Below are 143,150 nucleotides of genomic sequence, written 5' to 3' on the forward strand. Positions count from 1 at the left end.
ACATTCAGCACAACACTTGCTTAATCAAATTACAATCATCACCTAAAATTTTAACATAGATACAATTTTGTTAACTGATAGATAATCCATATTCAAAATTTCTCAATTTGCTTCACAATACTTTTTCTTAAAGTTCAGGATTACATTTAATTTCCAAATCCCTTTAGTTTTATTTATCCTAGGACAATATCCTTACTTAGATTTTGCTTCCCTAAGGCATTGACAGTTCGGGAGTGTGAGGCCTCAATATGGATTGATCTAATTATTTCTTCATGATTAGATTTAAGTTAAATATTTTTGGCAAAGATATTAAGTGATCCCTAGTTCCCTAAGAAAAAGCTTGGTCACATCTTTACTCAGCTGCTTGTTTCATCTATGGTATCCCTCCTCATTTACCCTGCTAGCCATTTGCTTCCAACAACCATTTGCCAAAAAGGCCTTTGAACATGTATTCACCCACCTTCTTTTTATTTTGCTGGGAAACAAGTTGTATTGTGTTTTGGTTAAAGTTTATATAGCACTCTACATTCCCCATTAACAATTCTTATACAAATGGTCTTGGGTCATTGGTTACAATTTTTGCAATGTGTCAGAATTCTCATTATTCTTATTCTGTTTGTTCTGTTTCCATTGATCTAACTTCCTTTCCTGTTCTTGCTTTCTCATCTGTGTTCTTGGGTAACTGTTAACTGTTTGGTCTCATTAGTTAAATGCTTAAGGGAGCACATTACTCATGGTTTATTTACTTGGACAGAGGTGACATGCAGAAATAGTTTTAATTCATGTATGAGTGAATGTGTAGGAGTTCCTCTAATTTCTATCGTGCAGTAGGTCAGGTCATTTTAGAAATATATGTTTTGTTCTATATTTTTCTCCCATTCTTTCTGGGACCTTCTGTTCTATGCCTAGTCAGAACAGTTGGTTGTTAAGTCTCAGACACCATCTAGATTTTCTGGTTCCAGGTTAGAAGAGGTTATGGTCATCTGAGAGATTGGTATATGGTCTAGTTTCTTTTTTAAGTTCTTCATTCTCTATTGCTCCACATGAATAGAGACTGGGTTAATCTGGGAGGATTAGAGAAACAAATGAATAGACACTCATATATGTATAAGAAAGAGTATTATATAAAACAGCAATTGAATATTGAGAAAACATCCCAGCCCAGTCCAGATCAAGTCCATAAACCTGGTAGTAGCCCATGTGTCCAATACCAATCTATAAATTCCTCTTCAGACTCACACAACACATGCAATGACACCAAATGCAGGAAGATCACAGGCCAGTGGGTAGAAAGTGGATCCAGTGGCAGTGGTGGCATCTCAGCGCTGGCAGGGGTCTCCACATGGCTCCTCCAGCTGCAGGGCTCTAGTGTGGCTTCATGTGCCTTGTCACCAGGAATGTCTTTCAGGGAGTGTGTCTGTCCCACTTCCAGTGAGCTATTTATCTCCTTAGCACCTCTAAATGAGATCATCAAGCTGTGACCTGATTGACAGCCTAAACTCCACCCCTTCACTCTTAATAGTCTCAAATTGACAACAGATTATGTAACTACCACAGATCACGCTTTGTCAGTCTGACAGTCACACTACTCTTTAGCCATAGATAATTTTCAAACAAACAATAATAAAATCATATCTTTACCTAACAGGATGAAACTAAAATGCATTCAATTCAACATGTGCCACCCTAATTGTAACATAATATCCTATAACTGAACAAAACACAAATATCCTATACTTATGTGAACACCTACACCATAATCCTACACACATATTCCTGTGAATATATTCCCCCACCTATGAAAGTTTGTAAACCAGCCACTTCATGCCTTTATCAACCCCAGTTTGGGTCTCCAATTTTTATACTTTCTACTTACATCAACCCAGTGCTCTTTGATGTGACGAATCTTCATACCAGGTGGAACCTTGTGAAGTCTGCATCCATAAGCACAGTCAAATCAAGACAGGCCATCCATAAAGTCAGCAGCAACATGCACCAGTTCACAGGCTCAAAAATCTTCTCTTCACCTGGTCAGATTCTGGTCAACTCAATGTGGGCTGCCTCACTTAGCCTCATCAGGGTGCCCATTGGCTGCCTTGCCTTTAGACCATGGGCCCATCACAAATTCTCAACAAGCGTAGCCCCCTTGTACTAGGTCATGAACTTCAGACCAGTCAGCCTGCTCTCATTTTCTTCTCTAGTCCCTGTAAAACAGGTCCAGGGGTGTCAGTGGTCAGACTCAACCTGACTCTTTCTTGCTGCATTTCTCTGATTTCCACTCAACAAGTGGATCCAGGTGGTCACCTACAAAGCATTTCAGGCTGCCCACAAGCTCCCTTTAAGGTTCAGTCCTAGAGAGGAGAGTTTCTTCATGGTTCCAGATTTGTTTACAGCTTTAGGCACAAACAACTAGTTTAAAATTTAAAAATCCAAATAGTTCCTTTTTTCCCCCCCCTTCAATCTGTCAACAGCCCCCTAGGGAAGTCTCTTCACCTTCAAATGTCCTGAGCACTCAAGACACTGGGTGGGGCTTATCCTTTCAGAGCCTTCTTGGCAGGTGTATCCTAAACCCATTTAAAGATCAAATTTTAATGGTTCAAGACAAGTGGGCTTACAAGCTATTTTCATTATTCCCAATAATTATGTCTATCAATCATTAAATCAACAACAATAAGCATAATAAATCAGTATAAACAAAGTAGAATAAGATCCTACACTCAATTGTTAAAACATCAAGTTCAATCCTTATCTAGCTTATGTCAATCCTTGTCTAAACTATTTCATTGATATGAAGTGTGGTGTGGCCTTAGGCTTCTGACTGCACCAAGCCAAGCCAGGGCCGGGCTTTCTGTCCGCCATTTTGACTTTCTGCAGCCATTTTCACTAAGCAGCTCTGAAAAACTCAAGGGGCAATTAGCTCAAAATACACATGAATCACATTCATTTTGCCATCTCAAACAGGAATAGCCAAAGACAACAGCCAAACAAAATAATAAAAACTTTAACTTCCCAGAAAACAACCCAGTAAACTTCCTGGACATGTCTGACCTCTGACTCGCCGAAGAAGAAACACTGCTATGAGGCACAGGTCGAAGGCGCCCCCCTCTCTGTCTGTGTGATCTGTTTCTCCGGCACTCCACTCCTGGCGCCGCAATGTGTTAGTCTGGGTGGACGAGAGAAACAAGTCGGAGACACTCATGGGTATAAGAAAGAGTTGTATGTAAAAGAGCAAGTCTATATTGAGAAAACATCCCAGCCCAGTGCAGATCAAGTCCATAAGTCTGATATTAGCCCATATGTCCGATATCAATCCATAAATTCCTCTTCAGCCTCACGAAACACATGCAATGACGCCGACTGCAGGAAGAGCACCGGCCAGTGGGTGGAAAGTCTTGTGGATCCAGTGACAGTAGAGTCATCTCAGCTCTGGCAGGGGTTTCCATGTGGCTCCTCCAGGAATGTCTTACAGGGAGTGTGTGTGTGCGTCCCACCTCCAGCGAACTATTTCTCTCCTTAGCACCTCTAAACTGCGACCTGATTGACAGGCTAAACTCCACCCCTTCACTCTTATAGTCTCAAATTGACAACAAATTATGTAACTACCACAGAAGTCAATAGTTGTGTCTTAGATGGTCACTCACAAGCTTTTAAGACCATAGTCGCCCTTGAATTGACTTTGACTTAGAGTCTCAGAAACCTTAAACAGGTTTACTATGAGTGGGAATTGACTTGAAGGCAGTAAGTTAGGTTTGGGTTCTATATGTTAATGAAGGCTCGATCCTGGGTGACAGTGGGTTAAACTTTGCTGATTCTTTGGGGGAAAGATGAAGCTGTCTAATCCCATAAAGAGTTCAGTCTTGGAAACACTGTGGAGCAGCTCTCCCCCATCCTAAAAGGTTGCTCTCCGTGGAATTGACTTAGTGGCAGTGGTTTGCATTAGATGTTCCTGAGACAGGTTAGAGTAGACTGTGTCCCGAGTCACTATACTCAAGTCATATTTTGCTTGATTCACACCTTTTGTTTTCTAAGAGATAGAAGGAAAGAGAAAGGAGCAAGCAGAGGGGGCTTCAGTACCAGGAAAGAAGAGCCAGAGTGGAGCTTCTCCTTTGGACCTGGGGTCCTGGCACTGAGAACCTTTTAGGCTCGAGGGAAGATTGTTGCCAAATCAGAGCTGACAGAGAGAAAAGCTTGCCCAACCATTAGGATGCTACATTTGGACTCCTAAACTGTGAGAAAATAAATGTATGTTTGTTAAAGTCATTCATTTGTGGTACTTTTTTACAGGAATACTAGATAACTAAAGCAATTGTTTTAAATATGCTCCTGTGGAATGTGTACATGGGTCAAGAGGCAGTTGTGCAAACAGAGCAAGAGAATACTGCATGGTTTAAAATCAGGAAAGGTGTGCGTCAGGATTGTCTCCTTTAATAATACGTATTCAATATGTATGCTGAGCAAATCATCAGAGAAGCTGGCTTATATGAAGAAGAATGTGGCATCAGGATTAGCGAGAGGCTTATTAACAACCTGAGACATGTAGATGACAAGTTTGCTCTCTGAAAGTGAGGAATTAAAGCAGTTGCTAAGAAGATCAAGGATATTGTTATGCTTGGATCCACAATCAATGGAAGCAGCAGTGAAGAGGTCAAAGGATACATTGCACAAGACCTCCTTAGAGTACTGAAAAGTAAGGATATTGCTTTGAGGACTAAGCTGTGCCTGACCCAAGCCATGGTATTTTCAGTTGCCTCATATGCATTTGAAAATTTGGAGGTTGAAGAAGGAAGACCAAAGAATAATCGATGCTTTTAAATTGTGGTGCTGGAGGGGGAGGGAGGGAAAAAAGAGGAACTGATATCAAGGGCTCAAAAGAAAGTAAATGTTTATAAAAGAACAATGGAAACATATGCACAAATATGCTCGATACAATTGATGTATGGATTGTTATAAGAGTTGTAAGAGACTCCAATAAAATGATCTTTTAATTTAAAAAAAAAGTAGCAAAAATATTTAAAGTACCAGGGACTTCCAAAAGGGAAAAACAAATCTGTCTTGGAAGAAGTATGGCCAGAGTGCTCCTTAGAGACAAAAATGGGGAGATTTCGTCTTCCATGTATTGGAGACCAGTCACTGAAGAAGGACGTCATGCTTGAAGGAGCAGTGAAGGAGTGGAAGGTGCTCAAGGAACTGGATTGGCACAGTGGCTGCTACAAGAGCTACAGCAAAGGAACACTTGTGAGGACCAGGCAGTGTGTCTTCTGTGCACAGGGTTGCTATAGGGTGGAATCTACTTGATTGCACCTAACAACAACAACAAGGTGAACAGTACCACCAGGAAGGCCTGCATCCATTGGATCACAAAGATGTTTGAGATTACAAAGACAGCACTTCCCCAGCTCAGAAGGCAGGAAGGGATAAGACAGCAGGAGGACTGGAAGGGTAACCACTGGGAGAAAGTAGGGGAAGTGCTGTTACATTGAGAGCATTGTAACCAATATCACAAAACAAAATGTACATGAATTTAGATAATTTACAGAAACAGTAACAGGAGTAATGGGTCCCTGAGGGCACAGGAAGGGAGGGGGGGCAGGGAAGGAATGGGGAGCTGAAAGCATCGATGACTATATAACCCCACTTGATGGAATTGGACAACAGAATTGTATGTGAATGGATAGATTGGATTTTGTAAAATATGACAAAACAAAACTATTATAGGAAAAAAAGGAATAAGGGTTCCTTGGGGCGGGGGGCGGGGGGGTAAGGGGGAGCTGATATCAAGGAGTCCAAGGAAAAAGAAAATGTTTTGAAACTGACTGTGGTAGCAATTGTACAACACTGCTTGATGTGATTGAACTATGGAATGTTATGATATCTGTAAAAGCTCCCAATAAGATGATTTTTTAAAAAAGCTATTAAAAAAATGTATGTGAATTGTTGAATAGAAAACCAACTTTCTCTGTAAACTTTCACCCAAATCACACAAAAAATATTAAAAGTTTGTCATTTTAGTCATTTTTAAGTGTTCAGTTCTGTAATAGCAGTTACTTTCCTATAAATTGATTGAAAATATCAGACTTGGGTCAGGCGCACTGTGGTAGTTACATAATATGGTGTCATTTGGGGACTTAAGAGGATTAAGAGTCAAGGGGTGGAGTCTAGTCTGTCAATCAGGTTATAGCCAATGACACTTCTGTGTGGTCATGGACTTCCTCTGAGAATTCTGGGAACTCCTGTATTTTCCTCCTTGGAGATGGAAGAGACTTCTCTCCCTGCTCACTTCCTGTGAGACATCCCTGAGGAGAAGCCACATGGACCTACCCTGATGTAGCCCTGGTAACAGAGGAACCACATGGAGATTCCTGCCAGCGCTGAGATGTTTGCAACGCCACTGGATCCACTGGCCTGTGATCGTCCTGCACTCAGCATCATTGCTTGTGTTTTGTGAGTCTGAAGAGGTCTTTATAGATTGGTATTGGACATATGGGCTAATATCAGACTTATGGACTTGGACGGGATGCTTTCTTAATGTAATATAAAACTCTCTTTTACCATGTGGTCTCCCTGGATTTGTTTCTCTAGTCTACCTGGACTCACACACACACACCTTTGCCCTCCAAGTGACATCTTTGCTCTCTAGCACTTTGAAGAACTCTGTGCGGCACATTTGCCCCATGCAATATGTTGCTTCATTTCGTGACAGCTGCTTCCATGAGTGTTGATTGTGGATCCAAGTTAAATGAAAGGATACAGCACTTCATTGTACTCAGCAGAACCTGTACATGGACCAAGAGGCAGTTGTTCGAACAGGACAAGATAATATTATGTGGTTTAATAAAATGTGATTAATATCAAGATAAGATAATATTATGTGGTTTAATAAAAAATGTGTGTCAGGGTTGCATCCTCTCGCCATACTTATTCAATCTGTATGCTGAACAAATAATTGGAGAAGCTGGGTTATACGAAGAGGTTGAGGCATCAGGATTGGAGGAAGGCTTATTAACAACCTGAAATATGCAAATGATACAACCTTGCTTGCTGAAAGCTAGGAGGGCTTGACGCCCTTGCTGATGAAGATCAGTGACTGCAGCCTGAAATATAGATTAGAACTCAATGTGAAGACGACCAAAATCTTCACAACTGGACCATCAAGATAATGGAGAAAAGATGGAAGTGGTCAAGAATTTTGTCTTGCTTGGATTGACAGTCCGGGAGGCCACAGTCAAGAGATCAAAGGAAGCATTGCATTAGTTAAACTGGTGCCCAAGACTTCTTTAAAATGTGGAAATATTACTTTGAGGACTAGGGTGCACCTGACCCAAGCCATGGAATTTTCTTTTTTCAAAGTTTTATTGGCATATAATTCACTTATCATACAACTCAATAGTTCAATCACATCAAGAACAGGTGTATAATCGTTATCACTATCAATTTTAGAACACTTTATTCTTTCTTGTCCCCATTGTTATTAGCTCCCCATTTCCCTGCAACTTCCCCTGACATAGCCCCAAGAAAACATTAATTATCTCTATAGATTTACCTGGTCTGGGTTTCATATACTGAAAAACATTCCCCAAAAACCCCAGCAATATCAAAGTAAAACAGACAAAAACCTCAATTCAAAAGAAAACAGAATATATTAAAAACTAGAACAAGTTTTAAGTGGATCAAAGGGAGATCAAATGATAAGGTGTTAGATGTTAACTTAACTCCATCTGCAACCATCCACCTCCCAAGTCCAACTCAAGTCCATAAGTCCCTCTTCAGACTCACGCAGCCACATGCAATGATGCAGAACGCAGGGAGGTCGCAGGCCGGTGGGTTCAGAGTTGTGTTGATTCAGTGACTGCGGCTACATCACAAAGCTCATACAGATTTCAACGTGGCTCGTCAACAAGAGGGTGAAGGCAGAGAAAGAGGGGAGGTTCCAGGACCCTCCTTTTGAGAAGGCCCCACCCACAAAGAAACACCACTAGGCTGTGACTTGATTAACAGGCTAGACTCCATCCCTACACTTTCATATCTTCAAGGTGACATAAATTTATGTAAGTACTACAAATCTGTGCTGAATACATAATCTGAGAAGCTGGACTATATGAAGAAGGAAGCATCCGGGCTGGAGGAAGGTTTATTAACAACCTGTGATATGCAGATCACACAGTCTTACTTGTTGAACGTGAGCAGGACTGGAAGCCCTTGCTGATGGAGATCAAAGACTGCAGCCTTCAGTGTGGATTGCAACTCAATGAAAAGAAAGAAATCCCCCAAACCTCACACCTCACAACTGGATCAATGGACAACATCTGGGTAAACAGATAAAACAGAAGAGAGTGGAGTTAGAAGGATTTCATTTAACGTGGATCCACAATCAACACTGATGGAAGCAGCTGTCACGAAATCAAGCAACATATTGCATGGGGCAAATGTGCCGCACAGAGTTCTTCAAAGTGCTAGAGAGCAAAGATGTCACTTGGAGGGCAAAGGTGTGTCTGACCCACGTCTGGTATTTTCTCCAAAGAAGTAGTAGTTGTCGTTGTGAGATGCTGTCAAAGAGGTTCCCACTCTTAGCAACCCAAGTGTAACGGAATGAAGCCTGTGCTCACCTGGCCTCACAATGTAGGTCTGTTTGAGGTCATCGCTGTAAGCACTGGGTCATCCTCCGTTGTTGAAGGCTTCCTCTATTTTTGCTGATCCTCCACCAAGCTTGAGGCCCTGCTCAAGGAACTGGTTCCTCCTAATTACTTGTTCAAAGGGAGTGAGACAGTGTCTTGCCAGTCTAGCTGCTCAGGAACATTCTGACTACAAAAACTAGATCTGAGTCGGTTGAAGAGAGAACGGTGGTGGTGAAGAAGAAGCTACAGCAAATATGGACAGACCATTGAGTAGTTTTGTAAAGAATTAAAATGACAACTAAAGGGAAAGATTTACAAGATATATTTTGTCAATAGAAACACATTTTAGAATAGGTAACATTGTAAAAAGTTTAAGGTGAAAAAAGTATACAGTGAAAAGTCTTACTCCTCATGTAGAGAGGTCTAAGTACAAGCGTGCACACATGTAAATATTTTTATACATAACGATAGTGTGGTAGTTACATGATCTGGTGTCAATTGGAGAGGATTACGAGTGAAGGTGTGGAGTCTGGCCTACCAGTCAAGATCTAACCAATGAGGCCTCTGTGTGGGCGTGGCTTCTCTCCTGAGAATTCTGGGAACAGCTGCATTTCCTCCTTGTAGGCAGGAGACACTTCTCTCTCTCTGCTCACACCCTGGGAGACATAGCAGCTGACAAGACACGTGGCACTATGCCCTGGGAGCTGGAGAAGCCACATGGACCTACCCTGATGCAAGCAGACCTCTGGAGCCGGAGGAGCCACGCAGAAACCCCTGCCAGTGCTGAGATGCTTACGACACCACTGGATGCACTTTCTACCCACTGGCCTGTGATTTTCCTGCATTTGGTATCATTGCATGTGTTTCATGCGTCTGAAGAGGACTTTATAAATTGGTATCGGACATAGGGGCTCATATTGGACTTATGGACTTGATCTGGACTTGGCTGGAACGTTTTCTCCATATTCAATTGCTCTTGTATATAAAGCTCTTTCTTATATACATATGAGTGTCTAAGATTCTGTTTCTCTAGTCTACCCAGACTAACACAGATAGGGAAATAGATCTATGTACATATGTATATGTTAAGTATCAAAGTAGCAGGTGGACATTGAGCCTCTACTCAAGTGCACCCTCAATGCAAGAACACTTAGTTCTAAGAACCTGGCATTCCGTGATGCTCACCTTCCCTACACGATCGCTGATGACAAAATGGGTGCATAAGCAAATGTGATGAAGAAAGCTGATGGTGCCTGGCTATCAAAAGATAATTAGCTTCTGGGATCTTAAAGGCTTGAAGATAAACAAGTGGTCATGTAGCTAAGAAGCAACAAAGTCCACATGAAAGAAGCACACCAGCCTATGTGATCATGAGGTGTCAATGGGATCAGGGATCAGACATCAAAGACTCAGAACAAGAATCCTATCAATGTGAATGAGGGGGAGTGCAGAGTGGAGACCCAAAGCCCATCTGTAGACAATTGCACATCCCCTTACAGAGGGGCCACAAGGAGGAGACGAGCCAGTCAGGGTGCAGTGTAGCACCAATGAAACATACAACTTTCCTCTAGTTCCTTAATGCTTCCTGCCCTGCCCACTATCATGACCCCAATTCTACCTTATAAATCTGGCTAGACCGGAGCATGCACACTGCTACAGATAAGAGCTGGAAACAGGGAATCCAGGGCAGATAAATTCCTCGGGACCAATAATGATAGTAGCAATACCAGGAGGGTAAGGGGGAGATAGAAGGAACCGATCATAATGATCTACCTATAATCCTCTCCCAGAGGGGTGGACAACAGAAAAATGGGTGAAGGGAGACATCGGTCAGTGTAAGATGTGAAAAAATAATAAATAATTTACAATTTATCAAGGGTTCATGAGGAAGGGAGGGGAAAAATGAGGAGCGGACACCAAGGGCTCAAGTAGAAAGCAAATGTTTTGAGAGTGATGATGGCAACAAATGTACAAATGTGCTTGACACAATGGATGGATGGATTGTGATAAGAGCGGTATGACCCCTCAATAAAATGATCTCTTAAAAGAGAGACAAGAAAAGTCTTACTCCCATAAATCTCTTTTATAATTTCAGTGTTTTTTTCTTTTATTTTCCCTGTAATTTCAATGTTTCCAGTCTCTTATGAATACTTCTGCAGATACAAGCAAATGTTATATATGTTCCTCCCAATTCCCTCCTTTTAACAAATACACAGATGACAGCTCGCTGAACACACCAATTCTGCCCCTGGCTTTTCTTACTTATCAATATCTCTCGAAGATTGTCCCCTATAGGTATGCAAAAAGAACTGCTTTCTTTGTTTATGACACTTTTATATCCTTGTGCCATAATTTAGTTACCTAATCCCCTAGTGATCCTTACTGAGGAATATTTGGTTGTTTCAATCTTTTGCTATTACAAACAAAAATGCAATGAATAATTTTGCACACAGGTCTTCCTCACACATGTAGGATAAAATTACTTAGAAGAATTGCTGAATCAAAAGTCATTGTGAGTTTAAGGGATAGTGTACCCATTGTACTAATACTTATCTCACCTACAATATAGGAAGAGTCTCTTTCCCCATATCATTTGCTATCTAAACGATCTCTGGCAATCTGATAGGTGAAAAATGGGCTCTTGGTCTGCTTTTAATTTTCAGTTTTTTATTTTGACTAAGTTCGAATATAGTCTCAAGCCCTGAAGAGTTAGTTTGTATTTTTCCTTTGAACGCTCTCCTCTTGTCTTTTGCTCCATGTGCTAACGGGTTACGTGTGTTTCTCTTATTGATTTGCTGGAGCTCTTAATATATCAAGGACGTTGTCCCTCTGTGATATGAGTGGCAAATACGGCTTTTTGCTGCTTCTTCTTTTTAAATCATCTTATCGGGGCCCTTACAGCTCTTACAACATTCCATACATCGATTGTCTCCGGCATATTTGTACATATGTTGCCATCATTATTTTCAACACATTTACCTTCTATTTGAGGTCTTGGTAACAGTGGTAACTTCTTGCAAAAGTTTTTTATTTTTATGTAATGGAATTTATCCAAGTTTTGTGTCACACTTAAGACTTGTCTACTCCAAAATTACTTTTTAATTTCCCAGAAGAACTTTGTTGTTGTTGTTTCTGTTTTAATTTATGAGGACTAAGTCCTGCAGCTTGTCTGGTGCTTTCAATAGAAAGGCAGAGATGAATGATGCATGATTGTGAGTTCTTCTTTTGGGCTACATTTGTTGTAAGTGAAACATGTTTGCATGTGGGAACACTGTCAATTAGGAACTTAGGCTTCGTCTTTGCTTCTTTACCAGGATTTTTCATGCTGATGAGTGTCCTTGGGCAATTTCAGGCAGATTTGATTTGGTAATTGCTTTAGAACCAGTCATCTTATATGGCATGAGAAAATGGATAAACAGTCAGAAAACCAAGCAGCAGAAGATATGGCCTCATTATTTTGATGATGGAATTCTATATGGATACATTCTGGTGAATAAGTTTATACTAGTAGCTACTGTGATAAGAACTAGACATGTAAGGAGAAAATGAACTGATCCAACTTTCAGTCACCCCTAATTCAATTGATACCATCGCTAGTTTGATTTAGAGTGTATGCCAATTACATAACTTGTGTGAGCAGTTTTGGCTGAAGTCAGAAGGATAGACTGTGTTTGGTCTGGTCTAGTGTAACATGATGCTTTAGATGAGTTTATCCCCCCTGAGAATCAGTTTAACAATTTTCTTGCAAATTTGCAGTTATATAAAATGAAATTAACCCTCCTACTCTATCCTCCTCCTCACCCCAACCAAAACAAACAAACAAAAAATAACCAAAAGCTATCTGCTGACTGGTTGACACCATAATGATGTATCTGTGTCTGTGGTCAGTTACGGATTTTAGTGCAACGACTAAGCCGTCTGGAAGCACTCTGCTCTGGGCTTTCCTACTGAGTCTGTCACGAGTCACCCAAATCCTCTGGGATCTCTTGGGCTTTCCATGTGTTTGAACGACACCCTCTCTCAAGGGAACCCTTAGACTCGCAGAATCTGTACCTGGTATTCTTAGATTTCCCAGTTTACCATAGACAGGATGTGCATCCCTTATAAACGTGCATTTCTTGTGTTCTCTGCCTGCCTGGAGCGGCAGCTGGCCTTTCTTACCTGTTCCTCTTCCCGCTCTTGTTTGCTGTCTCCCTGAATAGGGCCTTTATTTAATGTGGTTTGAACAAGAGGTCTTGTTCCAAACTCACTGCCATCAAGTGCATTCTGACTCATACTGACAGAACTGAGCCTGTGCGTTTCTGAGACGGTAACTCTTTAAGGAAGGACAAAGCCTTGTCTCCTTCCAGAGGTGTTATTACAAGGCTGAGGCTTTATTCTTCAGTCCATATAACTGAGTATTTAACAGTAAAGCAAAACATCACCCCAAACTTTGATACAGAGCGGGGCGGCATAACTCTAACCTTGAAGAGTATCATGGAAATTCACCTTTAGTTGCTCCATAAACTGATCATCTCGCAATTTATCATTCAGTAAGTGCTTATGGAAGACCTCTGCTCCAGGCACTTACAAATGCTGGCGATACAGAGATGAATCAGCTAAGCTCCTGGCACTCAAATAGCTCACAGTCCAGTAGGGAGACTGCCAGTTACACTGTGCTGTGGTAAATGCTCTGAGCCGCCCTGCTGTCATACCGGGTCATGGATTGAGCTGCTAGCCCGGAGATCGCCACTTTGAACCCACCAGCCTCTCCTAGGAAGTAACACAAGGATTTCTGCTCCTGTAGAGATTTGCCAGGGGTTACCCCCCCAAGAAATCCGATTTTCCCTCCCCAAAGCTATGTATTTATTTGTTTTTACAAAACAGTCTTATTGTTTTCAAAGTCCTCTCCATTACACTTAATACATTTGTCAAATCTGCGATTCCATTCTTGGAAACAATTTTCAAACTCACGTTTGGATGGCTGACAGTGCCTGCCTGTTTTTTTCTTCGCCTCTTCCACATCGTCAAATCGCTATCCCTTCATGTCCCTCTGCATACGTGGAAACAAAAAGAATTCACATGGAAAGGGGGAATTGATCACAAGGATCAACCTATAACCCCCTCCCAGGGGGATGAACAATGGAAAAGTGGGTGAGGGGTGACAGGATGATGTAAGATATGAACATAATAATCTATAACTTATCAAGGGTTCATGAGGGAGAGTGGGTAGGGAAAGGAGGGGAGGGGGAAGAAATGGGGAGCTGATATCAGGGGCTCAAGTGGGAAGAGAATCCTTTGAAAATGATGATGGCGGCATATGTGCAAATGTGCTTGACATAATGGATGAATGTATGGATTGTGATAAGAGATGTAAGAGCCTCCAATAAAAGTATTTAATAAAATATTTTTTAAAGTATTAGCATGGAGTGAGGTCAGGTGAGTGAGATGGGTGGGGCCAGAGAGGCATGCTGCTTTTTGCCAAAAACTGGTGGGCTGATGGCTGCGTGAGCAGGTGCATTGTCGTGGTGGCAAAACCACTCCCTCGTCTGACATAAACCAGGCCTTTTTTGTCACACACTATTAACACAATCTTTTCCGAACCTCTACATAGAAAGCTTGATTAACAGTCCGACCTGGTGGAACGAACTCCAAATGCTCTACAGGTCAACATTATTTTCCATTCGGAAAGTTGACGGACATCCAGAATGAGGTTTGTCATCAATCAACATTTCACCTTTTTTGAAATGAGGAAACTACTCGTACACTTGAGTTTTTCCCATAAGGCTGTCCTTATAAGTTGTGTTCAACATCACAACAGTTTCTGCGGCATTTTTCTCCAAGCAGGAAACAAAAATTCACAGTCACACGCTGTTCTCTTAAATCGGCCATCACAAAAAAACAAGGTTCAATCGAAATTGCTTTTACACAATAATTCAGTGTGACCAGAGAGAACCTTCCCAGGCGATCCCCTGGGTGCAGTAACTGAGAGTGAGTTGCTCAGTGCTCACGTACTACGGAAGTGGGGTACCTCCTCGTACAGTCTTGGAAACCCACAGGGCAGTTCTACTTTATTCTATAGGGTCACTGTGAGTTGTCATTGACTCAAAGGCAGTGCAAAACCAAGCTCACTGCCAGAGTCGAGGGTGATTCACAGTGACCCTATAGGACAGAGTGGAACTGCCCCTGTGCGTGTCTGAGACCGTCGCTCTTCATGGAGCAGAAAGCCCCGCCATTCTCCCCGGGAGCAGCTGGTGGTTTCAGACTGCATCTTCAGGATTGCAGACCAACTGGTAACCACTGTGCTACCAGATTAGGACAGGAAAAATGGTCATGGAAACACAAAGGAGGAAGTGTGGCAATTGATGTTACTTTGTGGGGATTGCAATCTAGGACACGCAACAAAATGTGTATGAGCTGCTGAATGAAAAACTGATGGACCCTATACACCTTGGTCCAATTTACAATAAAAATAATTTTTGGAAAAAGGCAAATGTGGGGGGAGGAAGGAGAAAAAAAAGATGACCTGATGCAGAGGGCTTGGGTGGAGGGCAAATGCTTTGAGAGTGATTAGGGCAGGGAATGTACGGATGTGCTTTATACAATTGATGTATGTATATGTGTGGATTGTGATAAGAGTTGTATGAGCCCCTAATAAAATGTAAAAAAAGAAAATGATCAGGGCAAAGAATGTACAGATGTGCGTTAGACAATTGATGTATGTATATGTATGGATTGTGATAAGAGTTTTATGAGCCCCTAATAAAATGTTTAAAAAAAGAAAAAGAAAAATGGCAAATGGAGAAGAACCAGGTGTTCTGAAAGATGTCAGGGGATGTAGGTGGACAGAAATCCACTTAGTATATTGTGTTCATTATCTGTCTCCTCTAACAGATTAATTCAGAGTGTAGCAGGCACAGGCAATAACCAGCATGCATTCCCTCATGCACCTTTCCGTGGGCCAGAGAATCAGGAGTGTCTAAATAGGATGGCTCTAGCTCAATGTCTTTCACTTTATCGTCCACATGTTGGCAGGGATTCCAGTCCTCTGAAGATTTAACAGAAGAAGAAAAATTCACAAAATTGTTGACAGGAAGCCTTAGTTCCTTGTCCCATGGACCTTGCGATAAGGCTGCTTGAATGACTTCAGGACATAGCAGCTAGTTTTCCCCTCCACCCAAGAGAAGGGTCCAAGAGACAGCAATGTCTTTTATGACCTGGCCCAGAAGCCAGGCACCTTTATCTTTATAATATCCAATGGTTATATTGGTCATTCTTCTGAATGTGGATGCCTCTGTCCACAACGGTCACTGAGGATCATGCCTCTTTACACAAGGATCTCTGGGGTCGTTTAAGAAGCCCTTCACAGCAACCACCACATATACGAAATTCTCTAAGCAAGCCTGCGGAAATCTTGTCAGATGAACCCCTAACAGCCATTTAATAGCAGCGTCTGTTTGTGTTACTAGGAGAAGGTCATAATCAACTACATTATCATGGATTTGTACGATCCGGTTTCCTGCTTAATTATGACCCCACCCCTTCCTACCTTTCTTCTGGAAATATTTATAGAGCTCCCATTTGGGGCTCAGTTTTACTCGGTTCAGAAAGATAAAATAGAACACCTGACTGTTCTGGCAGGACAAGCCTGCAGTACAGATGTGATCATGGAGGCATGAGCAATTAGGTCGGAGAAGGAACCGCTAAAAAGAGCAAGGGTTAACAAGCGGCAGTCCACTGGAGCCAAACCCAGTCCGCTGTCTGTTTTTGTAAACAAAATGTTGCTCAAGAGCAGGCAGGTCCCCTTTGTCTATTGTTTGAGGTGACTTTTGTACTAAAAGTTGGGTTGTTTTAATAGAAACTGTCTATTGTGAAAAAGCAAGTTCTGGCAGCGCAGTGCATTACCCACTGGCCTGCTAACTGCAGTGCCTCTCTCACGGCCAAGTCATGGCAACTCCATGTGGATTTCTGGGGCTGTAACTGTTTACAGGAGTAGAAAGCCCAGTCTTTCTCCCACAGAGTTGCTGGTGGTTTTGAACTGCCAGCCATGTGAATCACAGCCCAACACATAACCACCACACCACCAAGGGTCCATAACTGCAAAGTCAGCGCTTAGAAAATTTGAAACCACAAGCCACTCCATAGGAAATGCTCCTGTAAAGAATTACAGTCTTGGAAACAATAGTTCCAGTTGTACCCTGTAGGTTTGTTGTGAGTTGGAATGGAGTTGATAGCAGGGAGGTTGCTGGGTTTTCCAGAATACAGTGTGAAGAGTCCTGGTGGTGGAGGAGATTATGCGTATTGGGCCGGGAGTCACAAGATGGGCCGTTCACACTCACCAGCCACTCTTTGGGAGAGAGATAGAGATGCAGCTTTCATGCCTGTAAAGCTTTACAGCCATGGAAACCCCAGAGAATGGTCCTGCTCTGTCCTATAGGGTCACGATGAGTCGGAATCAACTCGATGGCAGTGAACTTGAGGGCTTTTGTGTTGTCATATGTGGCGCTATCCCATGGGTTGATGGCTTGTCACACCAACAATGTTTACTCTCTGGTTGGCTACAGGAAAACTTGTCAATCCTATGTTTAAAGGGTTAGAGACTAACTGCATTCCAATGAGGTGGTATTTGAGATGAGATTTTTGGGGATCCCCAGGGGCATTCTGGCAGAAGGAGCAGCATGTGAAAAGGTATGGAGAGGTGTGGCAAAGAGTTCTTCACCGAAGGGAAAAGTACACCAGGCAAACCCTCCTCTTGATCACGGCAGCTCAGAGCTGCAGGAACCGAAGAAACAAGCGCTAACAAGAAATGCCCATCAATACGGAGCCATAGCTTGCCGCCCACGTCACCACCTCCCTTGCTTCTCTCTCTCTCTCTCTCTCTCTCTCTCTCTCTCTCTCTCTCTCTCTCTCTCTCTCTCTCTCTCCTTTTTGGGTTTCCAAGATGCAAAGCAAAGTTTTGAGTAGTGAACTGTTGCCCTTTGTGAACTATCTGAATGGAGTTTTGACCACAATTTTGATGGAGTGGAGAGAAATTTCCTGATGAAATGTTTTCTATCTTCTAAGTAAAAAGGTAGGCATTACACAGAAAACCAAGTATCAGATACAATGGAAAATCTGAAAATCTCACAAAAGGAAAAAAAGTCAGGACAAAAAACAAACCAAACCCTAAGGATGGAGTTGGCTAAAGAATCATGGAAGAGTGTAGCGAACTGGATGGAAGAAATTTGAATAAAAACTCTAACTCAATAGCTTTAGAGACATATTCATATATGTAACCAATCATTGCATGAAATGACCCTAAGGCAGAACCAAAACATTGAAGAAAGAAAGTGAGTTAATTGAGGCAACCCAGAATGGGCATTTGTCACAATTAAAAGTGAAAAGGGAGGAAGCCCAAAGAATTAAAACCTTCAAAAAGTGAATATAAATATTAAATAAAACCGCAGAGGAGCACAAGCCTCATGGTTATGTTGTTGCTGTTGAAGAAGCTGTGTTGTGAGTGGCTTCGCTGATCCCTCACCTTCGACATCTTCACAGAAGACTTGTCCCTCTGAAGCCAGGTGTCCAGTCTGCACGTCTTCTCATCGCCGAGGTTAAAGAAATCACCCCGGACTCCTCAGTATTCAACTGTTCCTTCGCTTGTTCTCATTAAAGTGTCAACACTTAGCTTCCGTCACTGCCACTGCTACTGTGCTTTGTGTGGGGCTTTTCCTACATCTGGTGACCCAATATTTGGATGTTGGCTTTTACCAGGTGGCCTTCGGTCTGCTCTTAAGGAACCCATCTGGTCTTCTGCTCCAGAGGGGCTGGTCCGAACGGTCTCTGAGATGCAGTCCTCAAAGGGGGAGATCCTATCAGCAGGGAAGAGCCACTTCCATTTTATCTCCGGATAGTAAGTGCTCACTGCAAACACAGCTGGTGGGCTAAATTTATTGCCACAAGGCCCATAGTTAAGTTGGCCACAATCACCGAAAGACATGCTGAAAACCCTCTAATACAGCAGTTCTCAACCTTCCTAATGCCGCGGGCCTTTGATACAGGTCCTCAGGTTGTGGTGACCCCCAACCATACCATTGTTTTTGTTGCTACTTCATCACTGTCATTTTGCTACAGTTATGAATTGGGTGACCCCTGTGAAAGGGTCATTCGACCCCCAAGTGTCATGACCCACAGGTTGAGATGTGCTGTTCTAATACCTTCAGCAATAGTCTAAAGGGAGGGCAGCTTAGCTTAATAGAAAAAAAATGCAGATTTTGCATTCAAAGTTGGATTGAAATCCCAGCTCTTCCTCTGGATAGTCCTATGATCCTGGTTACGTTATCTTTCTTAGCCTCAGTTTTCCACACATGTAAAATAGAGTTATCGATTTTGTTGTTCCGTTTTTACTGTTGTTTTCGTTTGTTGTGTTCGAGTAGTCCATCCTTCCACTGGACTGACTGCCTCTATGTGTCTGTGACTTCCGTCACACTTCTTTCCTCCAGACAGGAGGAGACCACGAGTTGCACCTTAGATGGCTGCTCGTGAGCTTTCAAGATCCGAGTTGCTACTCGCCAGAGTAGGAAGTAGCACATTGTCTTGGGGGGCTGTGTTCTTCTAATGAACTCGGCTGTCCCCTGGGAATCTGATGCCGAGCGCTCTTCGTGGGAATTCCAAGGCAGTGACCTTTCGGGAGCAGATTGTCAAGCCTGTCTTCCAGTGTGCCTCTGGGTGAATTCAAATCACCAATCTTTTGGGTAGGAGTTGAGTACAATTTGTCCTACTAGGGATTTCTTGTTCTAAATATAAGAGAGAATACGAGGGGGCTTCAAAAAGTTTGCCCTCCAAAAGATGCACACAGAAATCTAAGTGACTTAGAACAACCCATCTTGAAACACTCTGTAAAGCCCATCTTACAGAAGACTAGATTCTTGGGTGATGACACAACTGGTTTTCACTTGACTCTTGGGAATGGGAATTCCAGAACTCTTCTTCATTGGGCTCATGCAGAACTTCAACATGGATCAAGAGGAAATTTTGCAAACAGAACAAGGGAATACCGCGTGGTTTAAAATCAGGAAAAGTGTGCGTTGGAGTTATAGCCTCTCACCAGAGTTTTTCACTCTGTATGCTGAGCAAATAATTAAAGAAACTGGCTTATAGAAAGAAGAATTCAGCAGCAGGATTGGAGGAAGGCTTGTTAACCTGAAATATGCAGAAAACCCAACCTTGCCTGCTGAGCGCTTGCTGGTGAGGATCAAAGATGGCAGCCTCCGGTATGGATGACGACTCAGTGTGAAGAAGACCACAGTCCTCACAATGGGACCAGTAGGTAACATCATGATCAATGGAATGAAGATTTAAATTGTAAAGGATTTTGCCTTTGATTCACAATTAATTTTCATGAAAGCGGCAGTCAAGATCAAAAGATACATTACATTGGGTAAATCTGGTGCACAAGACAAATCCAGGGACAAGGGAACAATAGTGACCTAAAATCAATGTTGAGTAGGGTGTAGGAAACCGGGTAGGGTTTGACTAAGGGCAATGTAACTGAGAGGAATTACTGAAACCCGAATGAAGGCCAAACATGATAGTGGGGAAAGATGAAAGAAAAAGGAAATAGAGGAAACAACTAAAAAGGCAAATGGCATTTAGGTCTAAATACAGGCATGTACATATGTAAATATATGTACATATGTAAATATATATGTAAATAAAATAGGAAATAGATAGGGAATAGATCTATGTACATATATTTAAATGTTAAATACCAAAGTAGTAGGTGGACATTGGGCCTCTACTCAAGTACACCCTCAACGCAAGAACACTTTGTTCTAAAAACCTGGCATTCCATGATGCTCACCTTCCCTGACAAAGTGGGTGCATAAGCAAATGTGGTGAAGAAAGCTAATGGTGTCCAGCTATCAAAAGATATAGTGTCTGGTGTCTTAAAGGCTTGAAGATAAACATCCTGCCATGTAGCTGAGGAGTAACAAAGTCCACATGGAAGAAGCACACCAGCCTTTGTGATCATGAGATATCGATGGGATCAGGCATCAAAGACCCAGAACAAAAAATCATAATCAATGTGAATGAGGGGGAGTGCAGAGTGGAGACCCCAAAATCAATCTGTAGGCAATTGGACATCCCCTTACAGAAGGGTCACAAGGAAGAGATGAGCCAGTCAGGGTGCAGTATAGCACTGATGAAACATACAACTTTCTTCTTGTTCTTTAATGCTCCCCCCCCACTATCATGATCCCAATTCTACCTTACAAATCTGACTAGACCAGGACATGTACATTGCTACAGATAAGAGCTGGAAACACAGGGACTCTAGGACAGAATAACCCCTTCATGACCAATAATGAGAGGAGCGATACCAGGATCACAAGGATTTACATATAACCCCCTCCCAGGGGGATGGACAATAGAAAAGTGGGTGAAGGGAGACATCAGACAGTGTAAGACATGGAAAAAACCTTTTTTTAATTATCAAGGGTTCATGAGGAAGGGAGGGTCAGGGAAGAAGGGGAAAAAATGAGAAGCTGATACCAAGGGATCAAGTAGAAAGAATATGTTTTGAAAATGATGATGGCAATAAATGTCTGTATGGATTGTGATAAGAGCTGTATGAGCCTTCCATAAAATGATTATAAATAAATAAACAAAACACACAGCAAAAAATTAAGAAAAAACAAACACAAAAATCTGCTGCACATGACCTCTTTAGAGTGGTGAGAAGCAAGGATTTTACTTTGAAGACTAAGGTGTGCCTGGCCCAAGCCATGGTGTTTTCAATCACCTCATACGCATGTGAAATTTGGATCTTGAATTAGGAAGACCAAAGACGAATACATGCCTCTGAATTATGGTGCTGGGGAAGAATATTGAAAGAGCCACAGACTGCTGCTGAAAGGACAGACCGATCTTGGAAGAAGTAGGGCCAGAGGGCTCCTTAGAGGAAGACTGGTGAGACTTTACCCCACATACTTTGGATATGTCAGGAGAGACCGGTCCCTGGGAAAGGACATCATGCTTGGTAAAGTGGAGGGACCGTAAAAGAGAGGAAGGCTCGCAACAAAATGGATCGACACGGTGGCTGCAACAATGGGCTCAAGCAAAGGGACAATTGTGAGGATGGCCCAGGACAGGGCAGTTGGCTTGTTCTGCTGTGCATGAAGGCACTAGGGGCCAGAACTGACTCGGTGGCATCTACCAGTGGCAACAACAACATAGAACAAGTTGGCGGTCCAGCTCAGAACATCCGGAGGCAAGCTTTGTTGGTGTGTTTCCATAAGATGACAGCCGCTGACAGCCTTACAGTTCCACTCTGATGTGAGTGGGGTCAGCACGCCATCGCCTGGTCTGCGACGAGGGCATGGGCCTGACCCCTCGCGGAGAGAGGAGTCCTTGGCAGCAGGAAGGACCAGGCAGGAGTGAACTGGGGCTCTGGGCAAGTGCCCAGGCTCCTGCCACCTTCGACCTTGAGTGGCAGGAAGGGCGGGAGTCTGGCCTACATTCCAGCCCTACTACATACCCTGCTCAGATGTTTCTATTCATGAATCTCCCTACCTCTCTACTAGGGGTTCACAGAGCACCCCAAACAAAAACAAACTCACCGCCATAGAGCCAATGGCAACTCAGAGCACGGGCAGGGTGGAACTACCCCTGTAACATCCCTGTTACATTCTCCAATCAAGCAGATGTAGGAGGCTCTGGAGTGCTTTATGGGAGCCCTGGAGGCACAGTGGTTACACATTGGGCTGTGGTCTGCATGGTCGGCAGTTCAAAACCACCAACAACTCCTCGGGAGAAAGACTGGGCTTTCTATTCCCATAAAACAGTCAGTCTCAGGAACCCCAGGGTTTCAGCATTGACTCGATGGCATTGAGAGCCGTCAGGATGCTGGAGGCCTGGAGTCTGAGTGTCTCAACCACACGATACTCAACCGGAGAACATGCAAGGAAAGGGCAAGCAAGCAGAGGACGGACAGGCAAGTAAGTTATCCTACCAAAGTCAGAGTCGATGTGACGTAGGGGCTTTGTTTGCTTTGGGTTGATGCGAAATGGGCAACCCTGGGTGGTGCAGATATTGAACTGCTTGACTCCAAAGCAGAGCTTGATGGTCTCATCCAGCCCAAGTTGTTTCAGAAGAAACTTCTGTTTGTTTCCAACAAGTCCCAGCCTGAAACCCAAGGAAGGTAGCTCTACTCTGCACACATGGGACCGCCAGGGGTTTGAACCACTGCGTGCGATCATTGTTTATGTTGGTTGCAGGTTAAAAAAAATAAGATTATAGGAAGACTTCAAGATATAACAGCTTTCTTATTCTGTGTTTCTGATTTAAGACAAGAGCTCAAGTGAGAGTTTTAAGTTAAACTCGGTCTGTTGTTTTTTGGGTTTTTTTTAAAGACCAATTTCCATGTTATTTCCTTTCAGGTTTGTTTTTCTTCAGATTCTAATCTTTACGTAGGCTTTGGAGGAGGCCGTGGGGCGGCACCTGCAGGTCTAAATCGAGGTGGGGGATTCGGTCCTTGCGGCTTCACGTGGCCAGTTCCTGACCGCCTTGCTGTGAACGTACAACTCACACAGGAATGCAGCTTCACGTCCCGCTTGGGAAGCACGTAGGCGTCCAAGACACTCGCTTGGGAAATGTCTCCGACGGTCGTGGCCTCCGCTATGTTTCTTATGACGAACTTCTTAATGGCCTTGGCTTTGGGCGCCCAGCGAATGGGCTGCACATGGCCGCGGCCTTTCTTAGCATGGCCATGGTGACGCCTTTTCTTTGTCATTTCAGAAGCAAGGACGTGAGAGCCACAGGCTTTTTTTTTTTAATGGAATAGCTACCATTTAAACTTAAGTATCCATTACATGCCAGGTCTGCATATGTGGTGTACATGAAGGTCCATTGGCTTTTAATTCCACGGCTAACCAAATGTCAGTGGCTGAAATCCACCAGCTACTCTGCAGGAGAAAGAGCAGGCTTTCTACTCCCGTAGAGTCATGGTCTTGGAGACCCACAGAGGCAGTTCCATCCTGCCTCCCAGGGTTGACTATAGAAACAAATCCAATCACACTCATATATATGTAAGAAAGAGCTTTATATCAGGGAAATATCCCAGCCCAGTCCAGCTCAAGTCCTTAAGTCCGACACTAGTCCATAAGTCCCTCTTCAGACTCACGCAGCCACAGGCAAAGATGCAGAATGCAGGAATGTCACAGACCGGTGGGTGCAAACTCTTATGGATCCAATGGCAGTGGACACATCTCCAGGGCTCTGGCCGCCATCAAGGTCAGCCAGCATGAAGGTGAAGGCAGAGAGAGGGTGAGTGGGCGAGGGTCCCAGAGTCCTCCTTATGAGAAGGCCACACCCATAAGGAAGCACCATCAGATCGTGACCTGATTGGCAAGCTAGACTCCACCCCTATGGTTGTTTATCTTCAAGTTTATGTAACTACCACACAAGAGGAATTGAAATAATAGAAACAAAGGAGAACTTTTAATGGAAAAGAAAACTCTCACCTGACCTAACTGGTAGTAGAAAAGTGCTGTGGTATATAATGCCTCAGTTGTTGTTTTTAAAAATTTTTTTAACTTTTATTTATTTACTTATTTAATGCCTCAGTTTTGTATGGAGATAATTTACCCAACCTGGGCTAGGTCATCTAGGGAAAATGGGAGCTTGTAGCAACTGAAAAGGACCGTTGATCTGCCTTTGAAAAGCTAATACTATTACTTCCACCAACGATTCTAATTCAAAACCTATTTGCTCTTACTTTACATACAATGTTAATAAACGGGGCTATCTGGTTTCCTAGGACACGGGAAGAGGACTTCTAAAACCCACGGGCCCAAGAAATAGCAACAGGTACTAACAGATAGACTGAAAGGGTTGGAGATTCAGAAACAATGGACATAAAAGAACTAAAAAGTATGTGAATTTGGGGTCATTTTGGGCAGAGTAAAAACTCTTAGCAACCTATTGTACTATTTCCCCCAATATATTACACTGTAGTCTAGTCCTGAATCTGATAATATGCAACATATCAAGATGAGGTTAAATTATATTTGCTATATCTTTCAAGGTATATCAAGATGGGGATGTATTTCACGTAAAATATTTCATTAGTGGAGATTTTAAAAACATTTTGTACTTCAGGGGATTTCAATTTCAGTTCTTTTATCAAATGAATTCACGTTTTTCACATTCTCTAAAGGTGTTAGCTAAATGAAGCTTCGCTAAATTGTAAAAGCAAGGTTAAAGTAAACACACACCTGTTTCTCTTGACAGGTCTTCTGCATGTGCCTTTAGATTTGGTTGGTTGCTTTGACCCCCAAGCAAGCGAGCATAAATAATGCATTCCTCCACAAGCTGGCTAACAGTGACAGTTTAACAAGCTCCCATTGGTGTGCCAGCTCTGTAGAAGACAAAAGGAGTAGGAAATAGGAAAGGCCTGTAACTTTGTTCTAAGTTCCCAGGGCTTCGGGATGGTCATAGAAACAAACCCATAATATCAATTATTTATACTACGAAGACTACATAAATTTATTAAAAATTACATACAGGGAACAATTTTGAATAATGCCTAAACCAGATTAGTCCTTGTTTCAGAACTCATTAATATGGGGAGATCCATGAATGTTTTTGTTCTCAACCTTTGTGATACCTCTCGGGTCTCAAGGGGTTATTCAAGTGTCACAGTAAGTTGAAAGCAGAAGGCTGTGTAAAGTAACCAGACAGGCCCAGGTAAGCCCGTCTGCTTTTCGGCCTCGCTGTCCAAGGCAGCCAGGTCCCTCCTGGCTAGTTCGCTCAGGGGTCGAAGGACTCCTGACAGCACCGGACACACCAGCCAGGCCTGACAGCATAGTCACCCCGCCTTTCCCCTTCGGAAGAGCTTCGTGGGCTATTGCTGTCGTTAGGTGCCATCGAGTCCGGTCCAACTTCGAGTGGCCTCTATGTACAACAGAATGAAACACTGCCCGGTCCTGTGTCGCCTTCACAATCGGCATCATGTATGAGCCCATGGTTGCAGCTGGAGCCTAATAGTCAATTATCTTTTGAATGACTGGGATAGAGTGGCAACGAAACCTTGAGGGAGAATACATGCATGGAGTCTTCATTTGGAAAGTCTTCCCAGGGAGTAAGGTATTATCTGGGAATCTGAATTGAACTATGTGTTCCCAAATCCAGGGGAAATGTTTTAGTCGCTGCATTGTTTTTCTTTGGGACTGAGAATTTACATATGGCTCATAGCAAAAACGTTGGCTCTGAGTAGCTTTATTTCTTAAAGAAGAAAATCTTAACTTTTGAGATTGAATTTTTTTTTACTTATGTGCATTTTCCTCTTCAAAAGGGTAGAATGTTTAGACCGACTCTTTTATAGAAGTAAATTAGATAAGAACACAAATGTAGTTCTTTCTGGAAGTGGTCACCGAAAGCAATCGAGCAGACATGACAGGGAGAGCTGTGCAGGTTTCCCCCTGTGAGAGAATAACCTGGGGAAGGAAAAGGCAGTGAGGAGAAGAGGAAGGGGGTTGAAGATGGCCAAGAGAATCAGGAAGAAAGACGACGAAAGCACGCTCCTCTTTAACCCTAAGTACCACTTGGACTTGCCTCTGAGTGTCTGAAGGTCCCAGGCATGAGTCCCCACACAGCACACACTCGACCTCCCCAGGTCACATTCTGTTATGAGTCGCGATCTTGACTGCTGCGAAAACAGTGAAGAGCCAGGCGTTCCGGGAGGAAGATGGTGCTTGACCCAGCGTCCACTACTTCAAGAAATGGGCATAAGGTGGCAGCACTGGTAGTTCCTGCAGGTGTCCTGGCCCAGGGCCAGCGGCACTTGAGCTGCTAAGTCCCAGGGAGAAGATGGAAAAAGAGAACTCTTTGAAAGACTCCTTATTAGGGCCATGAGGGATGGGAGGAGAAAGGCTACTCCTAGAGGGATTCCACTGGGAGGAGTGGGTCACATCGCTGCCTGGCACCCACACATCTGTTGAAAGAATTATACCTTATGAGAAATAATTAAGAACAGCTCATGAACAACGTGGATGGAACTTATAAACTTTATGTCCAATGAGGGAAGCCAATCACAAGAGACTGTGTTTTGTATAATTCCATTTATATGAAATGTTCAGAACAGACAAAGCTACAGAAACAGGTTAGTAGTGGCCTAGAGCTGGGCGCTGGTGAGAGTGGAACAGACCTGCTAGAGGGTATGAGGTATATTTTGGTGGTGATAAAAATATCATAAAGCTGATGACGGCGGTACATATATAAATATATTTATATATGATGATGGGGAAATAGATCTATGTGCATATATGTATAGGTTTAGTATTAAGGTAGCAGATGGACGGACATTGTGCCTCCACTCAAGTACTCCCTCAATGCAAGAATACTTTGTTCTATTAAACTGTCATTCCATGATGCTCACCTTCCCGACACAATTGCTGAAGATAAAGCAGGTGCATAAGCAAATGTGATGAAGAAAGCTGATGGTACCCGGGTATCAAAAGATATGCGTCTGAGGTCTTAAATGCTTGAAGATAAACAAGCGGCCATCTAGCTCAGAGACAACAAAGCCCACATGGAAGAACACACCAGCCTGTGTGATCACGAGGTGTCGAAGGGATCAGGTATCAGGCATCATCACAACAAAAAATCTATCATTGTGAATGACGGGGAGTGCAGAGTGGGGACCCAAAACCCATCTGTAGGCAATTGGACATCCCCTTACAGAAGGGTTGTGGGGAAGAGATGAGCCAGTCAGAATGCAGTATAGCAATGATAAAACATATAATTTTCCTCTAGTTCCTAAATGCTCCCCACCCCCTTATCATGATCCCAATTCTACCTTACAAATCTGGCTAGACCTGAGGATGTACACTGGTACAGATAGGAACTGGAAACACAGGGAATCCAGGGTGGATGATCCCTTGTGGACCAGTGGTGAGAGTGGTGATACCTGGAGGGTGGAGGGAGGGTGAGGTGAAAAGGGGAAACTGATTACAAGGATCTATATATAACCTCCTCCCTGGGGGATGGACAAAAGAATAGTGGGGAAAGGGAGACATTGGGCAGTGTAAGATATGACAAAATAATAATTTATAAATTATCAAGGGTTCATGAGGGAAGAGGGAGCGGGGAGGGATGGGGAAAATGAGGACCTGATGCCAGGGGCTTAAGTGGAGAGCAAATGTTTTGAGAATGATGAGGGCAATGAATGTACAAATATGATTTTTGTACACAATTGATGCATGTATGGATTCTGATGAGTTGTCTGAGCCCCTAATAAAATTATTTTTAAAAATTGATTACGGTGATGCTTAAAAGCATTGAATTGTACGTTTAATAGGTGAGTTGTAATTATGTCTCAGGGAGCTCTGGGACTGGAGTGGATTGTGTCCTGGGCTGCCACCGTGAAGTCCTCAGTCTGACCTCACCAGCCTCTCCACAAGAGGACGATGAGACTTTCTGCTTCTGTACAGCCTGGGAATCCCAAAGTGGCAGTTCTATTCTGCCCTAGGGGGTCCCTCTGAGACAGCATAGACTCAATGACAGTGGTTTGAGTCATTGTATCTCAATGAAGTTGTTACAAAAACAATCTTTATTTTAGTTACAAACCAGAGAGGAAAAGTTTTCAGATGAATGCACTCCAACTATTTCCTCTTTCTGGGCTCTCGTGAATTCGAATGGCTTCAAAGCTATGAGAAGCATCCTCCTTCTAGGATGCCTTCACCCATCTCCAAGACAGCACTTCTCAGACTTCAGTCTAAGTACAAATCACCTGGTGATCTTGTCAAAATACAGGTCCTGGTTGTGACATCTCAAGTGAGACCGGAGATGAGCTATTTGTAAGATACTCCCAGGTGATATAGACGTTGCTAGTTTAGGGCCCCCATTTTGAATGGGGAGATTCTAAGAGACTCAAAGAAATGATATTCTTTTATTGGGATCAATAATATGTCAACCCTGTAATGAAATTTAAATGCCAAGTTTAAAACTTTGCTTTTCCTTCCCATGCTTTCTAGTGGCATAATATATGTGTGATGTTTCTAATTACAGTTAATACGGGAATGTTGAAAAAGTACATTATTTACATGATGGGATTTATGGTCCACTTTAATTGTTTTTCTCAGCCAACGTTTTATTCTACAAGCATTAATCAATTAATTGATTTCTAGCTCTGAAAATTAGCTATAAAACTTATCCTACCCCCAATAAAATGATTTTTTAAAAGGTTAAAAAAATGTAACACATCATTTACTCTCCTTTTTGACCCTTTTAAAGCTGTTTCAGTTTTTAATATTTTATATTCTCTTTTCAGTGTAGATCCTTCTGTTCTGTTTTGTCATTGTTCATGTTTTTTTGTTTCTTGGTTTCTTTCCCTTTTTTGTATGATCTCACGTATATGAAATACATGATAGGTCAATCTATAGAGATAGTAACCGGACTATTAATTACTGAATGCCATGTTGGAGGTTGAGAACAGAAGAGAATTGGGAAGCTAACAATGGATACGTTCTGACATAAAAAAAAGTTTTGAAATCGAAAAACAAACAAACAAAAAGTTATCCTAGCGTAAGTAACAATGAAAGAAATCTATGAAGAAACCCAGCTTCTCCGAAATGGGGCCTTTTACTGTTGCTTTAACTTCGCGGTGCTCCGACGACATTTCTTGTGCCACGCTGGGGACTATGGATGTCCAGACTGGTCCACAATGTCACTCAGTGACTCAGCCTCTGTCGCTCTTCTTCCTTTTCAACAGTTTGATTGCATATGGCTCACATTGCATACAGTTTAGTAGTTCAATCGCATCAAGAAGAGCTGCCAGTCAGATCTTCTTCCTGGATGTGTTGGTCAATATTGAAAATGGTGTGTTGGAGTCTCCAAACACTATGGTGTAGTGGGTTAAGCGTTGGACTGCCAACCGCAAGGTCAGCACTTTGAAACCATCAGCCACTCCTTAGGAGAGAGATAGGGCTTTCTACTCCTGTACAGAGTGACAGTCCCTCAAAGCCACAGGGCAGTTGGACCCTGTTTCAGGGTTGCGATGAGTCAGGCTACATGACAGCGGGCTACGTTCCGCTGCGAAGCAAAGGGTCCGTAGTTGGAACCTGCCGTGGCTCCTTGGGAGAAGGACATGGTAGTCGCCTTCTATGAAAATGACGGTCTTGGAAACCCTGTGGGAATTCTACTCTGTCCCACAGAGTGCTGTGGGTCAGAGACCGCTGGGCAGCAATGGGCGTGGCTCGATTCTCTCAGGGTTTGCTTTATTTGCTTAGGAGCTCTGATGCTGGGGACCTATCACTTATGATTGTTAAGTCTTCTTGATGAATTGTCTCTTTTGTTCCTATATAGCATCAGTCTTTAGCTCTTCTAGTAGATTTTGTATGAAAGTCTACTTTCTCTGATATTAAGGCTGCCACCTAGCTCTCTTTGGGTCATTATTTACATGAGGAATTTCTTTCCCACCCTCTCACTTTCAGTCTATTTGTGTCTTTGGGTCAAAGACGTGCCTCTTCTAAACAGCAAACGCTTAGATATGCTTCTTCTTTTTTTCCAGTCCATCCAGTCTGTCCCTCTCAACTTCCTGATGAGAGTTTTTAGTCCATGTATATTAACTATAATTACCAATATGAAGTGACTTAGCTCTGCCATTTTTTTCTATGTCTTTGGTGTGCTTTAGGCTTTCTTTGTCTTTGTCCTTCACTACTATTGACTTTTGTGCTTCACTGATTTTATCCATTTCTATTGAGAAGCTTGGGATTTAGAATGTGTGAGGTAGCAAGGTTTGAATTCAGGCTCTATCATCTGCCGGCACCATAAACCAAACTCACCTGCCATCAAGTGGATTCCGACTTCAACGGCACTCTTCACCGGAGGAGAAAGCCCCACAGCAGCTGGTGGCTTTGAACTGCTGGCCTTGTGGTTAGCAACCCAATGCATAACCATTAGGCCACCAGGACACTTCTACCAATACCATGGTCTTGAATGACTTAATGTACCCAAATCTTAGTGTTTTCATTTATTGAATAAGGATGATAATTATCTCTTACTGGATTTTAAAAGGCTGATTAGAAATTAGATGGCACAGTCCAGGTGCAGAACAGCCTCGAGGAAACATACAACATTCCTCTAGTTCTTTAATGTTTCCTCCCCCCCACTATCATGATCCCAATTCTACCTTACAAATCCAGCTAGACCAGAGCATGTACACGGGTACAGATAAGAGATAGAAACACAGGGAATCCGGGACAGATAACCCCCTCAGGACTAATATTGAGAGTAGCCATACCAGGAGGGGGAGGAGGTGGGAGGAGAAAGGGGGAACCGATCACAATGATGGACATATAACTCCTTCCCAGGGGGACGGACAACAGAAAAGTGGGTAAAGGGAGACATCAGTCAGTATAAGACATGAAAAAATAATAATTTATAAATTATCAAGTGTTCATGAGGAAGAGTGGGGCAAAACATGAGAAGCTGATATTAAGGGCTCAAGCAGAAAAAAATGATGATGATGGCAACAAATGTACAAATATGGTTGATACAATGGATGGATGGATTATGATAAGAGTTGTCCAAGCCTCTGGTAAAATGATTGGAAAAAAAAAGAAATCAGATGGCACATATGTGATAGACAGTTATAAGATAGCTGCTATTCCAACCTCACCCACCCCCACCCACTTTAGACTCATGGTGACCTTAAGGTGAGAGCAGAACTGTCCCATTGGGTTTCCAGGACTGCAGATACCACTGGAAGTGGCGGGTCACCTCTTCCTTCTGTGGAGCAGCTGGTGGTTTCTGATTGAGTGCTTTCACAACAGCACCTCTGGGGCTCCTTGGCTATTGTTGTAAAATTTGCATGGAATAGGGGGGCGGGGGCAGCCCCAACTTTGCTTTTCGTGTCTGCATCACTCCATAATTTCTTCAAAATCTCCTAAATTTTGAAATATTGCTTACATAGGAGTTGCTTCCCTGTATTTAAAAATTTCATCCAATTGAAGAAGACATTGTTGTTGAGTAAAATGTGTATCAAACATAATTTTTTTAAGACATGGGAATGTGCTCTTATTTCCATTGGTTCAGCTATTAAAGGAGCCAAAGTAAAAGCTCAGCCTATTTAATAAGGAATGTTGGCCTCCCTGGTTCTCAAGTCTGAAATATTTCAACAACAATCATTTTCACTTTGACTGAAATGGAATGATTTCATTTTGTTTTGGGGCTTCTGTCGTTGTGCTTTGCAGGTACAGCCGGAAAGTTCTCCTAACGCCTCGCCCTCAGGGAAGCTTAGAGAGAGGCAATTTGGAAAACCCTGTTTTGGAAAGAGCTGCACCTCAATAGCTCCCTATGGAAGCGGAATTCCTCTGACTGCTGCAGATGACTTCACATCACAGGCACACAACTCGGCCTGAGGAGAGAACTGAGCTGTTTACTCCCTAATCTGCTCGGACCTGGGAGCAAGCTCCCACCACAGGTTCAATGAGCATCCGGGCACCACGCCCCCATGATATAGTGGGTGTTCTCTGAATGTTACAGAGATGCAAACGGATGTGCAAATCGCCCTGTTTTTATGCGCCTTCGGCTTTTAGACTGATGTTGATCTCTGCTTGCTCTGGTCTCTGAAGGAAACCTGGGAAATACTAGTTGTCACCTAGCATGCTGCAGGAGCCAAGGACATGTCTTTCTCTTCTCTCCACTTTTAAAAACCTAACCTGTTGCCAGCACCTCGCTATTTGGTGTGTCCTCCGGGCTAGCCACACGCAGGATTCAGCAGTATGGGGATTTAAGAATTTGTTTTCTTCTCTTTAGCTGTCAGCTGATGGTGTTGAGAGTTTAAGGTCAATATCACTCTGACTTTCTGTATAAGAAAGCTGGTTTTGGAGCAGCCAATTTTTATAGAGAATTCTGTTGCACACATTTTGTGATTTGAAAAGAGTTCTAGGAGTTCTATGGTAAAGGCAGCTGTGAAGATCTGTGATCTCTTCCGTTAAGTGCTCTGTTGGGATCCCTAAAGGCTGAGGCACTCAAGACCACTGAGCAAGAAGAACCCCGGGCCTGGAGGAGGGAGGAAGTGCTGGCTGCTGCCCTGGGACTTCCCGGGATCACTCATTTCGAAACCCCTCCAAATACTGATCTAAAGAGCAACTTCTAGTCTCTCAACAGCAGGGATCGAAAGGTTGGAAGCCGGCATTCTCGGGTCTCGTGTAGGATTCTGTTGGAGGATGGCAATGAACTGGACTCTAACTGAGCCAGGCTTGCTCTTTCCTTGCTCATCTGTCCCATTTAGAACATTATTTGGTTTGACGCATCTTAGCCATTCATTTTGGTGGACAGTTGTTGCTCTGGTTACAAAGACCAAAGGCCATTGTAAACCAGAACCAAGCAAATAGGTAGAACAGCGAGGTCTTCATTCCTTGGAACTGCCGCTGGAGCCCTGGGTTTCTAACCAGACAGGAGTCCCTGGTATGAGCCCTGCTGCACAGGGGAGCTTCAGCTTTGAGAGGGGACAGTCTGGCATAAATTACCCGATGCAGACATTTTTGTGCCATTAATCCAAGTATGATTTTCCCATGTGAGAGCCTACATGGCCTTGAGAAAAAAAGGAAGCAGTTAGAGAAATGGAGCTAGAGGAGGAGGAGAGGAAGAGAGGTGGAGAATTACTTTAATTCTCTTTTTCTAGGGGAAAAAGTGACTAAAATATAACCTTAGGTACAATAGTAACAATAAAACTTCTGGTAATTATCCAAGTAATCAAAGTAATTTTAACATCTCCAGCTTCTCCTTATGTTTCTATGTCTTCTTTGTTCATCAACTTTCTTGGAAAATGAAGGGTCTTGATACATGTGCTGGAAGATCATACATCAGTTTTGAGTGAAAAGTCCTATACTATTCTGATGCACACTTTCATTTTAGGTGGAGAGCAGCCTTCACGTGAGGTAAGAAGGTGGCGAACTCAATGTTTTACATCATAGTGTGGTAATTGTCATAGCCCTCCCATTTGTAGTAAAGTGAATGAAAGGGTTAACATCCGCCATCTCGTAGTGGAAAACCTCAGGCTGGTGTCAGAGCACCACACCGGAGAGAAGGCCATTTGACTTACAGGGGACATCTGCCCTGCTGCCTCTGAGTATGCGCAGTCCAATGATTCGATTTTTGTGACTCTCTTGAAATCTTGATCGTTACAGTTTAAAAGAAGTCATGGGAACCTGAGTTAGAATGAAAACATCTGAACATTTGTCTCATGTGGAGACAGCCCTTCTACTGGATGCTTCTAGCTTTGAATATTGTCAATGCCAGTACCTGTCATCTAGTTGGCCCTCTCTCATGGTGATGTCACACACCAGGCACTGAAAAACAGGTCATGTCTTGTACTGTACTCATGATGGGTTGGGGATCTAACTTGTGATCCTTGGGCGTCCCTTGGCTGATTGGCATAGAAAGTTCAGGCTCTGTGGAAACCTGTTCAGTATCATCGCGGTATACAAGTGTCCTCTAACAGATGGGTGATGGCCATGGCTGAGGCTCACTGGCTGAGAATCTAACCTGGTCTCCTCAGAGAATGTGGGAATTCTACCACCGAACTACAAATGCCTGCTTTGAGTATTTACTCCGGTTAGGTTGTCTAGAGAAGTGGAACTTACATATATATGTCTTATAGAGAAAAATGTATATCAGAAAACTGGCTCCCACAGGTGTAGAAGTATGCAAGTTCCAATTCTAGGCAACTTCCAGGTCTGTGGTCAAATGTGAGGTTGGAGGCTCCTCCTGACTCCGGTAGCTGTGGGAACCGATGAACTTAAGATTGGCAGGATGACAACAAGCTGGTGGCTGTAGGGTGAAGGAACCCAAAGTTGGCATCCAGTCCTGCTGATGACGCCCAAGATTGGCAGGCAATATAGCAGATTCCTGATTCAAGTCCAAAGGATTGGAGGTTAATGAGCCAGATGTAGAATCCACACCTAGCAAAAAGCAAGCACATTTTCCCACTCTATCCACTTATATTGAAAACAAACCACCCTCCGGAGGAAACTCCATTTCAATTGATTGGATCGGGGCTATGATCTAAGAGTGTTGCATCCCACCCTAATCTTCTTACAACCAATTGGCTGTTTAAGTTGTTGTTAAGTGCCATCGAGTCAGTTCCGACCCATAGCGACCGTATGCACAACAGAACAAAACATTGCCCGGTCCAGCGCTGCCGTCCTCGGTCATCACAAAGGCTTGAGCCCATTGTCTCAGCCACTGTGTCACTCTGTCTCCCCGCGGGCCTTCCTCTTTGCACTGCGCCTCTGCTTCACCAAGCACGATGGCCTTCTCCAGGGACTGGTCTCTCCTGACAACAGGTTCAAAATATGTAAGATGAAGTCATCATCCTGGCCTGTAAGGAGCATTCTGGCTGTACTTCTTCCAAAATAGAGTTGTTTGCTTTTTAGCAGTGCATGGTGCTGTCAACATTTCACACTAGCACCACAATGGAAATGCACCCATTCTTCCTTGGTCTTCCTTATTCACTGTCCAGCGCTCACACACATATGAGGCCACTGAACACACCACGGCCTGGGTCAGGCGCACCTTAGTCGTCAAAGTCATGTCCTTGCTTTTCAATACTTTTAAGGAGGTCTTGTGCAGAGAAACCAGCACAGCACACGTTTGATCTCCTGACTGCTGCACCCATGAGCAATGGTTGTGGATCCAAGCAAGACAAAATTCTAGACAACTTGTTACCTCATGGTCCAGTCGTGAGGATGTTGATCTTCTTTACATTGACTTCTAATCCGTACTGAAGGCTGCCATCCTGCTATTCAATAGCAGCTCCATTATGGAGGTGAGAACATTGCATGATACCATGAGCAGTGACTAGGTGTTTCCTGCCAAACCACAGCGATTCCTAGTTCAGTCAAGTTGACACAAGGCCTTAGCTATCACCAATATTAACCAGTTACCATGGAGCAGAGGGCAACTCATGAAGACCCGTCTGTTGCAGAGTTGAACCTCACTCCAGGGGGCTTCAAGGCTGTGATCTCGCAGGAGCCGATTGCCAGGGCTCTCGCTGAAGTGTCTCTGAGGGGATTCTATCACCAACATTTTGATCAGTAGATGACAGCTGTCCATCTTCCTCCCAGTCTTTTCTTCCCTCTCTTCATCTTCCGCTATTACTCACCTCCAAGAAGAACGTGTCTACAGGGTTTCTTTGCAGTGCTGTAAATGTCTTCTCTACGTGTTTGCTTTGTTTCAGTTCCTTTGGAAAGTGGTACTACGTTTGTTATAACCTTAATCCTGGTCAGCAGCTAGGCTCTCTTAAAGGAAAACAACCAGACAAAACTGTGCAGCCTCGGGCTCCTGTACGCGTGTCCTGGGGTTGAAACGTAAAAGTGAGGACCTTAAATAACATAGAAAACAAACTCCTCCGATTATCCAGATCTCCTGCATATTTTCAGTTGTTTATAAATCTGTTTTATCTTGTTCCTGGTAAACGTTCCTATTTTGGTACCCCCAGGAAAGCATGGTATCAAAGAAGTGTGTGTGTGTGTGTGTGTGTGTGTGTGTGTGTGTATGAGAGGGAGACTTGGTTGGTCTGATAACATAGTGTGTGCAATGGTGAAGAACTTACTTCGCAAATTGATCTTCGATGACAGGTCACTGAGGATGTGAATCAGCTACAGGCAGTCAGAAGGTGATGTCAGTTAGTGGGTATGGCTCAGCATGACTGCTCCTGTTTGCTTTGTATTTAGTCCTCGTGTTATTGTGGCTACAAGGTCCTCCTGTGAATTTTATTGTGACTCTTAGGTCATCGCTACTGCCAAGGATGGCATTAGCAAGCCTTCTGGGAGACAGGTAAATCAAAGAACAAGGTACCTAATGGGCTCTTTATAAATACCGTTTTGAAATGTTCCTATTGTAAGTAACAATCATACTATTAATTTCTCATTGAAAGACTAACATGCACCCAAGATCTCTGAGCTTCTGTTGAAGACTCCTTTTGAAGGACAGTGGGCCAGAACAGTTTGTACAACTTAAAGGTGGATTAAGAGGAGGAGGTACAGAGGGTTGCTTCCTTATGAAAGGCGGAGGGTGGAGACCATGTGCCCCTGGTCTACAGTATTTGGCTAAGCTTTTAAAATGGCTTCTTTCTAACCTTTGTATAAACAGTAACAAATTGTATCCTCTAAACTTCTTCCTGAAGCACCCCAAACCCACAGCCATCCAGACCATTCAACTTCAACTCATAACCCCATAGGGGAGAGAAAAACACTTCCTCAGGCATTGGAGAGGAAATCTTTAAGGGATCAGGCAGCCTTGTTTCTCCTGTGCGAAAGAGCTTCTCTTCAGTGGCCGTGTGACCCTTCACCTCTCTCGTTCCAGGCTGGAACAGTGGCTGCTCCGGCATAAAGAACCCAGGAATCTGTGTGTGGAGGCCATCAGAACCCCTTCTTTCTACAACTTTCAGCTTCCAACTTTAGCTGGCTCAAGGGGAAACTCAAAATCAGCCGTGGACTCGAATTTATGTAGGTAGTTGTGATTGATCGGGGAAAAGTACTGAAATGCGTGCTTGGATTCTATTGTGAACTTAAATGTGTCCTGGTCTTGGTTTGGGGGTAACAACTGGTACTTGATGTGGCATGGCATTGCATATGTTTTTGTCTGAGGGTACAGTTTGTGGATGGGCTCTGTTAACGAAAACCATTGTGGTGAAGAAGGGAGTGTATGTGTGTTTGGGTGCAGGTTTTAAACGGCCTTTTGGATAGGCTTGATGAGAGCTATTTCCTCTTTTGTCTCCTCTTCTCTCCCTCCCACTTCAAGACTGGAAGAAAGACCAGGCACTGCCAACCAGGCACTGCCACCCAGGCCTCCGGTAGTCAGTCTCCTTGGTGAGGTAGGCCAGTAAGGACCAACCTGCTGGTCTCCACCACCGCCACCCCCAACTCCTTTGGTGGTTTTTGAATTTAGTTTCAATGTTGTTAAATTTTAGCACAGAAAGTGATCATTTGGAAAAATGCCAAAACTCGCTGTATTTTTTCCCCTGGCAGCTTTCCTTTGGTGCCATTGTCAGTTCTGCATGGCACTGAAATGCCACACTCTACCACTATCACAGTCCCACAGCTGATTCTTTTCTTTGTTTATTGTGATGAAGTAGGTCTAACAAAGCATTTGCCATTTCAACCAGTGGCATTCATTCCTCTGACCATGTTGCGCAAAACCAACCACTGCTCTCGTGGCCCTGAACAGAAACCCAGCATCCTTAAGCAATACCTCCCCGTTTCCCCTCCCACGACCACGGCCCACTTTGTTTTTTGCTTCTTTTTCTTCAGACTGCTGTTTTCCTATACTTTGGGAAGCCATTTTCTGTAGGGATCTGTGACTTTACACTTTATAAAGCTAGTCAGAATGCTTTCCCTTAGGGGCCATCCATTTCCTGTCTCATGCTTAATAGGTTCTTTCGGATTTGTTTTGTTTTAATTCTCACACTAGGGAAGCCTGGGATGGTCAGGCTAGCGAGTCCTCTTGAGGTGGCTGTGTGGCAGAGAGGAGGCAGCACATTTGCTGTGTTTCCGAGCCCCCCTATCCTGTTTCACTGAACTGTCTGCCTGCCTCCATTTTGTTGTCTGTGCTCACACGGTGCTTTGCCTTCTCTTCCAACTCTCTTCTACAGAACTTGTGTTGGAGCAGGAGACTCCATTCCAGATCCATTCCAGAGTTGCTGTGAGAAACTTCTCCACTCTGAGTCTTTTCCCATCTCAGAAAAATGGCAGTAGAAGGCAGCTTTATGTAGCCCAGGGCTGCGAGCAACACCCATCTAGAATATGTGGTCTTCTTCCTGAATATCTCCTCCTGATTCTACCCTCCACCTTCAAAATTCCCCTTCTTTAAGCTTCCCATGGGTTAAAATGTCCCTAGCTTGGTCTGAAGAAGAAAACAAAAGCAGGCTACATTTGGTTGAACGTGGGAAGTCAAAGACGACAGATTCCCAGTTCCTGCGCAATAGGCCACATTATTGAGAGGCCTGGCCTTACCTTTGCTCGGTAAGATTCTTGGTTCGTACGTCGTCCCCCACGTCTAAAAACATTTTCGTGTAGTAAGTACCAGGTACAAAATTATTACTGAGTTTTCCTTCTGTGGATCTTAAGCTTCGTTACAAGCACATTTTCCCTATACTATTTTTGTACTGGTTGGTGAATACAGATTCAACAAGGCTTCCACAAGGTTCAGCCTAAGTGAGACATCATAATTCCTGATCCAGCCAGTGGTTTTATAGAGTTCCAGCCCAGGTTTTATTTATTTAAAAAATATTATTAATAGTTTTACTTATTCTGCCTTCCCCAAAAGAAGCCAGCAAGCTCATCATCGAGACTGGTGGATAAAGAGAGAATGCATGTTAGAGCAAGAGCCAGTTGGGACAGTTCTTTTACCCTCTTGTTAAATTGACCTTGGGCGTTCTGTTTTGTTTGAGGCCTGTCACAAATCAGCTCAACCTGGGTATTTATTTTATGTTTAATTTTATTTTCAGGGGAGATGGTGAAGGCAATTTTATTTTCTATCGCCAGAAAGAAAACTAGTTGACATATATTAAGGGTATTTCTTCCTAACTATTATTCTTCCGGGGAAAGAAGGCTTAATCAAAATGCACATTTCTCAAATTATGTACCTTATCGTTATTCTCAAATGTAAATTCGACCAAATTGTTTATTTTAAGACTTTGGAGTGGGTTAAGTACGCTCTAGAAAAGCAGTTGATGCATCCTGGGTTGCTCCTTTGGGATTCTAGATCCTTGGGAAGCACAATTTTACCGCGAAGAGCTCTTCAAGGCCTTTCTGACTCCATTCCATATTTCCTTATGCCGCTCCAGTTCGTATTTTACAGCTCCTGCCTGGAAGCCGGTAACATAATGAATTGCCTTGACTCTCGCTTCAATCCACTTTCCTCTCTTAATATGCAGCCCAAAGTTTTGCAGCTCCCTGTCAGAGGGTAGTGCTAGACTTTCACACTGATCCCGAAGCCTCCGCTGGGGCCGTTTCTTAGCACGGAGTTACAAACTTTCAGCAGCAGCTCCGGGCCGAAATCCACGCCAGGCTTTGAACGGTGCTTCTGGCTTCCGTCAACTGACAGAGTTGCCCTTTTGCTCAAACTCGCAGCTCCAGTTTGTAGTCAGGAGCGCTCCGCTGGGCGTCTGCCGCGGCGCGGCGGCGGGAATGTGTGTGTGGTGTGTCTCCCAACCCGGCGCCCCCCAACCTAACCGGGCTGCCTGGTCTTAAAAGATCTCCCCTCGTCCCCCTCCCCCCCTCCAAAAAAAAAGATTGGGGGAAGGAAGGAAGCCAGAGCAAAGAGCCTGACCTTTTGTTTGTTGAGTTTAGTATTTCAGCCATTTAGGGGAAGCAAACCGAGAGGAAGGGTTGTCCTCCTTGCAAACGTTTCCTTCTCTTAGCAAACCCTTCAGGCCGCGTTTCCACATTTTACAGCTCACTGTGTCGATTTTAATAGGGTGTTCCCTGGTTCCTGGGCCCAATCCACGCACACTGTGCAGCCGGGTAAAAAGGAGAACGCATCCTCTGCCATTTTCAGCCAGTTGGTCCGGGCAGCCCTGCCCCCTGCTCGGGCCGCCCCGAGCGCTGGAGTTCACGCTGCGCGCCCAGACCCTCCGCCGGATCCTCGGGGCCGGAGGTCCAGGCCACGTTTGCGAAATGCCGTGCGGCCGGGGGCTGGCGATAAGAACTCTCCTGTGAGGGAGCGCGAGCGAGACTTTAGTCCGGTTTCCATGTCAACGATTCGGTCCATATTTGCCATCAGGCTGTTGGTGGCCCAGGCGCTTGGGCGAGGGCAGCGCCGTCCCGGTCCTCGCCCTGCAGTCCGCGCCGGGATTCCCGAGCTGCCTGGTGCGGGGTTAAATGGCAGGGGCCGGAGGGGAGCCTCCGCGGAGGGGAGGGCCGCGGCCCGGAGCCGGGGTCTCGCCGCTCGGGCCGGCCACGTGCCCGGCTCCTCCCCTCCCCCCGTTCCCGCTGCTGCGCTAGTTTCTAAGAAAGTTCTCTGCCTGGCCGTCGCTGCGACGGTGGCGTGGGGCTCTAGTGGACCTTGAGGGTTGAAGATGAGGGAAATCTAAAAAGTGGGAAAGGAGATTGCGCACGTTACCTTGCCCAAGCCGGGCAGAGAAATAGCGCACGAGAAAAAATGGAGGCTGTTTTCAAACTGTGTGCACGTGTAGGGAGGGACAAGGGTTTTGGCTCTTGGCCTGTTCCACAGACATTGAGCGAAGTCGATGAGGTCTGACTTTGGAGACAAATCCATCCTGGTGTCCAGGTTTTCAATTACATCCCAGCTCCCGCTCCGAGGGAAATGGAAGGGTAATTGCATATAAAAAAAAATCCTCATTTCTGTGCAGGACTCAGGACTGTTTGGCAGATCAGCGGCAGTTGATTAAATAGCAAAGCCCCAAATAAACAAGGCAGCCTTTAATTTGGTTTCTAGGACCTCATGCACCGGGAGAGTTGTTGCCCCTGACGATGGTGCCTAAAACAAGGGTACAGGCCCGTTCCTGCCAGTCAGATCTTGGTAGGCCCGTTTGGCTTTAGGCTTGGGGTGTTGACTTTTTCCCCCTGGCCTCCCCACTCTAAATTTTCCGGGAGGTTAGATATGAGTTCCAGCCTTTGTGACTATTCTCTGTGACCAGTGAGTGTCCAGAACACCAGGTTATGACAGGCCCTGGAAGGAGAACTGTCTGTGCCGTGAGGCCTGCCAGAAGGCCCTGGTCTTTAGGGACTCTGGCCTGGGTCTCCCCAGGTGGTTGGCCCTGGTAGAGCTGGCTTACCCTATCAGAACCTTCCGTATCAGACTGCCACTGGGGTATTCCTGGGATCTGTCCTGGAGCACCACTTAGGAGTTTTCGTGAATGCCTCGATCTTTTCTGTTAACCTGCCTTTACACCCAACTTGACCGTGATCGCAGTCTCTCAGAGTGCATTGGTAAACTTCAGCGTCTTTATACTACTGGGGGCTAGAAAACAAACCTGGTCTGCTCTTCTCTCCCTGCTCTGTCCGGCACACTGCCTTTGCTCTTCCCCTTCCATGGCCATCATTACTCCTCCGCAGTGGTTTGCACACTTGGGGGTTCTTGGGAGTCTCTTTGGGGGGCTGTGTAGTCTGATGGGCGCTGACTTTGGAGACTTGGGGCTAGAGACCATTATGGTCTGAACTTAGGCCACCATAGGGCTTAGGATCCACAAGTCCGATGGCAACACGCGGCCTTCCTTCCAACAGCTTCACTGGCAAGCATTGTAGGCCAGTGGGGAGCTGGCCAGCTTTGAACTTAAATGCATTCTGATACCGTTGTTGGATTTACTCACTACTTGACAGCCTTTTAAAATGGATATTTTAAAAATAAAGTAGGAGGCAGCCTTGGAGACTCCACTTATTTTTGAAGTCACCCTAACTCTACCCTCTGACTTTAGGTGACCTCGGACAGGTCTCCTCCTCTCAGTTCTTTCAAGTCTGTAAGGTGGGAATAATCCGGACCCCATACCCCTAGGGTCTTGTAAGGACGGGGCTAATGAGGACAGGGAAGTAGGAAAGCGGAAAGTCTGAACAATGCTCAAGTCATTTCTCTCGGCTTGCAAAGAGTAAACTGCCCAGCCTAGCTTGCTCACTCAGCCGGGTCTTTAGAGCGGGTTTGTAAAGGGCTTTGAAGAAAAGTGCTGTAGAGGTGCTAAGTAGCAGCCAAGAGACCAGGCCAGCTGCCAGAGAGTCGGGCCTGGGCCGAGGCGGCCGCGGTCTCGGGCTCAGGCCAATTTTGCAGCCGCGGGTAAAGTTCACACTGCCCGCAGCTCCCCTCGGTGCGGCTGAGACCCGCCTGGATAGGAACTCGGGGAGGGAGGCGGCGCAGGCTCCGGAGGGGATACGAGTTCCAGGCCGGGTTTTCCCTGCTGCCTTCGGCGGCGGCGCTGCTGAGCGAAAGCGGCCGAGAGCCTGCCGCCGCGGCTAGTTTTCTTCCCCTCCTCCTTTGTGAGGGGAAGCGAGTGAGTCCGTTCCGCGACCTGCTCCCGCTCCGCGCTCCACTCCGGGTTTGCCAGGCGGCCGCGACGGTGCTGGGTAAAATGGCAGTGCTGAGCCTCGTGTCGGAGTGAGGGGGACTCGGAGGAGAGTGGGGCGCTCTAGCCGTTCAGTCCCGCCGCCCGCCTGCTCGCCCGCCCGCTGCCGCGCAGCAGCCTCGGCCACCGCCGCGGCCGGCGAGGGGAGGCAGGGCGCCCGTCCGGGCCGCGCGCTCAGACTCTGCCTCCCGGCGCCCGGGCTACTGCCGCGCGCCCTCCAGCCCGCCCGTCCCGGGTCCCCCTCCCCCCGCTCCCTCCCTCCCTCCCCGCCCCCTCCCCCTCGCCTCCCTCCCTCCCTCCCTCCTCCTTTCTCCGGCAGCAGAAAGCGGAGAGTCACAGCGGGGCCAGGCCCTGGGGAGCGAAGCCTCCACCGCCCCCCTCATTCCCAGGCAAGGGCTTGGGGGGAATGAGCCGGGAGAGCCGCGTCCCGAGCCTCCAGAGCCGGGAGCAGCTGAGCCGCGGGCGCCTCGGCCGCCGCCGCCGCCTCCTCCTCCGCCGCCGCCAGCCCGGAGCCTGAGCCGGCGGGGCGGGGGGGAGAGGAGCGAGCGAGCGAGCGAGCGCCGCGCAGCAGCGGAGCCCCGCGAGGCCCGCCCGGGCGGGTGGGGAGGGCAGCCCGGGGGACTCGGCCCCGGGGCGGGGTGGGAGGGGGGGAGAAGACGAAGACAGGGCCGGGTCTCTCCGCCGACGAGACAGCGGGGATCATGGCCGCGCAGGTCGCCCCCGCCGCCGCCAGCAGCCTGGGTAACCCGCCGCCGCCGCCGCCCTCGGAGCTGAAGAAAGCGGAGCAGCAGCAGCAGCAGCAGCGCGAGGAGGCGGGGGGCGAGGCGGCGGCGGCGGCCGAGCGCGGGGAAATGAAGGCAGCCGCCGGGCAGGAGAGCGAGGGCCCCGCCGTGGGGCCGCCGCAGCCGCTGGGAAAGGAGCTGCAGGACGGGGCCGAGAGCAATGGGGGCGGCGGCGGCGGCGGGCCGGGCGCGGAGCCGGACCTGAAGAACTCGAACGGGAACGCGGGCCCTAGGCCCGCCCTGAACAATAACCTCGCGGAGCCGCCCGGCGGCGGCGGCGGCGGCAGCAGCGACGGGGTGGGGGCGCCTCCTCACTCGGCCGCGGCCGCCTTGCCGCCCCCAGCCTACGGCTTCGGGCAGCCCTACGGCCGGAGCCCGTCCGCCGTCGCCGCCGCCGCGGCCGCCGTCTTCCACCAACAACATGGCGGACAACAAAGCCCTGGCCTGGCAGCGCTGCAGAGCGGCGGCGGCGGCGGCGGGGGCCTGGAGCCGTACGCGGGGCCCCCGCAGAACTCGCACGACCACGGCTTCCCCAACCACCAGTACAACTCCTACTACCCCAACCGCAGCGCCTACCCCCCGCCCCCCCAGGCCTACGCGCTGAGCTCCCCGAGAGGCGGCACTCCGGGCCCCGGCGTGGCGGCGGCGGCCGCCGGCTCCAAGCCGCCTCCCTCCTCCAGCGCCTCGGCCTCGTCGTCGTCGTCCTTCGCTCAGCAGCGCTTCGGGGCCATGGGGGGAGGCGGCCCCTCCGCGGCCGGCGGGGGAACCCCCCAGCCCACCGCCACCCCCACCCTCAACCAACTGCTCACGTCGCCCAGCTCGGCCCGGGGCTACCAGGGCTACCCCGGGGGCGACTACGGCGGCGGGCCCCAGGACGGGGGCGCGGGCAAGGGCCCGGCGGACATGGCCTCCCAGTGCTGGGGGGCCGCGGCGGCGGCGGCGGCGGCGGCCGCCTCGGGAGGGGCCCAACAAAGGAGCCACCACGCGCCCATGAGCCCCGGGAGCAGCGGCGGCGGGGGGCAGCCGCTCACCCGGACCCCGCAGGTACACAGCTGGATGGGGAGGGGGCCGGGGCACGCGGGGGCCGGGGGCGGGTGGCGGTGGCGGGGAGCCGGTCGCAGCGTGGGACGCCCCCCCAAGTCCGGGGCCCCCACTGCTGGGGAGCTGCCATTGTCTGGCTCTTCTCTCTTAAAATGGCTGCCTGTCTGCCTTCCCTCCTCCAGTCTTTGTGTGGGGCTCTCCCGGAGGTGCCTGCTCCCCTTCGCCCTCTCCCCCGGCCCCCTCGGACTCCGGGGTCCTGTAGTGGGGTGCGGGGCGGAGTGTGCGAGGGAAGGGTCTGGCCGGGGTGAGGGGGTGCTGGGGGTTCAGGTGAGGGATACAGTTGGTGGCCGGAGCCTGGGAGTTGATCAGACAGTTCTCTGCTCACCTGCAGCTCCTCTCTGCCCCCCTCGCCTTCCTCTAGGCCGGCCCCCATCCGTGTTTCCCAGGAGGGGCCCCTCGGACTTGTGGGGACCTCGAGGGAGGGCAGGGACCTGCTTGGGGGCGGCTGGAGGCCGGCTGCGGTTCACCCAGGGCAGCCCCGGCCATCTCCTGTCTCGGTCTCCGCCGGCCCAGTGGCCCCGGCTTCTCCCTGGAAGTGCTGGTAAACAGCTGAGTGATTGGAGTAGTAAGTGCAGATTGCTTTGGTTTGGGATTTGAATTATGGAGGTAAAATCCTTCTGTCAAAGCCAGGAGACAGTTGGTCTTAGGTTGACATCCTATCTGTGATCTGATTGGCTCCCCATCTCCTGCTCTTGGCCATTTATAATTGCCTCTGATGTAATGGTACAACAATCCTGATGAGCTCATAAACTTTTACACTCTGCTTTTCTGCCAGTGATAACCCAAACCATCGCTGCCACTATCTGCCTTTTATTCCAGAGCTGAAATTGGCTGTGACCTTGAGGAGGGAGGCTTTAAGCAGCAATACTGTATCAGCAGGAGCAGAGCCCCAGACAGGCTGCCCTTGTTACATTGTGCCCGAAACAAAAGAGGAGGCAATGGCATTTTGCTTGTACCTTGGATTTATTTTGCTTGTTGTGTTTTATGCAGCCTGAAATAGATTCTGTGTTGGTAGAACAGTAGCTGAGTTTTTCTCTACAATGGGTTTGCTGTTTGTTTGGGTTTTGTGACTTTCCCGATGGGATAAATGACTTCTTTGATGACTCTGAAGATGCATTTGTCTTGAGTAATTTTGACTGTTCGCTTCACAGAATTGAAATAATTTTTATTGAGCTTATTGAGTGATGAATGTGGGAATCTTAATTGGGGGGGCTTGAAGAAATTTCCTTTTTGTTGCTTAGAAATGGAAGCTTTCTGAGAATTTCATATTTGGTTTACGAGTGTTCTGTTTTAAGGAAGGCGGGTCCCATTCTTTGTTTACATGTTGAATTTTGTTAACTCTTTTGTTAATTGGACTTTGGGAGAGCAGCTCAATTTAAAGGGAAGCGAATGTTCTCTTCCATAATTATGAGAGGGACTTTATCCTAAAATTTGTAATTTATTATTGGAATATCAAATAGGTTGGCTTTTATTTCACTAGCAATCATTTTAGAACTTTGAAATATAGACCAGCCAGGGTTTGGTTTTTTTTTTTTTGCAATGAAGGTATATCCCTTCCCCCTCCCTTCCCCCCCCCCCACCCCCCCCAGGGCCCTTGGCTTCCAAGATACAAAGATAGAACCTACAATAATACTTAAAAGTTGCTTGGGTACTTTTTTATTGTTTCATTTTGTTCTTTTTGTGCTCTTTGTCATGTTTCATCTTCAAGGATTTGGCCAGAAATTTAGATTACTTTTTGTATCCATGTAGCTCTTCAAAGAAGGAAAAGCCACTTTGGTAATGCCCTCCCCACAGCAGTGGCCACTTAGTACCTTTGTGCCTGTGCAGCAAGGAGCTCTTGTTCACCTAGGTGACCTAATATAGTCCCACCCCCTGCTAGACATGCTCTTTCTGCTTGTCCATTGACTTAGGAACTTGGAAAGTTGCATTGGACGGCAGGCTTAGAACACACAGCATTTTCAATTGTTATTTCTGTTTGGAGGATACATTCTGTCTTAGAAAACAACATCTTTGATTTACTCTTATTTTCCATCTTCTTTTCTCTCATTCCTTTCAGGTTTTCTTTCCTGGCTGAGAAATCACGCTTTTTGAAAACTTTTAAGAGGAAGCAATTTGGGGGTAAACCAAGGCTCATTTACATTGTTCTGATTTGGAGATAGGCAACGTTTGGTTATAGAGCATTTGCTGTTTACTGGTTTTTATTTTTCAGTCACTCACCAAATTCCATTTTTGTGAGAGGTATTATTCTCTGTCCTGTGTAAATGGAGGAAGGTAGATACAGACCCCGTGTAGATTTTTGGATGCGGTTTCTGATGGCCTTTTACTACTGCCAGACCTGGACCTAGTTACAGAGCATAGGTTCTTTCTGTTCTGTATTGGTTTAGATGCTTGCTCCTTTGAGACCTGGGGAATAGGCAGCAAGCTCTTGGTTGAGGAAGGTACCATGCACCTTGCCATTTTGTGGATTTCTTGAGGTGTGTGGCCCTAGTGTGGATAAGGGTTGTAGGAGATAGGTTTTGACCTGAATTCCTCTTTGCTACTTGAGGACAAACCTCTTGCTGCATGCCATTTTACCCTGATGAGCTTGGTGGGTCTTGCAGTACAACTAGAAAAAACATCCTAAATAAAGACTTACACCAAGTTCAAGTACACAGGTGACCCCTGAAACTATTTTATCAGAAGTAAGACTTGTCAGATCAGGATGCCCATGTGTTCTTAAATAGTAGAGTCTTTTAATTTTTTTTTTAAATAGTAGAGTCTTGCTCTGCCTCTTAGCCCTGGGTTAACAGTTGATTATTTCTGGAGACTTGATGTGGCGACAGTCACCATATTCTCATTTGACTCTTAGGAAATAGAGATTAGGTAAATGTCTCTGTCCTGGCTCTGGATATTTCACGGGAACTGGATATTTCAAGGGAACTTTTCCTTTATCTCTTCTTATGCAATGTTTTGTCTCAAGGTGTTGAGTCTTGCTACTGATAAAATAGTTTCAGGTCACCTGTATACTTGAACCTGGTGTAAGTCTTTTTATTTAGGATGTTTCTTGTAGTTGAACTGGAAGACCCACCCAGCTCATCAGGGTAAAAAGGCATTGCAGCAAGTTTGGAACCATGTTGGAGATGATTGTAAAGTTTGGCTGTTTGTTCCTGCTATGGAACTGTAAAATAACATTTCCGACTCCTGGGAAACAAACAGGAATCCTGGGTTTATTATGGGAATGCCTACTGGCAGAAATACAGGTCTTGGAGCTCTCTCAAGTAGGAGGGAGCAGAACAACTGAACTGAGATGGTGCATTTTAGTTGGGGCTTTGTGTTTCCTTAGTGTCCATGAGAGAACTGGGGTAGATGAGGATTGGGACAGGGGTGCAAGAAGAGAGCAAGCAACCAGGACCAAGATGGATCTCTTGTATGTCGGTCCTGTGAGGACTCTGTTAAGGTTTCTTCCTTTGTGTTTGGCACAGTGACTATGACAAGCAGCACCTTCTGTAACAAGATGTCTTACATTGCATTAAACATTCATATGTTGAATTGACGCCTGTAGGGTGTGGTGTCTGCTATGGGCCTTCTTGCAGAGAGGGTAGTAAGTGTGGAGATAGGCTGACAAAGTGTAAGGTGCAGAGTTCTTGCTCATTCCTAGCCCCCAAAATTGCTTCAAATAAAGTGACTTCAAGTCCCAAAATTTTTGAGGCAACGAAAGAGTGCATGTAAATATGGATAAAATATGATACTCATAATAAATTGACATTAAATAGTTCTTTATTTCCAGTGAGCTGTATTACCTTGAACTCTGAAGTGGAGTCAGGGACTCCTGTGGTTTTTATTTCTAAGCCTTCCTCTCTCCCTCTCCCCACTCACTCATCACTGCCATCAAACCAATTCCAATGCCTAGCGACCCTATAGGACAAAGTAGAACTTCCTTTTGGGGGATTGGAGACTTAAAAAAGTATGTGGAAGCAGAAGCCTCAACTTTGTCCGGTGGGTTGGAGTAGCTGGCGGGCTCGAATGGCTGACTTTTGGGTTGGCTCAATGGGGGCTCCTTATTTTTCTGGGCATTGTTTCTGGCGCACACCATGTGGTGCAGGGGTTGAGGATATAGAGCTAGGACTCACAAAGGGAGGAGGCTTAGGTAGTACTGTGTGTGACGTAGGGCGAGGCCTTCACCTTCTCTGGATTTCATTTTCTCCTCATGAGCAAAGTGAAGTTGATGGATTGTGTGACCTCCTCACTCTGGGATTCTTCTATCTGTGCTTCCATACCTGGTATCTTTGCAGGGCAGTTTCTTCCTGTACATTGATTAGTCAAGTTCTTGAGACCCTATTTCTACCCTTTGGCTCAGGGAACTCAAGGCTGTTTCCTCCTGAGGATTCACAGGGCAAGCTTTGAACAGTGGTCTGTATAGCCCAGTATAGCAGAAGTTCACCCAGACTGTTACTTTGAAACTGTTCATCTGTTTGCCCTTAGTTAGTCCACCTGGCTTGTGGTTTTAAAACACTAAGTAGTAATTGAAAAATTAGACTTCATTAAAGCAAGACTTGAAAAATAGTTGCTTCAGAATCCCCAGGAGGCGCAACACTGGGGTGGGGGTGGGGGTGTTGACGGCGAGTGGCATGAGTGGAGATTGGTAAGTTCATGGGTTGCCTTGCCCTGCCATTCTTGAGGGTTGTGGGGAGCGGTAGTAGCAGTAAGCTCCCCTCAGACTCTAAGGTGTTTGGGCAGGTTGAGGGCTGGTTTGGGCAGTTAGGTGTAATTTGAGTGCCTGGACTTGCCCTGCAAATTTTGCTGAGAGAGGAGCAACAGTTCTGAGGTTGGAACCAGAAAGCTTAATATCTGTCAGTTTCACAGATATATTTGCTTTTAAAAAATTTTTTGTTCCACTGTTTTGTGTGTATGGCAGGGGTTTTCAACCTTCCTAATGCTGAGATCCTTTAATACAGTTCATGTGGTGGTGACCCCCAACCATAAAATTATTTTCGTTGCTATTTCATAACAGTTAATTTGCTACTGTGATGAATCAGGCGACCCCTGTGAAAGGGTCTTTTGGCTCCAAAGGGGTCACGACCCACAGGTTGAGAACCACTGGTGTATGTGTTTTAAAATGACATGGTTTGTATGTGACTCTGGAAATGCAGTTCTTTCTTTTCTCTAGCACATCTGATTTTCCATTCTTTCTCCTCCTGGCTTGTAGTTTAGAAGTGTAATTTAGGCATATTAGAGGTGTGCTCGAATGCTCCCAGGAAACTTCCCTTTATAAAAGAGGGAAAAAGACCGAGGGAAAGGTGTTTGATAATTCTCTGCTTGACACAGCAGCTTCTTCTTCGCTAAAGGAGCCAAATGTTTCAGAGCTTTGTGTAAATACTTGCTGAGCTGTCAATATGTACCCAGGAGGTTTCTGTAGTAAGATGTAAACGGCTCTATAGAATGTTTGACAGGCAAATTAATAAACAGTTTTCAAGCAAAGATAATGCTAGTCTCTTCTCATGTAGTAGAATAAAATAGTATTGCAGAAAAAGACTAGAGACGAGGAAGGTAGTGTTGAGGGAGGGGATGGTAGGGGCTTGGAGATAAAGGAGAGGTGATTTAAAAGAAATTTGGCATGGACAGATGCTGCCTTAGAAGCAGTCTCCATGGCCCTGGCTCCCAGCTCAGTTCATGGCACGTGGAGAAGAGCCCCAAATCAATCGCAATTCAGAGTGAAAATAAACAGAAGTTTGAGAAGAAGGCCCCACGTTGCAATATTGAAGCTGGTGTTTCTAAAAGCTTGTTTTTTGGGGGGAAGTTTCACCTTTTGAAAGGTTTTATAGTTTGGGGAGATGCTGGGTTTCAGGGCTGGGTTTATGTTTTTTAGGATTGGAGGGAGAGAAAAAAGAGACTGCATCTTCAGCAGCGTCCTCATCCTTTGTTCTGCGGTGGCTTTTGAGATAGTAAAACCACAACCCCGGGCTGGGTTTACTTACACATTTTTACTGGGTTTCTGTGTGTCCTATGTATGTGGATATCAATGCCTCCAAGTGTCTGATTTAGTTGAAAGTTCAAATATTTGGGGAATCACCAAATATTTGAGGATTCGATTTTTAACCTAATTTTGTAAATAGATTGTCTTTTTTTTTTTAGATTTGTCCTTTTAGAATTTAGTGACTTTTTTGGTTGTTTTTAAGAAACATTCTTTATGGAGGAAAAAAAATCTGTGAATGAGTACATTAGCAGATTATTTGCTTGTGGTACTTTGTTTTCGGTAGCCCCATGAGATGAACAAATTGACCATCTTGAGAATTCTCTTTTTCTAAAAAAATGTTTTAATGTAGTTTGAATGGAAGATTATAGAACAAATTACTTTCCCATTCAAGAAATTAACACAGGCAGGTTGGATATATAGCTGGGGGGGGGCGCAAATAACAGAAAGGTGGGTGAAGGGAGACAATGGACAGTGTAAGATACGAAAGAACAACAACAATAATAATAGAATTGATCAAGGTTTCATGAGGGTGGGAGTGGAAAAAAGGGGAGCCGATACCAAGGGTTCAGGTAGAAAGAAGTTGTTTTAGAAATGTTGATGGCAACACATGTACAAGTGTGCTTAATGCCAATTGAATGATGGATAGTATTAAGAGTTGTAAGAGCCCCCAATAAAATGGTTAAAAAAAAAAACACATTTTGTAACATGTGTTCCCGTTACTCACTGGCCTCCCAGTTTCCATTCACCTGTCTTTCCTGCCTCTTCTTACCCTGGGAACTTGGTCTTTGAGCAAATGCTACCCTTATACTCTCATTGTGGTTTCCTATTCTGAGAAGCATGTTTCTCACATGTGCTTAATTGTTCACTTTATTGGCTTGCTTATTGTCTGGAAGGTGCTCTCCTGCAGTGGGCTTAATTCTAGATTTGAAGGATATGATCATAATCTTGGGGTTTCCACAAGTAAGACCAGACCAGTAAATCTGGTTGTTTTGAAGATTTTGAATTTTGTTCCACCGTTTCTCCCACTCTGGTAGGCCCTTCCAGGAAGCATGTGGTGGGTGATATTGGGCACCATCTAGTTCTTCTGGTCTCAGGCTAGTGGAGGCTGTGGTTTGTGTAGGTCACTGGGCCTTTGAACTATTTCCTTAAGCCTTTGGTTTCTGTCAGTCTATTTGCTCTGAACAGAAAAAGAGACCAATAGTTCTATTTTAGATTACTGTTTGCAAGCTTTTAAGACTAGTTTGGGGTTCTCAACATGTGGGTCATGACCCCTGTGAGAGTCGAACAACCCTTTCACAGGGGTTGCCTGATTCCTAACAGTAGCAAAATTGCAGTTACGAAGTAGCAACGAAAATAATTTTATGGTTAGTTCACCACAACATGAGGAGCTGTATTAAAGGTTGAGGCACAAGGACCACTGCTCTAGTTGCTTCTCAACCAAAGTAAGATGTGGATGGAACACTGTCTTTTGGGACCATGTTATGCTGATTGAACGAAATATCCTTTGAAGTCTTTTTTTTTTCTCTTTAAACTTTTTTTGAATTAGGTGGCCATTTCCATGTCAGATCATTGTTTTTGCAATCACCATTGTATCAAACCTGCCAGCGACTTAGTCACTTCAATTTTTCCCCCTCATTCCTCGCGTAGCACACTCTTTTCCCCTTCACCAAAGTTACCGTCTATCTACCCTTTAGTCTAAAAGGAACTCCAGTGACATAGTGAACTGCTAACCACAAGGTCAGGGGTGCAAACCCAGCAGTTGTTCCTTGAGAAAAAGAGAAGGCTATCTACTCCTGTAAAGATTGAAGTCTCGGAGACCCACAGGGGCAGTTCCACTCTGCCTGTGGGGGCGTTATGAAGCAGGACCGATTTGGTAGCAGTGAGAGAGACCATCTGGCCAATTGCTTCCCCTTTTGTGGAAGATTTGCTGCTTTGGAAGCTCCTTTGGGGTAGTAATGCCCTGTAGAGGTGTTCTGAGCTGGAGTCAACTGAATGGTAGTGGGTTTTGATTTTGACTTACACAGTCGCAGGGGATATGAATGTAATTATGACCCTAACTATAATAGTTGATCTTCAGGCAACTTAGCAAAGAACTGTTTGAAAATAAAACACAGAAATCACTTGGATGAACATTTACATTGATGATGGTTTCACATGATTACCTCAACCTTTTCCAAGTGTTGGTGATGAGGGTGTTAGAATTTCAGCCCTGTTGCTGAGAGCATGGTTTCTAGGTCAGGGAGCTGCAGAGAGAGATCTGACTGGGGATGGGTCACATCCTTCCTGGTTAGTGGTGCTGCCTAGGTGCCAGGAGGAATTTCAAAGGTAGTGCAAGTTTCACTTTAGAAGAATCTCCTTTTTTTAAAGGGAATTATGTTTATGTGCACATGACTTATAAAGCAGGGTTTGATAAATGGACCAGCCGAAATGCATAGGCATGAGTGAGTGATTCAAGGCTGAGTTGGAATGAGAGTTGGGCAGTGTTAACCTGGGACAGCCTTTTAGAGGCAGTGAACACATTCATCTCCAGACTTGTAGTTGTCTCGGTGTTCCAGTGACTTTGAGAATTTGGCCTCCGCCCATAACATTCCCTGAAAGAGAGCGGTTCCAGGAGCTTGGTGGTTCCTGTGGTTATACGGGGCCTTTGGTTCAACCTGCCAAGTCCTTGGCCAGTTTAGGGGTTCTTTTGTAGTAGTACATGTGGATTTGGAAGGTCATGTCACTTCGGGATTGTGTGCTCTGGATAGCTCTGCGGTGGCTCAACTCTGGCTGGGGAGCTGCGGTGGTTTCTCTAAGGGCAGGGTTAGTTGACTGAAAGAACGAGAGTCCTGACATACGTGGGACTCTTAGGCCCTGCGATTTCCAAAGAGTTAGGAGGGGTGCTCAAGCTGTGTTGTTTGGATGAGACTTTATATTGAGGGTTGACAGGTTGGGTAAGTGTGCACATAAACAGTTTGCCTATCTGTTCATACACACGGCGGCCTGTAATACTGTTTGTGATTGGGTTGGCTGTGGCCAAGAAGCTCATAAGAGCTGTGAACACATGCTTATTCCTTATGAGAGCCTCTAAAATACAATGTCTTTTTTTTTAACCTCATGTGTGGTTGAGCCTGGCACTTGTTGAGAACCTCAAATGATGCTTACCAGCTTACAGTGCTTGGAATGTTGGGTACCAGGCTTCTGTTTAGAAGGTGAGGATGAGTTTCACTGCCCCAGTATAGAAGTATGGACTCAAAAACCGATTATACTTTAGGGATCTGTCTTCCCCCTTTTGTCTTGTTATTTTGGGAAAGTGTATTTCCAATAACTCAGAATTAGGTATGGTATTTCATGGCAGTGGGCAGCAGATATTTAAGGTCTTAAAAAAGGTGAACTTCCCAGATTTTACAGGAGTCCAAGTTAGGGTGGACATTGACTTAACCACCTTGAAAAGGAATCTTTCCAACCCCATTTTAAATGGTTGGGATTAGTGTTTATTGAATGGAAGAAGTGCTCTGCGTGAGGGACTTAGGCGCAGCTGAGAGAGGGTCTTGGGACGGGTTGAGTGTTTTCTTCCCAGTGGCTTCTGCACTTAGAAGAGTGGACTGGAATGGGAAGGCGTCTGATGCCAAGAATGCATTCCAACATGCTGCAGAGTAAGAAATTTGATCCTTAAAATGTTGACTTAGTTTTGGTTATGGTACATATTAGAAATCACCCAGTAATCCAGGACAGATTTTTGTCGCCCTCCTGGAAGTTATGTTGATATTAAATATAAAAGCTTTGGGCACTAGGCTCAGAGTGCTGCCAGCCCTGTTTCGAATTGTCACCCATGTGAAGAGATATGTCTGTGCCTCCCTTCTCCCCACCCCCACCCCCCATGTTTGCATGTGAGCTGCTTCACTGTGGGCTCGTTGCTTCTGTGTCGGCCTCTTCCTCTCGCCACTGGTACATTCATGATTTTCTATGACTCATGACCAGCCGCCAAGATTTTTTGTATGCCTTTCCCTATTAAAGGTTTTTGTTTTCAACTGCTTGCTTATAGATATCTCTGCTAAAAGGAGCACTTTTCTCCTCCTTGGAAGAGCTAGCCACCAACATGCTGGCAGCTGGGGAGTTTGGTGTGATGTCAGTCATTTAAAAAACCATTTGTTGTGTGATTGGTGTTTTTATTTTGCCTCGTGTTTTCCTTGAGGTCACAACTGGCTTCTGGGCATGGGGGCATCTGAGCCCAGCTGTTTACTCTCAACTGACTCATGCCTGGTTGGTACGCTTGGACTTCATGGAGAGTGAGCTCAGCCACGTGGTAGAAGAGTAAAGACTGCTGGGTGCTTCCTTCTGGAGGAAACTGATAGGCCTTTGGATTTTTTTTCCTGCTCAGTGATTTCCCATCTCTGGAGTAACCCTTATTACTACTTTCTGTTGTCCTTAGAGAACAAGTTACCCCGGCAGAAATCCTGGGAATTGGTTACTCCTTATTACTAAGTCTTCTCTGGCAAATAAAAATAACTTTCTCTCTTTGGGGTCCAGCATTAATTTGGGGAGTGTTAGTGATTGAGATCTGGATAACCTGCCCCCTCCCCAGACTTCTAATTTCTTATTTGTTTAGATTTTGTGTCATGGGGAGAAAGAACTAGATGAGCAGTCCTTGGATGACAAACGAGTTCTGTTCTATGTCTGCCTTTGAGTTAGATTTGTGTAAGTCAGAACAGGTATGCTTCATATCTAGCGCTGATTAGTCAAATGTTTGCCCTAGTACATGGTATGCATTTCTATGCATGACACTGTTAGGTGCTGTTGAATCGGTTTCGACTAATAGCTACAGAACAAAACACTGGTCACTGTTAAATAGGAGCCCATTGTAGATTAAAACATTTCCATGTATTAATATTAAACACTTCAGGCATACAAAAGTATCTAGTAATAATGTTTTGATGTACTCTTACAGAGCAGCATCTGTTTGTTATGAATCATTGTACAGACCTCAAAATTTTACTATGCTAGGCTTTACAGGGGCTGACTGGGAATGAGAGTGGTACCTCAGTCTGATGGGGGTCAGAACCCTGGGGACTTCCTGTATCATAAGGGACTTTAAGAAGTAATTCTTTAGGTAGTTTATTCACAAATTTATCTTGCTAAAAAAAAAATTTATCTTGCTCCAGGGGTAAGCCTGATTTTCAAATGGATCATATGCCAGGGGTGAATATTAGCTACCATTCATTTGAGAACTGAGAACGATGCCAAGAACTATGCTTGGTATATTCTGTGAATTTCTTCATTTAAACTTCCAAATTCTATTAAGAACTGGGCTCTGCTATTCCTCTAACTTTACAGATGGGGAGGGAGGAGTATGAATCATATTTACCCCAAGGCACAGAGTAAGTGAAAATTAGAGTTTGGATTTGAACCAAGTTTTGCCTGATACTACAGGGTTATGACACCTTCATCCCAAATTCGTGTCTCTAAATTATTCAAGTACTAAGACTTATTTGGGACGTTTTTGCAACAGCCTGGAACTCTTAAATGGCTTGAAAGACATCTTGGTCCTGTTGGTCCCTGCTGTTTAGGTTGTTTTTATTTTGGATTTCTGATGAATGACATGGCACTTGATTTATAGCTGCCTTGTGATCCCAATGGTGATAACTGTCAGCATTTGGTCCTTAGGTCCCCTCTGGCTTCAGGGTACTCAGGCTTGAAAAAGACAGAATCCTTTACTTTGATCTAAGCGAGAGTGACTTGCATTATTAAAGTATTTTCATAGTGATTTCACTTTCTAGAATTTGAAGCACTCGCAGGAGAGGCAGGTGGTACTAGTGAACACATCAAGGTTAGGTGCTGCATACAAGCTTTTGTAGCCAAGTCAGCGCCACAACACAGGTTTAATGTTCTTGCCGTGTGGCTCCACAAGGCACTTAACCTCTCTGAGTCTGTATCCTCAACTGTACAGTAAGAACAGTATTTGCCTTTCAGGTTGTATATCAATGAAGATAGGTGAGAGTACGTCTTAGTTTATTCACGTGGGATTCTGACATAACCCTGGTTGGTGAAGACTCCTGCTGGAGAGGAGTAGACTCTAGTCGTTACGGACAGTGTTGGGCCCCATTGAATTAAAAACTATTCCATCCTTAGCCACATGGAAGTTAAAAATAATGTTTGGGTTTTTTTAATCGATTTTTAAAAATCCCTTTGTTCTAGTGTGAAAAATGGATTTGTGCTTTTGTCAGTGTGCTCTGTGGACCACCAGAACCATCATTTCCAGAGCCCTACTTAAAAGTGTTAAAGCCTCTGTTCTGAACCTAGTGATCCCAGAACTCGGGGGTGGGGTGTGTGTGTGTGCAGTGTGTTTTAATACCCTCCCCCTCCCAAGCAATTCTGACACACACGAGCATACCAGAATCGCCTGAGGTGCTTCTTCCAAATGATAATGTGGGCCAGTGTTTCACATATGTGTGCCCTTCCTTCCCAATGATGTGAAACTGCTTTTGGACAACGTTGTGGTCGGGGTTGGGGTAGAAAGAAACTTGAGTCTACTTGAAGATTGATGCAATAATGAAAAACTACAGTGGAAAAAAGGTATGTTTATTTATAGAAAGGAACCTTGTGGTTCAATGGTATTCACTTACTAACAAAAAGGTTCCTGGTTTGAACACACCAGCCCACTCTGGGCAAAAGGTGTGGGGCAGTCAGCTCCCTAAGAGTATAACCCTGGAAGCCCCGTGGGATGGTTTTCCTCTGTCTTGTGGGGTCCCAGGGAGTGGGAGTCACCTTAGAGGATTTGAGGAATACCTTGCTTCCATTTCCCTCCTTGTCTTTGGTGAGGCGGTATGAGGGGATTAAGAAACCCTGAGTTTGATAAAGGTGGGAGGGGAGGCATTTTAAGTTGATTGTCTGGTAAAGTTTACTTAAATGATTACTGAAAATACCACTTAGAGGTCAGTGTTGGATCACTAATGAAAGACTAGATCATTTTTACCTGTGGCCTGACCTGAGAAACAGGGCTTTTGGTGATAACGATCGATGATCTCTCCATAGGCCCAACTCCAGTGACAGCCCTCTCCTCTCCCCAGTACCTCGCTTGAGCTTTACTGTGAATTTCTTTCCTGGTTTCTTTATTGTGAAATCTTTGCAAATAAATCCTCTAAGCAGACTTCTGACAAGTCCCCCCTATCTCTGAAGTGGGTGTCTACTTCTGAGTAGTGGACACTTGAGCCAAGATCTAGCCTCATTTGTATGACTTAAGGATTTTGCTTGGCACAAAAAACGGAAGATACTCTGGAGGAGAAAACAACGGGACCCACAGTTCTGGGGGGACATGGGAGAGGGGAAGTGGGGGGAAAGGAAGTGGTGTTAACAAACCCAGGGACAAGGGAACAACAAGTGATCCAAATTAGTGGTGAGGAGGATGTGGGAGGTCTGGTAGGGCGTGATCAAGGGTAATGTAACAAAGAGGAATTGCTGAAACCCTAGTGGGGACTGAGCATGATAGTGGGACAGGAGGAAAGTCAAGGGAAATAGAGGAAAGAGCTGGGAGGCAAAGGGCATTTGTAGAGGTCTAGATGAAGATATATGCAAATATATTTATATATGAGGATAGGGAAATAGATTTTTGTGCATACATTTGTAGGTTTAATATTAAGGTAGCAGAAGGATATTGGGCCTCCACTCAAGTATTCCTTCAATGCAAGAATAGTCTCTTCTATTAAATTGGCATTCTATGATGCTCACCTTCCCAACACAACTGCTGAAGACAATGCGGGTGCATAAGCAAATGTGAAGAAAGCTGATGATGCCCAGCTATCAAAAAGATATAGCGTCTGGGGTCTTAAAGGCTTGAAGGTAAACAAGTGGCCATCTAGCTCAGAAGCAACAAAGCCCACATGGAAGAAGCACACCAACCTGTGTGATCACGAGGTGTGGAAGGGATCAGGCATTATCAGAACAATCTTACCATAGTGAATGAGGTGGGGAGTGCTGAGTGGAGACTCAATGCCCATTTGTAGGCCTCTTTCAGAGGGGTCTCTGGGAGGAGATGAGCCAGACAGGGTGCGATGCAGCAACGATGAAACATACAACTTTCCTCTAGTTCCTAAATGCTTCCCCCGCCCCCATTATGATCCCAATTCTACCTTGCAAGTCTGGCGAGACCAGAGGATGTACACTGGTACAGATAGGAACCAGAAACACAAGGAATCCAGGGCAGATGATCCCTTCAGGTCCAGTGGTGTGAGGGACGATACTGGGAGGGTAGAGGGAGAGTGGAGTGAAAAGGGGGAACCGATTACAAGGATCTACATGTGACCTCCTCCCTGGGGGACGGACATCAGAAAAGTGGGTGAAGGGAGATGTTGGACAGTGCAAGATATGACAGAATAATACTTTCTAAATTATCAAGGGTTCATGAGGGGGAAAATGAGCTGATGCCAGGGGCTTAAGTGGAGAACAAATGTTTTGAGAATGATGAGGGCAATGAATGTACAAATGTGCTTTACACAGTTGATGTATGTATGGATTGTGATAAGAGTTGTATGAGCCCCTAATAAAACGATTAAAAACGGAAGTTACAGAAATGGTCAGGGGGGGGGGCACACTGCGCAGTCCAAGTGGAAAACCAATATTCACTTGGACTTTTTGAGAACTCGATAGGGCTTCTGTGTCCTTCCTATTAAAAGTGAGTATCCTAGTACTTCGTCTGTGAGAAGGGAAACTGGCCCTGTTGTGACGTTTTGGTCTGAATAGTGATGTTTGGTACAGATGAATACCCTAGTAGGAGGCCATATTTTGCTTGTTTCTTTAACTCAGTCATCTCTGTGCCTTTTAACTTTATTTTCTGTTATGCTTTTAATTTTTTTTGCCTCCTCCTTTCCATTCTATCCTTTGGTGTCACAGGCAGTAGTGTGCAACAGCTCAGAGACTCCTACACCTTTACACCAGTGAACAGAGCTGATAAAAAACCCTTGTAAGCACTGCAGATGAAATGAATTTACAGTACTTTCAGGCCAATAGCTGGCCAGTGACGATTCCTAGTGTCCACTTAGAATTCAGGTAGGAAAAGAGCTTGCAGAGACAGGAAGTGTCTTTGTCTAATTAGCTCATCAGCAGAAGCTCCTAAACTATTGCTGCCTCTCTTTCCCCCAACACTTTATTGCTTTTGGTCTGGAGATGGTTTCTTAGCCCTTCTTAATTTGTGTTTGGGTCCATGACAGATTTGTAAAATGTTTTCCAATTTGTGATTTGAGTCCTTTGCTTTCCCAGTGCAGCGTTGAATTGGCTTTTAAGAAACCCCTCAATAAAACCTCAAGTGACCAATATGTGGTCTCATTATGGTATTTTGGGTTAAGATAAAATAAGATTGAGATAGCTGGATTCACCCATCCAGACACATTTGCCAATAGGAATTCTGTGTGCCATGAAATAAGATAACCTCAAAAGAGTATATGATGTGTGTGTATTAAATGTTAGCTAGATTTCCATAGTTTAACATACCAAGTATCCATCTCAATTTGATTATACTGGCTAGAATTAGCAAATAAAGAAGAGGAGAAACCACAAACTAAAATTAATAATTGATCTGGACCCATGTGTCTCTTGTAAAAATCATGAAGCCAGGATCTCCTACATACATAACTCTGAAACTGGTAGAGAGGAATTTGATACTTCTAGGAGTTTTGAAGAGAGAGAGAAAATTTACAGTGCTATGATGTCCCATTCAGAGGATGGCTGACATTATAAAAGCATGTGGGCAACTCAAGAGCCCCCACCTGCTATGTTGGGTACTACTTTCCTTTCGAAATAAATTTGCTTTATGCTTGCAAAACCACCCCCCCCAAAAAAAAACAAAACCTTGAGAATTTGGAGACCCCTCTATGCAGGGACTGGACAGTGTTTCATTCTGTTGTGCATAGCGCCCATTGCTAGGAGTCTAACTGATGATGACATCTAACAATAAGCTCTATGAGTTGAGGGATGCTGTGCTTACGTCATTGTGCCTATTACAGTTAGAGCCCACCTAGTAGATGGGATTTCGGAGAAGTCATTCCAAGGAATTAATAAAATAAACTTAGTGGTATAATGCTGTTATTTGGCTGTCTGTAAATCAAGTGTCCACAGCTCAGTGTTGTGTCACAAACAATAAAGCCCCAAGCCTTCTGTCTAGTTGATGAGTGGAGCAGATAGCCACATCTCCCTCCCTGGTGCAGTGGGTAGGTTTGAAGTACTGACTTGGCGGTTGGCAGTCCAGTGCTTGCCTAACTGTGCCACCACGGCACAGATACTTTTTTTGTACAAAAGAGACTTTGCCAGAACAGTGCACTTAGAGAAGTTTAGGGTCTTTTTAATGTAACTTTTTAAAAACTAGCCCCAGTTTGGAATTGATTCCAAACAAGAAAGAAGGGGAAATTAGAGCCTTTTTTGGGGAGAAAACAAATTAAGCTAGAAGCAGTTTAAAGGGGGGGGAGCATTTTAGAGTAGGTCAGCAGAACTAGGTGAGATTTAGAACAGCATTGTTTTTACTGAAAAGTTGAACTGTGCCCTCCTTCTCCGGGAAGCTGTCTGTAAGCGTGTGGTACCCTTCCTTCACCATAGATGCAGTGGACCTTGTCACTTAATGAGGGCAGAGATGTCAGAGGAACCGCCCTGCTTGGTTTGTCTTGTGGTCCATCCTCACCAAGGTCCTTTCCCTAGTTGAAGCATTGAAGGATGGTTTGTGGGAGGAAGTGCCTTTTTCTGGGGTCAACCTATATTACCTCATGTGGGTAACAAGGTCTACACATGGTTAAGTTTAAAATTTTTGCACATGTATGTGTGTGCAAGATACCAACTTCTCTTTCTTGCATACCATCATGATTTTCTAGACCTTGAGCATATTCCCCATTTCTCTCCCCTCCCCCCATTTCATAAAGATTTTCAGGGTAATTTTTTACCCCCAGTTCACTTAATTGCCCAATCCTCTTGCTGAGAGGTTGTGTAATTCAGAGCATAAAATGGTGAGACTTGCCAGTATGAGAAATCTTAATGGCAGAACATTTTGAAAAACCAATGGGTATATAACGTATGCCAATTGCTCATATTAATCCAGCAAATAATTATTGGAGTTCTACAATGTATCATTGTGTTATGAAGACAGGATTCATAATTGCTACTTCCATGGAGTGGTTTCTAGTAGAGAAATGTAAGAAAAATATCACAAATTACTACATAAAGTACCACTTTACTGATAAATTATCTTAGAACTTTAAAAAAATGAGTTTGGGCTTATTTTCATTTGAGTTAGTGTGGGTAACTTTGTGCGGCTGGGCTCTTGGCCTGGGTAATGGTCATTTCAGACGTGGGAGTTTGTGTTGCTCTAAGGTCAAGTGTTTCAGGAAGTTCTTCATCCGAGGTTGGACGTGTAAGGGACTACACTGTGTTTTCAGCAAAGGTTTTCATTGTGTGGGGCTGCCTTGCAGGACATTTGGTATGAGGCTCCCCAGTTAATAGATGCTAGTAATACCACATAGTTTTGGTGATATCCCAAAAGATGCTTCCATACATTTCTCAGGGGGTGATGTTGCCCCAGCTGAGAACTATTGGGCTGAAGAGAGAGTCAGGAGAGTTCCTGAACAAAATTCCTCTGGGAGAAGACTAAAAGGAGGTTGTGTTTGAGACTGGCTGTCTCTTGGTGACGGGCTTTTGTGTGTGCTTGTTTTTCAGGTATGCATTTTGAAATTTTGTGCCCGCACTCTGCCATTTCTTCCTATTGAGCATGTTGTGTGTTTGCTTTATGACTGGTGTTGGAATAGGCATTTCACATGGCTATCATTTGACCCTGCCTCATATCCTTGTGAAGCAGTTTCTAGTCCTTGTTTTATAGATGGATACTGGTGCAATGGGATGAAGTGTGTCTTACTCAAAGTCGCATCACAGGCTGCCCTTTTCCCTTTTTTTTAGTAAAGAAAGACCACGATTTGTGTGTCTGGGAGTTTCTTTACCTTGCTGCTTTTTGAGCTTCTAGTTCAGTGGTTCTCAGCCTTCCTAAAGCTGTGGCCTTTAATACAGTTCCTCCTGTTGTGGTGACCCCCCCCCAACTGTAAAATTATTTTCACTGCTACTTCATAACTGAACTGGGCGACCTCTGTGAAAGGGTCATTTGACCCCCAAAGGAGACACAGCCCACAGGTGGAGAACTGCTGTTTTAGTGAGTGCTTACAGGAATGGGTGTTAATTGTTCTGGTTCCTAAACTTTCTTATCACAAGTTTTGGATTTTTTAAGGCGATAATAATACTTAGCATTATCTCCTGTGTTAAGTACCTTTTGGGGAGCTGAGGATAGTGTAGGTGAAATAAACATACTTTGGAGTTTGTTTTTTTCCCCCTATTTTGGAGTTTTATATTCTAACCTAGGATACAGACAGTACTCAAGATAAGCAAAGGTTTATACAAGAGTGCTGCAAAAACTTTGGGGGGGGGGGGATTCCACTATATTTTAATTCTTTCCTTGAACTTTTTGGAAGTTCCTGATCACGTGTTTAGTTGGGTAATGAAGTCAGGGACTCGGGAGTAGGAAGTTGGGAAAGCTTGCCTTTAAGAATGCTGCGCATTTAAGCATCTGCAGTTTGGCCCTGGTTTTCCCTTCATGACCAGGCACCACCCTCTCCAGACCAGTTTTGGCCTAAGGAAACTGGGCGTGGTCATCTGCATCTGGATTCTAGAATCACCATGTGCTGGGCATGAGAGGAACCTTGGAGAGCCATGTAGTCCAACTGATCCCAAGCTGGATGGACAGGAGAATCACCTAAAGAGATTAAAAATTCAGATTCCTGGCCCCACCAAAGGCTGTTGGCTCAGAATCTGGAGCACGGCTTGGACTGTGTCGTGGAGGAGGTTGGGGTGCAGTCACCCTCAGGGACTTGATCAGATACTAGGGATTGGAAAACAGGCGGTCCACTGCTTTCACCAAGGTGGCCATACTCTTGAGATAAAAAGTTAAAGAGAAGGCAAAAGTTTAATTGTATCAAATGGCATTTCAGTTCTTAATGTCTTTTTTTTTTCTCTTAATGTCTTTAATCTGTCTATTCTTTTTTGGAGGGAGGGGCCTTTCTGTGGTATTTATAACCTCAAGATTTTACAGAGGACTTGAGGAAATCTTGTTAAAGTCGTTCCATTTCCTTCGTGTTTTTTGTGATCTTTTGGAAACTGGGAAAAATCTGTTAGCTAAGTTCGTCTTCCAACGAAGGGGTCTTTATCATTTGGAAAAGAACATTTTATTTTCTCTGTGAAAGGTGGCTGTTAAAAGTTCACTGGAGAACAACTTTGTTAGGGAATTCATTAGTGATGCTCACTTGAGGGGCCCTGTAGGTTGTGGCACCAGCTCCATGATAGCAGTGAGATAGATGGTCTTTGTTGTTATTTTAACTCTGGAACTCAAGAAGAAAGTAAGTGGGTAGCAGACACCTGGGTGTGGTTTTCCTGGCGTCCTCGTCCTCCTCTCCAGTGTTACTTACCTCTTATAATCCTTCCTGGTTGAGCCTTGTCCCCTGTGGGTCTCCTTCTACTTTGATCTTTTGGTTGGGAATGATGATGGGGCATAATAGCCAAATAAATGTCTGAGCCAAGGAGAGAGTACAGCTTTTGTTTTTTCTTGGCTGTGTTGGTGCAGTGGGTTAAATGCTGGTGGCTAATTGCAAAGTCTGGGATTTGAACTCACCAGCCGTTCCTCTGGAGGAAGAGAAGGCTGGCTGCTCCCGTTAACGATTCACACACTTGGAAACCCTAAGAACAGTTCTACTCTGCCCTATAGGACCGACAGACATTGGAGTCAACTAGATGGCATAGTGTGCTCTTCACACTCTTGAGACAGCGTGTGGCTTAGAAAGCAGTAGCTCCAACTGGTCCATTTCCACCCTGAATCAGCATTACAGCTCAGTAGGTCTCTATAGGTGTATGAGCAGGGATTCAAAAAATTCATGGACAACTCCATTGTTTTTTAAGGCTATTTTCTCCCCACATGAACTTTTGATATCACCCCCCAAAAAATAAATCACCTGGGATTTTAAGGCAGGGGAGGGATCTTAAAATGCAGGTTTTGATTTAGTGTATCTGGGGTAGAGGAACAATTCTCAGCTGAGTGTCAAACCTATACAAAATGAGAACCGAGTTAGAAGGTTGTTTTGTGTTTGAGTTGCAGATCCTCGCGAGGGTGTAGACAGGCTTCCGATGATGTCTTTGACGTGGGCTCTAACGTAATCTGCAAAGGAAAACATACCCTGATCTTCTCTAGTTTTTGTAAATAGGATGGATTGGAAAGAACATTTCATTGACTTGGGTTTTTAATTTTTTATTCACTTTGGAAACTTACGGAAGTTTCAAAGAATTGAAAAACAAAAGCTAGATGTTTCTTTATGTAGTTACTCCTAGAACTTGGGAGTGATCTAGGACCTAGACCTAGAATAAAGGAATCATTTCCTAGAAAGTAGGAAATGGCAGTGCGATGTCCAGATGAGATTAAGGAGCCATCGGCTGAGTGGGTTTGACCCTCTGAGCTCAGGTATAGGTGTATCTGGTGAGAGATTTAAAATTTTAAATCAATTTAGCGTCATGAAATCTTTAAAGGTGCCTCTGGTGAAACCAACTGGGAGGTTAGGATTCTGTTACTACCCAGAGGCCACTTAAGCAACAGTGGTTCTTCACTATTGGAAATTAAGTCGGAGGGTGGGGGTTTCCATATTTTAGGAGGTCAGATAGCAGTATATATCTGAAACAGATTTCGGGGCGGTTTTGCCTCCATTAGAATAGGGGTCTTCGACCAGTCTTTAAAGCCACAAAGGACTGGCGGGGTGATAAGGGAAGGGCTGAACGTGCATAAGATCCAGGGTGCCTTACCTATGTAGGTGGGAGGGGCATGGTTCAGCTGGCTAACTCATGTGCACCAAGCTCCAAGCCAAACTCATTGCCAGCGAGTTCATTTGGACTCAGAGTTTCCCCAAAGGGCAGGGTAGAAAGCCCCATGTTTCTCCTGCCAAGGTACAAAGGGGGTTATTTTCATGGAGGTCAGCCTATCCCACGATCCTAGCTGAGCCATGTGGAGCTTGCAAGAAACCTGAAAGCTCTTGCCTTGGGAGAGGCCTTAACTTTTATTTTTGCCCCTGCCTACAACGCCTTCCAAGGGGGGGAGGGTCCCAGAAGGGAACTGGATCAACAGCTGCTGCCTGTCCCTGGAATCACAGGAAGCGAGGCCTGGTGTCTTTGTATGGGAGCTCCTTAGCCAGACAATAGTTTGTGCTGGCAGGGCCATGTGGCGAGTCACGTGACCCAGGGCTGTTTTCTGCCGGGGTCCTTACCCATCTGTTCTCTCTGCTCTTTCTGGGTTATCAGGCGCCAGTCCAAGTCCTCCCAGGCAGCCAGTTTCATGGCCAGAGATTACGAGCACTAACCTTCCTGGCAGGGGCGGTGTGGCTTCGCGTTTATGCAGATTAGCCATGTGTTTCTCACTTCAAGGCCTTCCACAGGAAAAGCCTTTTCCTGTGTTTGGCTCTCAGTGGGCGGTTCCCAGTTTACTGTACTGGGACTCGGCGAGCAGCCGGCATGCACGGAGGGATCACAGTACACTGGCCCCCTCTCCCATTCCACCTCCAATGCTACGTCACCACAACACAACCACTCGCGCACTCCTACTGTTGGTGTCATTCATTCGGTGCCAAGATTGCTTTAAAAAATTCCCTTGGCCCCAGTTCAAACAGGAGTACAGCTGGGATGTGTTAGATTTTAGGCAGTCTGCCCTCAATTTGAGATGAGTTATAAATAGCAGTGCCGACTTCCTTAACTACCGCTCTCTGAGGTAAAATGCAGGTTAATTACTGTGGGAATCAATTAGGGGGTTCTTTCGGTTAAAGAGCCAGGGATGCTTTTTTAAAAATTGTTATTATTAAAAGTCCTACAACAACTCTGGCCGGGAATAAATTGAAAGCACAGGATGTAGGAAATAATATTTAAGTGTCCAAATTCCAGGTTACGAGTGGAGGTTTATACAAGCCCCAACTAGTTGGCACAGAGGGTGACCGAACAAGTCGTGGCCAAGGCTCCCTGTGTGATGGGCAGCCCCGACTGGTCCCTCTCTTCCTCTTGCTAGTCCTTCACACTATAGGGTATAAATGCTGGCTCCTTAGAGTTGCTGCTTGGTCCTTCCTGCCTTTGTAGTACCTTCAAATTGGGACTGACAGCTGGAGCTTAACTCAGTTGGGCTTTTATTTAAGGAAATGTTTCTCTTTCCTGGTGTCCCTGTGGTATAGTATGGTCCATCTTGACAAATAGCATCACTCTCTTGGAAGTTTGAATGATTGGTCCCTTTTGCCTCACCTTATCATTCTTAGTGAAAAGTTGGAGAATTTGCAGCTGCACTTAACCTGTGAGTTTCTTTCAGATGCATGACATTTAGCCCAGCTCCACCTTTAAATTCAGTCTGTAATCCCTGAAGGTCATTATCGTTTTCCCTGGTGTAATACATTGTAAAGGCTCTGTCAGCCAACCAGTCTGTTGTTGTTTGTAGTTAGGTGCCCCTGGATCAGTCCTGACTCACAGTGACCCCTGTGTACAGCAGAACAAAACATTGCCTAGTTCGTTGGTCCTGTGCCAGCCTCGCAGTTCTTATGTTTCAGCCCATTGATGCAGCCACTGTATCAATCCTTCTCTCTCTTTCGTCCCGATACTTTTTATCAACTAATTTGCAGGGGCTTGAAATTTCATTTCCTTGAATCGGGGACTCTGCGCAGGTGGTGAGTCTGAAAGCTGCTCTGACGGTTCTGAGGGCTGTGCTTGCTAGGCATCCTTGCCTTTGATGCCCCTAAACATCATCTTTTGACGCATTTCACTTGGCAGGCAATTAATAACACGGCCAGTGATCTGGAAGGAGATAGGTGGTAGATGGAAACGGCAGTTTTCTTAGGACTCCTTCCTCCTTTTTTATTTTTATTTTTTATGAATGCAGAGAGTATATAGCAGAGGGGCCTGACTTGCCTAATCAAGGGGACAGTATTTTCCTCTCTATTATGTCTCTGTGGAAGAGCCTTTGCTTTTGAGGTGTAATCACAGTAATCTTCTCCTGTGGTTTCCCATTGAAAGGATTTCCTCTGTCTTTCCCATAGTCAAGACTCTGGCTCTTTGCAGCTAGTGTTTGGTGTTTGCCCCCCTCTTTCCGCTTACCCGGTGCCTGCAGACTGCTGCTGCTGGCTTTTTCATCCTGCATAAAGTAGGGACTTTTTCTGCTCTGAAATTGCTACTTTGCAATAAAACTTGATTAGTGAAGCTTTAAGGCCCTTTTTTGCTGTTATGAGAGATTAATACTCACTGCCATCAAGTCAATTTTGACTCCTAACAACCTACTGGACATAGTAGAACTGCCACTGCATTTGTTCCTGCAAATCACCAATCTTCCACAATAGTTTTATGTGGCAGCCCCCTGAGTTAGATCCTGCCTACCTCCCTTCCTGATAGGAGCAGGTGTTAAACTTTGACATGAGACAAGTTTAATCTTGATGTTGAGCCAAATACGTTTTAGTTTGCTAAATTGTATATTCTGTTGATTATAATTCTTTGGTGAGGGAAGGACACCAGAGATTTGATGAAGAAGAAATTGTTTGATTCAGACATTTATATTTGGTTTTCAAAGATTTCCAAAAGTTGAGTTGGAAGAGTCCATGAGTCCTTTATTAACTAGTCTCCACATAAATTGGTATCCACTGTTTAAGAGTGCAAGGAATCCTGGTGGTATGGTGGGTTATGCTATGCTGCAAACTGCAAGGTCAACAGTTCGAAACCACCAAGCACTCTATGGGAGAAAGACAGGCTTTCTACTCACATAAAGAGTTACCAGCTCAGAAACCCAGAGGCAGTTCTCCTTTGCCAGGCAGTTTGAAAAAAGCCTGGTGCACAATGGTTAAGGACACTTAGCTGAAAGCTTGGCTGGTAGAACCTACCAGTTACTACTCCTCAGGAGAAAAGATGTGGTGATCTGTTTTCCTAAAAATCCCAACTCATAAGCACCGCTGTTTATAGTGTCCAAGGCTGTAAATCTTTACTGCTGCTTGGTTTGACCTTTCAGTGATCAGCCCAGTGCTCACCTGACAGTGCCACCACTGCTTGCTCCACTAAAGGTTACAGCCTTCCACCCTGCCTGTCTGGTCTCTGAGTGGAAATCTATTCAACTCCATGCAATATCAACAACATGCACTTTTGAAAGTTTCTCTGGTATAGGCTGGAATGTAAGGTTGTTTTCAAAGTGTTTGGGTTTCTCCTCTGCTCTCAGTTCAAGCTTTTTTCTTCCCTTCAAGTTGTTACCTGTCTCATGGATCAGAGTGTGCCTTGGACCTCTGCTGAGGTGGTTTGATCTGGGCTTTGTCCTACAGTAGTGGTTCTCAATCTTTCTAATGCCGCATGCCTTTAATATTCTGTTCGTCATGTTGTGGTGACCCCCCAAACCATAAAATTATTTTTGTTGCTACTTTATAACTGTCATTTTGCTACTGTTGTGAATCTGTTGACCCCTGTGAAAGGGTTGTTCAACCCCCAAGTTGAGAACTGCTGCCCTATAGTCAGTCTCCTCATCCCTGTTCATTAAAGAACCCTGGACTCGGTGTTGGGCCGCTAGCCGCAAGGTCAGCCATTCAAAACCATTCACCACTCTGCACAAGAGGAAGAGGAGGCTATGAGCTTCTTGCCATGGGAGAGAGATAGGGCTTTCTACAGTCTTGGAAACCCAGAAGGGCAGTATTACCCTGTCCTTAAATGGCCATCATGAATCAAAATTGACTCAGTGGCAGTGCGTATTTGCTTCTTGAAATAGTGTATAGTCTTGGCATCCTATCTACTATCTCTCAGAATCAGAATCAACCCCAGCTAGCAGTGTGGCTTACTGTTTTGATATAACCCTGTTCATTAGAAATAACCTTTTTCAGTAACATAATTGTTGACTATGAATGTGGACCTCACCAGTTGAAAAAAACAGGAATCAAATTGACTCTACCTGCAGAAAGATGATGGAGAAGCTCATTATCAGAACAAGGCTAGGGGCCAATTATGGAACAGCCTATCAGTTGCGCGTATGCAAGTTCAAGATGAAGTTGAAGAAAATTTAAAAGAGTCAACAGCCTTCGATATATCCAACCTGAATTGAGAAGCCATCTCAAATAGATTGGGCACATGGAACACTAACAACTAGACAATAACTCAGAACATCGTACATCAAGAAAGCAAAATGGCATTAAAAATACAGGAAAGAAAAGACCAAAATAGATGTCAGAAGAGACCCAGAGACATGTTCTTTGTGTGTAGATTAGCTAAAATGAATGGGAGAAATGATAAAAGAAACAAACAAGATTTCAAAGAATGGCTTGAGAAGACAAAAAGGCAAGTGTGATTATAATGAAACTTCCAAAGACCTGTAGTTTAAAAACCAAAAGGAACAACACACTCACCATTTCTCAAGCAGAAAGAACTGAAAAGAAATGCAAGCCTCAAGTTTCAATATTCAAGGATTCTAAGGGCAAAGCATTGAACGATACAGGAGGCTTCAAAGGAAGATGGGATACACAGAGAGAGCCATTGTACCAAAAGGGAGGTGGGCTGCAAATTGGTTGATATTCAGCCATTTCAGAAAGTTGGATGTGATCAAGATCTAATAGTATTGAAGGAAGAAGTCTATACTGTGCTGATGCAAGCTTCCAGGAACTGACAGAATATCAACTGAGATGTTTCAGCAAATGGGTACAGCACTGGTAGCTCTCACCTGTCTATGCCAAGAAATTTAGAAGAATGATACTTGGTCAGCTGACTGGAAGAGATCCTTATCTGTGCACTCCAAAGAAAGGAGATCCAATAGAATGCAGAAGTTATTGAACAATATCATGAACAATCATATACAAGTAAAATTTTGCCAAAGATAAAAGTGACTGCAGCAGTACATCAACACAGAATTAAAAAAAATAAAGCCAGATTCTGAAGAATACATGCAACTAAGGATAGCATTGCTGATGTCAGATAGATCTTGGCTGAAAGCAGAGAATACCGGAAAGATGTGTTTGATTGACTGCAAAGCATTCAACTCTGTGTGGATCATAACAAACCATGAATGACATTGAGAAGGATGGGAATTCCAGTACCTGTCCTTGTGCTCATGCTGAACCTGTACGCAGGCCAAGATGCTGTTGTTGGAACAGAATATGGAAATAATATGTGGCTTACAGTCAGGAAAAGTATGTGTCATGCTTGTAGCTTTTCACTCTTTTTATTCACTTTGTGAATAGTCCAAGAAGCTGAACTATATGTAGAAGACTGGCTTCAGGATTGGAGGGAAACTAATTTACAACCTCAGATTACAGATGACACTAGAGCTTGCTGAAAACAAGGAGATCTCGAAACACTTAACAGATGAAGGTCAACTATTATAGGTGGATTGTGCCTGAACATAAAAGAAAACGGGGGTTGGCTCACAACTCTGCTGATAAACAAAAAAAGGTTGTTCTCGAGGCTTTCATATTACTTGGATCTACAATGAATAAGGAAGACCAAAGAAGGAATTGATGCCTTTGAATTGTGGTGCTGGCAAAGAATATTAAATATATCATAGACTGCCAGAAGAACAAATAAATAACTGTCTTTTGGAAGAAGTACAGCTGGAATGTTTATTAGAAGTAAGGTGACGAGTCTTTGTTTCATGTAATTTGGACTTGCTACCAGGAGGAATTGGTCCCGGAAAAGGACAGGACATGCTTGTTTAGAGGGTCGCGATCAAGAGGAGGAATGTCAGCGAGGTGAATTGACACAGTGGTTACAATGACAGGCTTAGCCTAGTGACTGTGAGCATGAAACAGGGTTGGCGAGTTTTCTTTGCCCTCTATTGGGGTCACTAGGAGTTGGAACCCACTTTCTATACCCTTGCAGTTGTTCCAGCATTGCCCTTGGCTATTTAGGGGGACTTTAAAGATAAAGCACTGTATCTCAGACTTCCTAGAAGTTCGTCTTGCAAGATATGAACAGCCATAATTAAGTGCTGAACTTCATGATTCTGACTGAATTTCTAATAGGACATCAGAAACGTGAGGGTTCCACGAGTATGGTAAAGCAGCAGGACGTGACTTCTTGATGGAAGTTGGGTTTCTGCTGGCAAAAGCATGCGGACAGGATGGCAGAGCACAGTACTCCAGCAGTGAGCTGGATTTGGGTGAAGGAACCATGGCAGCGCACTGAAGATGTGTAAGGTGAAGGGCCGTGAGAAGGAGGCAGAGGCATTTGTTATTATTGAAAAGAGCTGGTGCTTCCTGTGTCTTCGAATACCTGGCACTGTGCTAAGTGTGTTATGTACATTTTAGATGCGTTCATGGTCAGTGAGGGAGTTAGGACCTACGCCAGGGTCTGTCCGATTACTATGTTCTTTGCTCTTTCTATGTAATACTGTACAAGATGTAGTACATTGGAAGTTTCTCTGCTGTTGAGCAGGTAATGATGTGTGATTTGGCATTGTTCTCTGGAATGACACAACTTAATATAGTAGCCACGTGGTTATTTTAAATTTAAATTAATATTGAAGAAACATTAAAATTCAGTTCCTCAGTTTCACTAGCCATATTTTGTATATGTAATAGCCACACCATAGAACATTTTACTGGGCATTACTTCTTTTAGAACACTGTTTCTCAGGAGTCTATATCAGATTTTTCTAAGGCTTTTAGCGGGGTAGGGGCAAAGCCCAGCCATTTATGAAGCTTCAGGAAATTCTGATCTGAGGCCCTGGTTGATAGTTCTGGAAGCTCCAAAGTAGCCATGGCAGTGACTCCCCTCATGCTTGAGGGGAGGGAGATGTGAACTGAGATTCTTAAAGCAGGTTAGTTGGTGTCTCTGTTAAGCAAATACAGCCTCTTCACCTAGTGGTCACATAGACAACAGTTGGCAGTCTGGGAGGTGAGGACTGTTGAGTGATAGGTGGCTTGGTATGACCATGTAAACCCCCCTATCTTTATAGGAGAGAATGAGGATATTTTGGGACACATGCTATTATTTGTCCAGTTATAACCAAGGATAGCAAGACTTTGTTGCATGCATTTTGGACATGTTATCAGAAAGGATCAGTCCCTGGAGATAGAGGACATTATACTTGGTAAATAAATGTACTTAGTAAGGTACAGGGTCAGCAAGAAAAAAACAAAAAGCTCCATAACAAGATGGGTTGACTTTGTGAAGATGGTGAGGACCTAGACAGTGGTAGGGTTGCTACGAGCCCAAACCAGTTTGAGGGCACATGCCAACAACTGTGCAGTTCCAAGAGGGCAAACCACTGCCATTTGGTCAGTACTGACGCACAACGACCCTATAAGACCAGGTAGAACCGTCCCTGTGGGTTTCCGAGAAGAACTCTTTATGGGAGTAGAAAGCCTATCGTTCTCCCACCAAGCACGTGGGGTGGGTTTGAACTGTTGACCTTGTGGTTAGCAGCAGCCCAATGTGTAATCGGTATGCAACTGTGCCAAAAAGTGAGGTGGTTGAGCTTATTGGCCCACAAAGAGTTGGAACAAAAGCTGTTTTTGTAGCTAAATAATTTGAAATTTAACTTCAGACTTTAAAAAAAAACTGGTACTGTGTACCTTATTCTTTAAGAGAGAAACATTCTATTCTAGATCCTCAAATTCCTGAATATTCAATGAGATGAACTTTTTTATTGAGATGCACAGGACTCTAAATACCATTACAGCTTCCTCAGCAACTTGTAATTTAGCCACATTGCTCAACTGAAAGGAAGAATAAATTTAACTGCTTGTGCAATAGTGCAAACAGGCTACAGATGAACAAGGAAAAGTTTCCATTATTTGAAGAATAGAAACATCTGGACACTGGTATATTGGAATTCCTAGCCAGACTATTAAAGTATCAATTGTGGTACTTGCTGGGGAAGATCTTAGCAGTGTCTGGCAACACTACCCTCTCCTACCCTTGAAGGGTCTTTAATATTCTCTACCATCTAGTTCATATATTAATTGTTCCACATGTGTCCCTCTGCCTTGGATCTCAAATACCTAAAAAGAACTTTTAGGATACTTTTACAAACAGGTGGTATTTTTATATGACTAAATCAAGGGGTGAGGAGGACATAAGTGACTTCTCAAGAGTTACTGTGTTTCCTTATTTTTCATAATATTTTCAAACACATTTTCAAAAGTCTGTGTTTATTATGAGTTCATATGGCCAGAGGCCATTTAAAATGCTTCAGGTTAATGAAAATGTTCTTTATTTTGTAGCCATCCAGTCCAATGGATCAGATGGGCAAGATGAGACCTCAGCCATATGGTGGGACTAATCCATACTCGCAACCACAGGGACCTCCGACAGGACCGCAGCAAGGACATGGGTATCCAGGGCAGCCATATGGGTCCCAGACCCCACAGCGGTACCCGATGGCCATGCAGGGCCGGGCGCAGAGTACCATGGGCGGCCTCTCTTATGCACAGCAGGTAAGTGGTGACTAGGAGTACCTTAACCTTTGTTGCTATTCAGGATTAGGATCTGGTTATGAACTACAGAATCAGAACATTTTCTCAGTTCCCAAGTCTCTCTTGAGAGTTGGCTTGGTTAGTTATTGCGTGCTCCTGGCAAGGCCAAGATTGTGGGTACCATTCCCATATGTGCTTCATGAAATTCCTTGGCTCCGGGTGGTACGTATGAAGGGCTTCACAAAGTGCGTGGCAAAGTAGAAATGAAAGATCATGGGGTTTTTGAAGTTCCCTCGGATATCTTTTTCTCCTGGCCTAACTAACCTACTTGTACCTAGTAGGGGGTGATTTCTGATGGAAATGAGGTGAAAAAAAGTTCTATTCTTAATGTCCTCAAGCTCTCAGTTATTAAGATGATGAACTTTTTCATCGATGTGCACAAAGCTCTAAATTCCATGGCACCTATCCAGTGTTACAATCGAGAAAACCTCATACCATGTGCCCGGGGAATGAAAGCGGCCCTTTAGGTTTCTGAAGCCCTCCAGCATATCAGCTAACTGGTTCACAATGAATATTTAGGGCAAGAGACTGACAGTAGAGGAGAAAAGGAGATGGTTTAAACAATAAAGGTGCTAGAAATGCTACTATAATTATTAAAATTGCTCCTTTTGTCTAGTCATTCACAGTATACATATGGTAAATATATATGTAAACAAACATTTGTGTGATAAATATATATCAAACCAAACATTTGACGTTTCCAAAATCTTCACAAGTGCAAATACTCAGTGATCCATGGTCATATTGCTCAGTGATCACCCGTACTCACTTCTAAATAATATCAGCCTTCACAGAAGCTCAGGGTTCTCCTGTCCCCTCCTGCAGTCCTACCCCTGGTAACTACCAATAAGCTTTGCTCTCCATACATTTGCCTTTTCTAGATATTTCATAAAGGTGAAGTTGTGTTGCAGTTGCCCTGTTGTGACTGTGGTCTTCCCATCCGTACCGTGTATACTTGTGTACAAGCCGAATTTTCCATGCAGTTTTTATGGTAAAATTAGGTGCCTCGGCTGATAATCGGGTCAGCGCATACTTGAGTATATACAGTATATTGTTTTTAAGGTCATCCATATTGTGTACGGACTTCACCTTTTATTCTTTTTATTGTCTTTTTAAAAATTTTTTTCCTTTTTTGTCTTGACAGCATTTTTTTTATCATTTGTGTTTTAGTCGTAACTCTTACTGGAAACGGTGAGCAGCAATTAAACCTAAATTCTAAGACTCTAAAGCAAAGTGTGCTGTTCAAGAAAGAAAACATGATACTATCACACAGGCTTTCTGAGAAATTTAGAGGAAGGACAAGAATGGGTGTTTTGTTTTTTTTTTAATTAGCAAATATGTCTATTTAGCAAATATGTCCTCAGTCCCAAACACAGTTATTTACTACAAAGCAAGCAGGTGGACTCTCAGATATTTTTTGAATGAGAAAACCAAGGTGGATCAGTGATTTGTGTACTATCTAGAGTACAAAATTGTGGGGTTTCAGTTGGCTGAGCCAGGCTGCTATTGACCGTTGTGACCTAGTGCTTGTAAAAAATCAGTCCGGCCACGCTAAAGAGTGGACTTGTTGGTAAACACAGCTACACTTCAACCATAAATTTGCCCCAATACTGAATAGTATAAATGTTCACTGGATGAGTGTAGCCTACGTATAAATAAGCAAACTGATAACCCAGCTTGTCTGTCCTTGCTGGCTCAGTTCAGATGGAGATGGCAGAATTTGAATAACCCATAGGCCCCCAAGCTGTGAGGCTCAACGGACCTGCTCTCAATACCCATTCTCAGAACGTAGCTTCTGATAAAGAATGCCTTACCTTTCATCATTCAAGAGAGCTTGTGCTCAAGAGTATCCTTTTTCTTTCCTTCTCTACAGATTCCTCCTTATGGACAGCAAGGCCCTAGTGGGTATGGTCAGCAGGGCCAGACTCCATACTATAACCAGCAAAGTCCTCACCCCCAGCAGCAGCAGCCACCCTACCCCCAGCAACCACCCTCCCAGACGGCTCATGCGCAACCTTCATATCAGCAGCAGCAACAGTCTCAGCCACCACAGCTCGCAGCCTCGCAGCCTCCGTACTCCCAGCAGCCAGCCCAGCCTCCACATCAGCAGTCACCAACTCCATACCCTTCCCAGCAGTCCACGACACAGCAACACCCCCAGAGCCAGCCCCCTTACTCGCAGCCACAGGCACAGTCTCCCTACCAGCAGCAGCAACCTCAGCAGCCAGCCTCCTCGACGCTCTCCCAGCAGGCTGCGTACCCTCAGCCCCAGGCGCAGCAGTCGCAGCAAACTGCCTACTCCCAGCAGCGCTTCCCTCCACCCCAGGTGAGATGGCCCGTCTCCACACGTGACTGCAGACAGTGCGGAGTTGCTGTCATACACTCAGTGTGCACTCAGAAACCAATTAAACTGAGTAAACATGCTCACTGGATTGGGTGAACTAATAAAAAGCCATAACCTTCTTCTTAACCTGTAGTTTTCCTTGCTGATGGAGAAATATGAAACTTTCGTAGATTTTAAAAATGGAAGATAATGGAACTAGGGTTATGTTTTTATTTTTAAACCAAAATACCAAGACCTTGAATATCCAAGTGAGTGTAATCTTTTTCAAAACAGTCATTTTGCGAGGTTTGACTGTTAGACCTGTCCGTTCTTTCTAAATGCTATTTGCATACAATCTTTTTGAGGCCTTTGATTTGGAATTGCTATCAAGATTCACATCACATTTTTTTTAGAATACTTTGTGGTTACAAGTCTTTCTTTTTGAGGTGATTTGAGATTGAGAAATAGCAAACATTGATGTAGAGCCATGTCTGGTAAACAAGAGGTGATAAAGGCTAACAATAGCAATCTAGGCCATATTTTAAGAGCAAAAAGAGAAACCACTGCGTGATGACAGGGCCACTAAAGATTTTGTGCATTGGTGTCATTTTGGGAAGATTTCTCCCACGATAATGCCTTTGGAAGGAAGCAGGTACACATTTTGTTGAAGAAGTCCTGGTGTGGGTTATTTGGGTTCTAAATTAACTAGCCTCATTTCTTCATAGATGTATGTTGTGCTTAGCCAGAGTATGGCCTTTGACCTCCAAGGAATAGCTAGCTCCGTGCGTGCCAGACAGAGCTGCGTCCCTCATTGACGCCGTCTGTCTTCAGAGCACAGCTTGGATTTGTCTGCCTTCAGATAGATGTTATTGTTCGCAATTGAGCTGTCTCTCACCTAAATTCTCCTGTGTGAGAGAGTCCCAGAGCCCCTTCCCCATGAAATATGCTTCCCTGCTATATTGATACTAAGTCTTTACTGCTTCTGCAATTCTTGTTTAGGAGTTATCTCAAGATTCATTCGGGTCTCAGGCATCCTCAGCCCCCTCAATGACCTCCAGTAAGGGAGGGCAAGAAGATATGAACTTGAGCCTTCAGTCAAGACCCTCGAGCTTACCTGTGAGTATTCTTGCTGCCCTCTAAAAATGGAAGTGGGTAGAGGAAGCCCAAAGAACACCAGTTTCTGATTGGGTGTTGGGTATTTTACTGTGTTAAATGGACAATGAGCGTATTCTTTGAATTCTAGTTCAAATGCTGTCAAGGAAAGAAGAGCATATTTTGTAGTCGCATCATTCATAGGTGAATCCTTACAGAATGTCTGCTCTGGCTAAATGCCCGGGGAAGAGATTTGATCTCTGTTTAAAGTTTAGTTTTTAACTTTTGGACTGTGTAACCTATCAAGGTCATATAGGAAACTGGCTGCTCTCCCATCGAAGCTGGGACAAGTCTGCTTTTTTTGATATTACTCTTGAGAGTTTGAGTTTTAGGTTTTTGCTTGGTTTTTAGTTCACAGGTAAGATCTGGGGTGCATTTGGCATGCATTGTCACACTGAGTGAGCGTGGGCAGAGTAAAAGTTGATTTTCTGGTGGTTTTGTGTGAATGGGTGCTTTTGTCTGGTAGAGTGCTTGGTGTCCAGGTGTTTGATTAGCATTTATGGAATGGTCTGACCATATCCTGAGAGGGATGAGGTAGCATAGTGTGGTGAATAAGAGCTTGGAGTCTAGAGCCAGAGCTCCAGAGCTTGCAATTCAACTTTTCCGCTAGCTGTGTGACTTTGGACAAGTCACTGAACCTCTCTGTGTCTTGGTTTCTCGCACCTTTAAATAGGGCCTAATCGTGCTCACATTGCGGAGTAGTTGCTAACATTAAATCGATTAATAGAGGGTGTTGACTGACACGTTGCAGGCACTCCTTAAATGCCATCACCTTCGCAGAGGGCACAGAGAGATAGATAGTACTTGATACCTGAAAGACAGTCAACACCAACTGGGTCCTTAATTTAACTTACCACTACCTGTGGGAAAGCCATTCAGCCTTTAAAAATTAATCTGTAGGCATAGAAATAAGATAGGTAGCCCTGAAAACAGTAGGTAGCAAGCACTCCTTTATAAATCGAACTTCACTTAAGAGATAGAAATTCAGTCACACATTTCCAGATAAGAGTTTTGAAATTTGACTTTACTTGGATTTGAAACCTATTTCTTTTCTTTTTGTTTGTTTGTGAAACCTATTTCTTTAGTTATTCTGGTTGGGAGAAAATGGTTTCTGAATTTTTAAGAAGTAGGTGGAAGGTGGGACTGCTATTTCCCTCTTGAAGCCTCCCATGGCTTCCTTGAAGGTCTCTGGACATACACTTAGTAGGGCAACATCTGTTGGGTCTCTCAGGCCCAGACTCCAGGCTTCCCAAGCCAGCATGAATCCCCACTGTCAGATGAGACTCCTGAAACTGTGTTGACTGGTCTGTCTGAAAGTGAGGAATTGAGGGGAGGGAACGTCTGAATAAAGCAATCACTCTTCGTTCCCTGCACATTAATGTCCGTTGGGATCTTTTTCTGCATCTTGAACTTCAGTGGAATGTGCTTTTTTAACCTGATTCAGTCAGAAACATGTAACCACTCTCTCGTCAGCTGTGGTCTGCGGCTAAATGTGGGTGAGGCGCTCCTGTGGCAAGAACCTGCATCAGTAGGCTTTTGCCATGCTGTTAATCGCTTCCCCCAAAGTTTCTCCTTGTTCCAGGTGACATTTGAATAGAACTGTATGTGGCATTTTCAGCTCTGAGAGGGCTTGTATGCAAATATCTTGCATGTCTTCTAAAGGCTGCAGATTATTGGAAACCTTATATTACTGAATCCAATAGCTTCTGATTTGACCCACTGAAGTGAAGGTGAAGGCAGTCTCTCAGGCCTAGGACCAGAGGGCTATTCCAGGAAGTAGCAAGTCTTTTCACAAGGAGCATCCCAGTTGCAGTTTCTCCTGTAGATGCATCTAGATGGATCATTTGTTCTGTGGTAGGAAGTCCATGTAGGAGGTGAGCTGACTTTGGGTTGTTGGTATCTCATTGGTAGAATAGTTTCAAAACAAACAAAAAACCCGAGCCTTATTGACATAGCTCAGATATCATACAATTCAAGAGTTTAAACATAATAAAGAGTTGTACAATCATCACCACCATCAGTTTTACAGATGGAGTAGCTTTTTATCCCTCTACCCCTTGCACCCAGGAACAAAGTGTAGTCAGTCTTAGACAGTTGGTTTGCTGTTGGATTAGCCTAGGTGTGACTAGTAGTGGGGGGGGGTGTAGAAAGGAGAAGGCAGGTTGCCCTATGAAGGACCTTCCTTTTGTTAGGAATCTGAGAGTTGACCCACTGAGTAAAGATGTTTTGTCGGTGCAGGTCTTCACTCAGCACAGGTGTGTCACCTGTTGGTGCTCAGTGTCAGTGGGAAGGCAGACTAGACTGGGGCGCTGCCTTTTCAGCTTCCCACATCCCCCACTTTACTCGCCTTGCCTGCTTGGCCTAGAGCAGAGGTTCTCCACCTTCCTCGTGTGGTGGTGACCCCCCCCAACCATAACATTATATTCGTTGCTATTTCACTGTCATTTTGCTGCTGTGGTGAATTGGGCGACCTCTGTGAAAGGGTTGTTTGACCCCCAGGTTGAGAACTGCTGCCCTAGCGGTATTATGAGTGGGCTTCTTGATTTAAAGATGAAGTGTGATTTCTGATCCTGATTGTTTCTAGAATCCAATGGTGAGCTGCCCAATGCTGATGCTATGGAGTCTGTGTGAATTGGTAGCAAATCAACTCCCTCCAAGTGTCTGATTCAGAAGGCCTGGGTGAGGCCTGAGCATACGCCTTTCTGACAAATGATTTGATGTTGCTAGACTAGGGATGGATGGCACTTTGAGAATCGCTAATCCAGCTTCATCTTGCTTACTCTCAGGTTTTTTTCCACGGCTTTTCTACTTCTAGACTTTTACGTGTGCTCTTCCCTTTGTTTAATGTACTTGTTCCTCTTAACTTCCATCATCTTTCATTTCCTCAGAAAACTTTTTAATCAAGTTTCAAGACTCAACTGAAGTAAATTTAAATTCTATGATGTTTTCTTGACTAAAGGCAGTTTTTCACGTAGAAAAACAAAAATAAAACTCAATATTTTAACACATACAAAGTTATAAATAATAATCCATTATATGAAAATCGATCTCTAAACACTGAGTCAGGCGTATTCCACCTGTGCTGTGTTTGATGGTTCTTGCTGCTGACACATGCATTTCTGGGTACTTGAGGTCTCTTTCACTCCCATAGGAGCATTGGCCTCTTTGTCTTAACATCTATCGTGTGCGGCCCAAGACGAGTGGTTCTCAACCTTGGCTAGAATTACCTGTGGATGGAAGGAACTCTAGCTACCTATGCCCAGAGGCTCATTGTGTTTCCCTTTGTTTGATGTAGGGGGGGGGCCTTTGGGGCTTGTGTAGTGTTAGAAGCTGTTCCAGGTGATTGGCATTTCCAGGCTGAGTAGAGATTTACCGTTCCAGACTGGGCCAGGATCCTTACAACTTGGCAGCGTAAATTTAAATGACTTATTTGATACAAGTCCAGTGAGGGCTGAATTACTCTCTTGTTCATTGCCATCTACTGTAGAATCTATTCCAACTTAGGACAGTCCTGTGGATGCATGAGTCAAATTGCTCCGTAGGGTTTTCACTGGATGATTTTGGGGAAGGAGAATCACTAGCTTTGTTTTCCCTAGTCACCTCTGGTAGGTTTGAGCTGCCCACCTTTTGCAGCTGAGCCCATTTGGCCATTTGCCCGCCCAGTGCATGGCATGTGGTGGAGCTCCAACTTGTTGAACAAATGATCCTGTTCAGTGCCCGGTACATTGCTCATTCAGGAAGTGTATGTCTGGCAGGGGACAGCTTGACCGTATTTCCAGATTGTTGTTCCTGCTGCTAGGGCAGTGTGTGTGCATGTTGCAGATTGCTATGGCAAGGCCCAGATTCCATTTCAGAGGCTGAGTTATTCTGTTTGTATTTCCATAAGCCACGATAAAGTGGCTTTAGGTAGAAAAGTCATTAGAACTTGCCATCTAACTTGTAAAATTGATATCACTTTATCTTCTGTTGTGGTTCTTCTAAGGGATGAGGAAGTGAATCTAGGTGTTGCATTAAGGTCTTCCATTTTCTTCATTTTGGGGCAAAATCTTTCAGGAACTGTATTTGAAGAATTGGTATCTGATTCTTGACCGTCTTTTGGAGTGCTAGAGTCATTTTTGAGAGTGCCTTGGACATGAGCCTTTACAAGTTCCTCTGTGAGTCATCCACTTGTAAGTGGTTTCCCTAGAACATTGATTGCTTCCCAGATTTTTCTTACTGAGACACATTTGTAAATTTACATTTTGGTCATGAAAGTGTAAAAGCTGAATTTCCCACCAGTGATGGAAAACAGATAAGGGGTCATATGCCCTTGTCTGGAGGAGGCTCGTCTATATCAGTCCTCACACTTCAGCATAAGAACCTCCTGGAGATGAAGGAAGGACCCAGAGCACTGAGTCCGCTCCTGGGGACTCTGACTCAGTAAGTCCATTCCTAACAGCCTCTCTGCAGACAACACTAGGAAAAGCACCAAGCTAGATAGGCTTTTGAAAAGGAAGGAGAAAGCTTTGGATGTTTTGTTTACCAACACCAGGAAATCCAGTCGTCGCATTTATACTATGGTTTGACTGACTCTTGATCTGAAGGGAAGATGATGGGTTGAAAAGGTAGAAAGAGAGTGACTTTATTCCTAGATTGGAGCAGCCTTTACACTGCTGAGAACACCGTGGGAGCTCTGCTTTGCTCTGCTCCGAAGTGTTCACCACTGGATCCTTTCCACCACTAGGACACACTTATTTGGTCACGAAAGCCTAGCCCACCTCAGAAGTGGTGGTGTGTCACAGACTTCTAACTGCTTTTGCTTCCATGTCCTCAACATAACCATTGGAGTGCTTGCCTTTAAAAGGTAAACGTGGGCAGCTATGTTACTGCTTTAAAATTGGTGGTTGGTTACCTGTTGCCTGCAGTTTTAGATCCAGGCATGACACAAAAGAACTCTTAAGAGAGAAGACTTTGGGAAATCACCTCATATACAAAATTTTAAATGTAAGGAAGCTACTTGTCCCTGAAGAACCTGACACACTTACTGTGATGGTGGAATGGGCACTAGACCAAAGTTGAACTTTAGTTTTGTTTTTAATTGGCAAAAATATAGCAACATTTGCTAATTCAACATTTAAACATTTTTTTACATGTACAGTTCAGTGACAATAATATTACGTTCATCGTGTTGTACAACTTATTACCACTTTGATGGCTTTGGAAATCATTTTAAGGTCCGTGGTTTCTGCATATGACCAGATTGTAATTCTCTTGGCTCCTCTGTTTTATTAGTAAAATAACCAGGTACTGTTGAGTCAGTTCAGACTCATGAGGACATATGTGTGTCGTACAATTATGCTTTAGAGAGTTTCCAGCGGCTCTCTTTTGGGGAAGTAGATCATCTTCTAAGGTGCCTATGTGTGGACCCACATTTTCAACCTCTCTGTTAGCGGCAGAGCATTAGTCATTGGCACCATCTGGGGACTCAACCAGTAAAATAGGTGGACATACGATAGGTGAATGAAAATATGCCGAGTATGACGACTGCTGTCAGAATTGGGTGAGGATCCAATTACGTTTAAGTAACTGAAGGAAGAAGTCATGGGGAAAGGTCAGCATGAATTAGATGTGGGTGGATCTGGTTGATTGGGAAGGTCTCGTCTGGTGCAGATGGGGTAAAGTATAAGTCATATTTGATGACTGGTCAGGATCAAATTTCTTAGCTAAAGAATGGCAGGAAAGAAAGCTAAGTCAGTTGGGTTGGGGTCTTGATGTGCTCTGCATGAGTCTGATGTTACAGGTCTTCAGATAGATAATTGGTCAATCACATGATAAAACTAATGCTTTACCAAAGTAATTTATTGGTGTGTGGTATGGCTTGAAAAACGGGATGTGTGGAGGCAAAGGACAAGTTGAAGTGTTGAAATAATCTTGGCAGAAGTGTCTGCCCTTTCTCACTTGTGTAGACGAGTCCCAGATGTGAGACATGCAGGAAAGAATCTATAGAACTGAGAATAAGTAGATTCTATTAGGTAGAAGAGTTAATGATATTGGTGATTACAGGCAGGAGGGACGATTCCATGGACAGAAACAGAAAATTTGAATAGGGGAAACTCATTTTTGAGGAGTTCTCTATTTTTTTTGTCGACTATGAGTTGATGAGCTGTACCAAAAATAATGTCTGTAGTTACTAGTTGGAAGATTGTACATTAGCACATGAGTAAAGCAGAATCCGGTTCAAGTTGAAGATCGTGCCTGTTGGTTAGGGGCCCTGGCTGAATGCTGATGATTTGTGCATCAGAAGACGGCCTTAGAGATGTGCTTCTGAAAGCTCACAGCCTTGAAATCCACTGGTGACTCTGCCATAAGTCGGCATCACCTCCACAGCAAGTTACTGCGTAGTTCAGCCTTGGAATGCAGTCGTCTTCCCAAGCCATGCAGTATGAGAAAAGGGGAACCAGATGCAATCCTGGACAGGGTGTGTAGCCAACAAAGAGCTGCAGAGTAGAAGAGAAGCAAGACGACCGTATTTTTGGATGCCACGGGAGATGGTGCCCATCAAATTTATATCCCACGGAAAACCGGCGTTGAATTTTCCATGTCAGATTTAGGAGACCCTTTTTTAAGTGGTGGTGGGAAGACAGCCTGAGGCTTGAGGAAAGGGAGGTAACCAGGGAAAAGTAGAAAAGTAGTGGGTGGGAGTAGGCTCAGATTCCTTAGCTTTATTGCGAGACCCATGTTTGTGTAAGATAGATAGAATGGAACTGGTGAAAATTCTAGCAGAGTACACAAAAACAAAACAAAACCATTGCCAAAACAAAAACTGTGTTTCCGACTCATAGCAGTCCGATAGGACAGATTAGAACTAACTGCTCCTGTGGGTCCTAGACGTTAACTCTTTATGGAACCAGACAGCCTTTCTTTCTCCCACAGTGCAGCTGGTGGGTTCGAATCGGAGACCTTGCAGTTAGTAGCTCGGAGCCTGACCTATTACACGAGCAGTGCTCCTAGCTGAGTACTAGGAGGGTGTAAAGAAGTAGGTCTTCCAGGAACTGGGAGCGGAAGGAAAGAAGGGCTCCCACTGGAATAGCTGACCTGCGTGACTGCTGTTCAAGAGTGGGGTCACCCTTGTTCCTGTGTAAGGTATGCGGGGAGGTTAGGAGTGCTGGGAGTTAGGTGGAGAGCAGGATTAGGATTTTTAATGTCTGTTAAATTATCCATAAATACTCTTTTACCATTTGGATTTCCGAACCATTTTTTCCCTAAATGTAGAGGAAACAAAATACCTTTAGGTTTCACTTAGCAGTGTCCTCACTCGGGATTTACTTTCAGACTCTTGGGAGCTTGGCTGACTGGGGTCTGAAAGGGGAAATGCAAGGAAGGCTAGCTAGGTTGTTCTTAGGGAATCTGAATATTAAGAGTCGAAGAAAGGGCAGGCAAGGAGCTACAGAGAGTAATTTCTGAAAGGTCAGAAAGTGATCTACTGAGTATCCTTGAAGCCGGAAGTTTGAGTCCACCCAGACGTACTTCAGGAAAAGGCCTGGTGGTTGACTTCTGAGAAATCAGCCAGTGAAAACCATATGGCTCTGACAACACATAGCAAATGGTACAGGGGAGTGGGTTTGGGGGTCAATTTTTTTGTCTAGGTTTAGTGAAAAAGAGACAAATCCTCGTATGGCTTAAAAAGTTTAAATGCTTGAAATTTTTTTATTTTGCACATTTTCCTGCTCTTTTTGTCCCATTTTATGATAGAAGGAAAGAGGGCCAATCATCCTCACTTGGGTTTCTTTCTGATTGTTTGTCTTTAAAGGAATACCAGAAACACCTTTTGGTACCTACAGAAGGTAAGCTTTTTGAGATTTGGCCAAATGTCTGAGTTCTTGAATTGTGGCCCACATGATCTAACAAAGTCTTGAAAAGGAAATTCTCCCACTTTCCCCTACCCCACCCCAGCACTATCTTCCCAGCATGCTTAGAGCTGCTGGATGTAGTGCCCCTTCTCTAGAACGGTGGTTCTCTGGCAGGGCTGGCCAATCTGCTTCTCCATCTTAGTCACGCTGCCTCAGCCCTGATACTGGCTGGTGCCTGCCAGAGCCTGTGCTGCTTGCAGCAGATTACTATATGCTTGTTCCCGGGCCCGTTTCCTGTTTCTATTCTAGTCAGTGCTGGTGGCTCAGCCCTGCTTCCGGCCTGTGTATCTCACACAGATTCCTCCTGCTGGGACCCTTTGTTTTCTTGTTCACAGCCTCCATTGGACAAGCAGCTTAGCCTGGCTTTGACAGCTTTGATGGCCTCCAACCCCACTGGAGACTGGCTGACAGTACCCTTTCCCCACCAACCCCATCAGTGGGATTTGACCTCATTTCAGTGTGTCCTCAGCTCTAGTACTGAAAGCTGTCATTTCGTAGATCGTGGTATCATGATCAATTGGGATATTGTACAGGCCAAACTTGCCTTCGCTTCTTACTCATACAGGGGTCTCAGGTCTAATGTGCTCTGCCTCTCCTGTACCTAACCTTTAAAAGCTTATTGCCTACTGCTGAGAGTGACACTTGGTACTCTTGATGGCCCAAGCGTCCCTGAAAGTCAGGGTCTTAGTGTGAGTTAGGCAAGGAACGCCACCTTCAGCAGAGGAGCAACCCACACAGCGCTTAGGGATAAAGAGGAGCATATGTTGGTTTGTCCTCCATCCTTTTGAGCTTGGGGTGAGAGGGAGGACATTACAAGGGAGTTTGTGAGAAAGTAAGTATAGGAAGTGTTCCTGTGCGAATGAACTTGACCTGTTAGGTCTGTCTCCGGAGAAGGAAGAATGGAAGCATACCTCTGTGTACTGCAGGTTTAATTCCAGATCGCTGCAACAGAACCCCTAGCACAGTAAAGCGAGGCCACGGGGGGAGGGGGGGGCGGGCTTGTTTTCTGTTTTCTAGGGTAAATCATAGTTTATTCTTTACTGCAGCTATTAAGTGTGCGTTGTGTACTAGAGCATTCTGAAGAGGTGTGAAATAGGAGAATCCCAGAAGTGGCACAGAGACCTGACTTGAGCACATGCTGTTGCAAAACTGGGGTCAACAGACTTGCTTTAATGCAGGGTTGCCATGAGCCTTCCGTTTTAAACACACGGACAGAATACAGTGTCCGTGAAGCCCCTCTAATCTTGCTTTCTCCGTCTTTCCAGCAACTCTCTGGGGTCATCATGTACTGTGATGTCAGTACTGAGTACTGCATATGCTTCAAAGAAAGGGCTTTAATATAGGGAATTTGGGGTTTACAGAACAGTTGGAAGGTTTGAGAGCACATGGACCTCTAGGAGCGGAACCCAGAACATTACCAGATGAGATCTCTTAGCAATGGTTCTCTGCCTGCCTCAGGCTGCGGCCCTTTCATACAGCTCCTCATGAGATGGTGACCTCCTCCCCGTCCCAACAATAACATTGCTACTTCATTACTATAATTTTGATACTGTTATGAATTGGGTGACCCCTATGAAAAGGCCATTTGACCCCCAAAGGGGTGGTCGACCCACAGGTTGAGAACCACTGTATTATAGGGACTCCTCCTTTGGAGCCACCATCAGAGGTCTCAAGTCACGGTCCTAAAGCTGTGTTCCCTTCCACCAAAGAGTAGCAGCAGCTGCCACCAGAACTGCCAACCAGATCACTGAAGGATGAAACCACAAAGCAAAAACCACTGAAGGAGACAGAAACATTGCCTCTGCCACACTTGGATATAATCTCCTAAACCTGCTTCTAATGAGCAGAACTTAAATGGTATCTAAAACCCATTTACAAGGATTTCTTGGAAATGTTTTAGCTTTCTAACCTTTCAATGTACAAAAGACAATGGGAACAACAGAAGCACATCCATCCATGGACCATTAGCTGTGACACAGCCACTCGTCCACCTCCTCGCCACTCCAGGGCCCCAAAGCGCGTGAAACTTGCCTAACTAAAGTCATTCAGAAAACAAGACTTAGGCCGGAGCTTTTACTGTTAGGACCAATCCCTGTATAAACAAAAGAGTGCTTAAAAGACCGCCTTCCATATTCTCTTTCCTCTGATGATGGGGAAGAAGAACATGGGGTTGACGTTTCTAGGCAAAAAGTAGTGATACTTTCTTTAGCTTCTGAGTTTAGGTCCATTTTCAGGGAGGATGTAGACATCATTTACTCTAAACGGAAGAAACGTCTCAGAAACTGGAATACCTGAAACACTAGAGGGATTTACAGATGAACTCAGTCGCATGATGGCTTCCCTTTGCCCCTCCCTCGCTCTTCTCTTTCTCTCATGAGTGCTTTCATAACCTGCATTGCTGGTTGGAAGATTACCTCTGTGGTGCACATTACCACTCTTGTCCTTCTCTAAAAAGACTAACCAAATTTAGATAAATATCCACAGATAAATGTTTGCCAGACTGTACTTGAGCCCCTTGAACAGGAAATGAGCCATGCCCACCTAGGAATGCCACTCTTGAAGAAACAACAGGGCTCCCCCTAAGTCAGCAGTTCTCAACCTGTAGGTTGCTACTCCTTTGGGGGTCGCCCAATTCTTAACAGTAGCAAAATTACAATTAAAAAGTAGCAACGAACATAATTTTTATGGTTGGGGGGTCACCACAACATGAGGAACTGTATGAAAGGGTCACGGCATTAGGATGGTTGAGAACTACTGCTCTAAGTAAAGATGTGAATCTGTTTCTTCGCTCATGACCCAAAGGAGAAGACTCTTGGGTGTGGACTATTGCTAACATACCTAATGAATTCGTTCTATTTGGGATGGCTGAGGGAGATTTTGTGAGTATTTCATAGTAAGAAATTGTTCTGGTGTAGTCCCCTTGGGGAGCGCAGTACCTTGTGTATCAGCTGTCTTCTATAGCCTGAACCCATTCCATCTCCTTCACCTTTTACCCGCATGGAATTGGCGGGCATTGTGACATAATCTCTGATTGCGATGAGGCGGCGCTCAGCTCTAAGCTGCTAGCTTCCTTCCCATTTGACTTTTCCGGGGGAGGCCAAGAAGTAGTATCATAATGAAGGTGGGCACTACATATTGCGGAATCAAGCTATGAGAGTCAGCAAGCCTGTCTCTGAAGGCCAGCCTTGATGTGGGAAGAAAACTGGCCTGTCCTGAATAGTGTTTGTTGATGGATGAAGGTAATTTCCTGACATTTGGGGAAATCAAGTTTCAAATAAAAGGTATCAGAGTCCAGAAGGACCTTCATTAATGATACTTGGTTTTCCTCTCTTCTAGAACTTGCCAAGGACTCTTTTGGTGGTCAGAGTTCTTTGGCTGTAAAGGGCTTTGAGGTTGCAGGTTGTCTCTTGTTTCAGATTCTGCCTGCCCCCTTGGCTCAAGTGTATTTGCTCTGCCCCTCTTTGGATTTTGACAGTGCCCTGTTGGCACAGTGGGTTAAGCATTGGACTGCCTAACCCACCAGCTGCTCCAAGGGGAAAAAGATGAGGCTGTCTGCTCCTGTAAAGATACACCTTCTCAAAACCCTAAAGAGCAGTTCCACATTGTTCTGTAAAGGTCCCTACAAGTTGGAATTGACTCAGTGTCTTGGCTTTTGGGGTTGTTGGTAGTTTTTTTGGGGGGGGGGTTCTAGAAATGTGACGCTTTATTATATAAAAAAGCTTTTCCCAAGGCTATGCTTGTAATCCATTTTCCAAATGGGCAGCAATGAGGAGAACCAGTGGGTCTTCAATGCCAGATGGGGGGCAACAGCCAAGGCCTTCACTAGAGAATGTTCTGGGGCGGGTTGGGTGCCAAGACATCTTGTGCGTCTACAGGCCTGGTGTCATAGCCCAGCTTCTTCTTGTCCTTGGTAACCACGTTGAAGAAGAGGGTGATGAAGCCCTGGGAGTGGACTTGAGTCACTTTCCGGCCTTCACTCTGAGCCACCACCTAAGGGTAGCTTCAATGGGAAAGTTCCGTGTTAGTGGTCACCGCATAGCTTGACTCTTGGATGTGATCTGTGAGATGCCCTCCTGCAGTACTTGCAGTAGAGGTCATCATATTTCTGGAAACTGAGCGCTTTCCACCTGCCTGTTGACCACAAGTAGGAAGATGCTGGGAATCACTGCAGCCATCGCAACTCTTGGAGAACCCTCGGTACTGGCTTTAGTTGCCAGCATGGTTGGGGGGTTGTTGTTCCTTTAGCCCAGCGGTTCTCAACCTGTGGGTCAAGACCCCTTTGGGTGTCGATCAACCCTTTCACAGGGGCCGCCCGATTCATAACAGTAGCAAAATGACAGTGATGAAGTAGCAACGAAAATAATTCTATGGTTGGGGAGGGGGGGTCACCACCACATGTGGAACTGTATTATGGGGTTGCAGCATTCATAAGGTTGAGAACCACTGCTTTAGCCTAATGGGCCATGGTAGGGAGAGTACTGACAAATGCAAATGTAGGTCTTTTATCAAATCAAGGAAGCCACTCAGACTAGATTTTGAACAGAAAGATTTACAGCTTTGAAAACTTTACTGGGCCGTTCTACTCTGTCACAGGATTATGCATCGGAATTGACAACTTTTTGGAAGCTTCCATTTCTGGTTGTACACATTGTGTTCTTGCTTGCTTTATGTAATTCTGAGAAACAACCAGCCTTTGGACAGTAGGGCAGCTCCCTCTCCGTACACTTTTCATGGCAAGGACACGACTTTTGTTCTCTGTGTCCCGTCGTTCCTACCCTCCTTGCTCAAGTTCTGGAATTGTAGCTGATGATCTTGGTCATAGAACATGCTCTCTGTGGCTGGCCTTTCTAACTGCTTTTCCTTTTCTAGCTGCACAGTGCTCCTCTCCTGCTGGGATTAGAACAACCCCATTCCATAAATATGCACTGCTCTTCCCTGCTCTAACTCAGGCCTCACTCTGACCCAGTTTCACTCTCTTCTCAACCCCCCCGCCCCGATTTAGTCTGTAAGCTAGTGACCCTAAAAAACAAACAAACAAACAAACAAATGACCAAAACGGTCCATTTTTTACCAGGAGCTGGTTTCTTACTGGGGTGAGTCATTCTCCCCTGGCCAGTGGGAGTGTGTGCACGGGGGCTGATGAAGCAGGTAACACGAGTATTAAACAGGCCTCATGGGGACTGTGACAAACTGGAGAGCAGGATTTCAACCAGAAGCTCTAGGAACAACTTTCCTTAGAAGTTGGGAACCTGACTTTTCATGTTAAAATCTCCCTGTTTTTAGATGTGTGTGTGTGTGTGTGTGTGGTGGGGGGTGGGGGGGTGTTGCACAATAGAATAATTGGTTCTTAGAGCCTGTGGGTTATCCCTGCTGCTTCTCGGGGACTATCTCATACAGGTTTATGCCTCCCCACCCCCGCCCCCCACCTCCGGTTTATTTCCTTCCTTCTAGAATTTCTCTTGGTGTGGGGGCCAGCAGTGGGGAACCGTCTCATCTAGCCAGTGCCAGCTCTCATTGTGTTTGGTGTTTGTTTTATTGGTTTGGGGAGGGGGACGCAGGGGAGATGTTGAGCAGAAGCACTCGATGTGATTAAACCTCCAGCTGAGCAGATCTGTGGGAGCAGAATATCGACCCCTGGAAAATCAATGGCTGCTGCAGTAGCCGAGCTGGCTGTTTGCAGGGGCTCCCATTGCAGGAATGCAACCAGCCAGCAGTCTTTCTACGCCCCTCTTTCACCTCCAGCTAAAGGAAAGAGCCACCTCGGAGCTTTTTCTGAGGTGGGTTCGAACAGCAGGTTCTTGTCTTTTTTTGCAATTAGATTGAAATTTCTCCAGTGACACACAGCCCCACCTCCCAGCAGCCTGCTTTCCAGACATTGCTCTCTGCACTGCAGTTCTAGCCGCAGCTCTACACGAGGTGCAAGTGCCCCAGCCCCATTTGGACTTCATCTTTAGACGAGAGAGCCAGTTCCCATGACACCGGTACCTTGGAGTCCCTCCTTCAATGTGGGGGGTCTCTAGTTCAAGTACTGGGGTGGGGGAGATAAGAGAGCAAAGGAAAGACGAACTATAAGACATTGGGTCTAGAGAGGATGCTTTTGAGTAGATTGTTGGTTTATCAAGCACGTTGCTTTTTGTGTGCCTGGCGGGTTTTGGGGTCACTAAAAGCATGGAAGACAGTTTGACGCTGCAGTACCACGGGCAAAAGTGGGAAAGAAAGCTGATATGGTACCACATTAACAGCCTTGAACTTTACAACCTGGGTAGCAAGAGAGGCTTGGAGGAACTCTGGGCGATGGGGCCAGAGAGGTTGTTCTGGAACCGTAGTTTAAAGCCCTTATTTTAGCAGGATGGTTGGTGGATGGTGACCTACGGTTACGGTTGATTGATTCACCACACCCAGAAAGGTGTTTTCTTCTTTGAATGTTCAAGGCTGAAAACAGACCTGGTCTCTAGTTGTACCTGTTGTGCATCTTCAAGCGATAGGTGCTCCCACGCAGTTCTACTCTTGAGTAGCTAGGGAATTGGCCAACCTGATCCATGTTAAAGGAAAGATTTGTTACCTCCTTGTCAGAGCCCAGTCATGGACGGGTTTGAAGCTTGCTCATCCTCTGCCGCCAGAAAGGAGCTTGATCGTCCTGTGGTGTGGGAATGGGGTACTTAAACAAGGCCCAGTTGTCTTGTGCTTCAGAAGAGTGGTTGCCGGGACTGAGTGAGGAAAGTGAGCTTGGTTGAAATCACTTGAGATGAGGCCACCTGGAGGCCTGGGATATTTGACTTCTATTTGAACTATATACACCCAGTGCTTGCTTAATAGGATTAAAATTTGAATGCCTAAGAGACCAACATCTACCTCCATGAAACTTAGCTTCCTGCTTGTTTTCCTACATGCTAAGGCCCTCCAACCTGTTCTTGGCCTAGTCCTCCTTGGCCCCCTCTCCTGTGCATTAAGAACCTTTCTAAGAACAAGGGTGCAAAAAAGTAGTGACCTTCAGCATAGAATAAGAACCAAGTTAAAATAACAAAAGTACCCTGGAGCTGTGTAAGGCAGAAACCTATCAGAGAAAGGAAGTGTGCTGGCTCTTCTAGAGAGCAATGGAAACATGGTAAGGTCCCTGTCAAAAGTGAAAAACGGGGGAGATACCGAAAAACAAGGCCGACCCATCCTTGTCTGGTGCTCACAGGCTTTCACTGTTGATGGAAGAAGGGCCGATTGACAGTAACCCAGGGAGCGTGTACGAAGAAGAGCTAAGGAAATAGATACTGTATATATAAATATACTTTAGAGTTGGATTTTCAAGTTTTCGTTTATTCTATAGATGCGCTAACAAGCCTAGTGAGGTTTGCCCAAGCAGAGTCATGTAGCTAATCACCTATAGATTGATTCCAGAGAGAGGCTGTTGCCTTATCTCCACTGATGGAGCTCAGCCTTTGATAATAGCCAGCTACCTTGTATGCTGATAGAAAGATGGCTTTTGGAATGAGAGCAGGATGGGTTTGAGCCCCAGTTCTGCCTGGTAGCTCTGTCCTTGGGCAAGTCATTAAACCTCTGAGCCTGCTGCTGCTGTGTTGAAATGGTGATGATACAGTGGATTCTTGCTACTCATGATAGTGGTTCTGTGAAGTTCTATGTAACACTGAATTAGTGAATACCAAACTGCCTTGTTTGGTAACAAGTAGGTCCAATGACTCAAGGTTTTTGCTGTTCTTTGCATGTGCTCAAATGATTGTGGGTGAGCTCTGTGTTGGTTTAGGGGTTACAAGTAAATTTTAGCACATAGGTGAATTTGAAAATACAGACTATAAATGAAGATCAAATAGAGCAATATCAAATGGTGAGTGTGAAAATTAAGTGAAATGTGAGTTTGAGCACAGGGTAGGCACATATTTGTGTCAGGTCTCCTTCCCTTCAAGAGGGCGATTTAAAGGGACTTGCTTTACTTCTTCCTGTTCTTTCTAAGATCCTTTGAATTTGGGTATCTGGTCTCCCAGAGCTTTCTTTATTAATTCTGACATATATAGGGGATTTCCTTTTGGAGATGGGCCCCTGAAAAGCATTATGGAGACAAAAAGAGACTGACCCTTCTCTGCTGTGCATTCCCCACCAGGCAGCCAGAAGTACTAGGAAGAATGATCCATTATCCTCAGAACAATAGCCTATTGTAGAAGGAGAGAGGAGAGAGTTTGGTGGGGGGGTCTCATCCTGTGTGGTGGTTTCTAGGATACAAACCAAGTTTTTAGAGGCTTGGGGATGTGGGGGAGGGGCAGGGTATTAGGAAGTGGGGGTTCTGAGCCTTTCCTGGAGCAGTTTCTGCTGTTCTAAGCAACGTGTGCAAGAAGGATGTACCGCTTCCTCCCCTCCTTTACTACCTGTTTAACTCCTTACCTGGAGGTGCCACCACAAGGAAGAAGCAACCTGTTCTGTATGTTGATTGATTATTGACGTTGCAACCAACACCAGCTAGCCTGCTATCTGAAAATTATCCATTACCTGGGATGGCATTACCAGCTGCCATCAAATAATGTCTGGCTCATATTACCACCCCACCAAATTAATAAAATAACTGAATTGCCATCAAATTGATTCCAACTCATAGTGCCCTTGCAAGGCCGAATAGAAGTGCTCCTTAGGGTTTCAGAGACTGGGATTCTTTATGGGAACACAGCTTCATCTCTCTCCCCAGGAGCATCGAGTGGCTTTGAATGAGTCACCTGTGATAAACCACCAGGGATCCCTCGGTCTCATAGATGGCAGTTCCGTCTGTTGGCTCTAGACCACTCCTTGATGTAATGATGTGGTAATTCTCTAGCCCTAGAGTCCTTACCTAGGAGCCCTGGTGCCATATTGGTTGTGCTCCTAACTGCAAGGTCAGCAGTTTGGGGGGGTGGGGGAGCCACTTTATGGGAAAAATGAGGCTTTCTACTTCCGTAAAACTTCAGTCTTGGAAATCTACAAGGGCAGTTCTACTCTGTCCTGTAGGGTCACTGTGAGTCAGATTTGACTTTGTGACCATGAGTTTGAGAGTCCTTACTTGTTTGGGGTAGGTTAGATGGCCCTTCCTTTCCTAAAGCAGAGGTTGAAGAGGGGAAGTGTGGGGATCATGACTGAACCTTATTGCATAGAAACGTTTTTTGTTTGTTTGTTTGTTTAGAAGTATCCCCTAAAGGTAGCTTTTCCCCACCCCACCTTCCTAAACGTGTTTGAGGAAGGCTTCATAGAAAACCTACAGGAACCATCCCCGACAGTGCAGAAGTTACAAGGTGGGCTGTGATCCTGCAGGTCAGAAGTTTCCAGCTGCTGCACTGGAAAAAGACGGACTTTCTACTCCTGTAAGAGTTACTGACAGTCTTGGAGACCCGCAGAGGCAGCTCTACCCTCTTCTATCTATAGGTTGCTATAAGTCAGCATTGGCTGGGTGGTTGTGAGTTTGTTTTTGTTTTAATGGAAAACATACTATTTGCCACAAGTGATTGCTATGCAGGTAAGTCTGTCCCAGTCCTTTTCCTCTGAAGTTTTTAAAAATAGTTCCCTCTTTGCCTACCTTCCACCTTTCTTCAGAAGTTTGGTTTCAACTCCTGTTCTCTGTGGTTTTCCTCCTGTTCTCCAGCATGGAAACAGCCTTGTGTGGTGGCTTTGGTCATTTCAGGCTATGCATTTTTGGACTTTTTTATTCTAAGATTTTCTCTTAATTGGGTGTAACTAAGTTGTGAGCTTCCCACCGCCAGAGAGAGAGAGAGAGAGAATTTTACAAGCATGTGTATAGCATTTACCTGGCTCCTGTGGTGGGTGGCTTTCCTGCTAGTAATCCACACAATTCAGCAAAAACCCTTCACAACTGCAAGCCTGTGAAAACTCCATCTGGAGGTCAGCAGAAGCTCTGGGCTTCAAGGATTCTACCAAATGTGTGGGGAAACCCTGAATCTGAACATTGCCATAAGCCCATTTTGTGGGCGTGCCAGGCGGTATCTTTTAGTCTGCTTGGCAAAGTGGAGCCGTGTCACCTTCACAAAGCAGTCAGATTATTTAAACCTCCCCTTCTCTTGCCTCTGATCTGGTATTTTCCTGCCTGAAAATGTATTCCACCAAGCAGCCAATTCGTGTTAGAACTTGCAACCCTTCCTGTGAGAGCACCAGCCCCTCCCCCGTGCTCCCCCACTAAATGAGGTATGGACTGTGATTTCAGGCATGGTTTTGTTGTGGTGCGAAGAGAGGTGTTAGCTGCTGAGTCCTGTTTGTCAGCAGAGCTTGACAAACCCATGCTGGCATTTGCTGAGGCTGGGCAACCAGGCACAGCTGGAACCGTTATCGTCATGGAGTCTCTGTGGGCTTCCTCTATCAGGTCACATCCCAAAATAACATTGGGCAGTATTTCAAGTGAAGAAATGAAGGCTTTCGGGGCTGTAGCCAGCCTGGAGTGTGAGATTCTGTGTGAAATAGTTGGACCTGCTCCAGCGCTTTTGATCTGCGTGGTAGATGAGCAATGAAATGCTTGAAACACGTTGGAAACACGTGAGGAAGTTCTCCCCGGCCCTGCTGCTGCCTGGGAACTGGCAGGGCCCTGAGTGAGCTCATCCTCACCTCCCATCTCAGCAGAATTGTTTGGAGGAGACGGCTCTGCGAAAGGGATCTTGCCACTCACGGGGCACAGCCACAGTTCTTTCAGCATTCCTTCCAGAAGATACCTTGAACCTGAAGAGTCTTCTAATCAAATGCCAAAGGGTGAAGCTCCACTAGGGAAAGAGGGCTTGGGCTGATGGGACTTTTTCCTTATGATCCGGTGTTGTAAAATACTGAACTTGTTAGCCACTTTGAGGTCTGACTCAACAACCAGACATCCGGCTTTTTGTGGAACAAAAGACCTGAAAAACTGGCTTTTTGTAGGGTAGAAAGCAGAGGGGTGTGTCCTATGCAATCAAAGGCCTCGGGAGTTCAGAGAAGTATCTGTTCTTGGAGGCAAAGGGGGCAAACCTGCCTGGAGTGTTGATCACTCCTGGAGATTTTACCTTTACCTCTCCCTCCCATTCCCAATGGAAACAGTCCCCGTGATTAAGATTAAGCACTGGGGCTGCTGGCTTTGGCTTCCATTACGAGCCTCTTGTAGGGTACTGCTGCTGCAAGTGTGGTCCTGGCCACAGAGCTGGTGGTGGTGGGGTTCATGAGTATGCTTCATTATGCACTCAGATTGGCTGAGAGTGTACTTCCATAGCATTGGTGGGGAAATAGAGTGAAAAAAATAACGGCATTTCCCCATGAATGTTTTGAAACTCCCTCATCTAAATGAGAAGGATGGAAGCCCAGCTCTTTGCCATTTTAGTGATAAGTACCAAGTGACAAATAGCAAGAGTTTGGCCTTTGTCTCCTGGCTCCAGGGTGTAGTGCTGCTTTCCTCAGTTCATTTATCACAGCATAATGGAGAGTGAGGTGGCATAGGCTTTGGGCCAGTGGTTCTCACCTTCCTTAATGCCGTGACCCTTTAATAGAGTTCCTCATGTAGTGACACACCCCCAACCATAAAGTTATTTTTGTTGCTACTTCATAACTGTCATTTTGCTACTGTTATGAATTGAGCGACCCCTATGAAAGGATCGTTCGACCCCCAAAGGGGTCACGACCCACGTGTTGAGACGTGCTGCTTTGGGCATTGGTAAACCTGGGTTCAAATCTGGTTTCTGCCACTTGCCGGGTGGCTTGGCCATGTGACCCAGCAAAGCAGCCTCCTCATGTTTAGAACAGGAGTGTGTACCTCCTAGGATGGCAGGCACCCATACTAACCACCTCTACATTGACCAAAAATGAGTTTGACCTTAGATGACCTAAATCAGAGCGATGAGACGATAAATGCTCTTCCTTCCACTATATTATTCTGTGCCCGGGCATGCCAGTCCAGGGGGGAGCTGTTGCCATTGGTTTATTTAGCACTTTTCCTCCAAGGAGCTCAGGGTACTTTACCAAATTAACAGCCACCTCACAGTGCTTCTATGAAGACAGCCACTCTTTGCAACAGCAGATGCCTCCAGGTTTCTTGGAGCCTGCCGCAGGGGCTGCAAGGAGTTTCTCTTGGTTCCTGGGATTCTTCAGCGGACTAGTGACATTCACCCTAAAGATCTGTTGTGTGCCTGGAACATCAGTGCTTGCCCCAACCCTGCAGCAGCTGTCTTTTGGCTTTGGTTGGTGGTAGTGGTGGTTTTCTTTCTTTCTGTTTCTCTTTCTCCCTCTCGTCCTTCCTCCCACACCTCTCCCTCCTCAATTCTGCAGGTCTCCAAGGATATTTACTAAACGGCGCAAGGTTTCTTCTATTGAAGGCAGCAGAAAGCCAAGGGGGACTTGGAGTGTGTTATCTGAAATATCACAAAGAAGGTCCCATTTTTCGTGTACAAGTAAAGATAAATGTAAACATACTGCTAATGCAAAACAAAAGTTTTTTAAAGCCATTAGATCAAAGTCAAGTTTTTGTCATATGACTTCTCAATTCCTTGTTTCCTGCCAGTAAGTAGTTCTTATTACCAAAAGCTGGTAGCTTGATAAGGAAATCTTCTAGGCCCTAAAACACAGCACTGGGCTGTGATTTCTGTCCTAGACTGTAGGGCTTTTGAGCCCTTTGCTGCCCTGCCTGGTTGAATCCTCTTGTCATCTTGGCTCCTCAACAAGGGATGGGCTCTTTTGCCCTCTCACACCACAAACCCAAGGCCCCTTTGTCTCCAGGTAGTTTAGCCCTTCCAGAGGGAAGGGCTGCTTTGGTGTGCATTTTCAAAGCACATTATGTGTACCAACCAATGCCTGCTTCTCATCAGCAGGAATGCTAGTTTCTGGTTTCTCAGTTCACACTGAGAGCTGGGTGCAGACACAAATGGATACCTCTCTACTTAGTTTGCCTTTGGATTAAGCTCTGTCCCCATGCAACTGTACAGAAACACTGCCAGCCTAGCCAGATAGCCAACATGCTTGAGGGAAGAGCCTGAGAAGTTCTTCACTGTGAGCGTTACTGTCAGGCTCCTAGGATCAGAATCCCCCTGAATGGAACTTTTGAAGGTGAGCTTATTTGAGGGAGTAGGACTAGATTTATGTCCCACTTGTGCCAGCATAGATCTCTCTTCCCACAGGGTTCCCAGACCTTCTTGGTATTTAAGGAATTGAATCGGCTTTCCTGTGTAAATAGGCCCCTTTCTCCCCCTCTGACTCAGTGAATGAACCCTTGGTCAACGAAAGTTATTCTAATGATCTGATCAAACACGTTACGTTCTCTCCTAGTTTCTGGTGTCCTCCTGGCAGCACTTTGTCAGGTTTCCCCACAGGGAAAGAAGACTCCGGCTGTGGGAGAGACGCTGCTCACTTGACTGTGGGGCCGAGGAAGAAGAGGAAAGCATCCCTCTGCTTCCAAGAGGGGAGCGCCGAGGGCAGCAAGCTGTGGCTTGCAGGCCAGCTGCCTGTTTTTATAAATGGAGTTGTATTAGAACACAGTCATGATTGTTTATGGATTACCTGTGACTGCTTCTATGCGACAATAGCAGAGCTGAGTCGTTACTTACTATTTGGTTACCATATGTGAACTAGAGCATCGTGACTAGTGTTTCCTGTGGTTATTTAAGGACATTGCTGTGTGCATTGATTGATTGATTGATTGGGAAAGGCTCTTTCTGCCGAGTACCCATGCCTACTCTGTGTCTTTGTATATGTGTGTTTCAGGATCTGTCTGGTTCAATAGACGACCTCCCCATGGGGACAGAAGGAGCTCTGAGCCCTGGAGTGAGCACATCAGGGATTTCCAGCAGCCAAGGAGAGCAGAGTAATCCAGCTCAGTCTCCTTTCTCTCCTCATACCTCCCCTCACCTGCCTGGCATCCGAGGCCCCTCCCCGTCCCCTGTTGGCTCTCCCGCCAGTGTTGCTCAGTCTCGCTCAGGACCACTCTCGCCTGCTGCAGTGCCAGGTACCCTCAAATGCTGGGATCGGTGGGGGGGGGGGAGCGGGTCCAGCCCCCAAAGATCAGAGGAAGCCCAGATTTCTACTAGCAGAGAGAACATTTCTGGCTGATGTCTGTAAAACTTTCCATTAACATTTTGGAAAGGGAGGTTGGAAACCCCTGGGCTACACCTCTGTGTATTAGATACTAGTAAGTGCTTGGCCCCCCATGAGCCATCTTCCATCTTTGAATTGACCTCTCAGTTAGAATCTACAGACTTACCTGTGACTGACTTGTTTCTCTGTGTCTGGAATAGGTAACCAGATGCCACCTCGGCCACCCAGTGGCCAGTCAGATAGCATCATGCATCCTTCCATGAACCAATCAAGCATTGCCCAAGATAGAGGTGAGAAGCTGGGCTGGGCATGGTGAGAGGGATGGAGAATGGTGCTGAGGCCAGAGTGTTCTGTACAGTCACTTTTGGAGCAGTGTATGCCCGCAGAGTTCAAGATTATCCTAGAAACCAGCCATGACACCAGAGTGGGTTTGGCCATGTTAGTATTTCCAGAATTGTACACCCCCGGAGTCAGTCTTTCTCAATGCTTGCCAGAGTTTTGATTGGTTCCCATACACCCCACTACCACCACCACCACCACCACCCCTGCTTAATTCTGTATAGAAGATTCATCATTGAGTCTTCATCCTTTAAATCATTCACCATGTTGTTTCCTGTCCTTTGTCTTTTCAAACCTGCATTTAGTAGAAACAGTTGGCATCAGTTGATATCCCCTGGTTAATGGTTGTGTGACTTTGGAAGGTTGTCTGGAAAAGGTGCCTGATGTGTGTAGTAAATTAGATAGTGATGCGAGTAGCTGCTAAAGAAAATGGTGGTGATGATGTCACAGGATAAAAGAGAGCATTTGTCCCTGTTACACCAGAATGATGGAGGCTTGTAACAGCAGTTGCTGAGTATTTGGCATGTTCCACAAACAGGTTACATGCAGAGGAACCCCCAGATGCCCCAGTACAGTTCCCCTCAGCCCGGCTCAGCCTTATCTCCTCGTCAGCCTTCTGGAGGACAGATGCACACAGGCATGGGATCTTACCAGCAAAACTCCATGGGGAGCTATGGTCCCCAGGGGGCTCAGTATGGGCCACAAGGTGAGTATACTAGCGAGTCAGGAGTAGCTAATGTTGAGTGGAGAAAACAATTTCTTGTCTGATGTTCCACAATCTGTCCTTTGTTTTGAATCATCCACCAAGCCCAGACCCGAAGTGTAGAGCAAGGCAGGGTTCCATTTGTCTCCATCTAACACTGTCTCCAGGAAAAAGTGTTCTCCAAGCGTCTGTTTTACCTGTAAAATAAGGATAAGGTACTTAGCCTAGTACCAAGTGAGCATAAAATACTGGCTATTGCAAGAAGCCCGGAAGGCATACGTTATACTTGGACTGCTACTCACAAGGTCAGCAGTTCAAAACCACTAGCTGCTCCAAGGGAGAAAAATGAGGCTCTCTACTTCTGTAAATATTTATAACTTCAGAAACCCACAGGGGGCAATTCCACTCTGTCCTAGAGGGTTGTCATGAGTCGGAATTGACTCAGTGGCAGTGGGTTTTGTTTTTTGGTGTTATATTGGTTATTACTGTCACTAGGTTCGAGTAGGATGGAGCTCTGCTCAAAAAAAAAAACAACAAACAATTAGCCCTAGGCCAACCTAAAGCAGAATGTATTTACACAAAGCATGGGAGAGAAAGCACAATGAATATGTAGAAGAGAAAGAATTCCTCTGGGAGTTGAAGGCCTGCATAGCCGTAAAGTACTGACTTTAGGCTCAGAGAGGAACTGAAGTGTGCCTGTAATATGTTTCTGCCCTCCCCTTCATGTTTTGAGGGAAAGTTAACGTTTTTCTTGACCAGATAGTTCGCATTACTCATTATCTTTTGGAGTTTTCGAGTTAAGAGACTCTATTAAATTGCTAATAAATTACTAACCAAGTTTCTCCATCTTCTCTCCTTTTTCACTTCCCAGGAGGCTACCCAAGGCAGCCAAATTATAATGCTTTGCCCAATGCCAACTACCCCAGTGCTGGTATGGCTGGAAGCATGAACCCTATGGGTGCTGGAGGTCAAATGCATGGACAACCTGGCATCCCACCTTACGGCACCCTTCCACCAGGGAGAATGAGTCATGCTTCCATGGGCAACCGGCCTTATGGCCCCAATATGGCCAATATGCCACCTCAGGTTGGGTCAGGGATGTGCCCCCCACCAGGGGGCATGAATCGAAAAACTCAAGAAACTGCTGTTGCCATGCATGTTGCTGCCAACTCTATCCAAAACAGGTGAGGCTTGGAAGGAAGGGTGGAGAGTGTCCGTGTATGGAGGTAGATTGTAGGCATTCCAGTCATTGAGTATAAAACTGTCTCTTTATTAAGTATACATTTTATTGAGAGCTCTTCAGAGAACGAGACTTACTTAATGTGAAAAACACAACAAAAGTGCTGAACCCTAGGTGCCTTCTCTTCAGCCTCAAGTTGACCTGACCAAATAGCAAATAGAGCATTACCAAGCACAGATTATTTTGATCAGTAAAGTAAGTTTCAGAGTAGATGATTTCTTCTGATTAGTTGGTTGGATTCCAGAGGATTCTTAATGATGGCACACATTGTTTGGATCTGTGGTGTGAGGAAGGAAATGGGGCAGAGTTGTGGTGTGCCAGTCTGCTGCTGCTGCTGCCCTCGGAGTTCCTGTGGGAATAATGTGAGCTGATGGGCGTCTGACTGGTGCTAAAGCACAGAAAGCTTACTGCTTTGAAATTTTCTCTCTCTGCCTTGACCACTGGCATCAGTGACCCATTAATTGTTCAAGGCCCTCCCTCTCCAACCCGTGGTGAGTGCCCACAGTCACTGAAGTGAGTTCTGTCTTACTGAGACGAGGCCTAAACCAAAGTAGCTGGACTGCAAACAAATGGGCTGTGAGTGCAGAGTTCATAGAGGCCTGGCAAGGATGCCAAGCTGCCTCCAGGTGCTAGAATGTTGGAGGAATTCTATCTCGTTTGGATTTGTCATGGCAAAGTGGTAAAATGGAATGCATGATCTAGGCCCTTTGCCGTAGATTGTGTCCTTAAACGGAAATGCAGCCTCAGAGATGGCTTAGAGCAGTGGGTCTCAACCTTCTAATGCTGGGACCCTTCAGTATAGTTCCACCTGTTGTGGTGACACCCCCACCCCCCCAACCATGAAGTTATTTTCGAAGGGCCCAAGAGTAGAAAGCAGATGTTTTGAGAATGATGATGGCAACAAATGTGCTTGACACAATGGATGGATATGCATTGTGTTAAGAGTTGTATGAGCCTATAATGAAATGATTAAAAGATAAATTATTTTCATTGCTACTTCCATCACTCATTTTGCTATAGTCATGAATCAGGCGACTCCTGTGAAAGGGTTTTCATCACACTGCCCCCATCCCCCCAAAGGGGTCGCAACCCACAGGTTGACAACTGCTGGCTTAGAGAGTACTTAAAAGGTGGAGTAGGGCTCTGTTTCCTATTTGAACCCTAACTACTTGATTTGGGCCCACACAACTCTCTTAGCTGAATTCTAAATCTGAAAGCTCTATATGTCTCCAACTCTTGCTTCCCCCACCGCCCATCTCTTTTCTTTAGGCCACCAGGGTACCCCAATATGAATCAAGGGGGTATGATGGGAACTGGACCTCCTTATGGACAAGGGATTAATAGTATGGCTGGCATGATCAACCCTCAGGGACCCCCATATCCCATGGGTGGGACCATGACCAACAATTCAGCAGGTAAGTCCTAGTCTTTGCTTCCCTTGGGGGTTTTTGTCAGTGTAACCTCTGGGTTTAAGAATTCTTTATCTTTTTTAGGGATGGCAGCCAGTCCAGAGATCATGGGCCTTGGTGACGTAAAGTTAACTCCAGCCACCAAAATGAACAACAAGGCAGATGGGACACCCAAGACAGAGTCCAAATCCAAGGTAACAGTCTGTTTTAACTGTTCTTCACCTGTGTGCCATGATGTGTCCGTCCTGTCATGACGTGTCCCTTGAAGGAGGTTTGAAATAGCTTAAGGGATCCTCATGTAAATGACATAATGTCATGGGCAGACACTGGTGTGTAGGGTGATCTGTATTGTCTGGCTGCTACCCTCTGACACTGCCCCCCTTTACTTGAGCAGTCATACATGGTAGCCACCCTGGAACTCACGAGTAAGCATCAGGAGTGGTGGGTATCCTGTGTTCTCCTAAAGTGGGGAGATGATACAGGTGGGGTTTGGGCCTGTTCTTGACCCTTCTGTAGGCTGGTCTTGTCTATGCTATCCTATTAAACTGTGTGGCAGCCTGGAGACTTGCTTGACATTTGGGTCATTTGGAACATTTGTTTGTTACCATACCTCACTTCCACTGTCAGTAAAGTAGGGAAAACAAAAATCATAGCTGCCACGCCACCTGGCGAGCTGGAGCTCTGCTCCCAGGTCATTTATTAAGTCTTAAGCGGGACAAAGACAAGGCAGAGACAATTCATCCAGATGAGGGAGACCATTGGCACACTGCCAAAATGGCCTTGGCAGTGGGATTACCGCAACAGCAAAGGGACCCTGAAAAGTACATGAGATTGACCAAAGCAGTTAGGGTGCATTACCATGTAGACCCTGTCTTCCTGCCACTCACAGTGACCCTGTAGCACAGAAACCTACTTGGTGTTTCCGAGACTTTACATCTTGATGACCAGAAAGCTTCATCTCTGTTTGCTTTGGAGCTGCTTGCTGGTGGGTTCCAGCTGCTGACTTTGTAGCTAAATCTCGTATCCCAAATTCTAGTTCTTCCTTTCTTGAGAGGAAGAGTTTCTTTTCTTTTTCTTCTATCATCTGCAGATGGCGTTTTAAAGTTCTAGAGTTCTTACTCTGAAGCCGTATGTAGACTTGTGTCCAGCTCCTGGGTGTGGTGTTTAGTAGTGACTCTGATGTCAAGTGGACAGAGTCTGATACTTAGCTCTACCTCTTAAAGGCTGGCAGATCATGGCAGTGCCTTCTTGGCCCTGTTTTCTTATCTTTACAAAACTGAGGTCGTATTGTAAAGGCATCAAGCACAGCACCCTGTACGGAACATAGTCAGTGAGTATAAGATCTGACTCCCTTTTTACGATTTCTGCCTTGGACAGGCAGACAACCCCAGAATAAAAACCAAGGGATTTCTGAGACCCTTAGCTCAGCCTTGAAGCTTACCCATCCCTATGGATTTTGACTGCCTCCTTCCAGAAATCCAGTTCCTCTACGACAACCAATGAGAAGATCACCAAGTTGTATGAGCTGGGTGGTGAGCCCGAGAGGAAGATGTGGGTGGACCGTTACTTGGCCTTCACAGAAGAGAAGGCCATGGGCATGACAAATCTGCCGGCTGTGGGCAGGAAGCCTCTGGACCTCTATCGCCTCTACGTGTCTGTGAAGGAGATTGGTGGATTGACTCAGGTGAGTGTTGGGCGCTTGACTACCACTTGGGTTTAAACAAGACCTCGCTGTAGGCACTCCTCGGTGCCATGCCTCTCACCCCACTCCTGCTGTCAACTTCAGAACTCAGGACATGCCACACGGAGTAAGGCAAAATGCCGAGGCCACCCTGAGCCATATGAGGGGTTCGCATTAAGTTTACCACAGATCAAGAAAGAGGCTGCGGGCATGCAGATTCCATAGGCGTAATAAATAAGGAAGAGTTTGGAGAGATGGGCTGGTTGTGAATCCTGTTCTTGGCTGCATACAGCATGTGTGGCCCAAAAGTATATAACAGGTTTGGTTTTCTTATTTGTAAAATAGGGCCGGTGTTTACCCTCCTAGAAGTAGAGAAACATCGAGCTTTCAGCAAGATTTCCGGGAGGTGAGATAGGAGCAGACCCGTTCAATCCAAGAAGCTTCCCAGTGGAGATAGAATTTCAGGAGCTGTTTAATAGATATCGTTTGTGTGTTTAGTTCCTCTGTACGGCAGATGGAAGTGAATGGATTTAGTTCCTTCCAAAAGCCTTTGAATTAGGCTCTGTACTGATAACTTGGGATTTTGTTTTAAACTCGGCCAAGGAAGCAAACATTTGCGGCTCTGCTGACAGCAGCACCCCGTGCCCTGCAAGCACTTTCCCCTTCCATGTGTTCTGGAGTCACCAGACCAGAGGAGCATGCTGTTAGGCCAGGGTTTGTGGCTGAGCTCAGAGGGAGGTGTCGCTGGGAGGGACTTATTCCAAACCTCAATCAGAAGAGGAAAACAGCTGTCGCCAGCAGAACAGAAAGTGGTTGGAAGGAAGCCAACCAACAGTCAGTTATGAATTCCTTCTCCCTTCAGACTTTACTCCTCCCCTCCCCCACAAAGGAAAACAAAACAAAACAAGACACGTGCACACTACCACACAGCTGGCGTGGGAAGCAGAGCCATAGAAGGCTCCTGAGTTGACCCCTGAGCCTATTCCTGCCAATCTCCTTAGGGATTCTCATGGGGACAGGAGTGTTGGTTGTTTGCCGTACCTTCTGGATCTCAACATGGAACTAGTTGCAGAGGGAATTCAGAAACCTGGGCTTCTCATCCAGTCTATAAAAGGATCTAGACCTTCTGGGTGTGACAGCGTAGCTCACTGCTAAAGACAGTTCCCAGAGAAAAAGTTTGAAGGCTTCAGGTGGGCAGAGGCTTAGGGGTTGTGTGTGGAGGGAGGGGCTGGGAGGTTCCAGTGGGCTGGCACAGATGACCTAGAGGTGGGGGACAGTGTGGAATGTCCAAGCAGGGCCACCTCGACCTTCAAGACTCGGCTCGGGTGTTAGCCGCTCTAGGCAGTACTCGCAGTCATCTTTCTGTGTAGGGGTTGTGCTCTCTGTATAGCTAGCCTTCCCTATCATGCTTCTCCCTGCTAAGCCCATGGAACTTACAGTGTGGACAGGCTTACCATGGGGTAGATGCTCCAGTGGCATAACCATACGCAAAGAGGGACACTAGCCCAGCTGAAACAGACAGAGTGCTTAGGGAGGGCACGTGGGGAATGGTCTTGGGCACAAAAGTGTCAGATTTGTAGAAAAAATAAGATGTGAAAGTCTCAGCTTGACAGAATAAGGCAAGACAGGTGACAGTTGATAATGTACAAGAGCCATCACTTTACAAAGGGAGCGGAGCCTGTCAGAATGTGGTCAGAGCATGAACTGTGGCGTCCCGTAGCCACCCACCAGCCTGTGCTGGAACAAGTGACTCTCACTTTCCTCCTCTCATTGGCAGAAGAGAGTAGTGCCTCCGCCTTGGCTTAAACACGTGGTTGTATATAAAGCACCTCGAGGAGCCCTTGATGGACAGCAAATTACCAGTAAATGTTAGATTTATTAGTACACGGAAAGAGATTTTAAGGTGATTTTCATGCCTGTGTTCTCCACCCCCCTCCCTGCCCCGCACACCCCCCCCAGGGGTTTGTGTAAAGTGAAAACCACGTGGACCTTCTGCATTCTGTTCTCTGAGTGATGTGAGACTTGCCTGGTTTTGTACTACGCGTTACCTGGCAGTTGCAATGGCCTGTGGGCAGAGGGTGCTGCTAGTAGAGTGAGGCTAGACCTGGACTTCATGTTTGTTGTGGACTATCCCCCCAGCCGGGTTCACGTTCATGGTTTAACTGAGAACCAACCGATCTTACATAAGTACATGGCAACCTTGATAGATTGGGGCTTGGCAGAAATGACCGGGGGGCTCTTCTGTTTGGTTGTACAGGTCAACAAGAACAAAAAATGGCGGGAACTTGCAACCAACCTCAATGTAGGCACCTCAAGCAGTGCTGCCAGCTCCTTGAAAAAGCAGTATATCCAGTGTCTCTATGCCTTTGAGTGCAAGATTGAGCGGGGAGAAGATCCTCCCCCAGACATCTTTGCAGCTGCTGATTCCAAGAAGTCTCAGCCCAAGATCCAGCCTCCCTCTCCTGGTAAGTATTGGCCCAGTGGCCCTACCACGGCTGGGGGCTGACTGCCATGGCTCTTGCTCAGTGGTGCCTGCCTCCAGGATGGCCGAGGAGTTGCCTGAGATGTGTGCTCTGCCTTGCCCTACCACGGGGCTGAGCGGGCTGGCAGACTACAGCACGGGTAGTGGTGACTCCCTTAGGAAGTAGTCTGCAGCAGCCCTTAAGTTTTAATTTTCATTGTGCACCTGGCATATTGCCAAATGTTTGTAAACTGGTGAGTGGGAGGGACATTCAAGGAGTGGGGAAAACTGACAAATGGCAGTGAGGCAGGGCCATCTGGGAGCTCTGGCCCACTGATGTCAGCGCCTTAGAATGCAGTTCAGCCTAGCGTCCTGAATTCCCCAGGGAGCTGAGATTAGTAATGAATGAAAGGAGGGGGGTGGGGATGGGATATGAATGGAACTCTCCGATGGGAGTGCCTCTGCCCACCCTCCTTTCAGAAAGAAGGCTCGGGCCTGGGTGAGCATGGGGAGGGAAGAAGGCCTGGGCGCCTGGAAGGTGGGTGTAAACACACGTGCCCTGATGTTGACCTCTGTGGGTATAATGAGTGCCTGAGATGAGTCATCAGCTGGGGAGGCTTAAGCAGTGGGCTATCTGCTGCTGGGAATGGTAACTAATGGAAACATTAATTACTGGTCCTCGTTCTGTGCTCCTCAGCTTAGAGGAACATTTGAACCGGAGTGATGACACTGCTGGATGCTTGGGAATAGGAACTCGTGGGCTCCTTAAAGGGGGAGCCATGGGTTCGGAACAAGATGGAACTTCCATGCCTAGGATTTAGGGGACCCTGACCTGCTGCTTGCACACCAGTGTTAGAAGGTTTAATAAATTAGAGATAAAGAAGAGAAATCAGGGCAACGACTAGAGAAATCATCAGATTAGTGATGTCATTGTCATATCACCCCTATTCTCCAAGTGCCCGTCATTGGAAAGAAACAATAGAACCTTCAGCTTTAAGCCTTTCCGGTCTCTATTGAGGAAGATGCATAGGAAACTTTCCCAGGGAGTTCCCAAGATGCGTATGTGTGTGCTGTGAAGCGTCTTCTTCCCAATGAAACTGCTCACCTTGCAACTCTTTCCACAGCGGGGTCAGGGTCTATGCAGGGGCCCCAGACTCCTCAGTCCACCAGCAGTTCCATGGCAGAAGGAGGTGACCTGAAGCCACCAACTCCAGCATCCACACCGCACAGCCAGATCCCTCCCTTGCCGGGCATGAGGTAAGGCCAGGGCTTGGGCTGGAGGGTTTGGGGCCTTGAGAGATGGACACGTTTCTGCTCTTCCGTTGCATCCCATAGGTGCTTGCTTAGTTGCCCGGTCAGTGATCCTCTGAGTTTTGCATTGACTGGGAGGGAATTGCTTTCTTTGGAGTTTAATTAGCTTTCTTCATTCTGGAGCAGGAGTAATTCAGTCGGGATCCAGGATGCCTTTCCTGATGGAAGTGACCCCACATTCCAGAAGCGGAATTCCATGACTCCAAACCCTGGGTACCAGCCCAGTATGAATACCTCTGACATGATGGGGCGCATGTCCTACGAGCCAAATAAGGATCCTTATGGCAGCATGAGGAAAGGTGACCTTGACCATTGACCTTGTGCCCTAGAAGGCCAGAACGAGGGGGAATTGGGGTATATTTTCAGGGTGGCTCATGTTGTCCAGCCATCCTTTTGAGATAAGGCATTTCCTAAGCATGTCCTAACCGTTCTCCTTCATCCTTACCTCCTTTCTTAATTTCCTCTCCCTGGCATAATTTGTCACCCCCTTAACAAGTAAGTGCTCTTGGCTGGTTAGGACCTTTTGGGGGTGTCTCTTGAATTTGTCTGGAAAGACTTTGAGCTCTGAAGAGGCCCTGAGGCTTTCCTAGATCCTTTAAGCCAGTGGTTTTCAACTTGGAGGGTTGAACAACCCTTTCACAGGGGTCGCTCGGTTCATCACAGTAGCAAAATTACAGTAATGAAGTAGCAATGAAAGTAATTTTGTGGTTGGGGATCACCGCCACATGAGGAACTCTATTTTTTTTTAACCATTTTATTGGGGGCTCGTACAACTCATCACAATCCATACATCCGTTCATTGTGTCAAGCACATTTGTACATATGTTGCCATCATCATTCTCAAAACATTTGCTTTCTACTTGAGCCCTTGGGATCAGCTCCTCATTTTTTTTCCTCCTCCCTCCCCATGTTCCCCCTCCCCCCAACCCTTGATATTTGTCATGTCTTACATTGCCCAGTATCTCCCTTCACCCACTTTTCTGTTGTCCATTCCCTAGGGAGGAGTTTATATGTAGATCCTTGTAATCGTTTCCCCCCTTTCTACCCCACCCTCCCGGTATCGCCACTCTCACCACTGGTCCTGAGGGGTTCATATGTCCTGGATTCCCTCTTTCCAGTGAGGAACTCTATTAAAGGGTGACGGCATTAGGAAGGTTGAGAACCACTGTTCTAAGCAGACCCGCTGATTAGTCAGTTTTCTCACTGCCTCTTTCTGTCGGTACTCAGCTCCAGGGAGTGATCCCTTCATGTCCTCGGGACAGGGCCCCAATGGTGGAATGGGGGACCCTTACGGCCGTGCTGCTGGCCCTGGACTGGGGAATGTGTCGATGGGACCACGACAGCACTACCCATATGGCGGTCCTTATGACAGAGTGAGGTAAACATGACACCCCACCCACCCACTCCTGTCCTGATCCCAGTCCCCACAGCTATCTATGATGGATTCCATTTGCATCTCCTATTTCTATATAGGACGGAACCTGGAATAGGACCTGAGGGAAACATGGGCACTGGGGCCCCACAACCGAATCTCATGCCTTCCAACCCAGATTCGGGGATGTATTCTCCTAGCCGCTATCCCCCGCAGCAGCAGCAACAGCAGCAGCAGCAGCAGCAGCAGCAACAACAACGGTGAGGGAAGCCTGACCTGGCCCAGCTTTGGTGCTGCTCTGGCTCAGGGTATCACTTAACCCTGATCTGTCTCTCCTAACTGCAGACACGATTCCTATGGCAATCAGTTCTCCAGCCAAGGCGCCCCTTCTGGCAGCCCCTTCCCCAGCCCACAGACCACAATGTATCAGCAGCAGCAGCAGGTAAGGAAGGAATGGACTGAGGTAGATTTCCTTTTGAAAACAGGTTTATAATCTAATCTGAAGATGCTAGGATGCTGCTTCTGGCTGCTTGACTACCCTCCTAATACTCCAAGGCTGGGGTTGTGCCTCAAGAGCCAGGCCTCAGTCTCTGCTCTTGGGAATCCAGACCAATGTCTTAATAAGGGGATCAGCTGGGCCTTTCTTGCGTTTTGAGGTTTTTGTACCCATTTCGACTTAAGCCAGGGAATGGCAGGGGATGAAAAGAATAGGTGTACTTTCATAATCCGTTTCAAAACATTTTGGAAAAGTGATGCTTCTATTCCTTTGGGGCCTGTTCTTCTGGTAGGGGGCAGGCAAGTGTCTGAGGGTCTACGTTTGTCCTGTGCCCCTGAGTGCAGAATACTAACTTCCCCTCTGCTTGTCTCTGTCTTAGAATTATAAGCGGCCGATGGATGGCACATATGGCCCTCCTGCCAAACGGCACGAAGGAGAGATGTACAGCGTGCCCTACAGCACAGGGCAGGGTCAGCCGCAGCAACAGCAGTTGCCCGCAGCCCAGCCCCAGCCTGCCAGCCAACAACAAGCTGCCCAGCCTTCCCCTCAGCAGGATGTGTACAACCAGTATGGCAATGCCTATCCTGCTACTGCTGCTGCTGCTACTGAGCGCCGACCAGCAGGCGGCCCCCAGAACCAATTTCCATTCCAATTTGGCCGAGACCGTGTCTCTGCACCCCCTGGCTCCAATGCCCAGCAGAACATGCCACCACAAATGATGGGTGGCCCCATACAGGCATCATCTGAGGTTGCTCAGCAAGGCACCATGTGGCAGGGGCGTAATGACATGACCTACAATTATGCCAACAGGCAGAGCTCAGCCTCTGCCCCCCAGGGCCCCGCCTATCATGGTGTAAACCGAACAGATGAAATGCTGCACACGGATCAGAGGGCCAATCATGAAGGTCCTTGGCCTTCCCATGCCACACGCCAGCCTCCATATGGTCCCTCTGCCCCCGTGCCTCCCATGACAAGACCCCCTCCATCTAACTACCAGCCCCCACCAAGCATGCAGAATCACATTCCTCAGGTATCCAGCCCCGCTCCCTTGCCTCGGCCAATGGAGAACCGCACCTCTCCTAGCAAGTCTCCATTCCTGCACTCTGGGATGAAAATGCAGAAGGCAGGCCCACCAGTGCCTGCTTCGCACATAGCGCCTGCCCCTGTGCAGCCCCCCATGATTCGGCGGGACATTACCTTCCCACCTGGCTCTGTCGAAGCCACACAGCCTGTGTTGAAGCAGAGGAGGCGGCTCACGATGAAAGACATTGGTAAGGAGACGTCCCTGGTTGGGCTACTTTTATCACTACTCCCCCCTCCTGGCTCCTTCCCACCCTCATGTTCTGAGTACAGTTCCGTCTGGTCCAATGTTGAGTAAAGTAGGGTAAAAGAATTTCTGCTAAGAAAGGAAAACGGATTCCAGGCTTCAAGCAATCATTATGAAGTAATGTCCTTAACCCACTGCCATCGAGTCCTTGCCAACTCTGAGTGACCCTGTAGGGCACGATGGAACTGCGCCATAGACAGACTTCTGCCACATGCATCCTTCTTCAGAGCTGCTCGTGGGTTTAAACCTGTCAGATCCCTGCTGAGCACCTGATGACTGTGCTACCTGGGCTCTGTTTCAATGTCTTAGAAAGGCTTCAAGACCTGGTGTGGGTGGGTGTCATCTCCTGGAGAGGAACTGCCTCCTACCATGGATTATCTGTCTTCAGAGTAGCCAAACCCGCGGGCCAGCCTGGGGCAGTGGTGGAGTGGACTACAGCGAATCTGGACTGTGGTGGATGCAAGACATGGGGTTTCTTTCAGGAACTCCGGAGGCATGGCGGGTAATGATGTCCCTCAAGTCTGGGCTGCTGGCAGAGAGCACATGGGCATTAGACACCATTAACATCCTGCTGTATGATGATAACAGCATCATGACCTTCAACCTCAGTCAGGTGAGTCCATTCCCGGGGACCTGGAACCCTGACACAGGTGGTGTGAGATTCCATGTTGACGCCTTAACACAGGGTCCGTTTCAAAGGGAACTTGGGGGGAAACTGCTGCCATTTGGTAAGAAAGAAAAGACTCTTGGTCAGGGAGGAGGACACCGTACGTGTGGACCACCAAGAAGAACCGGTCTGTATTAAAGAACAGCCATTCGTTTAGAGGAGGGCTGGCTGTGAGTGAAAAGTACAGAGAAATATACCTCTGAGTTGTTTCGGTTTTATGTAAGATGTGCTGCTTCTCCAGACCCCTCTCCACAGTACGCACACCTGGAGCTCTGTACAGGATGCCGGGCTCAGAAGAGTTTGTGCCGCACCGTGCTACTCTTGCTTGGATCGTCCTTCGTCCTTACCAACCCCTCTGTCAAGGAGCTAGCTTGCCAGAGGGGTGGCATTAGTCCTCATGGCTACTCCTTGGGAACCGCAGTTCCTCGTGGTTTCTCTCTGGCTGTGTCCTCAGTTTGTGCCAGGCCCCATGTATGTTCTGTTGCGTGCCTTCCTCACAATGGCCTGTGAGGCAACATGTGGCTGTTTAACGATGAGTTAAGAAGGCTCGGGCTTAGGCTGCACGTGGGAACATAGTTTGGTCAGTGGACTCTGATCACAAAGCCTTGCTTTATTTAACTTTCTTAGTGTAATACTCCCTCCTCTTTAAGAAAGAAAAGGCAAATATTAATGGAACAATTTCAATTCATTGGGTATTTTGTATAGTAATCCATTTATACCTCAGGACAATTTAGGGTTTCCATAATTTTTGATGGAGAGACAGAAAAATTCTCATCTTGGTTTAATCATACAGCTAGTTCCTAGAAAAATTCAACTCAAACCCAGTAATTCCTCATATACTTAAGCCTCCCCTCCCTCCCTACCAAACACACACATACACACACACACTGCTGCCCCCAATATACTTAAGCCTCCCCTCCCTACACCACCGCTGCCCCCAAATTCTGATGTACTATACAGCCAGAAATTGCCTGATCTGGAAATCAGTGTTTTCTTCTAGAAAACCCAAAGACCCAAGCTGGAATTTGGGTCTCCTTAGCCCCAGTTTGAGAGCAGAGGGCTCAACTCACTCATAAGAGTGCAAGACCTTTGGAGGTCCAGCCTCCTGGGGTATTGGGGATCTTGGAGCAGAGAACAAATGAACATCTGTCCCTACTGCATTCCCTCTTTCAGCTGTGTGGGAAGTGGTCATCCCGTTAACGCGCAGCTTTAGGCTGTACTGGACAGTGGCATGTAGCCTGTACCTCAGGGCCCTGGTCAAAGACAGACAAGTGATTGGGGAAGAAGAATCTGAGGGATGGATGACACTGGCAGGCGAAGTGCAAAGCTGCTGGCCAGTGTTTCCATCCCACTGGGGGCAGGCCGGAGAGAAGGTGGGTTGGGCAGATGGGAAAACTTGTGTACAGAGGAGATGAAGACGGCCGACTTGGAGTGCCTTTGGAGAGGTGGCAACTCTGCTTCTCCAACGTGATAGCGATACCTGCTCCATAAGGAAAGGGGAAGGACGGGCTATGGGGGTGGACACGAAGCTTTGTGGAGAGACCTTGCTGGTCAGCAGCTCTCTTTAGCCCACTTTTCTGATTTCTTCCTCCTCTTTCTTGTCTAGCTCCCAGGGTTGCTGGAGCTCCTTGTGGAATATTTCCGGCGTTGCCTGATCGAGATCTTTGGCATTTTAAAGGAGTATGAGGTGGGTGACCCAGGACAGAGAACATTACTAGACCCTGGGAGATTCAGTAAGGCCTCTAGTCCAGCGCCTGTGGAAGGGGAGGAGGAAGAAGACCTCTTAAGTCCTAAACTGGAGGAGGAGGAAGAAGAGGAAGTAGTTGAAAATGATGAGGAGATGGCCTTTTCAGGCAAGGACAAGCCCCCCTCGGAGAATAGCGAGGAGCAGCTGGTGAGTAAGTTTGACAGGCTGCCAGTGAAGGTGGTGCAGAAGAGCGACCCGTTTGTGGTGGACTGCTCAGCTAGGCTTGGGCGCGTGCAGGAGTTTGACAGTGGCCTGCTGCATTGGCGGATTGGTGGGGGGGACACCACTGAACATATTCAGACCCATTTTGAAAGCAAGACAGAGCTGCTGCCTACCCGGCCTCATGTACCCTGCCCTCCAGCCCCCCGGAAACATGTCACAGTATCAGAGGGTATGCCAGGGACAACAGAGCAGGAGGGCCCCCCGCCTGATGGCCCTCCAGAAAAGCGGATCACAGCCACAATGGATGACATGTTGTCCTCTCGGTCGAGCACATTGGCCGAGGAGGGATCCAAGAGTGCGGAGGCCACCAAGGAGAGCAGCAAGTTCCCATTCGGCATCAGCCCAGCACAGAGTCACCGGAACATCAAAATTCTAGAGGATGAACCCCACAGTAAAGATGAGACCCCACTGTGTACCCTTCTGGACTGGCAGGATTCCCTTGCCAAGCGCTGCGTCTGTGTATCCAACACCATCCGTAGCCTGTCGTTTGTGCCAGGCAACGACTTTGAGATGTCCAAACACCCGGGGCTGCTGCTGATCCTGGGCAAGCTGATCCTGCTGCACCACAAACACCCGGAACGGAAGCAAGCGCCATTAACTTATGAGAAGGAGGAGGAGCAGGACCAAGGGGTGAGCTGCAACAAAGTGGAGTGGTGGTGGGACTGCTTGGAGATGCTCCGGGAAAACACCTTGGTCACCCTCGCCAACATCTCGGGCCAGTTGGACCTCTCCCCATACCCCGAGAGCATTTGCCTGCCTGTCCTGGATGGACTTCTACATTGGGCAGTCTGCCCCTCAGCTGAAGCCCAGGACCCCTTCTCTACCTTGGGCCCCAACGCCGTCCTCTCCCCCCAGAGACTGGTCTTGGAAACTCTCAGCAAACTCAGCATCCAGGACAACAATGTGGACCTGATTCTGGCCACACCCCCCTTCAGTCGACTGGAGAAGTTGTATAGCACCATGGTGCGCTTCCTTAGTGACCGAAAGAACCCGGTGTGCCGGGAGATGGCTGTGGTACTGCTGGCTAACCTGGCTCAGGGCGACAGTCTGGCAGCCCGTGCCATCGCCGTACAGAAGGGCAGCATCGGCAACCTCCTGGGCTTCCTAGAGGACAGTCTTGCTGCCACGCAGTTCCAGCAAAGCCAGGCCAGTCTCCTCCACATGCAGAACCCGCCTTTTGAGCCAACCAGTGTGGACATGATGCGGCGGGCGGCCCGCGCGTTGCTTGCCCTGGCCAAGGTGGACGAGAACCATTCGGAGTTCACTCTGTACGAGTCGCGGCTGTTGGACATCTCAGTTTCGCCGTTGATGAACTCCTTGGTCTCACAGGTCATTTGTGATGTACTGTTTCTGATTGGCCAGTCATGACAGCCGTGGGACACCTCCCCCCCGTGTGTGTGTGCGTGTGTGGAGAACTTAGAAACTGACTGTTGCCCTTTATTTATGCAAAACCACCTCAGAATCAAGTTTACCCTGTGCTGTCCAGCTTCACCCTTGGGAAAAAAAGTCTCTCCTGTTGCTCTCTCCTCCCTCTCCCCCCACCCCCTTCTGTTCCCTGTCCACACCTCCTTACTCCCCTCAGGTCCCCACCCTATTTGAAAAGACAAAGCTCTGCCTACATAGAAGACTTTTTTATTTTAACCAAAGTTACTGTTGTTTACAGTGAGTTTGGGGAAAAAAATAAATAAAATAAAATAAAAATGGCTTCCCGGTCCTTGCATCAGCGGGACGCCACATTTCATAACTGTTTTTAATGGTTAAAAAAAAAAAGGAAAAAAATACAAAAAAACCCTCTGAAGGACAACAAAGGTGACTGCTGAACTGTGTGTGGTTTATTGTTGTACATTCACAATCTGGCAGGAGCCGAGAAGTGAGCAGTTGTGGACAGACCCTGTTCACTGGAGAGGCCTGTGCAGTAGAGTGTAGATCCTTTCATGTACTGTACTGTACACCTGATACTGTAAACATACTGTAATCATCATGTCTCACATGGAAAAAAGAGAAAACGCTGGGTCAGCAGCAAGCTGTAGTTTTTAAAAATGTTTTTAGTTAAACGTTGAGGAGAAAAAAAAAAAAGGCTTTTCCCCCAAAGTATCATGTGTGAACCTACAACACCCTGACCTCTTTCTCTTCCTCCTTGATTGTATGAATAACCCTGAGATCACCTCTTAGAACTGGTTTTAACCTTTAGCCGCAGCGCTGTGCTGCCACGTGTGTGTATATATGACGTTGTACATTGCACATGCCCTCTGGATCTCCACAGTTTGGTCCCCCTCCCAGCCACCCCTTTATAGTATGACGAGTTAACAAGTTGGTGACCTGCACAAAGCGAGACACAGCTATTTAATCTCTTGCCAGACATCGCGCCCTCGGTGTGGTGCTGTACAGGTCTCTCTAAAAAAAAATTTTAAAAAATCCTTGCTGTCTCAGCAGCCAATCAACTTATAGTTTATTTTTTTTCTGGGTTTTTGTTTTGTTTTGTTTTCTTTCTAATCGAGGTGTGAAAAAGTTCTAGGTTCAGTTAAAGTTCCTGATGAAGAAACACAATTGAGATTTTTTCAGTGATAAAATCTGCATATTTGTATTTCAAACAATGTAGCTAAAACTTGATGTAAATTCCTCCTTTTTTTCCTTTTTTGGCTTAATGAATATCATTTATTCAGTATGAAATCTTTATACTATATGTTCCACGTGTTAAGAATAAATGTACATTAAATCTTGGTAAGACGTTTGTGAGGCTTTTTATTGTCTTCAAAAGCTGCCCTTTGGGAGATGGGGTTAGTTCTGTTCTTGCGCATTCCTTGATGGGCACTCTTCCCCCCAAATAGTGGTACCTTGAGCCCTATCACTTCTTGAATCATATTCCACTTTCACCTCCATTGTGCAAGTCTTAAGTTCAAGGAAGTTCTGAGAAAATTTAGCCTATAAAAGGAAATCTGAGGCACAAAAAAAGCATGTAAGCCTCGTGAAATCAGGTGAGTTTAAATAACCAAAGAAATTGGGGGAGGAGAGGTAAGTGATTGTTGGCAAGGGGAAAAACAGAAATTCTTAGGGAGCACTAATGGCGTGGTTACATTTTGGTGTGCTAACCCACAAGGTCAGCAGTTTGAAACCACCAGCTCCTCCAAGCGAAGAAACATGAGGCTTTCTACTCCTGTGAAGAGCTAGCATCTCAGGAATCCAGGAGGCAGCTCTACCCTGTCCTCTGGGGTCGTTAGGAGTCGTATCAACTCGATGGCAGTGCAGGTGACGGTTAGAAGTGCTTGAGGCATCATTTGTCTGTCCGGAGACAGCCTGCAGCGGAACCTGCACTCCAGACTGGCTCGCTGCTCACCTGGCCACTATATTCAGCTGCTCCTTCTCCTATTTCTTGCATGGAAGTTTAATTTGAATGTGCCAAGTGCCATCTTCTGGAAATCTTCAATAAAAACTACTTCTGTGGTCCAACACACTCCTGTATCTTAGTCCTAAGTTCTTGAAGTAACTTCCAAACCGGCCTTCCCTGCTTCCCCTTTGCCTGGTGGAGCCTATTCTTGACACAACCACCATAGAATCCTTTCCGAATCGGAAATTGGGTCAAGATCCTTCAGAGCTTCTCCCACGAGGAAGTGCAGGTTCGAATCCTTGGAAGACCTTACAAGACCCTCAGCTAGTTGCCACTGTATGCCTGACCCCACTTCTCTCCCCCCCCCCTCCCCCAGTGCTTGCTGTGTCTGTAAGGCTATTTCCACCTTGCGGTCTTTACACTTCTCTGCTTAAATATCTTCACCAGCTACCAGCTGGGCTCAAGCCCTTTTCTCCTTAAGATCTTTGCTGATACTGTTATTTAAAATTACCTCCTCTGCTCCCCTGTTTTCCTCTTCTGCCATGCTTTTCTTAATGGCACTTCCCTGTCTGACCTGGTAGCTGCCTCACTAGAATGTAAGCTTGAAGGGCAGGGGTTAACATCTGTTTAACACCCACGCTATACCCATGCCCTGCATCATGGCTTGACACAGTTTTCTCAGTAAGTGTTGAATGGGGTCATAGATGTTGACCAGATTCCATTGGCTTTTAAGACATTAAAGCTACAATGTATGACTTCTCTAGTCATCTCTTTGAGCAAAAATAGAAACCAAGATTAGAAAAGTGTAGCTACTTAGAAATGAAGCTTGAAACAACTTTCAATTATGTACCTACCTCGGCTGCTGCCAGACACAGAACTGGCACAAATTCTGCACCAGCCCTGTGCCAGTGTGGTCAGCACTCTGGCTTCCATTGTACACTTGAGGAAAAAAACGAGATGTGTAAGCCTTGCCTGGGCTGGTCCACCAAGGTCCCCCTGCGTCTACAGACATTCTTCCGAGCACCCCACTGTACTTCCGGGCAGTCCGAGGTCACGACCAGCTGCGGAGCTCAAGCAGCATCAAGATTAGCTGTTATTTTATCATGGTGAAATGGTCCCAGGAATTTCAACCCAGAGCTCATCAAAGTGTGGCTGTTACTACTGGGGTTGTGGACAGGAATTGATAATGAACATTTTTCTACTGAGGGGAAACGGACAATTGGCTAACTTTTCTCAAGATGTGCTATGGGACTCGGGGGAAACACTAAGTGGAACACTATATTTTAATGAGCACGGATTCTAATGGCTCTTTTCCCTCCAAACATCTTTTACTCGTGAACTCTCTCTTCTAGTCTGGAAAGTGTTTCTGGGCTGTGTGTGGAGCTTGGTTTCCTGGGCTCCTTTTATCTGCTCTCCTGCAATGCAGGGGCAGCCTAGCCTGGTCTCCAGTTTCTGACGAGCTACCACTGGGGCCAAGAGAACTGCTAGTCATTGAGCTGTGAGTAATTTGCTTTTGAGAAGTAAATAGAACCTCACCAGTGGAGAACCCAGGGGTGTGGCCAGTCGTTCTTTTCCCAGGCTCCACCCTTGCCACCCCCCAAATGACCTTAACCTTCTTCCACAGCTGGAGAGCCGCCAAGTCCAGCCTAAATAATACTCTCAATCTCATTGGCTCTCTGGCTTGCAGCCACTGCCTCCCCTAAGTGCCTACGTTCTTCCAGCTAGATCTCTGGTCTGCGAGAAAGACTGGGGTGAGGATTTTCCAAGCATTGAAAAGCTAAAGAAATTTATACCTACTCTCCGGGTTTCTAGAAGGAACAATGTCGGGCTCCTGCGATTGGGAGGGGAGGTGGGTCTTCATTCTGGGATGGATAGGGATCTTCAAATTTGAAGGCAAAGGCCCAAAAGGATGCTTTTGGAAAATGTCCAGGACCTGATTGGTGCCATCCTGATCAGTGTTAGGATGCATGTGGATGTCACCCAACATCCTTGGAAACTACTGGCGAATGTTCTTTTATCCACAGCAAAAAGTAACGTTCTGGCAAGGGCACAGCCGCCTGGCATCATGGGCATTAAGGTGGCAGTAGCAGAACTTAGGGGGTCTGTTTGGTCATGTTTGCCCAATCATGATGCGGCCACAGAGCCAACACCTCAGGTGAAGGTCAGTTAATTCCTTTTAATTGGGACCGTGCACAGTTGAGAGTTGATAACTGAGCTAAGAATTACTGTACTGAGCTGCCTGTCTACCCAAGTGAGAGCAAGGCAATGGCAGGTGCAGAGAAAGTCGTCGTCTGGGACCTCTGTGGAGATGAAAACTGCCAAACTCAACTTCCCTACCCCCACCTTTAGTTGGGGGACCCCCCCCAATCCGTGTTCAGGGACTTCTAACAGACACCATCACTGAGCACTTAAGCACTGTAAATCCTATGAGGTGGTTGTTCTCCACGTGATGGCGAGGATTGTCCTGTGTTTGTATCCTCACTTTGACACGTAGCACTCCAATATTGTGGAATGAATCAAATGTGAGAGAGGAATTTGGTGGAGGAAAGAGTAGGTGAGAACTACTAATATTTGGGGTGGGATTCTTGGCATTGGTCACAAACACTTGAACACAGTTGGGAAAAGATAGAAAGAAGGGGTAAACGTGTGAAAGATTAGAATAATGTGGAGTGATAGAAAGAACCCGCTTGGGAGGGTGGGGAGGAAGGGGAATTATCAACTAATCATTCCAGGGGGACGAACAACAAACATGGATTGAAGGGAGGCAGCCGGTCTGTGTAAGATGAAAAGAATTTGTAGTTTATTCATGAGGGTGGGGGAAGGAGATAAAGAGCTGATACCAAGGGCTCAGAGAGTAAGTAAATGTTTAGAAAATGGTCATGGCAACATATGTATTTAAGAGCCCCCAATAAGATGATCTTAAAAGGGAGGGGGGGAAATGAGCTGATAACTGGGGCTCAAGTAGAAAAAAATGTTTAGAAAATGATGGCAACAAATGTACAAATGTTCTTAACACAATGGATGCATGTATGTATTGTGATAAGAGTTATATGAGGCCCCCATAAAATGATATTTTTTAAATAAAAACAGCTTGGGAGATTGGAGACCCGACTTCAAGTCCCAGCTGTGGAACCTCAGGCCAATGACTTTCTCTCTTGAGTTTTTAGTTACCTCATCCATAAAATGTAGGCATCAAACAAATTCACCTTCTAAATCTTTATCATAAACAAAAAATATAAGAAGCCATGTAAATACTGGGGATCTGGTGGACAAAGCCTTCTCCTAAAGCTTACATCGCGGAAGAAACTGACCATGAAACGAGTCAAATCCATGAACAAGTTAGACAGATGGTGTTAATGGGTTTGGTGGTGATGGTGGTGGCAGCTGGGTAGTCTGGGGAGGCCTCAAGGAGGAGGTAATATTTCAGCTGAGACCCTAGTGAGCGAGCCAACAGGTGGTCTGGTCATGCATCATGTGGGTGAATGCAAGTAAGGGAATTGGCAAGAAACAGACATGTTCCACAAACAGCTGATGTAACACCCTAACTGTCCAGGATTCTAGTAACAGTAGTGCATTGTTAGGGCTGGGGGCTTCTCGCTGGATTATGGGGGGTGTGGTGTGGGTGTCTGTGTGCTGCTTAATGGAAGCGGTTGGGAAGGTGGAGGGTCTTTCCAGAGCTGAGATACAGTTCTCGCTAGCTTGCTTTTCCATAGTTCTGACGCTGTAGGCTCCATTTTAGCTGCAGACTCTAAAAGCAACGATGGGGGGACAGCTGCTTCCCCACTCTTCATTCAGCTTGAGAGAGGCTCAGGATCCCCTCCCAGGCCACCAGCCTCCTCCCAGTCTGACAAGCCAGGGCGTGGAGAGCACCAGATTCGGCTTCCCTGTTTTCCTGGCCGAGCAGGAGCCCGAAAATGAAACAGGAAACAAGAGTGGAAGAGGAGAGGGTGGGTAACGGTGAAGGGTGGGTAGCCTTGAAGGCAAAGATGGAGAAATTGCAGGAAAGTTGAGCCAAAGCTCCAGATACAAGTTCTACTTGTAACAGGTGATCGTTGAGCTTTAAAAAACAAAAAATAAAGCCCAAAACATTCTGACTCGCCAGAGACCTGTCCTTTTAACATGGATTTCTGAAGGAACTTGGTAGGTACAAGAGAGACCTCGAGGAGAACGCTGCCTTTCACTCCTGTGAACGGGCTCAGAGGTGGTTGGTCTGGGCGGGAGCGCGGCGTGGAGCCCCGGGCCGCAGTCACGAGGGTCGGGACCGGCCCTGCGCGCGCACAGGCCGCCGGGGGGGGTGCAGGGCGCGACTCCTCGTGTCCCTCCCCTGCAGCGACGCCCCACGGCCGGGGGGCACACACCACACCTATCTATCCGCGGGCTCCCCGCGCTCGGGCTCCGAGATGGGCTCGGGAGGATCCAGATAGACCCCGGGCCGCGGCGGGGGCGGGCTGGCTCCGCGTGCCGGCGCAGATAGCAGCCCGCCCCGTGCCCCCCGCGCGCGGCTGCCGGAGCAGATAACGCCCCCCGAGGCCGGGCTGCGGCCGCAGGCTCACCCACACCCCAGCGCCGTGTGGGGGGCGATAACTGAAACCGCAGGCGGCTTCGGGACCCCGAGAAACGAGAACCCCACCAATGGGGGAGGATTTATTATCTGTTTCCTCTAAGCAGGGTGCAAAGTGGTTCTAACCGTTTCCGTTACGGGGTGCCCACGGGCCGCGCCTCCCCAACAGTCAGTGGGGTTGCGTTACTTCTGGTTTGGCCCCGTTTCCCAGGAGAGCAGCTGCTCGCGTGGGGCGGGAGGACGGCGTCCTGGGATGTTGTTCCTCGGGAGCAACCCCAAGAGCCGGAACTGAAGGGCGGCAGAAGGTTCCCGGTGCCCGAGCAGGGCAGTCCGGAGCACCCCCGCCCTCCCCGCTTTCCCCACGTGCGGAGCACGGAAGCCCCCCAGGGAAGCCTGTCTCTGCATCACAAAGCGCCTGTCGTGTGCCAGGCCCTGGCAGCAGGGAAAGCGCCGTTCTGGCCGCGGGGCCGGCCGCCTCCAGCACACGAGCCGGGGACGGTTTGCGGATGGGACGGGGGCCTCGAGACCGCCGTCACCGCGGACTAACAGCCGGAGGGGGAGAGGGGCCTGGAGGAGGACGCAGTGCGCGCGACAACTCTTCAGGTGTCACCCCAGCGGGGAGGGGCGCGCGGAGCCGCTCGGGCCACGCTGTCGCCGCCCCGCCCCGGTCGCGCGGCTCGCCGGGAGTCGACATGGCCGCCGCGGTGGGGGGGGGGCGGGGGCGGGGGCGGCGCGGCCGCGAGTCCGGGCAGGAGCGGGGCGGCGCTGTCGTCGGCGAGCCCACTGCGCAGGCGCGCGTCGCTTGAGGGCCCCGGATGGAGCTGCCGCGGCTGGGGCCCCTCCTGGGGGGGCGTCGAGGCGGGCGGGCGCTGACTGCCCGGCGCCAGCTTGGGGGCTCGGCGCCCTGGAGGGAGGGTGGGTCCCCGAGGGGGCGGTTGGGGGGACGGAGTGGGAGGCCGCCGAGGAACCCGCCCCGCCGCCAGAGCGGCTTCCGGGTGCCGCCCCTTCCTGCGCAGCCTCCCGCCCTCCCCCGCCTTCCGGCCGTGCGGCCTGGCGGGGCTCCGCCGCCCCCTTCGGGAGTGGTCCCCGAGCTTGGCCCCTCCCCGGCCGGGAGGCTGTGCTGGGAAGGCGCGGGTTCGCACGAGCCTGGGACCGCCCGCCCGCCCGCCCGCCCGCGAGGCCTCTTGGCTCTGGGGACGCCGGGTCTGAGCGACGCCTGCTCCCTAAAGAGAACGCAGCTGTACCCCGAAGGACCAGGGCCCCGGGCCCAACAAGTTTTAATAATGGTCAAGGCCCTGCTGCCCGAACCGTACCCCGCAAGGCTCTCACTGGACGAAATGCTGAGTTGGGAATGGGGAGGCCGTGTGGTTACTCGCCTCTGAAAGAAACACACATCCGGCGGGGTGAGGTTCGGCGGGACGGCCAAGCCAGAGGCCAGTGACCCCGACCTCTGCGTAGCCTGGGCGTGCCGGTTGACCTCGTGTGTCAATTGGGGGTGCTAATTAGGATGCTGACCTCAGCATTCTGTGAGCTCTCCGAGGTAAAAATGGTAGAAGCACCTGTGTTATCTCATGGGAGAACAGACGAGCGAAACTAGTAAATTTGGACATGCCCTGCCAGGTGTCTGGTTTCGCCGAGGGCTGTTGGGAAGTGAGGTCGATAATTAGTGGGAAGGCCGAGCCGGCTGGGTCCGTGTTTTCACTTGGCTTGCCGTCGGCCAAGTGCAGGCTGCGGGCCGAGAGCCTGGAGACGGCCAGCGGGACGCGGGCGAGGTGGGTCCGGCCTGCATGCGGGTGGGAGTCGGGAGGGCAAGGAAAGGATGCACGGGAAGGAGCGGCCGCGTGAGGCTGGCTGCCCCTGTTCTCTGTGATTTCCCGAGAGTCGCAAGTCAGACGTGGGAAACGCCGGGTGGGCTTCCCGGGCTGCGGCGGCGCGGCGGGGTCTCGGAAGTGGAGGGTCGGGAGGCCCGTGTGGCGCCGGAGGCCCCGCCCTCGCTCGGGCGGAAGTCCGGGCGGCGGAGCGGGCCGCCGGCGCCCCCTGGTGCTCGGAGACGGCGGTTGCTCTGGCTCTGGGGGCAAGTGTTAGTTCCTCTGTTCGCTGAGATAGCGTGCTTGTGTGGACAGAGCCAGTAAGTTGGGGGTGTTGTATCCTGTGCTAAGGCTTCCACTTACTCAGAATACAGGTTTAAAGTGTTCGTAGGTGAGGCCCTGGAAATTCATGAGTGAGCCAGAGAGACAAAGCCGCCATCCTCCTAACGCTGCCTATGACAATATCAATAACGAGAGCAGTGCGGAGTGCAATGAGAGCGTATCAGGGGGTTGATCACCTTGCCTAGTGAGCATCAGAGAAGTCCAGGTACCGTATTAACCAGTAAGAGAAGGTGCAGATTAAAAGTTAAATATCTATTTCCCCCCCTTTGGAGACACCGTTAACTTTTATGACACAGTCATCTTCCTCTTGCCCTATTTCGTGTTGTCCCAGGTTGGTGTTGATGTGGAAGCCATTGCGACTTTATTTATTTAGCTCAAGAAGTTGCCAAAAAAACGAAGTGTATTCCTTGCCTCAGGATGGCTTTGCGATTGTTTACCTATTGAAGTCATTCCAATAAAGAGATGGGGAGGAACCATTTCTGCCCTGGCCATCAATTTGTTTTAGCATTGTGAACTGGCCGCAGTCCTGCTGAGTGGTGGTTTGCTTTCCTTCCTCCACTTAATTTAACAGACCAGCTGCACACACATCAGAGAGTTAGGCTGGTGCCTGTAGTCATTATGGCCTTCCAGTACGGCCCTGTGCCCCACTTTCGGGGCTCTGGTCTATTATTCTGGTCAAGAGCAGAATGGTACACAGCAAATAATCACAGCAGAGACTTGTGTCGTAGTAGTGGTTCACGCTTTGGTGCATTTCACCATCGTGACAACTTTGTGAATGAGGCAACGCAAGCCATCTGACTCCCACTTTGTATGTTAAGCTAAATGAGAGCCTGTGTCAAAGCCAGGTCACTTGAACCCAGGTCATTAGTTCTCAACAGGCTTGTAAACATGTTCTGCAAGCTTAGCTTTCCAGCTTCGTGCCTTTCTGTGTGGGACCTTCCGATAAGAATATGGTACTTCAGGGGGATACCAAGGGCTCGACCTGCCTTCAAGAAACTTTTCCTACATCTGGGCAGATAGGTGGCAAAGTGTACCATGGTGCTGCTGGGAGGTGGGGGTGGGGTTGTCGGAGGCATTCTCTGAAGAGTACTTTAAAGAATTTGCTGGGGGCTCGTGTGTGATATTTCGTTCTTGGGTTTTGGAGTTTAGAAGCCTGAGGAGCTCTGTCCTGGTGTAACCCCCTGAATTCCTGATGGTGAGAGGATGTGGCTCCTGGACCCATCCAGGAAAGAGGTGCTGAAGTTTGCAGTCTGCTGCCGGGTCCTGACTCTACTCCTGCAGGTCAGTCTCTGATCCTTTGTCCTGAACATGCCGTGACCACTACTACACTGAGTGGTCCCCATCTCCCAGGGGACTACATACCCTGTGCCTCTCTACGTGGCTGCAAACAGAGACAAAGAATTTCTAACTGACAAGTAGTGAGCAATCTTACAGACGATCTATTAGTCCCTTACTTTACACATAAAACAGCAAAGGTCCAGAAAAGTTATATAACTTTTCCAGACTCACATAGCAAGGAAAAAGAAGGCCCTGTTGACTCCAGATATCGTAACTTCTAGACTAAAGATCGTTCCAACAGACTAAGATATACCTACCCTTAGAGTGTGACAGCTCAAAACATTGGCTTTGGTTCGTTTGCCAGGAGGCTGAGCGCCACTTCAGTCAGTTGACTGGGAGGGAGATGGCGCTGCCACAGTCCTAAGGTCCTTGTGTAATGCCACCTGTTTCCTCCCGTGGGAGACTCCCCTGGCTGCCTCAGCACACACACTCTCAGGAGGCGTTTGCTGCTTTATGTGAGTTATAGTCGGTCCTTGGTGCCTGCTTGCGTTTGTGCCAACACCTGTTGTTATTTGGTTCCATTCAGTCACATTTCCAACTCATTGTGACCCTCTGTACAACAGAATAAAAACGAATTGCCCGTCCTTTGCCAGCTTCACAATTGTTAGGCTTGAGCCTATTCCTGCAGACACTGTCAGTCCATCTCATTAAGGGTCTTCCTTTTTGGCACTGACCATTGACCAAGTGTGTTGTCCTTTTCCAGGGACTGGAACATGTATAAAGTAATGAGACGTTTCTAAGGGTCATTTGGGCTGTACTTCTTTCAAGACAGATGTTTGTTCTTTTGACAAGGCAAGGTGCTTTCAGTTTTCCTCACCAGTCCCATAATTCAACTGTATCTGTTACTCTGCAGTCCCCCTTAATCACCATCCACATGCATACGAGGCAACTGAAATACCAAGGTTTGAATCAGGCACACCTTACTTAGTCCACAAAGTGATATCTTTGCTCCTTAACACTGTAAAAAAATGTCTTTTCCAACAGGTTTGCCTTATTTGGTTTCTTAAATGCCGCTTCTTTGGTGCAGTAGATTATGCATTGGCAAAGTCAGCAGTTCGAAATCACCAGCCACTCCATAGGAGAGAGGATGAGGCTTTCTATTCCCATAAAGTGTTACTGTCCTGGAAACCCAAGAGCAGCCCTACTCTGCCCTTCAGGGTTGCTGTGAGTTAGAGTGGACACGATGTCAGTGAGTTGAGTTGCTTCTATGATAATTGATTGGGGATACAAGCAAAAATTAAATCTTTGACAATGTCAACATTTTCTCCATTTATTATATTGTTGTCTCCCGTCCAGGTGTGAGGTTTTTGGTCTTCTTTACATTGAGTTGCAATCCATACTGAAGGCTGCAACCTTTGATTGTCATCGGTCTTTGATTTTACTTGTTGCTTTCTGCAAGCAAGATTTTGCGTTATCTACATATCACAGGTGATTCATAACATAAGCCTCTTCCAATCCTGATTCTCTAATTATTTGCCCAGATTGAGTCAGTATGCAGCCCCCTGTGCACGCCTTTCCTGATCTTAAACGACACAATATTCCCTAGTTCTCTCCATACAACTGCCTCTTGGTCTGTTTACAGGTTCTGCATGAGCACAATGAGGTGTTCTGGACTTCCCATTCCTCTCCATGTGATCCATGGTTGCGATCCACACAGTCAAAAGCCTTTACATAGTCGATAAAGCACAAGGAAACATCTTTTTTGGTATATTAAGCTTTCAGTCAAGATCCCTCAGACATCAGCAATGATAGGCCTCATTTCACATCCTCTTCTGGATCTAGCTTCAAGTTCTGGCAGCTCCCTGTCAATGCGCTGCTGCAACCATTGTTGGATGAACTTCAGAGTTTTACTTGCATGTGATATTAGTGATATCGCTTAATAATTTCAGCATTTTGGAGGGTCACCTCTCTTTAGGATAGCTGGAAATGGGGATTTCTTTCTGTTGGTTGGCCAGGAAGCCTTCTTCGAAATTTCTTAGCTTAAGCCTAGTGCGTGCACCCAGTGCTTCGCCAGCTTGTTGGAATATTTGGTGTTCTGTCAATTCCGAGGCCTTCTGTCCTTCGTCTTCTTAATTCCCACAGTGACACTTGGATGTCTTCCTTCAGTGTCGTGGATCTTAATTATACACTCCCTCTGAAAGTGGCTGAACAGTGACCAGCTCTTTGGGGTGTCCTGACTCGGAATCTTTCCATCATCTTTGGATGCTCCTTGTAGCCTTTAATATTTTGCCATAGAATATTTCCATGTTACATTTTTTTCTTAATTTCTCTCAGTTTGAGATTTGCCCGTCGTGTTCTTTCTGACTAATTCCAGGCCTTTGCACCTTTAATTACAATGCTTTTGTTTTTCTTACCGAGCTGCCCTTTTAGTTTGTGTTTTCTGGTTTTAAAAAAAGTGTCGAGTTTATTTCAAAAAATTTTTGGTATGCATATAATTTTATCATTAAACATGAAAGCAATTTTGGTACTAATGAGATGAATATGTTTGTTTTTTCATAAATAACTCTTGTTGGAATATTTGATACTGCAAGACATCAAGCATCTTCAACATTTTTCAGAGTTGATTGATATATTTTAAAATCATCAATGCTGAGAATGCCACTTTACATAAATACATAGTATGAAATGGCAGAAATATTTAGGACTGTTTCAGTAATTGTTGGAAATTTTGACATAATCCCAGACCAAAATTCATTTAATGACTTTTTTTTTGAAAACTCAAGTTTTAAACCCCTGTCACTTGATAGCCCAGCTTATTCTTCTTGTGCTTTTAATGACATGATTGCTGGTTTTGATGTCAATGGAATATGGTTTATGAGCCCAGTGTAGTTTTTAGGTGCCTTTGAAAGTTTCTGTCCAGCTCTTCCACTTCCTTTACAGTCAGGAGGACGTCGCAGAGTCTCTTCTGACATCCTCTCCCGTCTTTTCTTTCCTGTCTTTTAGGGGCCTTTTTTCTTTTTTCATGTCCGATGCTCTGCACGTCGTCCCCAGCTCTTCAGGGGGAAGGACTGAGATGTCCACTCCCGAGGAGCTGGCCACTGGGAACCGTGGGAGTAGCAGTGGGACATTGTCAACACCAAAGGAATATTATTTTCACACAACTGTGTGTGCCTTCTCTCACTCTGAAGACTCGTGTCTCACTCCTTTGAGGAAACCTGTCCTCGTTCCTCGCTCTCGCGCATGGGGCAGAGTGTGCCATGCTGGGTCCTGGGTTTGGTCAGAAGTATCTTCTTGGAGACGAGGATCATTATCTGTGAGTCTCACTCCTGTTCCGCTTGTTTTCACTGATTGAACTGGTCTGATACTGAAACTGACCAAAAAGAAAGTCTTACAGTGGGATTAGGCTCCTGTCGTGAGACTGGAGAAACTGACTCCCAAGATGGTTCTGAGCCAGGAGCAGTTGGTTCTTGGCAGAACCAAAGGGGTCAGTACTCTGAATTGGGAGAGGGAACCAGGCCAGCTGGCTTCTAATTTAGATGGTGGTTTTGGAATGAGTATGTTTCCCCTGGACAGTTCACCCAGCCACTGACATTTATGAAATACCTACTGTGTTCCTAGAGTCCTGGTGGCACAACGGGTTATGTATTAGGCTGCTAACTGCAAGGTCAGCAGTTCAAATTCACCAGCCACTCTGTGGGAGAAAGACGAGGCTTTTTGCTCAGATTTATTTTTGTTTGTTTTTGTTTTGCTCCAATTTTTAGGGTTAGAATCTACTTGATGACTGGGTTCTTCTGTTTTTCTTTTTGCCGTTACAAGGAGGGGCCTGGCTGATACAGTGGTTAAAGCACTTGGCTGCTAACCAAACTGTCAGCAAGCGAAGCCCCCACTGCTCCTTAGGCGGAAGATGCGGCAGTGCGCCTCCATCGAGATTGACGGCCTTGGAAACCCTGTGCTTTCCATTTCTGCTCTGTCCTGTAGGTCACTGTGCGTCAGCGTTGACTGTAACAGCAGTGGGTGTATGGCCCAAGAGCTCTCATAGGTGGGCATGATAAAAGGCCATGGTCCTTTCCATCAAAGAACTTCGTTTTGAGAGGCAAAAGGACATTTAACAGTTATTTCATTGTCCCTTCTTCTCTCCCCTCCCTCGTCCTCAGCTGTAAAGATCACACCATCCGGTTCTATCGTTACCCTTCCGTGTTGTCATCTACAGAGTCTACAGCTCCACAGGTCATTCCTCGTTCCTTGAAGGGTTAGCTCTTGGTTCATTGTCTCCTGTCTACAGCATTTCTGTTGATTTCTCGATGATTTAAATCTTAACAAAACTAGTCTCTTTCCTCCTTATCTGACTCCCTTCTAATGATCTTGTCGCTTCCACTTTCAGCAATTCCCTAAACCCCACCTGCCCCGACTCTGTGCCAGAGAACATCCATTCTCCGGCCACCATCTCATCTATCTCCAGCTCACTCTCTCTCGTACCCACCCTCTTCGGTTTTCCCACCCCGTCAGGCCAAGGAGCCATCCCTCTTACCACCATTTCATGGTCCTTCCTTACCCAGCTTAGATCGGCGATCCAGCATGAGCATCTTTCCCGTGCAGACATACTCAACTCTCTTGCTACCCTCTCCGTTTGTTTTATTTGCAGGCGAAAGCCCAGCCTTGGATAAATTCAGTTATCTGCCTTATCCCAGGCCTGCACAGAGAAAAACACACAACTGTACTAACTAGTTTCTTTTTAGCCAAGAGCATCCACCCAGAGATCCCTGATTGCTACCTGGAAACCTTAATGCGCTTCCTTAATTACCTCAAAAATGTGTGCACGTTAGGATCCCCTGGAGAGCTTTGAACACTCGTGGCGCCCACCAGCAGCTCTTAGCAATTACATCTTCACAGCTCGGGTGTCGGGGTTTGGTCTGGTCTTCACTCTTTACTGTGAACTTAATTTTATATTCCACAATTCATACACATTTTGTTTCAACTCATCCATTGCAGCCCCTTCAATGTGCCAGCACTCACTCCACTTCCTCCCGGTTTCCCATTCCCATTACTCCTCCTCTCCCAGCCTTGGGAATGCTGCCCTGTTGATCACAAGTGGCTGATGATTCTAACTTGGGTGTGGATTCAGTTCCAGACCTACAGGGCGACTAAGGGCCATAGTCTTGGGGTTCCACCAGTCTCTCTCTGACCAGAATGCCTGGTCTCTCTGATTGGGGTTTTTGTTCCATATTCCTCTCCCACTGGTGGTGTAGTGGTCAGGAGGTGGGCGGTTTGAAATCACCAGCTGCTCTGTGGGAGAAAGGTGGAGCTTTGAGCTACAGTCTCGGAAACCCACCGGGTCAGCTTTACCCTGTCCTCTAGGGTCACTATGGGTCAGCTGGACTGGAAGGCAGTGAGTTTGGTGTGGGTTTATGCAGGATCGTCTAAGGCGAGCCTTTCCGAACGGTTTGTGGCAGTAGCGTGGCCTGCCGGCACCATCTAGTGCGTCTGGTCTGAGTCTTGGACACTAATGTCTGTGGTGCGCCAGTCCCTTGGAACAATTGTTCCCATGTGTCTCCCAGTTTTATTCATTATTCTTTCCTCCAGACAGGGAGAGACTAATATTAGTGACCCTTAGATGACTGCTCACAAGTAGTCGCAATCCACCAGAGCAGGGTGTCGAATGCGGCCTCTGACCGCAGGGTCCGCGGGAGGACTAGGCTCCTGATGGTTCGGTTTTGGTTAACTCCCTGGTTGTTACCAGTGGGAAACCTGAGTCACTTGTAACTTACTTTCCGCCTTTACTTCTTAAGTCTCAGCCACTCTTCCCATTCTTCAATCTCAACTGATAACTTCATTTTCTGAGGGAAAACTCAGAAAAATCACTGCAATCAGAAGAGAACTTCTGTGGTAGACCTATTTACAATACTGAGCAAAACAAAACAAGTTAGCTGCTGAGGCTGCCTACGCATATACAGCCAAACACCCCGCCTAGGAGTTGGCGCCTTGGTTTGGAGGGGTGGGGCCATGGCTTCATGGAGCAGCCTAGTTAATTGGGCCAATAATGTGTTTAGTGCTTCTGTTCTACCTCCCCATTCATTGCATCATGCCTGGGGTCTTAAAACTTTGCAAGCTGCCATCCAAAGCTTGACACTTGGTCCCTGGAACCACAGAAGGAGGAGGAGAGATTGGACTAGCAGGAGGATATGGAATGTGTGGCTAATTGCCTCCATGAACAGTTACTTCCTTTGTCCTGAGACCGGAAGAACTGGATGGTTCGCAGCGACCAGGTACTGAACATTTTTATCAAAGGTTCTGTAGAAGAATCCTGATCAAAAAGCAAAAATACAGAACAGAATTCAAATTCTCATGGACTCCTTTAGAGCCACCGAGCTGGATGAACCCCTGAAATTACTTTAAACCTTAAACCAAAAATATCCACTAAAGTTTCTTAAAACCAAACGATAGTTTGCTTGACTAGTTAAACGAAAAGAACTCCCTTGAGCATTGCGTTCTTGTAAGAACTATCTAATAGGAGCTCATACAGGCCTTGATGGTGCATTGGGTCAAGAACTAGGCTGCTAAACCCCAAGGTTGATAGTTCAAACCCCCCACTCACTCTGTGGGAGAAAGAAGCATCTGTCTGGTCCCATAAATTTTCATCTTGGAAACCCTAAAGAGAGGTTCTGCTGTGTCCTGTGGGTCACTGTGACTCAGAAGCAGATTGTTGCCAGTGAGTTTGGGTTGGCTGTGTGTTTACCATGGGCTCAAATTGACACCAGTGACTTAAAAGATTCGGTAGGAACCTCAGGAACCGTGAGTTCAGTTGATGGAAGAGGAACCACTGAGGAAAGTAGTAGAGAATGGTTGTACAGCTTGAACAGTGCGATCAAATGGCACTGAACTGTGTGTATATAAACTGTGGAAGGCGTAATGCCTGTGTGTGTTCTCAAAAATAAACATTTTAAGAGAGAGAGAGAGAGCCCTTCAGCATGCTCACACCACATCCACCAGCCTACTGATGCTGGCATCTCTGCCTTCACTGCTGACGTTTGGATGAGCAGCCTGCCCTCCTAAGGCTAGTTCCTCTGCCTGTGTATCAGATTTTATCCCTTTAGCACCTGCTCTGGCAATTCATTCTCTCTCTCTCTCTCTCTCACATTGGTTTTCTCTCCATGGGACCACTCCCGTCTCACCTCTAAAGCACCAACATTCTTTTGACACCTACTACCCACCCCCCATGTCTTCTCCCCTGAGAGCAAAATTTTTTGAAACAGTTGACTGCACTGGCTCCAATTTCTCTTCTATTTTCTATTGAACATAGACTCTTCTTTCTTCCTCTCCACGGAAATCACATTTGTCAGCCACTGGTGAATCTCATGACCGCTCTTCAATCCCCGTCATGCTCCAGCAGCATGGAGCAGAGTTAACCGCTCCCTCCCTTCACCTGATTCTCATGGTTTTGCCCCTAACTCGCTAGTTGTTCTTTTTCCACCTTTATTGCTAGACCGTCCACATCTTCCTAACCTCAAAATGCTTACGTGTCTTCGGACCTCTTCTTTTTGCGATCTGTACGTCTTCCCTAAACCGTCTCATCCAGTCCTACAGATTTAAGTACCATCTGTACACATGTAACTCCCAAATTTCCAACTCCAGCCGTAATTTCCTTTGAGACCCGCGAACGTGTGTGTCACTGCCCGTCTGCCTTTGCTTGTAGCTATCCACCTCAAACTTAGCCAGTCTAAACCTGAACTTCCTTCCCTCAGGCCGTCCTTTTCCCTTGTTAAACACGGATATTTTCCTTCCGGTCGTCAGCGACTAACCTGGTTCTCCCTTACCCCACAGGCCCTGTTCAATGCCGTCATCCCAGATCACTACGCTGAAGCCTTCTCCCCTCCTCGCCTGGCCCCCTCGAGCTCCTTGGACCTACTTGTAGAATTTCTTCTGGGTGGCCTGTCTCATTGGGATGCTGAGCACTTCCTGTTCATTGCCGAGCATGGCTACCTATATGAACACAACTTTGCCTTCTTCCCCGGTTTCCCTTTGGCTCTGCTGATGGGGACGGAACTGTTGCTGAGACCCCTACAAGCCGTACTGAGCCTACGGAGTTGCTTGCTAATTTCAGTGGCATTACTGAACTCCTTGTTCTGTGTGCTGGCAGCAGTGGCACTTCATGACCTGAGCTGTCAGGTTTTGCATAGTCCCCGCCAGGCGTTCTTTACAGCGCTGCTCTTCTGCCTCAGCCCTGCCAATGTCTTCCTGGCAGCTGGTTACTCGGAAGCTCTGTTTGCCCTCCTGACATTCAGTGCCATGGGGCAGCTAGAGAGGAGCCAAAGCTGGACCAGCGGACTCCTCTTTGCCCTTGCCACTGGGGTACGCGCCAACGGGCTGGTCAACATTGGGTTTCTTGTGTATGCCCAGTGCCAAAGCTTTTTCTCTTCTCTCAGGGTGAAGAGTCCCCTGAGGCAGCTCATTAAACTGATAGCCTCAGTTTTCCTGACAGTATTCACACTTGGGCTTCCCTTTGTCCTCTTTCAGTATTATGCCTACACTCAATTCTGTCTGCCAGCTTCAGTCCAGCCCATCCCTAAACCCTTGTTGCAGTTAGCGCTGGATAAGGGCTACCGTACTGCGGATGGAAATGAGCCACCTTGGTGCTCCTGGACCCTTCCCCTAATATACAGCTATATCCAGGATGTGTACTGGAATGTGGGCTTTTTGAGATACTATGAACTCAGGCAGGTGCCTAATTTTCTATTAGCTGCACCAATGGCTGTGCTGGTTGCCTGGGCGACATGGACATATGTGACCAGCCAGCCTTGGCTCTGCCTTACACTTGGGCTGCAAAGGAGCAAGAATGACGAGAGCCTTAAGAAGCCTGAAGTGGGATTCCTCAGTCCTCAGGTGTTTGTATACCTGGTTCACGCTGCAGTGCTGCTGCTGTTTGGAGTTCTGTGCATGCATGTTCAGGTGAGCGGACTCCCAGCTAGGATAAAGCTGAGAATATGGGCAAAACTCCATGAGGGAGCAAGGAAAATAGCCATCTTCTCGCGGTTCAGTGACTGATACTTGATTTATTCATTCAACAGTTCTCTGTCAGACCCTCGGTGACACCATAGGGAATAGAATTGCTGCCCTGATGGGTCTCATGGTCTAACTGGTGAGACAGACATTTAACAAGTAAGATGCCAGTCCAGCAGAATGGAGAGGGGTTACTTTTGAGATAAAGCACTGGGTGAGGTCCGAGGGAAAAGTACTAGCGGACTGAAGGAGTGAGGAAGGAATTACATGAAGCTGGATCCTGAAGAGGAAGAAGGAATTTTCCATATAAAAAGCAGAGGAAGAACATCCTGGGCAAATGGAAGGTTGTGTGAAGACACCACGATTGTGGATGGATCTGATTTTAGCTGAGATAGAGGAATACACAGAGACTAACTCTGAGACCTTCACTAATAATTATACCCAGAATATCTACTGGAATATTGGCTTCTGGCGGTGTGCTGAGGCAGCTGTCTGGTGCTCAGAGGAGATAGCTCATGTCTAAGAAGAGGATGATCACACATCTGGCTTTTCCTAGCTCAGGCCTCAGTTTCAACATAACCCCAAGGAAATCTCTCTGTCCCTCTACTGAGCAGTGTCAGCCACTTGGAGGGGCACAGCGACTGACGTTTTTTGAACTGTGTGCACAGGAGTCGCAGGGAATAGAAAGTAGAATCTGTGTTTGTAGCCAGATGAGGGAGTAGAGCGTGTGCCAGTGCAGCGAGCTCCCAGGAGGCCAGATGAATGAGGCCATTTGGAGACCTGGCTCTGAACTCTCCTGGGAGGGAGACTAGTGAATCACTCTCTGCTCCGACATCCCTGTGAGTTACATCCCAGGTTCCCAGCCCTCAAATCATGGTAGAGTGTAGAGTCCAGATCCTGGGCTAAAATTAGACCCCAGACATCGAATTTTTACTGTTGATCACCACATTATTGTGGTAATTTGTATTTATTTGTAACATTGAGGTTGACTGCCTGGTGTCACATCTTTATAAAGCAGACCTTAAGCTCTGCTGCATTTCTTTGTCGACGTGACACATTTCTAGTGCACTTATAGGGCCCGAGTCCACTAAGAAGTGGGAAGTCCCCTAGCTGGCCCAGTTTTGAGTCTGCATCATTTCAGTAAACACATTTTTTCCTTCTATGATTTCCAGGTGCTTACCAGGTTTCTGGGATCCTCCACTCCTATTGTGTACTGGTTTCCAGCTCACCTGCTTCAGAGTCAGGAGCCGTTGCTGAGAGCCTCAGAGACGGTGCCTTGGAATGCTCTCGCGGGGAGCTCTCCACCAGGACACACAGTCCCAAGAAATCCTATCAAGGGACTTGTGTGCAACTGGAAAACCTGCTCTCCAGTCACACGGTGCATTCTAGGCTACTTCCTCACTTACTGGCTCCTGGGACTGCTCCTGCACTGCAACTTCCTGCCTTGGACATGACCTGCAGTCTCATGAGCTGGACATGACAGGCGGAAGCTGACTTACCCCAGGGCTCTCAAAGTACAAAGACACATTGGTCTGCCTGTGCTGCCCTGTCCATGTGCAACCTCTCTTGCCCTCGCTTTCGGAGACTGGTTACCTAGAGGGGAATGGGCACCGTGAGAGCCCTCTGCTCCTGGCGCTCTCTTACCTCCAAGCCGAAATCGCACTTGCATCTGCCCTCCAGTCAACCAAGCCTCGCAGAGATAATCAAACCTCTCTTTGAGTCACACTTGGATTTACATGATGCACATCTCATCAAAAGCGCTTGCTGGTGGAGGTCATTGGGTGTAGTGGCAATAGTCCGGTGAAGCCATCTTTCCTCAGTGGGACATTTTTCTGATGGTTTTGTAATGATTTGTGGATCTATTTATATGAGAATATAAAATACGTGCGAATTAGCACTCAGTTATCCATGCAATTAGTTAACCCTTTAAAACAATACAGATTACTTGGGGGAGAAATATTTCTCCAGGAGAAACAAAGATCAAGGTCAAGAGAACACTGCACGAAGAGGCAGGAGACCTGGATTCTAGTTCTCCAGCAAAACCCTGTGTACCAGCTCGCTGTAGGACCTTGGGTCTAAGAGAAAGTCTGCTCTTCCTACAGGCAGGTTGACCCCTGCGCCCAGGGCCTGAAGGACCTCCTTCAGGGGAATCGCCCCAGCACTGATCCAGAAGCTCAGCGGTTTGTTCTTAGGACATAATATCTCCAGTTACCCCGACTTCAGCCATGAGCAGATGCAGCCCTTAAAAAGGTACTTGCACAAACTTTTCAAATTAAGGAAAGCCGTGACAGCTGACAAGTAAACCTGTGCTGGGGACTGAGTGGTCAGAACGGGCTCATTTTTCTGCCCTTCTCCAGCACCTGAGCTTGCTTGCGTGGGAGACACAGGTCCCAGGAGGCGGTGCGGCTGCGTGGGTTGGCCGGCTGTATGGGAGCCCCAGGCTGCATGAAGAGTTTTCTGCCCTGCTTCCTGGCTTCCGTTTGGTTGAGACCTTCACGATAGTGGTAGGTAGGTCATTTCTCAGTCCTTGAGCCAGGCTAGTTAGATGCTGTATTAGCACCGCTCCGTTCCCCACTTGACTCAAAGCTTCCAACAAGCAGAATAGATGAGTAACCAGAGCAGCATCTAGAGAGCCCTGAGGATTGGAATTTTGACACACTCCCTATGACGGTGACAGACCGACTGCGAAACTTGCCAGCTGAGGGGAAGCTCCTGGCAGAGGCCCAGCACCCTCTGTTTCAGGTCAGCCTGGCCAATAAGCATTTCCCATCCAGCGCCCCAGCACTAGCCCAGCTGAGAGAATTTGGTTCAGAGTCAAATGCTTCTGAAAATGTACACACAGATTGGGGCAGCCCTCTGCCTTCTGCCAAGACACCCGAGTGCCCTTCTTGGCAAACCATAATCACCCTTGCCCTAGTGTCCCTTCAGCTGGCAGAAACCGCTCCCCCTTGCCTCACCCACAGCTGCAAATCCAGGGACTTCTACGCTGTGCGCTGTGCGCAGACAGGGTTGGGCCTTGTTTAGCTTTTTACTCTTCGGTGGGAAGTCGTCTTGACCTCCTTTTCAGAGGGCACGGGGACCAATTGTTCCGCTCTGGGAAGAGGTGACTGGACTCACTGGGTCAGGTGTGCTTGCACGGCTCTGGCGATCTGAGTTTAGCCTTCACATTAGATCTCGTCACCCCCAGAAATGAGGGACTTCAAAGACCAGGAACCTTGTAAGTGGGAGTTCCATCACCTCAACAGATACCAGAGAGCGAAACGAAACCGCTCCGTTACTGCGATGGTTCCAGCTGATAGATAACTGAACACCGAGCACCTGTGAGACCTGGAAAAGGCACCGCTTCTCTCTCACTTTGGAGGACCTACTTGCTGTTCTCTGAGGATCTAAGGGAAGGGCTGGTTTTATGGCTGGCAGCTGTCCTTTTACCATCCCATTGCAGACTTTAATGGCCTGGGAGAGGGACATGAAGGGCCCAGGCAGGAAGCTTCCTGTTTACCCTGAGGTCTAACAATGCAGCAGCTGGGTTAGGAACCCCCAATTTCAGAGAAAAGTCATTTCCTTCTGAGACCCTGCTAAAACAGAAACCAGGCGCTTCGTGTGCCTAGAAGTAGATGTGTTTTGTTCGGGAGTGGCTGACACGGGCCGCCAGTCCCCTGATGGGAAAAATCACTTCTCTTCCTGAGCAAATTTCTTTCCCTCACCTTTCTCTAAGAATGGATTCCTTCAGCAAGCATTTAGTAATGCCTGTTTGAGGGGGTTAACGATGAGGATCCCTTCTCTCCAGAGGTGGCACATCTAAGTGATAAATACGGAGGAATACGGGGTGCTCAGACCTTCCCCTCTGCGTCCTTCTGTACGTGACGTTGTGATGGCGCACTTAGAAAGTTCACGGACTACAAAATACTCTGTCAATCCATTCCAGTCAAGCCCCCCCCCCCACCCTCGGGGCACGGAAGACATTTGGAGCAATGGCTGTTGAGCTGGGCTGCGGGAGATAATGGGAACTGGTTGTCCCCCTACAGGAAGAGGTGACTCAAAGCACTCTGGGTCAGGTGTGATTTCCCTGCTCTGCCTTACCCTTCACACTCCATCTCAGCACTCCCAGAAACAAGTGATCAAGGACCAGCAACCTTATCGGTGGGAATCCCATCTCAACTAATATCAGAGAGGTAAATCACCCTGGGCTTTACGTAGAATTTTAACGAGAGCAGAGAATGAGTGTGGAGGTAGGAGATGGACAGGCAGGAGAGGAGGGCAGTTGAGATCAGCGTGCAGTCCAGCGTTATCAAGTACTCGTACATTTGACACAACCACTGACTCACACCCTCGTTTCACTCAGCTATACCACTGTGGCCGGTAATACTACCTGTTTTTACATGTTGTCAAGTCTGTCCCAGCTCACGGTGGCCCCCCCACAACAGAACAAAACACTGCCTCATCTTGCTCGTTCCTCACAGTTACAGTGTTCGAGCCCATTGTTGGAAGTCACCATGTCAGTGACATCCACAGCTATGAAGGAGATAACGAGCCATGATATCGACTTGATAGATGTGGGAGATGTTATGTCCCTTCTAGGGTGGTTTGAGAATTGAGTGAATTAACACCTGTAAAGATTTCAGAATGGGTGGAGCATATCCGACCTAAGGGCCATCTGTGACCTGAGAAATCAACACCAGCTAACACAGGCCCCACCAGAGACAAGCCATTCCAGCCCTCACGTGCATTGCCATCAAGTAGACTCCAGCTCGAAGCCATCATATGCAAGAGCGTAGAATTGCCCCTGGGGGGTTTCTGAGTCTTTAACTCTTTATGGGAACAGAAAGCCTGGTCTGTCTCCAGAGGAGTGGCGGTGCCTTCAGGCTGCTAGCTCTGTGATTAACAGCTCAAGGTGGGAGCCAATGAAATGTTTGAGGGGGGAGGGGGAGGGAAATTCAGAACTGATAGCAAGGGCTCACTAGAAAGTAAATGTCTAGAAAAGAATGAAGGCAACATATGTACAAACACGCCTGATGCAATCGATGCATGGATTGTGATAAGAGTTGTCAGAGTCCCCAATAAAATGATCTTTTAATAAATGAAAAGCTGCTGGTCACCAGGGAAACACGGATCAAGGCCACTGTGATGCCTTTTCACAGCCCCTCCGAGAGCTGTGATAAACAAGGGAGAGTAACAAGTGTTAACTTCAGAGCTGGAGGCACCCCCACCTGAGATCACCTCTGTAACAGCCTGGGGGCTGGGGCGGGGGGGATGCTTCTCACTACAATCATAGGAAGCCCAAAGGGCAGCAGTGCCCGCAAGTCAAAGTGTAGGGCAGGAAGGAAATGGACCCAAGGGGAAGCTGATGACACACCGTGGGAATGACAGCCCACATCACATAACAATCTCTCTATGAATTTGGAATGTTAGCAAAATGCTTTTTAAAATTTTATTGGCTCATACAGCTCTTAGCACGATACATACATCCATCCATGTGTCAAGCACATTTGTACATTGGTTGCCATCATCATTTTCAAAACATATTCTTTCTACTTAAGCCCTTGGTATCAGCTCCTCATTTTTCCCCTCCTTCCCCCACCCTCCCAACCTCCCTCATGAACCCCTGATAATTTATGAATCATTATTTCGACATGTCTTACACTGACAACTAAATGCTTTGTAAGCTTTCTCCGAAGCCACAGTAAATTATTGGAACGAACCGAAATAAGTCAACAGATGTTTGACCAGTGTGGCCTGTGAAACAAAACTCATGCCGTTGGGGCAGTGTCGCTCGTAGCCGTTGTCTAGGGGAGCATCGAATGGCCCGTGAGTTCCCACGACTGTAACGCTTTACAGGAGTAGAATGCTTCTTGTTGGAGCAGCTGGTGGTTTCAAACTTCCAATCTTTCAGATTGCAGTCCACTGAGGAACCAGGGCACCTGTCAGTGATACCATAAATATACAAATGGCCCTGGCAGGAAAAAATGGTTCCCCGGCCCTGGTTCAGAGCCGTGCTAATGCAGGGCTAGCTGCAATTGAGACACCGAGTGCACAGTGCCGGGTGTTTGCAAGCGTGGAACTGCATCAGAGGAGCCAGGGAGCCATCCAAGGGGACTTTTAAAAGTTTGCGGGGAAATGGAATATTTCTATAAGCTTCTTGAAGCCCTCATACATACAGATACCATAAGTACAGCAGTCATGATATCAGATGAGAGTGTCAAAAGCAAGAGTATAAGGAGAAGGAGGAAGGGGCAGCAAGATCTTGGGCCAGTGACTCAACCTCTCTCAACCCAATTTTCTCGTCTGAGAAATGCCACACAGGGTAGTTTTGACTAAATGAGATACTGTACTCAGTGTGCTTAGCTGGGGAATGAGGGCTGATACCAAGGGCTCACCTAGAAAGAAAATGCTTTGAAAATGATGACGGCAGCAGCATACGTGCAAGTATGCTTGACACAGTGGATGAATGTATGGGTTGTGATAAAAGATGTAAGAGCCCCCCGAAAAAGTATTTAATTAAAAAAAAGTACTTCGCACAGTTCTGGCTGCTCCTAAGAACTGGAAGGCAGCTCTGTTGGATACTGCCAAGTTGGCGTGGGCCCATAGGAGCCCTGTGCACACGGGACACTGCTGGGTTGTGCCGTCCTCATAATTGTCCCCGTACACGAGCACGTTGTTGCAGCTGCTGTGTCAGTCCGTCTGCTTGAAGGCCTTCCTCTTTTTCACGCCCCTCTGCCTTCTCTAGGGACTACTCTGCCCGGACAACATGTCCAAAGTTTGTAAGACAAAGTCTCTCCATTTTTGTCTCTAGAGAGCTCACAGCCTTTCCTGCTTCCAAGCAGGCTTGTTTGTCTGTCTTGCATCCGTGGTATATTTCAGTATTCACCAGCACCATAATTTGAACACATCTTTTCTCCATTTATCATGATATTGCCCAGTGGTCCAGTTGGGAGGATTGTGGTCTTCTTCACATTGAGTTTTAATCCGCACTGAAGGCTCCCATCCTCATCTTCAGCAAGTGCTTCAGGTCCTTTTCACTCTGAGCACGTGAAGGGTGTGTCATTTGTAGATCACAGGTGACGAAGTCTTCCTCCAATCCTGATGCCACATAAGCCAGCTTCTCTGATGACTTGCTCAGCACACAGATTGAACAAGTGTGGTGAGAGGATACAACCCTGACCCACACCTCTTGATTTTGAATCACGTTAGTATTCTCTTGTTCTGTTCGCACAACTGCCTCTTCATCCATGTATAAGTTCCAGAGCGGCCCGATGAAGCGCTGTGGCTTTCCCATTCTTCTCAAGGCTGTCCACAGTTGTTGGGATACCCACAGTCAGTGAAATCCAAGGAAACATCTTTCTGCTTCCAGCCGCGATCTATCTCACATCAGCCACGACAGTCTTGGTTCCACATCCTCTTCTGGCCCGACCCTCTGACAGCTCCCTGCCACAACTGCTGTTTGCTTCTCAGCAACATTTTACTTTCATTTGATGTCAATGATATTGTTCCATAGTTTGAACATTCCATTGAGTCACCTTTCTGTGGAATGGGTTCCATTAAGGTTTTTTTTTCCAGTAGGATGACCAAGTAGCTGTCTTCCAGATTTCCCAGCACAGATGAGTGGGTGCTTCCAGGGATTCCTCAGCTTGGGGAAGCATTTCCATTGGTGTCCCATCAAGTCCTGGAGCCTGTTTTTGCTATGCCTTCAGTGCAGCTTGAACTCCTGTGGGATCCAGCCCACATCCAGGTGGGTCCTGAATGACAGTTGTGTAATCGAAGGAGAGAAATTAAGAGACAGACAAAAGTTTTGGGGAGCTCACCTCTACCATGACATCAGGAACCAGGTCCAAGCAGAGAGAGAATGTATTCTTAACATCACCTTATATATTCTCGGGCATGCAAGGTACAACAAGCACATACTTACCAGGAGGAATTGTACTAGAGGCATACATGTGACAGGAGGTAGGGCTAGGGTGTACATGCAATAGGAAGGGGAGGTACTAGAGGCATACATGTGACAGGAGGTGGGGCTAGGAGTGTACATGCAATAGGAAGGGGAGGTACTAGAGGCATATATGTGACAGGAAGGTACATACCTAACAAGATGGGTGGATTCAAGGCAGCCTAACCTTGGTCATCTCTGAGCTGGCTTGTTCTTGAGTGCCCCTGAGCTCTTCTGCAGGGGAACAATCTATGATCCTTATCAGAAGGGAGTGAGCCCCACTTAGGGTGGGACAGACATTGGGGTCTGCTTGCTTTTGATGACAGACAACCTTCCGGCAAGTAGCCTTTAAGCAGTGACCTTCAAGAGTATATAGTAGCAACCATGTGCTTGCAAGTAGCACCTTAAAGTTGGTATTACTGGGGGACATCCTGTGAGTGGAATGCATCTCCCACCCACAGATGTGAAGGTTCCCTCCTTCACGTGGAGCTCCGGCTTCCCAGATTCCTTAGCTTATGAACGTAGAGAATTTGCATACACTCTCTTCTCGGTTCTGTTTCCCATAAACTCCTTCCTTCAGTACCACTGGTTCT

General features: G+C 46.4%; 2 protein-coding genes across 8 annotated transcripts; both read left to right on the forward strand.

The window, feature by feature from the left end:
• The first annotated feature begins 43,301 nt into the window (after window positions 1–43,301).
• On the forward strand, window positions 43,302–117,057 carry ARID1A (AT-rich interaction domain 1A). Of its 2 annotated transcripts, none has more exons than XM_075552803.1 (20): window positions 43,302–44,480; window positions 73,725–73,937; window positions 75,850–76,302; window positions 77,299–77,415; window positions 99,024–99,264; window positions 99,554–99,643; window positions 100,231–100,398; window positions 101,267–101,579; window positions 102,905–103,050; window positions 103,129–103,238; window positions 104,519–104,728; window positions 106,983–107,190; window positions 108,311–108,443; window positions 108,621–108,796; window positions 109,725–109,875; window positions 109,971–110,129; window positions 110,215–110,311; window positions 110,745–111,636; window positions 112,175–112,305; window positions 113,966–117,057. In XM_075552803.1, exons 1-20 carry the CDS (start codon window positions 43,356–43,358, stop codon window positions 115,694–115,696), a joined length of 6,864 nt encoding a protein of 2,287 aa, XP_075408918.1. In that variant the 5' UTR covers window positions 43,302–43,355; the 3' UTR covers window positions 115,697–117,057. The 2 variants fall into 2 exon arrangements, with proteins under 2 accessions (XP_075408918.1, XP_075408925.1); XM_075552810.1 differs by having other exon boundaries at window positions 108,624–108,796; window positions 113,966–117,056.
• A 5,375-nt stretch (window positions 117,058–122,432) lies between these two features.
• Window positions 122,433–136,550, forward strand: PIGV (phosphatidylinositol glycan anchor biosynthesis class V). Of its 6 annotated transcripts, none has more exons than XM_075552840.1 (4): window positions 122,433–122,817; window positions 125,514–125,645; window positions 133,461–134,585; window positions 135,809–136,550. In XM_075552840.1, the coding sequence occupies exons 2-4, from the start codon at window positions 125,568–125,570 to the stop codon at window positions 136,088–136,090; spliced, it is 1,485 nt and encodes a 494-aa protein (XP_075408955.1). In that variant the 5' UTR covers window positions 122,433–122,817; window positions 125,514–125,567; the 3' UTR covers window positions 136,091–136,550. The 6 variants fall into 6 exon arrangements, with proteins under 6 accessions (XP_075408955.1, XP_075408967.1, XP_075408934.1 ...); XM_075552819.1 differs by lacking the exon at window positions 122,433–122,817 and adding an exon at window positions 123,225–123,986; XM_075552826.1 differs by lacking the exon at window positions 122,433–122,817 and adding an exon at window positions 123,225–123,754.
• Window positions 136,551–143,150: the final 6,600 nt, after the last annotated feature.

This window comes from Tenrec ecaudatus, chromosome 1, assembly GCF_050624435.1.
Source record: "Tenrec ecaudatus isolate mTenEca1 chromosome 1, mTenEca1.hap1, whole genome shotgun sequence".
Lineage (NCBI taxonomy): Eukaryota > Metazoa > Chordata > Mammalia > Afrosoricida > Tenrecidae > Tenrec > Tenrec ecaudatus.

What these genes read in the sequence shown, in the direction of transcription:
- PIGV (XM_075552840.1), top strand. Translation starts at nt 125,568, where the DNA reads ATGTGGCTCCTGGACCCATCCAGGAAAGAGGTGCTGAAGTTTGCAGTC. An exon ending in TCCTGACTCTACTCCTGCAG is followed by an intron (nt 125,646 to 133,460) that starts GTCAGTCTCTGA and finishes CTTACCCCACAG; the next exon opens with GCCCTGTTCAATGCCGTCAT. An exon ending in TTCTGTGCATGCATGTTCAG is followed by an intron (nt 134,586 to 135,808) that starts GTGAGCGGACTC and finishes TATGATTTCCAG; the next exon opens with GTGCTTACCAGGTTTCTGGG.
- ARID1A (XM_075552803.1), top strand. Translation starts at nt 43,356, where the DNA reads ATGGCCGCGCAGGTCGCCCCCGCCGCCGCCAGCAGCCTGGGTAACCCG. An exon ending in GGCTCAGTATGGGCCACAAG is followed by an intron (nt 100,399 to 101,266) that starts GTGAGTATACTA and finishes TTCACTTCCCAG; the next exon opens with GAGGCTACCCAAGGCAGCCA. An exon ending in AGATTGGTGGATTGACTCAG is followed by an intron (nt 104,729 to 106,982) that starts GTGAGTGTTGGG and finishes TTGGTTGTACAG; the next exon opens with GTCAACAAGAACAAAAAATG.